Source organism: Anabrus simplex, chromosome 5 (assembly GCF_040414725.1).
Source record: "Anabrus simplex isolate iqAnaSimp1 chromosome 5, ASM4041472v1, whole genome shotgun sequence".
Lineage (NCBI taxonomy): Eukaryota > Metazoa > Arthropoda > Insecta > Orthoptera > Tettigoniidae > Anabrus > Anabrus simplex.
Genome location: NC_090269.1, coordinates 376,802,566 through 376,946,744, shown reverse-complemented (window position 1 = coordinate 376,946,744; position 144,179 = coordinate 376,802,566). Strand labels below are relative to the sequence as shown.

At 39.9% G+C, this 144,179-nt stretch overlaps 1 protein-coding gene across 1 annotated transcript; it reads right to left on the bottom strand.

Annotated features, from left to right (window-relative positions):
- Nucleotides 1-29,408: 29,408 nt before the first annotated feature.
- Nucleotides 29,409-82,244, bottom strand: CycH (cyclin H). The gene is made up of 6 exons (XM_067148662.2): nt 82,040-82,244; nt 77,482-77,678; nt 64,445-64,646; nt 53,010-53,241; nt 33,640-33,751; nt 29,409-29,844 (listed from the first exon to the last, which is right to left on the bottom strand). Exons 1-6 carry the CDS (start codon nt 82,154-82,156, stop codon nt 29,715-29,717), a joined length of 990 nt encoding a protein of 329 aa, XP_067004763.2. The 5' UTR covers nt 82,157-82,244; the 3' UTR covers nt 29,409-29,714.
- Between the last annotated feature and the right edge of the window lie 61,935 nt (nt 82,245-144,179).

The window sequence follows — 144,179 nt, the reverse complement described above, 5'->3', positions numbered from 1 at the left end:
CCAGAATTGATTGCATCATGAGATATTATTTTTCACTTTCTCAAAACATTGTTTATTCAGCGAGCTCTAATCATGTTTCAAAATAAACAATAAGTATAACTATGTGCCAAAATTGATGCTTTACATCCAGTAAGAAGATACTGAACAATTGTTATATTTTTAAGTTAATAATACATATTTCTGTTCATGTAACAAATGTAATGGGAGAAAGTTGATAATATATGTGGTATTTATACTAGAAGATTTCATGTTCATTATTTCACACCACAGATTGAGATGAAAATTACTTTGGAGATTTTAAGCAGACACAAGCAACTCTTCATACAATTACCTTTTAGCGAGCATATGACAGCTTCGATTAAATACACACATCAAAAAGCATTATGCATCACCTGCCAAACAAAGGTTCTAAGACATTCTGTACATGCTGAAGTGATACTTCAAAAGTAATGCATCTTCCAGTTCATTGACAACCAAAAGCAAACAAATCGCTTCGACTGTAAGCTAACAGAAACACAAATCACTTTTCTTGGGGTAAGCGCACTAGCCATGCATCTTGCTGGGTATGCTAGGTACCAACTGATGAGCCCAACTTTACACACGGGGGCAAAACGCTGGCAACCAGGAATGAGTTTGCTGGAAAATTTATAATGTCCAATAACGGACCATTTATATTGGTATTATAAATTTACTCATTCGGGACAAATATTTCAGGTTCCCTATGGGAATCAACATCTATATCATCAATATGAGCTTGCGTGTGAGCTGCAGAGTGCATTTTTGTCATGAAGCAACAACACTCAGGCAGACAGAAGGCCACGACATTTATTCTCGTTTGCATGGCAAAGTTTTGACAAGGCAATACAATACGCAGCTGCATTGATTGTAGACCGTGGTGACAAAGTCCACTAGCACAACACCATGTCTGTCCCAAAACAGGGTTGCTATAATCTTGCAAGTTGAGAAAGTCCACTTATTTATTGCTGCTTGGATTCAGTGGCCATGTGCGACACACACGTTTTGTCACCAATGATGATGTAGTCCAATAACGCATCACCATCATAGTACCGGGTCAGAAATGTTAACGCATTGTGTTCCTCGGTCAGCATCTTCAGAACCTACCAATTGCTTCCCAACTTCTCTGACAGAATGTTGTAGAGAACTGACCTTGAAATATGTGGAAAGTGAAGTGACAGAGGATACTGTGAACACTGTATGAATGGTAGTGTCAATCTCACGCACAATACCATCGCTCATCACGGATAGCTGACCAGAGCGTGGGTCGTATTCTCCAAACCCTCCTTCAAATAACCTCGCCCAATAGACTTCAGTTTTCCATTACTAACAGAGGCGGGGACATACTTCACAGATCTGAATCTCAGCCGGTGGCCCATTCCTTGCTGTGAAGAACTGGATAACCGACCACATTTCTCAGATGTCGGGCTGCTTGATCATTTTAATGAGTTCGGTTGTGCACTATGAAGCAACAACTGACAATAAGGCAACAAATTTGTGCTGTGTGTTTCTTATACTCTATAACAACTACAGTAAAACCTTGTTAAGACGTTTTTTACAGGGGACAAGGCAAAAGAAAGTGTTATCAGATTATAAACATTAAAATAAGAACAATAATATACACCACCTTTCCAATACTTATCAGGAATCCAATAAAAATATCAAAGTATTATTGCAGATCACACTCTTTCTAAAAAAAATGTTAGTAGAAGCCCTTTATTTTGGACCAGTGAGTTCTCACACATTACTTTCTCTGGCCACACACCTAGACAATGCACTGGAGGTTATACACGGCCATCTGTGACTGCAACAGAGAACAGAATGACTTTGGCCGCCATTTTGAATCAAACAAAACGTTGACAGACCAAAACCGATTTGAGTGATTGAGTCAAAACTGGAAGGTACGAGTTTCAACATCCACGCCAACTCTGTGCGCTTAAAGATGTGGATGCCAGTCGACTTGCTGACAGACTAATTTTGTTTTCATTAGTATGAAATTTCACGGCTTTTTCCATAATTAGGCTATTACAAAAAAAATATACACCACGCTGGGCAACTTCTCATGATTATGTTCCAAATGTAGGCCATCGGGCGACGAATATTCGCTACCCTTCACTGTACAACTAAACACGAAATACATTTATACATTTCCAACTTCTGAATGGAATGCGAAATACAAGCACAAACAGGCTCATTGTGTTATTCTGCAGTTTCAGGGCTTTTTTTTTTTTTTTTTTTTTTTTTTTTTGCTATTGGCTTTTCATCGCAACAACACAGATAGGTCTTATGGCGACGATGGGACAGGAAAGGGCTAGAACTGGGAAGGAAGCAGCCGTGGCCTTAATTAAGGTACAGCCCCAGCATTTGCCTGGTGTGAAAATGAGAAACCACGGAAAACCATCTTCAGGGCTGCCGACAGTGGAGTTCGAACCCACCATCTCCCGAATACTGGATACTGGCCGCACTTAAGTGACTGCAGCTATCGAGCTCGGTAGTTTCACTGCTAACCAGCAAGCATAACTGATCATTTATAAGGATAAAGGCTTGCTCCCTGAAGGTGCAGTTTATCCTGTGAAGTTCAAGAATTTAAGGCCTTTTTCCCTTATCACGCAACTGCGGCAAGGGCTCTTACCCGAGTTGGAAATCATGTTCCTTCCATCAGGGATGATAAATAACATTTTCAGGTCTAGGAAAAATGTGATCTTACTAATTGGTAATAGTGAAAATTCCTGAGGTATTTTTATATAGAGTTAATACGATGAAAATTGGGACTTCAAATTTATGATGTGCTAAGTGGGAAAACATGTTAATGAGGAACACACTAATGAGGTTTCACTGTAGTGAGTCAGTGGCAAGCACAAAAGAGCGAATGTCCGAGATTTTAAAAGATATGGACAATTGGTCTTTAATTTAAAAAAAATAGACTTTGTGTGTAGCACCTAAATTGCAGCATCAATCCATGTGAGCCTTTTAAGCACACTATGTGATACAAAGCTGAGCTAGAAGAATCAATGTTAAACTCACCCCATGTTATGGCTTCAAGTATTAAAATATTTCAAAACATAACCATGTTTTTATGTAGGCCTTGCCCATGACTATAAATTAATTCTTTATGAATAATGACCAATTTTTATTATTCATAAAGAATAAGTCACCTCGAACTGCAGCTAACTCACTCAGTTAAAATATTTCTTGCCTTACACTTTAATATACATTTGTCCAATAAAATTGTGTAGTTCTACTTCTACTACCCAAGTATGTTAAGTGACAAGCAGCATTTAGGGTAATTTGCAATGAATATCATGATTTAAACTCATTCTAAATGCATTAGCAAAGTACGGATAAACCTACATGTATTACCATGACCAAGTCAGTGACCTTGGCATCTGGCTTGAAAAGGATCTTACTTTCACTGTTCATGCAAACAAGGTGACAGGAGAGGCCTACTGGGTATTGAGAGTTATCATACGGAACACTAAACTGTTCAGGAAGACTATAATTCCATCATAGCTCTCTATAACGCCTTTGTACGAACAAAACTGGAATATGCTAGCATTGTATGGAATCCAACGATTGATAATAAATGTTATCTGACCCCCTCTCAAACTGATTCTGATGGTGCCATCAGCTTCCACTTCAAATGCTAGCGCTGTACTGCGTAAGTTGAGCCATCTGGTGACAAATGAACCTACCACTTACACTTCTTTCTCTGTGAAATGTAAAGAATTTCACCTTATTTTCTTAACACGGCATAAGTCCAAAAAGCCTATATCATGTCTGTAAGTACGGGCCGTGAAAGCATCAATGGTAACAATATAATGAGTTAATCAAAAGAGTGCAAAAATGTTTTGCATGATTACCTACATCACCAAATATTTGGCTTGTACCCATTTATGGTGCCATACAAAAATTTACTAACCAGTGTTGGAATGTCCAGCCTTCAAAATCAGAGAAAATAAATTATATTATATATATATATTATTATTATTATTATTATTATTATTATTATTATTATTATTATTATTATTATTATTATTATTATTATATTATATTATATATTATATTATATATATTATATAAATTATTAAATAATGAAATAGATAATATGCAATTACTGACCCTACTGAACTTTTGCATACCTCACTTGCACTCAAGAAAAGGCAGCATGTTTAGGACTGAAAGAGCTCTGACAAACACCCACAACCATTCGCCATGATATAGGTTATGTAACAACTATAATGAAGCTGTTAATATAGACAATAACTTGGACTTTGGCATGTCAATATCCAAATTCATAAAATGTTTTGCAGCTACGTTGCCACTTATCATCACACTGAAAGTTGTCAAGAAGTTACTACAGGTACTGAATAATTTAGTTATTAAGAAGTTAATTTTTAGTTATTAAGATCTAAGCTTGTATCAATGTAATTTAATAAGTACTTTCACTACAAACAAACAAATAAATACATAAATAAATCAAATAAATAAATAGCCAAGAAATGTCTACGATAATGTGCTCCTTTTTTTAGGGTCATTCTTGTATCCGGGGACTTAGATATCTTCATCTGATCAACCAAACTTGTAGGAGTTGCCTGGCCGGGGCCCATCAGGAATACAATTCCTTTAGTTTTGTCAATTGCCACCTTTTCAATACAATAAAAATATAGTACAAACTTACATATTTATTATGATGTTTATATGGTACATGTTTCGCTCCTTTTCGTGAGCATCATCAGCCAAACTATCATTAATCTAAGATTGTATAAGATCATAAAACAATTCTTTTGGTTCAAGATTGTTCCTATAAAACTAACTGATAATCTTATAACATTTTAAAAGTCACACAACAATAAAAATGTCTTAAGCTAACACTCTTTTGTCTAAAATCTTCTTCAGTCTAACATTTTATTGCCGAAACTCATCTGGGTGAACATCTTTTAAAATTTGTTAAAAGTAAGAATAAAATAAAAAACTTTTGAGATCTGGCTAGTTGAGTTGATTCCTGTTGCTTAACTTGTATAATTGTCATTAAAACTTCATAACTGTATTGAATATTTTCTGCAGTTGATAATTGTCATTATGGTCGATAGACTTGTTCTCGTTGCTGGAGTAACATTTATAAAATGTATTGGTATTAATTTATATTATCAATGGGGTAAAATTGTTCGTGAACAAACTTGTTGATGAAACACTTTCTGATGTGATATTGGATTTAAAATGTTCTCGAACGTTCCATAATGGCTCGATGGTAAATTTTCCTTTCTACTGCGTAACTGTTTGGTGTTACTCCTAGCCTCTTGAGAACAAGTCTATCAACCATAATGACAATTATCAACTGCAGAAAATATTCAATACAGTTATGAAGTTTTAATGACAATTATACAAGTTAAGCAACAGGAATCAACTCAACTAGCCAGATCTCAAAAGTTTTTTATTTTATTCTTACTTTTAACAAATTTTAAAAGATGTTCACCCAGATGAGTTTCGGCAATAAAATGTTAGACTGAAGAAGATTTTAGACAAAAAAGTGTTAGCTTAAGACATATTTTTATTGTTGTGTGACTTTTAAAATGTTATAAGATTATCAATTGGTTTTATAGGAACAATCTTGAACCAAAAGAATTGTTTTATGATCTTATACAATCTTAGATTAATGATAGTTTGGCTGATGATGCTCACGAAAAGGAGCGAAGCATGTGTAACGTTCCAGACGTTACAGTGTAATTATATTAATTTTATTATGTGTAATTAATTCAGGAATTTAACGTCATGATATTTATTTTGGTATGTAATTGTATTATAATTCATGTTTAATCATTTGCTCACTATCATTTCATTACTTTGTAACTACGACTTATAAACGAGGGCTGAATATCCTAATATTCACTTAGATTCTTGCGACAGTCGGTTAAAATTAACTTGCAGTAGATTTCCTCTATCTTGCCACATCACCGAGGAGGAAGGAAGGACAAATTTAGACATCAAGTTCTGAGAAAAGCGAGCACGTGTTCACGCGTCCTAACGTAAGCTACCGTATTTCGACCAGAATTATTCGAACTGATCAACGCCTATATTTTCAAAGGAGCGTCATGTTGCCATGGATACTGAGTGAAAGGACGAATTGAAGAACAGTTGATATCTTGGTTATGGCCCGTCAACTCTAATATCTGGAGTGGGGAGAGACGTGTCATCTGATTGGACCACGTGTAGTAGCGACCTGTAATTAGCGCGAGAGAAGGTTATAAAAGGGCGTGTTGGAGCTCGTGGCTTCATCTTCTTATGATCTTCTTCTGATCTTCTACGACTCTCTCTGCATTATTATTGATCTTCTACGTGATAATCTACTTGATTCTTCGTCTCGATACTTAGAAATTCTGAATGAGGGGTGTATAGCCACTCTCATCAGGAATTACGTACAGCACGGCTACAAGACCGGTTTGAACCAGTCTAAGTCAATAGATAGTTTTAATCTAGATAGAAATGAAACTTCAGAGAACATTTTCAGTAAAGTTGGAAGGATTCTTAATTGAGTATCCTCTCCATAAAACCCAAGGTGGTTCTTCTAACTATGACTTAGGGCTTATCTCCAATATATGGGATAAAGCATAATAGGGAGTGTTAGTTTTGAAGTCATTTTCCAATTAGTGGGAGGTGCAATTGGCAAGGCAGGAATGGTACTTAGCTGCAGATGAAGAGATCTCAAAGACGACCGATGATGTTCCCGCTACAAGGATGGAAGCTTTCCCAGGACCAGCAGAACAAGACTACATGGTGAGCAAGCGAGTTAAAGATATTGCAAGTTTTCGCGAAGTAGAGTCATTCAATTTTTTATTAAATTCATTTTCTATTTTAAATTCAGTTCTCGTTAAACCGTCGTCATTTATATTAAATATAATAAATAGTATTTTTTTTAGTTCATTTTAATCAATCTGCCTTAATTAGCCTTTTGATTTTTAATTCTCCTGCTTAATGATTAGTGTACTATCACCCCACCCCTGTGATAAGAGTCTGTCCAAGCTTGATTATAAATTTTTATCTTTAAGTCCTCAACTTAAATATTGGCGCCCTTTGCTTGCTTGGTTGCATTTCTCGTTTGATGATTGTTCTCCGAGAGGGGAAGTCACATAAATGGCCGCTCCAACGTGTGGCGAGAAAATCATTAAGTACGGAGCAGTTAATGACAGTAACAATATCAGAATTCGTATTATGGGCAAAATTTGGATATCCACGTTTCATTAAGAGTGTTTGATTGTGGGAAGGGTCATGGCTGATCAGACGAAAGAGGAGAGGATGTTGCGCAGTGGACGGGCGATAAAAGGCAATAATGTATTGAGTTCAGAAGAAGAGTTGTGTAGTCTAGGAGAGGAAATTGAAGATAGAAGTGTAAGTAGTATGGAGAGTGAAGGCAAGCAGAAAGAAGTCAGTATGGAGTCAGATGATAGTAGGATGGGGGGCGAAGCGGAAGTAAACACTAACAATGAAAGTAATAATAATGATCAGTTAATGGGAATGATGCAGTTAATGTTAAGTAAGATAGAGGACAGTAAATCTGAAATAAAAAATGAATTGGAACAAATTAAAACAGATGCAGAACAAACTAAATCTGAGCTTAAAAGTGAATTGGAACAAATTAAAACAGATGTAGAACAAAATAACACTAAAATTGAGAGTATTAAATATGAACTTAAAGAACAGTTAGAGCAAACTAAAGCTGAATTAAGTAGGGAGATGAGGGAAAATAAGGAGGAAGCGAATCGGAGAATGGACGAACACAGTAGGCAGTTACGCGATCTGGTGGTAAAAAATGAACATTTTAATAAGCGATTAGAGGACCAGGAAAGTGAATATGTACGGCAAGGGAAAAAGGTAGAAGAAAAGTTTGCGGAACAGAGAAGTGAATTCCTGGAATTAATGGGGAAGGAAAACAACTCTACTAGGGAGGAAGTAATGAGGCAGGTCACTAGTATTGATAAGAGAGTTGAGACTCAAAGAGGGGAAATACGGGTATTTAAAGACCACGTCCAACAAGAGATTGACACGGTAAAGCTTAGAATAGAAGATGAGACCCGGGCAAGTGAAGAAAGGTTTGCGATAGCTGAAGAGAATAAGATTGAAATTAGGACATTGAAAGAGAAGCAGGTTAATTTGGAGAGAGAAATTGATAGGAGAGACAGAGATGTAGAATGCCGGATGGAGAAAGCAGAAAATAAGTTAAAACAGGTGGCAAAGGATAAACAGGTTTTCACGGGAAGGCAATGTCTAGGAAATAGCTACATTAGGGAAATTGAACTACCTAAATTTAATGGGAAACAAACGAACCCGCTAGATTTCCTTAAGATGATAGAAAAACGATTTGAAAAGCGTCTAGAGGAAGGGTCTATGGACTGGGAAGACGTTATGGAAAATATTGACCATGCTTTTGTAGGAGAAACTCGGTCTTGGTTCATGGTATATAGGCAAACGATGACGAACCTGAAAGAATTCAGAAATAAGTTTAGAGAGAAATTCTGGAATGAAGCGATACAAGCTCGGGAGAGAGAAAGGGTGGTATTTGGGAGGTACAAACAGCATGAGGGAGTTACTATGACCGAGTACTTCCTGGCACATGTCATGATTTGTCAGAACTTAGATGGTATAACCGAGGGGTCTGATGTAGTAAGACTACTTTTAAGACATTTTCCGGACAGGGTGAGAGAAGCGGCCTGCATGCAAAAAGTTGGAACTATTCAGGAGATGGAGAACCTACTAGGCAGTTTTGATGCGTTAGGTAACCTTAGGAGTAGAACGGAGAATATTCAGAACTTTAGTCATCACAACGGAATGAGACATAACGGTAGAACACAGAATCACGAAGCTCGCAATCAGTTCAGACCTCAGCAGAACAGCAGGAGCGGAGCACCGGAATATAGGACAGGAAATCCCCAACGGAGGCCAGAGCAATGTACTAATGAGTCCAACGTCAATACACAAAGGGAACCTTTAAACTAACTAGAGGCTGTAATGTTAGGTCAGAATTCCAGCCTAGTACGAAGGTAGCGAAGTGTCTTGCCATGAAAGTGTTACCATATGACCTAGATGTTAGAAACGATTTGTTGTATGAACCCGAGCAGAATAATGGAGATTCAAGTAATAAAGTAGTCAATCCCGTTGTTAAATTGAAAGTCTGGGGGGCGTGGGTTAAAGTTTTGATTGATTCTGGTAGCCAAATATCATGTATTAGTTCTCAGTGGTATGAGTCATTAGTGAAACAGGGTATTCAGTTGGAGGAAATGCCTGTTAAGTCTACTTTCATCATTACGGCTGTTGGAAAGAGGTCTAAGCAAATTTGTAAACAAGTAGCTGTCCCGATCTGTATTAATAATTTTATTAGCGTTCAGATATGTTTGGTAATTCCGCATTTAATATTTGATCTTATCTTGGGATCTGACTGGTTAACGTTAAAATTGGCTCAGTTAAATTACAATGATCTAGTGCTAAATTTGAGGTGGAATAATGAGGATATCAAGGTCAAGTTTGAGGAGGAAATTCAGAGGAAAACGGAAGTTAGTACAGTGTGGAGAATGAGAGAGGTTTCTAAAGTTAATGAAGAGGCTAGTGAGGGCCTGAAGTTGTGCCAGTTGTGGATTCATGAGGATGAAATATGTGGCTTGAAAGAAGCCGTAAGTAGAAATGAGTTAAATGAAATCCAGAAGGACAAGTTATTTGAAGTGTTATGTGAACACGTGGAGATTTTCTCCGAGAAACCTGGTGTTACCCATCTGTATGAACATTCTTTTTCTGTGCTGGATAAGACTCCATTCAGCGGACCGCGGTATCCGATACCACACAAATATGCAAAAGCCGTAGAGGATCAAATTCAAGCTATGTTAGCAGACGATGTGATTGAATTATCAAATAGTCAATATGTTAATCCCTTAATTGTCGTGCCTAAGTCTGATGGATCAATACGTTTGTGTATTGATGGCAGGGAGATGAACAGACGTATTGGTGCTGATCAGTTGAGATCACAAACCATTGAAGAGTTGATACAGAGTTTTCAGGGTAAGAGTTGGTTTTCTACGTTAGATCTGAGGAGTAGTTTTTGGCAGATACCTTTAAGATCAGAAGACAGGCCTCTTACTGCTTTCAGCTATAAGCATAGTTTGTACCAATTTAGGCGTGTTCCTTTTGGGACCCGTACGAGTTCGGCAGCTCTTATTCGCGCACTTAGTATTGCCTTGGGAGATGATACTGGAGATTATGCTACTATTTATATCGATGATTTGGTTATAGGATCTAGTACCTTTGAAGAGCACTTGGACCACTTGGAGAGGGTTTTTTCTAAATTAGAGTATGCTGGTTTTACTCTGAAACTTGACAAATGTGTTTTCAGTAGACGAGAGGTGACTTTTTTGGGGCACCGTGTATCGGCAATGGGAGTGACGCCTGAGAGCACAAGAATTGAAAAAATATTGAATACTACGACACCTAGAAATATTAAGGAGCTCAGATCGTATATTGGTGTATGTAATTTTTTCAGACGATTTGTAGTGAGATTTGGTAACTTACTAGAGCCATTTAGAGAACTATTGAAAGCTGGCAGTAAGTGGGAATGGACACAAGATCATGATAGAGCTTTCCTAAAATTAAAAGAAGGATTCAGGCAGGCGGTTGTTTTGAGATACCCCATGCCCGATAGGAAGTATGTGTTGCTGACGGACGCATCTCACTGTGGTATCGCTGGTGCATTATGTCAAGTAGATGATGATGGTAATTTAGGGATTGTGTCTTTAGCTTCCAGAGGTTTAAGTGCTGCTGAAAAGCGTTATACTATAACGGAACTTGAATTCCTAGCTATCGTATACTCTCTAAGTAAATTTAGGATGTATGTTTTAGGTACCGAATTTGAAATTAGGACGGATCATCATGCTCTTTCTTTTGTATCCAAGTGTAAATTATCATCTAACAGAGTTAGTAGATGGATACTCGCCCTACAAGAGTATGATTTTAAAGTAACTCACATTAAGGGAAAGAATAATGTCCTTGCTGATTTATTGTCACGTGATCCGAAGTTGTGCGAAGAAGGTAGCCTTCTAGAGCCACGTGAGGGCATTATTATATGTACATGTCTGTCTAAGGAAAATGAAACTGCTCTAAATAGACTACGTAACCTATTGGTTGAACAGTCGGTAGACGAAGAATGTCGGGAACCTTTGTCTGTACTTCAGGGAGGAGAGCAGCTCACTGTGTCGCATGGTAGGCTCACGTACAAACTGGTTAACGGGTTTCTAGCCAGGAAATGTGGCGAGGATCTCTGGGGGATTTGTGTACCCAAAGCGCTACGTGTGGAATTGATTTGGTTTATCCACAAGGAATTAGGACATTATGGAGCTAATAAAGTTCTGTATGAGATCCGACAGAATTTTATATGGGACAAGATGGGAAGAGATATAAGAAAAATTCTTTCCACTTGCGATCTGTGTCAGCGTAGCAAAGTTCCTAACCGCTATTTAGAAGGACCTCGTCAGGCAGTAATCTCAGAAAGACCTGGTGACTTGGTGTGTACTGATTTATTTGGACCTGTGGTTAAGGGACAGTTCGGCTTCCAATATATTTTAGTCATTATTGATGCCTTCTCGAAATTGGTCAGATTATACGGTATGAGAAAAGCCACTGGAAAATCTTGTAGTCGTATAATCAAAGAGAAGTATATCCCTGAATTAGGTACTCCTCTTAGAATATTATCAGACAGTGGACCGCAATTTATTTCGAGAAAATGGAAGTCCATAATTAGAGAGCTAGGTATTACACAGGTTCATTCATCCATTAGATACCCTCAGGGTAATATGTGTGAGCGCGTTATGAAAGAGTTATCTCGCATGTTTAGATGCTTAGTGTTCGATAAGCATACAGCCTGGGTGGCTCATTTATCCCGCATAGAGACATGGATCAATGCAGTTCAACATGAAAGCACGAGATTGACGCCGTCACAAGTTCATTTTGGTTGTAAGCCTCAGAATGAACTAGTGAGAGTGTTAGGTTTGCCTGAGGAACCACCTCGTAATGCTGAATTTTACATCCGACTGGCACGGGAGAACCTGATTAAATCTGGAGATAAACGTAAAAGGCAGCAAAAACGTAAAGTACTGGATAACTTTGAGGTAGGTGATATCGTTTTGGTGAGAGTTCCCATGTTGTCAAACAGTGAGGATAAGGTAACAAAGAAATTTTTTCTTTTATATCAAGGCCCTTATAAAGTACATAGAAAACTAGGACCCTGTGCTTACAAGTTAGCGGATGGCGAGAGCGTAATGAATGGTTCATATAACATTAGTAGTTTACGGAGATACCTGTCGTGTGAGGTGGCTGAACCGGATTGTGAGATATAGGTCAGTAACGCGGGGAAGTTGCTACTTGTTATGTCAGACTACGAGCGGTATGTGTTTACGTCTCAATTGTGGTGGTATTTCCTAGTTGTGTTTGTAAACAAGGGAGGTGTTTGTGTGGCGGTAGATTTACGCTCGTTCATTGACAATAGATCATCTGTTTTCTGTATGTGAGGCCATGAAATTTTATATATTTGTTTTCTGAGATGTTACAGAAGGCTAATTAAAGCTGACGACGGGAAATAATTAATTTTCCCGTATGTGCATTTCTAACTTGCAATAATTTTACCGTGAGCTTAAATTACGTGTGTATGTGTGTGGAGTGTATTGCATCATGCTTCAAGATAAGGTTGAAACATTCGAAAGAGTGATAAAAGTGTAAATTGTTTGTATCATTTGTTTTCCATTTTTTTATGTAAAAGATTGGAAGAGAACGTGTTACTGCTATCTAGCAAAGAATGTCGGAAAGATGGGAAGAAAGGACAAATAGACACTCGGCAGAGTTTGTAATCTGAATTGTATATATTATGTGATATTCTCTAGGGTAATCTTGTTTTTTTACAAAAATGGAAAGTTGCTTGTGTTGGGCATAATTTTGTATCTAAACCTCAAGATGAACTGAAATAACAGACAGTCGCAATGGTAAGCAGTCTAAGAGAGATATGGAAAGAGTGAGATATAATTAATTGTATGAAAATACTGTCGCTCGTAATGGGCAGGTAATAGAGGTATTTCAAGTCAATGTGGGAGTAAGTGTGTGAGTTCTCAACTCATGTGATATTTGTTAAGAACTCATGGGGGCGTATGTAACGTTCCAGACGTTACAGTGTAATTATATTAATTTTATTATGTGTAATTAATTCAGGAATTTAACGTCATGATATTTATTTTGGTATGTAATTGTATTATAATTCATGTTTAATCATTTGCTCACTATCATTTCATTACTTTGTAACTACGACTTATAAACGAGGGCTGAATATCCTAATATTCACTTAGATTCTTGCGACAGTCGGTTAAAATTAACTTGCAGTAGATTTCCTCTATCTTGCCACATCACCGAGGAGGAAGGAAGGACAAATTTAGACATCAAGTTCTGAGAAAAGCGAGCACGTGTTCACGCGTCCTAACGTAAGCTACCGTATTTCGACCAGAATTATTCGAACTGATCAACGCCTATATTTTCAAAGGAGCGTCATGTTGCCATGGATACTGAGTGAAAGGACGAATTGAAGAACAGTTGATATCTTGGTTATGGCCCGTCAACTCTAATATCTGGAGTGGGGAGAGACGTGTCATCTGATTGGACCACGTGTAGTAGCGACCTGCAATTAGCGCGAGAGAAGGTTATAAAAGGGCGTGTTGGAGCTCGTGGCTTCATCTTCTTATGATCTTCTTCTGATCTTCTACGACTCTCTCTGCATTATTATTGATCTTCTACGTGATAATCTACTTGATTCTTCGTCTCGATACTTAGAAATTCTGAATGAGGGGTGTATAGCCACTCTCATCAGGAATTACGTACAGCACGGCTACAAGACCGGTTTGAACCAGTCTAAGTCAATAGATAGTTTTAATCTAGATAGAAATGAAACTTCAGAGAACATTTTCAGTAAAGTTGGAAGGATTCTTAATTGAGTATCCTCTCCATAAAACCCAAGGTGGTTCTTCTAACTATGACTTAGGGCTTATCTCCAATATATGGGATAAAGCATAATAGGGAGTGTTAGTTTTGAAGTCATTTTCCAATTAGTGGGAGGTGCAATTGGCAAGGCAGGAATGGTACTTAGCTGCAGATGAAGAGATCTCAAAGACGACCGATGATGTTCCCGCTACAAGGATGGAAGCTTTCCCAGGACCAGCAGAACAAGACTACATGGTGAGCAAGCGAGTTAAAGATATTGCAAGTTTTCGCGAAGTAGAGTCATTCAATTTTTTATTAAATTCATTTTCTATTTTAAATTCAGTTCTCGTTAAACCGTCGTCATTTATATTAAATATAATAAATAGTATTTTTTTTTAGTTCATTTTAATCAATCTGCCTTAATTAGCCTTTTGATTTTTAATTCTCCTGCTTAATGATTAGTGTACTATCACCCCACCCCTGTGATAAGAGTCTGTCCAAGCTTGATTATAAATTTTTATCTTTAAGTCCTCAACTTAAAGATTGGCGCCCTTTGCTTGCTTGGTTGCATTTCTCGTTTGATGATTGTTCTCCGAGAGGGGAAGTCACACATGTACCATATAAACATCATAATAAATATGTAAGTTTGTACTATATTTTTATTGTATTGAAAAGGTGGCAACTGACAAAACTAAAGGAATTGTATCACAAGTAGATCTTCAATACGGACAAGGAAAATGAAGTTTATAACCTGCAATGCCCATCAGGAAGTCGAAAAATTTAAGAAACAAGATTTTCACTTCTGGAGGTGCATATGAGCCCTGAGGTTCACTCAGCCGACACCAAAAATGAGTACCAGGTTAATTCCTGGGAGCAAAGGCAGCCAGGCGAAGAACTAACCACTCCACCCCATACAACAATTGGCTTTACATCACATTGATACAGACAGGTCTCATGGCGATGATGGGAGTGGAAAGGCCTGGGAGTTGGAAGGAGGCAGCCGTGGCCTTAATTACGGCAAATCCCCTGCATTTGCCTGGTGTTAAAATGCGAAACCACGGCTAACCATCTTCAGGGCTACCGACAGTGGAATTCGAACCCACTATCTCCCGGATGCAAGCTCGTAGCTGCGCAGCCCTAACCGCACGGCCAACTGGCCCGGTCCACTCCACCCCATTAGGTGCCGAGGTTATGGATAGAGGAAGCCTTTACCTTCCACCCCTCCAAGGAAGGCCTGTGTGGAGATGACTTTGCTTTGCAACCAAGCTTGTAGTTTTACATAACTGTTGATACCATGACCATAGCCATGAGATTTCAAGTTTACATGGTATCTGAACGATAGGGATATGATTTTAGTCGTTTCAAAAATTCCATACATATTGACCAGGATTCAAAGTGCAGTCACCTTTGTGGCACACCAGTGACCACTTGGAAATTATGTCCCAACTTTGAACCAATCATCTCTTGTGTCAGGAAGTGTGCATTTCTGAGAAACAATTACAGCTAAGTATTTTGCTTGATTATTACTTATGAGAATGCCATTAAAACAAAGACAACTATTTTTCTACCTAATCTATTGTGTTTCTTATACTCATATACTACACTAGGTGCAACAGTTAATAGCATATGAGAGGTAGCCAATATATGTGTGATGGGTATTGCAGTGTAGGCATGTGCATATACAGGAAATGGACCAGTATATAAGAGATTAATAAAGATTGAAATAATTTGCCAAGGGAGATGTCTGATACATTTCAAACTTTTCAAAATCATTTAGGCCCTCCCCAAACTAGACGGAATTTATGTTGTGTAATTTACATGACGTAATTTCAGTTCCATTTGTTTGTTTTTGTATGAGGGGGGACAGATTACTGAAAGAAGGAATAGAAGGAATAGAAAGAATGGTGAAAGGCAAAAGAAGAAAAAGATCCCAAATGCTGGACAACATCAAAGGAAAGTAATAATCAAACATGAAAAACTAGGCAAAACTGGAAGAGGTTTATCCCATGACAAGACCTGCCAAAAAGTAAAATATCTTAATGATGTATAATGCCACATACCAAATCATTCTGCCTTCATTCAATTTGGTTGTCAGCTGTACAGCGATCATTTCCCAATGCAGATAATAGAGCCTTTGCAAACTGTGTGGATTTACGAAGTTCTTGAAGAAGATGAAAATTAAAATCCACAGCCTGTTTCCAGTTTCAACCGTGTCAGGAATGGAATGAATGACACCCCCCTCCAGCGGTGAGGATAGGAATTGTGCTGGCAGCCAAAGCCTGTCGCATTCCTCTGGGGCGATGATTAATGACATAGATGAAATTAAATATTGGAGAGTGTTGCTGGAATGAAAGATGACAGGGAAAACTGGAGTACCCAGAGAAAAACCTGTCCTGCCTCTACTTTGCCCAGCACAAATCTCACATGGATTGATCAGGATTTGAACCACAGAACTCAGCGGTGAGAGACCGGGGTGCTGCCACCTGTGCCAAGGAGGCTGTATTGAAGACGATAATTTTTTTTTTGGATTCATCCTCTCCTTACAAAATGATTGACCAGTGGCCTGTTCCATATGTTGTATGAAGACCTGAATAAATATCCAGATGAGATTTCTTTGTAGTATTGTAAGACAAACTTTATTCAAGAGCTACTACAAATGTTTACAGGATATAATACTAAATCAGATATGGTATTTTTCAGCAATTATGTAAAATATTTCCCTATCTACTCCCATCTCCTCTGCTTGGTCACTCTGTCATTGTACAATTTGTTTAAATTCCGTAAACAAACTCTACTATGAATCCCAGTAATTAACTTTTCTGTATAAAACATTGTATTGAAACCGTTTGTACACAATATACAGGATGAAAAGTCTGCTGCAGTCTGGTGCCTTTCCACTTGGAATGCACATAGACCAGTGCTAGCGATCAACATCGACTATTACGCTGACACCATGCCAGAAGAACTGTGAGTTCGGTGCACACAGATGTACTGTCCCCTTCAAATTTGGCCTACAATGAACATTTTATTGCGTAGGGAAATAACAGGATATCATTCCTTTATTATGGGTGATATATTTCAAGTTCAGTTTTACACAGTCGTGTTTGCATGCATGGAACTGGTTTTTACCAGCCGGGGGAGAAGTATTGATTTTTCAATCAGCCAGTCAGCTGTATCATGTGACCTACTTGGAAACTTTCAAGGCCAAGCTATGTGCAGCGCGTGTGGATTAGTCCGGAGAATGTACAATGTGCATTCAAGTTCTAAGGCCTCCGATTTTTTTCTAACTAACTACTCACCTGAAAACGATGAAACTGGCGTTACTTCTCGACGTAATCACCCTGCAGACGTACACATTTTTCACAACGTCGACGCAGCGGTGAAGGCTTCTTTAGGAGTATGTTTTGACCACTGGAAAATCGCTGAGGCAATAGCAGCACGGCTGGTGAATGTGCGGCCACGGAGAGTGTCTTTCATTGTTGGAAAAAGCCAAAAGTCACTAGGAGCCAGGTCAGGTGAGTAGGGAGCATGAGGGATCACTTAAAAGTTGTTTTCACGAAGAAACGTTTGCGTAACGTTAGCTCGATGTGCGGGTGCGTTGTCTTGGTGAAACAGCACACGCGCAGCCTTTCCCGGACGTTTTTGTTGCAGTGCAGGAAGGAACTTGTTCTTCAAAACATTTTCGTACGATGCACCTGTTACCGTAGTGCCCTTTGGAACGCAATGGGTAAGGATTATGCCCTCGCTGTCCCAGAACATGGACACCATCATTTTTTCAGCACTGGCGGTTACCCGAAATTTTTTTGGTGGCGGTGAATCTGTGTGCTTCCATTGAGCTGACTGGCGCTTTGTTTCTGGATTGAAAAATGGCATCCACGTCTCATCCATTGTCACAATCGACGAAAAGAAAGTCCCATTCATGCTGTCGTTGTGCGTCAACATTGCTTGGCAACGTGCCACACGGGCAGTCTTGTGGTCATCCGTCAGCATTCGTGGCACCCACCTGGATGACACTTTTCGCATTTTCAGGTCGTCATGCAGGATTGTGTGCACAGAACCCACGGAATGCCAACACTGGAGGCGATCTGTTCAACAGTCATTCGGCGATCCCCCAAAACAATTCTCTCCACTTTCTCGATCATGTCGTCAGACCGGCTTGTGCGAGCCCGAGGTTGTTTCCGCTTGTTGTCATTAAACTGTCTCACCCACAAAAGCACCTTCGACACATCCATAACTCCATCACCACATGTCTCCTTCAACCGTTGATGAATTTCAATTGGTGTCACACCACGCAAATTCAAAAAACGAATGATTGCACGCTGTTCACGTAAAGAAAACGTCACCATTTTAAGTATCTAAAACAGTTCTCATTCTCGCGGCTGGCGCTAAAAATCCATCTGTCGTATAGTGCTGCCATCTCTGTGACGTTTTGACAATGAACGCGGGCTCCTTTTAAAACAATGCACATGTTTTTATTTCTTTCCAGTCTGGAGAAAAAAAATCGGAGGCCTTAGAACTTGAATGCACATCGTAATTTCTAGAATTGCAGTAACCTATCAGGTGTAAGAACGACATCCAATTACGAGACACACCCACCTGGTGGAAGGATTAAATACTTGTGTTTTACAAAGAAATGCTCTCTTACACTCTGATATTTGGACACTTTGAGACGCTGATACTAAGAAATTCTACTTATGATACTCGCCGATATTATATTACAGTTCAACAATAATAAAGGTGTTTTAATTTGTTAAACCTATTCAATACTTATATTTACACTTATAGTGGTTACATAAATAGATTTATAGTTACATGGGACATGTTTCGCCCTCAAGGGCATCTTCAGCCTAAACACAATCATCAAAAATACAACTAAATTAAAAGTGGAAGTTAAAAGTTTAGTCAGTTATTAAAATTCGGAACATAAAAATGTGAAAAGTGATACAATATATAAGGATGCTAATGGAAAATTGTTATGATTAAACTATAATCTTGTCGGAGACTAAAACTTCTTCTATTAAAATTCTAATTAAAAATAGTTCATAAAAAATATTAGTGGAAAATCAAAGTGGTAATAATATAAAGCCAACGACATGAGGGCGTGAACACAAGCATAAACTTGATTGTCATGAATACAATCTTTCCAAGGCCGCTGATGAAATTCGTCAGCAAGTGAGACAGAAGCATCAGTTGAAAAATTGTAAGTGGCCCTTAGCACCGGTAGGTAATAAAAATGGCTGAAACCTTGCCAGAAAATGTCAGTAGATGCAGAAATAATGTTTTCTGTAAGAGAAGGAAAATAAGAAATAAGAAATTGAACGTAAGGAGAGAATTCGGTTTACATAAAATTGAAACAGATGAGGACTTCCATGTAAGTGGAAGTTGTTATTTGTTATCTACTGTTGTGTTGGTTGCTGCCCATCTGTTGGCTCTGAATCTGGTGTTATTGTGTTATTGTATCACTTTTCACATTTTTATGTTTCGAATTTTAATAACTGACTAAACTTTTAACTTCCACTTTTAATTTAGTTGTATTTTTATGATTGTGTTTAGGCTGAAGATGCCCTTAATTGAGGGCGAAACATGTCCCATGTAACTATGAATCTATTTATGTAACCACTGTAAGTGTAAATATAAGTATTGAATAGGTGGAACAAATTAAAACACCTTTATTATTGTTGAACTGTAAAAATTTTCAATACGGACCTAAAATGAGGTTTATAACATGTAATGACATTATATTATTCGATGAGCAAAGAAGATTTTTGAAGGCTAAGTTACGCACTGTTCTTCAATAAATTCAATGTGGTTGTGTGTGGAACACAGACTAAACTTTGTGTTAGTTTCAGCTTTCACCTTACCAAGAGAGAAGAGGACCGCAACGTGTTCGTGAACTTCACCAGAATGTTTCAACTATCATCAGAAGGGGAAACCTACAATTCCACTGATCTGGATTTGGCTGTCATCATGATGAATTAAAATGTAGGCAACATCTAACATGGGGAGATGCCGACGGGAGCAGATGACCAGCAACATGTGAACGAGCAGTTCCAGAACATCGACGGTGATCCACTTCCATCAGACATTTGAGTATCAATTTATAATGTTTTCCTGTTCATCTTTGTATAAATAATACTTACTTATTCATTAGTGGTAGTATTTCTATTAGATTTGTAAATTTTGATGATATTTCCATTCTTCTTTCATATGGGTAATGGTAGTGTTGTTACGTTGAGAGTGTATGAGTTATTGGATTCTATTAGAGTAGTTAGACTGTGTGTGTCTTCTAACATGACTCTAAATGTCCCAACCAACAGCTTAGTGTACTATTTAAAAATAACTGTCCTCACCGATAAATAATAATTATTTTTGAGATTATTTTCAAATGTTGAACTTGTGTGGGACAGATTTACGGCATATTTAATATGTTACATTTCAATGTAAAATTCCATCTCACCTATTTAGTTGGATGTCATGCGAGTAAGTATCATCCGATCTGTTGTCAAACACAGATTTATGTGGAAATAATATCCAGCACTACTACTACTACCACCACCACCAGCACCACCACCAGCACCACCACCACCAACAACAACAATTATAATAATAATAATAAAATTTATAGCTTGGGATTGGAATAACTTACCAAGGGAGACGTTCGATAAATTTCCAATTTCTTTAAAATCATTTAGGAAAAGGCTAGGAAAGCAACAGATAGGGAATCTGCCACCTGGGCGACTGCCCCAAATGCAGATCAGTATTGATTGATTGATTGATAAACTAAAGATTAAGAGTCATGAGTTTAAATATTACTTGGTCATATTGTGAAATGTTGATATGTGCTCAATTAAGTGGAATATGAGTCTGAAATGCGACGGAATCCTGAGGGATCAATTAATGAATTTATTTGGGAAGTATGTGTTTGGTGAACCATGACTTCTGCAAATGTTAGAGCACGTGTTAAATGATGTGTATAAGATTTAAAGTAGTAATAATTTTAATTGTGACTCATGAACTATGGGTTCGAGGTGTAAATGTTGGACTTGTATTATGTGCGTGTTTGTAGCCGACAATTCTTCTAAATATTAAACCGCTGATTTCTTTGTGACCAACGCTGTGAGAACTTTATCATCTCTGAATAAGTGATCGCCCATATTTTATTACAGTTCCGTAAGGGTCGCGAGCTAATATTTGACCAATACCGTCATCTTAAGATTCCATGAGCAGATGATAATAATCAAAATTTAATATTCAAATTCTAGAATCCGCTTGTAATATGTGTAAATAATATTCGTGTGTCATTTGTGTGAATGTGGGCGAGTGTTGTAGTGATTTACATTGTTCTGTGATTTACTGAAATGCGGTTCTGACCTGGCCACGTGTCAATGTTGTTTAGGATGATTTAATTTATGTGGATCTAAACCTTCAGTGAATTTTATTTTAAATCTACGTTGAAGCAACCCTGAGGTACCAGACACAAATGAATAAGTCTGTACTATTTCCCAAGTGAGGGCAAAGATTCCCATATTTGTAGAGATTGTAAATTTCATTTTTTTAAGGCGTCAAATGATAAGAATTAACTAGCATCACGTGTTATTCAGTGAATAATGATAGAGTTCATGGAATAATATTTATGAGAATTTAATTTAATAATGTTAAGTCTGGAATAGACATACTTCAATTAAAATTTCTACGAAGGTCATCCGGAAAGTTGTACCCATTTGCGCAATAAAGTCACAGGAGCAAATATTAACAAATATACACATTTTTATTGGAAAGAGCATAGTTTACACTACTTCTCCACATAATCTCCAAGCAAATTTAGGCATTTGTCATAACGTGTGACGAGTTTTTGTATTCCAGCGTCATAGTCCTCTGCCGCCAGCATATTGAGATACGTAGCCATGGCTCATTTAAGCTCTTCATCGCTGTCAAATCTTTTTCTTGCTAGAACGGCTTTAAGCTTCGTAAAAGATGAAAACCTGAAGGGGCCAAGTCCGGGCTATACGGGGGATGGTCAAAGGTTTTCCACTAGAATTGCTGCAAAAGTTGTGTTATCACAGCTGCATGAGGCCTTGTATTGTCATGAAGGAGAATGACGCCTGTAGACAATAGACCTTGCCGTTGATTTTGTATTAAGAAATTTAATCACGGCCCTCACTTCACAACTGGCGGGGTTCTCAATTTGTTTAAACATTTTAAACGATCACAGACACAACACAGGCAATGCTAGCGTCACGCAACCTTGCACAGAGCAGGCAGACAAGCCACTGACGCGGTCTGACCTTGCCCAGCGGCTACTCGAGTCGTCAGTGCTTAATGCGGCACTAACGGGTACTACTTTCCGTATGGCCCTCGTATAATAAAAATGTTCGAAGCATGGTTCAATGGAACTCACCATAGATTGTGATAATAATGTAAATGAGACTTATCCTTGAGGAGGAGGACTGTTATAAATTTTCTCATAGATTTTTGGGAAGTCAATGACGCCATAATTAATTTCTTGAGAGAAAGTGAAGTTTTCTTCGTGTGAGTGTAGATGTTATCACAAAATATAGGATAGCCTAGGATGGCATAGAATCGTTTACGAGCCATGATAGCTCATTGATATTTAATCTTCTTATAACTTGTAAATAATTTCACCATTATAAAGAGGAGATTCTCCCAATATTAATTTAATTTCTTCATTCAAGCCAGATGTAGGCTAATAACAATGTTATACTTTTCAGTTAAAATTCAGCTTTGAAAGTGTTGGAGAATGATGGTGTTATGTCTCAGGCAACTTGCAGAGAAGAGTTTTGAGTTAAAAATCCATCAAAATTTGATTGTTAAATTTTGTTAAAAATTATGTTTTCAGTGCTTTCAGTGTTCTAAATAAATGTCAAATGTGTTGTTTTAAATGTCTTTTTGTGATTGTCGCTAGTCCTTGTATCTTTCCTGCCTTTTAAAAGCAAGCAAAGCCAGACAGCAAACCGTCCACGCCTGGGACTTTTGCTCTCCAGCTGAGCATACCGGGAATATAGGGGGCAGTACCAATGGAACTTGAGCGCAAGTACGATGCGCAAGGATTTTATACATGCACGCATAGGATCATACAAACACCTCATAAATTATGCAGTGTAAATTCACTCTGCTGTGGCGAGAGCCTTAAGAAAACACAAGGAAAACAACTAATAGGAAATATGCTACCTGGGCGACAGCCATGAATGCAGATCAATAGTGATTGATTTTGATTTATATTAAAATTGTGCACACTTTGTTGGTGTTAATTTTTGAACTGCTTTATGGCATGGAAAGGTAGGTGGTTTAGTGCAATCTTGTTCATGTTCAATGTCTTTAAACTCAAGCCATTACTTTCACACCAAGCAATTTCTTTCTGAAGGTCATCTTTGTGAAGCTACTCTGATATGGAGGTTGTCGAATAATTTCATAGCCTATTTCATTAGCTATTCTACCTAATTTGCATTGTTTCTCTTAATTTTGAAATGGCAAAATCAACAGAAGTAACTTGCCAATGGTATCTGACTGATCGTATGTTTTCCTAGCCATTCGATTATTGCTGATTTCTGGTGTTGGTATGACGATGAATTGATGGAAGACATGAAGCACTATGCGTGACACGTCCGGCACAGTACACGCAAAGTCAACGGTGAAGACGTTGCCACGGGTGCGTTCATAGTCTCCTGCAAATTGTCAGTGTTGCCAGAGAAAGTCAAGGTAACAATCTATCGTTGCGATGTGAGGCCGACATCCTGTCTCCTATGCGGTGCTATCAATGCCAGAGATTCGGACACATGGTATCTTGTTGTTCGAATCAGTCTGTGTGTGGTACACGTGAGAAAGTAGCTCACGGCGCGGAGGAGTGCACACCTCCGTACAAGTGCACTTACTGCTCTGGTCTTCGGGATCGGAACTGTCCGACCTATCTGAGTGAGAAGAAGATTGTTTATGATGACAGAATAACATTTTATCATAATTATTGCACAATCATCTTCCAAAGAGCATAGTAATTTTATTTGTCAAACAGTTTTTGAATGTGTCTACATTTATGCATTCATTTCTGAATGATAATCTGCACTGATATTGTGATGAGAATGAAAAATCCATTTGCAGTTTGGCATAAAATCAGTACTTTCTGAACCCACGACATAATAATACCAATATAGTTGGTCTGTTAATGGACATTATCAATTTTCCAGCCAATTCATTCCTTTTTTTGCCCCAGTGTGCTAATTTGGGCTCATCAGTTGGTAATCAGCACACCTACCAACCAGGAATGAGTTAGCTGGAAACTGCCCAATAACTGACCAACTATAATGGTATTATAAATTTTCTCGTTTGGGACAAATATTTCAGGTTCCCCATGGGAATCTACATCCATACCATCCACATGATATACTATAAGGACGCTTCCCTTCCCCAAGAGGATTTTGATACCACCATTGTCTTTAGCCTTGCCATATGTACTTTTAGAATGATTTTGATTCACTCAAGTCTGATCTAACTATATATTGGGGACAACTGGCTCTTAAAACTATGCAGGGATGCAACTTCCCGAGACATTTAAAGTGAGCCACAACAATGTCTCTCCTCATTTGGAACTTTTTAGTCATTCATGTGCCCATACTTGAAATCAATACTCTTTATTATGTTGTGCATAGAAAAGAGAGAGCTTTCGAAATCAATTTCTCTCATTTTTACCTTTTCTTCTTACAGTAGGATATTGTCCTACATAATACCCGAGTGTTTTTCTACCCAAAATGTTTTATTAAAAAATCATCACAATGGGACATTGTGCATTTTCCCTGAAGACTTAAAAATAGATATGATCCCTTGCTCTTTAGTAGAAGCAACTTCACCACGAATTCTGGACACTTTGTACGCTACCTATACCATAATATTCAACTGTAAGGTCTTGAGATTTTGAATTTTAAGTCAACATCTGCTCTGTACTCTGCAAAGTAAAAGCTTCTTTAAAAATCTGTATATGTTATCTTCCTACTTTGATCATGTATCACTTCATGTTTTCAAACTGAGGAACCAATTGAATCATTCATTGTTGAAAGGCACTACGTCCACATTTTTGACAAATTCGTTTTACAGCGATTTTGCGTTCTATGAAGCAAGATGCATGTTTTGGTGGTGAAAGGAACCATGTCCTGGCAGCGCTTGTGCCATTACCACAGTCGTCAGGTAAGTTATTCCATGTTGAAAGGAACTTAGTCCTGCAGTTAGTGCGTTTCAACACGGAATGTCTGCCAGCGCCAACCAACCTATGTAGAGAGCGCTGCTGTGTCTCAGATGTCAAGATTGGCGCGCTTGTTTCATTTGTTTACATAGACGATGAATGTTGTCATTGACAATATATCCTACGTGGTTGTTGTGCTCTGCATATTATTAATCTTCTTCTTGCTGTGTTCTGAAAGATATTTTCATCATGGAGAACGGAGTTATGGCAAGAAAGAAACGTAAACGCAACGAAGAAAATTATGCCAGCAATAAAATAGGGTAAAGGGTAATGCATATATAAGCTATGCATGAAAGGCAGTTCCTCAGAAAAGTATTAGACCTCCCTGCAGGTATGATGGAAATTATCGTTTTTACCTAAATAGTATCTGTTCAACTATTTCACTTCCATAAAAGGGATTCGAACGATTATTGATACTGAAGTTATGATTACTTAATGGATGTCTGACAAAGAATTTACCTAGGTAACTTGTTTGTTTTAGGTGCAAGCGTTACTGCTTCAATATATTGCAAGAAGAAGAGAGGCTGCAGATATTTAGTGCTTTTTACGATTATGAAACAAAAAATGAACAGGATATCCACTTACAGAGACTGATTGAATGGCATCCCATTAAACGGCGAAGACTTAGGGTTGTTTACATATTTTGTTCTTAGAAATCAGGAGCATCTGCAGGTCTGTAGGAATGCATTCATTAGTTTACACGGAGTAACACAGAAGCATGTATTCAGAATTGCAAAGCTGTTGGTGAAAGGCGAAACCCCAGTGGACAAGAGAGGATTCAATAAGATGCATGCTATATCACATGAAATCTGCACTGAAATTCGGGACCACATTCTTAAGTTTCCAGTCAAAACTTATTATGGGGGTAACGAAGTAAACTATTCGGATGCAAGGCTGAACCTTATAAAAAATGCATGGTTTGTTTTGTGAGGAACATCCTTATCTTGAAGTAAAATATACATTTTATGTTGATTATTTCAATAAGAACTTCGGCTACATATTCGGTAGACCCCAAATAGATGTGTGCAGTATCTGCAAAGAACTTCAAGTCAAAATGAAGTCTCTATCCTCATCACAAAATGTTAAATTAGCAGCAGTAAGTGAGCTAAATATTCACAAAGGCAGAAGTCACAAATGTTATTCTTCTATGAAATCATGCTCAGAATCCTGCCAGTCTGATGATACTATCTGTGTTGCCTTTTGCAAAATTTATCTCTACCTCATATACCTGTTCAGGAAATATTCTACCTAAGGCACCTATGGGTACATGTATTTACAATACACAACCTCTAAGACAGTAGTTCCAGAGGATGTAACATGAGGGGCAGCCTAAGAAAGGGGCCAATGAAGTGTGTACATTCATATTGGACTATCTCACCAACGAGATTAAATCAGGCACAAAGAAACTTCACTTGTACTCGGATCCGTGTCCAGGCCAAAATAGGAATCATTCATTTATTAGTTTCTGCATGGGCTTGGTCGAAGATAAACGATTAGAGGAAATTATTCACTGCTTCCCTATTAGAAGTCATTCCTTCCTGCCTTTTCAAGAAACAAATTAAGTGCTGCGACAGAATCTACACTCCAAAAGAATATTGTACAATCATTGCTAACGCAAGAAAGGATGTTACAATAAAAATGGTGGAAGGAACTGACATCACCGATATGGATGCGTGGTGGCCTGAGCATTATAGGAAAAAACTCTAAGTGATGAATCTACAGGGAAAGTTGTTCGTAGAAGTGCGAAGGGGGTGTTTGACCCTGCATTGTTTTCCGAGTTCCAGTATTCTGCAGATCATCCTGGCAGAGTGATTGCTAGTCTCTTCAATGGGAGCATAGTCCATCACACATTCCATTTGTCTCAGCCTGGGCCAAGAAAGGGTCCTCTTATGAATCAGTTGATGAAGGCCTATGAGAATGGAAGAGTACCAATCAAATCAACGAAAAAGGATGATATCAAGTAGGTTCATCATTATGTCACGACTTCTGAGGTGAGTAAAGCATTTCTTGATGAATTACTAGAATGGCCGTGTCACTCAAAAAGTTTTACCTGTCTTTTCTAACTGTATTACTTGTTTTACCAATATGCTTTTGTTCCTCAATACCTGTGACTACAGTGCAGCTGTTTTATTAATAATGGGTTTATATAAACATACCGCATAACAAAATAATAAACAATTCAGTGTGTTGTTTGAAGAAAATAACAGTTATTCCATTTAAGTTACCTTTTATTTTCATGCTTGCATGTACATATATTCATTTAGAAATAAAGGAAATAAACCAAGAACGTAAATGTTATTCCTTGCTTACAGGTTCTGTTTGTTCCATGTTGAAAGGAACTAAGTCCAGTTACGTATTTTGTCAGTAAAGTGTTAGTAGCATATGGAACAATACCATTTTTACTTTAATATAACGGTGTGTGTGTGCGCACTTTACATGCACAAACAATTATGTCTCATCTTCCAATACAAGAGTGGAAAAATAATTTTTTGTGTTTATCTCAAAACTTTATAAATTGGACATAGTGCCTTTCAACAATGAGCTATTCAATTGTACTACCTTCAAGTAATATTTTTCTATACTCGCACACGTATTTAAACAACAAAGTGGCAAAACCTGAGGCAATAACCATTATAGGCACTGCCTCAATTGAGGTCGAAGCATTTTCACATGTTTTGGGATCTTACTCATACAGCGAGGTTCTGCAAAACAGTGGGCAACACAGAATCTGTTCACTGATTGTAAAAGCGCATAAGAACATTGACCATGCACGAGGAAGTCCAGGGTCTAGGTGATGAAGGATACACACACGGCGTATAGATATCACTGTGTCCAAAGACGTTGATGGATCTGCATTCATTATTGAGCCAACAATCATATTCGAATCTCACGCCAATCCATTCATGGAAGTGAACGAGGAGAAAAGGTGTGTGTACAATCCAATTGCTCCTATTACCCCAAAAAGTGATTATGGAATTGGAAAAGGGCTAGGAACAGGAAGGAAGAAACTGTGGCCTTAATTAAGGTACAGCCCCAGAATTTGCCTGGTGTGAAAATGAGGAAACACGGAAAACCATCTTCAGGCCTGCTGACAGTGGTTTGAACCCACTATCTCCTGAATGTAAACTCACAAGTACATGACCCAAACCATGAAGCCACTCGCTAGGTATTGTGAGAAGTAAATTAATACTATCCTTTGACATTACAAGACAACTACAATACAGACAATAGCAATAGTTTAAACACTCCACATTTGAAACTTACACAGTATCCCAGCCATTTTGAAACTGAGTCATCAGCTGCTGGTATGGTAACCTTGACTATGTTAAGATATACTGTAAGTTATCAAACGGTCTCCAGTCATCACATTTGATCATGAAGTACTGGGCGATTGAACAATAAAAATACAAAAAGGAAAACTAAATTGCTCATATTCTATTCATCGTACAAGAACAATCAGCAGAAAATTTAGCCCTTTGCGATCGCAGTCTTCCTAATTTTTTAATTTTATAGAAATGTTAAACAGATTTTTTTGAGCACAGCTGAATTTGGCAATGAACAGAGTATCTATATTATTTTGAGCCCTGGGAAGTATTTCAGTTCCTGTAAGTCATCTGTATTATTTTACTGTACCTCTGTTGTCCTCAGTACCCTTAAACTGATGATGTAATATAGTGGAGTTACATAAAACATTTAGGGGCTGCTAGACCAAGACTGTCAAGGCGGGCTCAGTTCACCCCAAAGAATGTGGGTTCGATTGCTCATCAGGAAGTCGAAAAATTTGAAAAACTAGATTTCCACTTTCAATGGTGCATATGGTCTGAGGTTCACTTTCCCTACACAAAAAATGAGTACCAGGTTTATTCCTGGGGATAAAGGTGGCTGGGTATAGAGCTAATCACTCCACCCCACCAAGTGCCGAGATTACGGATAGTGGAAACTTTTACCTTCCACCCCTCCAAGGGCCTTCCTTCATGGCCTGTATGGACAAGACTTTGCTTTGCTTTACTTGACATAAAATCAGCAATATATCTATCAATCAAGGATGAAACAAAACTTGACAAGGTATTGTGTAATTCAAAATGTGGGATTTTGGTGTGGTTGGTATAAGATTTTACACTAAGGATAAATTTCAATATGACATCCACCATTTAAAAATATAGACGATGCATTTTATTTGGCATAGTAATACAAATGACCAATACTGATGCAAAAAATTATGGCATTTAAATGATCTAACTTCAAACATTCAGTACACTTCCACATAAAAATATCACAAGGATATCACCAAGATATTTTAGTCTTCACAAGCACATGGATCATCGAACCACATTATCACCAAGGCTATCTGCTCTGACAACATGCTAAGCACATAAACTTACATCGGTAATATTCATCACTCAGCCAAGTATCCCACTTGACTATTAACATGACGTAGACATTTCCAGCCGTTTTATCGTCATTACTTGCCTGGTGAGAGGATTTTGGTAACTCCTACAACACGATCATCGTTACTTGCTTGTTCCTGTACCATCCTGGCATAGTCACGCTCGTCATCGTCATCCAGCATTTCCAGCATCCGCTGCTTGTATCTGCAAAACAGATTATTATGGTCAGCTTTGAAAAATAAGATTTATTTCTTATCAGGAATAAAATGAAAATGGCACATGACTGCCTTCTTTATGATCTTCGTTCATTCTTTTGAAAACCATTTGATGGCCACTGGAAATTCTTTCTGAATATCTCATTATTTTGAAATTAAGATAATAAAAAGGGGCTGGCTGACCGAGGCGGTAAAGGCGTGCTCGGTTTGCCTGGAAGGACATGGGTTCCAATCCCCGTCAGAAAGTCGTAAAATTTAAGAAACGAGATTTCCACTTCCGGAGGTGCATATGGCCCTGAGGTTCACTCAGCCTGCACCAAAAATAAGTACCAGGTTAATTCCTGGCGGCAAAGGTGGCCAGGCGTAGAGCTAACCACTCTACCCCCTTGCATGCCGCGGTTAACAATGGTGGAAGCCTTTACCTTCCATTCCTCCAAGGGCCTTCATGGCCTGTATGGAGATGTCTTTGTCTTTCTCAAGATAATAAAAAGAATGTGAGATGTACAAAATGTAACATCGTTTCATTTCATTATGGATTTAATTTTCCAGTCAAGGTCTTATTAAGTCTTGAGCTAACGGATGTGTCCGAATTTGTACAGCTTTGAGAGATCAGTCATTTATGAATGCTACGGGATAGACACTACATTACATACATTCTCAGAATGGGAAATATGAATTTTATTAACGTGAGTTGGGACAAAAGATAGATAGGAATAAAACCAAAATAATGAATCAATGACAGACAAAACACCCATTCAACCACAAAAACTTAAAGGTGGTGGTGATCGTGGTGGTTATTGTTTTAAGAGGAGGTACAACTAGGTAACCATCCTCTATAAAACACTAATCAGAGGAAAAAAATGGAAGGGACCCGACACTTCAAACAATGAAGATATCAGCCAAAGGAAGACAAGGACCACGACGGGCGTGAAAATGAAAGACTCCCTAGCCCTCACAAACCAAATATCGTCAGGGTCGGAAAAGGACAAGAGTTGACCAAGAGAGGTCGGATAGGATAGATGAAAGTGATAGGATAGATGAAAGTGAGGGGCCCTTTTAGTCGCCCCTTACGACAGGCAGGGGATACCATAGGTGTTATTCTACCGCCCCCACCTACAGGGGATCATTAAAAACAAATGTAGGTGATGTGCTGAAGAGCAAAAAAGGGAAAGCTGGAAGAGCTATAACTGTTATGGCACAACTGACCAAAAGCCATATCACTACACACCCAGACCCTAGTATTCTTCATATTTCTGTATGCATCAGAATGCTGGGTCCTCAAATGGCGTCAAATTTCCTTTTGAGAAAATTAGATGATCATAAATATGACTTTCAATAGATGAAACTCACACTGATAACGATTAATTCATCTGCATCTAAGAAATAATTTTCGAGAAACATCGGTATAGAATTTGGACAATTTACGAACTTCATCATATAGAACCGTATTGATACAGTTAATATTAATAAACAATGTTAGGTTTATGGTCCACCCAATCAATACACATCACTTTACAAGTGAAAACTATTTAATATAAAAACATATTAAGCATATTTTGGGACATGTTTCATCTCTACTTGCGACTTCTTCAGCCATAAAATCACGTGGTAGATTACAAAACTCACCATCCACAAGCTGAAAATAATTGAAGAACTATTTGAGAATACACTAAAGATAAAATATACACATTATTTACACAAAATTGTCCTCACTTCTTGCAAAAAACTTTTATGTCCAATGTTAAAATTTGAAATCTAACTTGAAATATGACATGCCAGCCATAACATCTCGTAATGGAATACAATGTTCATTGTTGCTGTCTAGTAATTTAAAACGGAAGAATGCACATCCTTTATAAACTGCTGAGAAATCACTGAAGACAAAATAAAGTAGTTTAACACTTCTTACAAACAATCTCCCTTCAATGTTAAATTTGAACAAACTTACTTGAAAATGTTACAAGCAGTGTTGGTATCTGGTAGTTTCAGTGTGTTGACTGAGGGAGATTGAAATTTGGGCCTTGGAATAGGATTGGGACCAGATCCACATCAGAACATTTAAAAACATTAACTCGCATGGAAATTTCTTTGAAAATAAAGCTATTCTGGTAGTACAAATCTGAAGCCTTCTGAGATAGCTGTCATATGGCAAAGATCAATATTTCAAGCGCATTACATGGCAAGAAAACGTGTTTTGAGCAGAGAAGTATCAAGGAAAATTAAAGAGATAATGTACAAAATGGACTTTGACTAGCAAGCAAGAGAGTAGAATTCCAGCCAGTGAGATTAAATTCCTAAGAAGTGTGATAGGAAAGACAGTGAGAAATGAAGATGTTAGAAAGGAATTTGACAGCTGTTGGTGGAGCTGTAGAAGATCAAACCAGCTTTCGGGCTGAATACCCAACATACAACATACAATACGAAAACCAGATACCTTTATCCCTTCTCTCTTCGGGTTCAAGTATGAAACGAGACTAATCTTTGTAGCAAGTTTTTACGACCAAATTTCCTTCCTGACGTAAACTTCATCAGAGGAATTAATGAGATGAGCTATTTGTTTTACGTCGCACTGACACAGATAGGTCTTATGGCGATGATGGGGATAGGAAAGGCCTAGGAATGGGAAGGAAGTGGCCATGGCCTTAATTAAGGTACAGATGAGATGAAACTAATGATGTGGTAAAAGAGTAATTAAAACGAACTATATTTACTTTATATGTAGGCCTAAAAGTCACATGTTCAGCATTTGTCTCTCTAATTTAGAAATACTGCCTTCCAACAAAAATAGCCACTAAAACTCAGAATACATTCATAAGTTTGTTAAAAAATAGTGCAGAATGTTTACATGTACAATTTATAGCTCTTTATAGCCTAGAAGTCATGTGTTCAGTGCACAAAACTTCAGGTTATCACATATTGGACCCCTCTTTACTTTTTTAGGCTGTAAAGGGGGGGAGGGATCTAATATGCGAGTACATATGGTATTTGATCTAGTTAATTTATGCTAACTATTTTTTTAAGCTGCTTTTGTAACTGCTTCTTCAAACTACAACGGTTCTCTAATTAGGACGGATAATTCTATTATTTTGTCACAGAAAAAAAAAGTAGCATAACATTCACAAATTGACATAACTAATGTAATATACAGACTAAAACTGATTGTTAAATACTGAAATATAAACTACTGCTTGAATGACATCTGTCCAGTTGATAACCAAAGGCAAGTTCTATATAATACAGAGTTGCCACTGGGGAGTAAACTAGCTTCAGACCATATAGAACTCTCTATAGGTGCACAAAACACTTGGCAAAATTATTTTCTCCCCTTCAACAAACTCACTAGAGAAGAAGTTACAGCCTGTTTTTCAGCTGAGGATATAGCTTTCCCTGAATCTGTTCACTGAACAGCCATACTGGGATATCTCAACAGGGAACTCCAAGTTTACTGTGTCTCAAATATCTCACCACTCAAACAGAAAACTTTGGGTCAAGAAACTTGTTCCAAATTACCTACAATTCCTAAACTGTAAATATGCAGGGATTTCACAGGTGACATTATTCTAACCAGATTGTAACATCATTTCCATTGTGCTGGAATATATTAGCTGCATGAGAGGATGAATTTAAAAAAATATTAAACATAGTTAAAAACAGTATTATCATTCTGTTTCATACTTATATAATCTTTAATTGTGGAAACTAAAAACCCAAGTCCAACTGAAAATCCTGCTGAAGGCAGCAAGCTTTTCATAACATAATGAGGAAGATACTGTATAACACTCACATTTGACTGTTAGGATTATTTCTCTGATTGCGGCAAACTTCCAGCTTTTTCTCAATCTGACGAAAGGCATCTTTTGGGATTGGTTCCACTGCCTTCACCATAGACCTGATTTCTGAAAACATAACGTTACAGGCTACAAAATACAAACACTTGACAGAAACTTTACGTACACCACATATCATAAAAAATATTAAATAGTCCAGTTGAATAAATGATTTATGAATATTTAGTTATATATAGAACCTTTTAGACAAAATTCCAAACAATTACATCAGAGATCATTTTAAAGAAAGACCGAATGACCACACGACCATAAGTACTAAATCTAACTCAGCACCAAGAGGCTAACATAGATGTTCTTGGTAAATACAGATCTGGATACAAAAAAATGCAGATCAACTGACAATCAGGAACAGAACACTCAGGCAATGCACACTGCGTAACTAAATGTCCTGGTCATATTTTCTTCTACTTAAAAATGCATTTGTTAATTATTCAGATTTGTGCCCTGAATTTGAAATAAAACATACACATTTTTCAACAGAAAATCTATGTTTTGATAAATACCTTATAACAAAAGACTGCTGATCTTCATGTACAATATCAGGGGTGGAGTCTAATGAGGGAAATATATTAAGTTTCCTTCACTTCATTTATAATATACTTCACTACCCTTTCTGCCAGAATTGATATAAATTCTTCACATGTTTAAATAGAAATATACGATGTGCTCCTTTTTCCTTTGTTACAATAAAGTTCTATATGCTTCTTTAGATAAGGTTGAATTTTGCTATTAGATCAAGTCTTGAAATTTCCAGTATGTGTTGACCCAAAACCAAACCCTCGATCATTCATGCTGGAGGTCATTAGGGCATCAAGCTATGCTGAATTTTGAAAAAAAAAAAATAACACACCAATGAACAGAAAGTGCCATGAGGCTACGCAGAAAGGAAAAGGACAGTTGAGGAGAAACAGGAGAACTCTATCATCACTGTGACAAATTATGTGCCTCCTGCATTGTGCTGTACAGTTACCTTCAAACTCACTGGGATGAGTGTGGCTGTTGCCCTATTTAAAATGCTGCCCTGGACTTTGCCTGATATGAAAATGCAAAACCATAGATCATCATCTTCAGTGATGCTGATAGTAGGCTATCTGCCATCTCCCAAATGCAAGCTTACCACTTCACAACCTTTAGTTAGCAGTCAACTTGCTCATTCAAAGTAAAATTTTTGAAAAACACTTCACTATCTTTCTGATCTATTAAGAGACAATTTTTCAATGTACAAAGAGGTTTGGTTCAAATTTATTTAAAATGACAGTTTTCAAAAAATGATTTTCCTGCGTTCTGTTGTTTCCATAACTCAAATAATATAGTACAGTAGGCGCTCTCTAATTTAGCACATTCGGGAGCATGCCTGGATTATTATTGAATCAATACTGCAGTTTTAATTTTGTTATTTTACCAACTGTGCAGCTTGAAAAACATAGAATAAAAAATGAAATTAAAACTTTGGAACTTATTTAACTGAAAGGAAAATTAGTAACGTAAAGTGATATTTAAAACAAGTTGTAATAAGCTGCACTGCGGCAAGAAAAGAATAAGGCTAATGTTAAAAAAATACTCCAATATCACTTTGCTTGTGTGATTTAGATCTCTTCTTCAAAACATCATTACAGATTAAACACAAATTTATGAGTTCTGCAATACTGAAATACCGCATTAAGAAGTTTCTGTTTTTGCTGTTTTCGATACTATTAATTACCTTCTAGTTTTTGATGTATAGTGAAGGTCACATGTTTACGCTTAGCTTAATTAGCATTCAGAACTCATGCTGGGCTTCAAGAACATCCTAAGTACAGTACACTGTAGTTATATTGAGCAAACAAATATGTAACCCACTGGAAAACAGGCTGAAATGCAAACCGACAGTTACAATAAAAAATGAGTGAACTAAAAATGAAAAAAGTGAAGCACACACAAACAGCAGTGACTAAAGAAAATGGTAGGTAGCCAGAGCAGTGGTGCGATGTGGTGGTCAAGGTCAATGAACATACACACACAAAAAAATCTGAACACCAGCGGTTCAATCGGTGCAGATTAAAAGAGCACCTACTGCATCTATTTCCTAACTCTTGGCTATTTGCAGGAGACAAATTTCCATTACAACACCACATATGCAAACTGAATCTACTACAATATTCATAACAGGCCCACTATAGTTTGTCCGTTTCAAACAAACATATTAATAATAAATAATAATAATGTTATTTGCTTTATGTCCCACTAACTACTTTTACGGTTTTTGGAGACGCTGAGGTACCAGAATTTAGTCCCACAGGAGTTCTTTTAAGTGCCAGTAAATCTACCGACACGAGGCTGACGTATTTGAGCACCTTCAAATACCACCGAACTGAGCCAGGATGAACCTGCCAAGTTGGGGTCAGAAGGCCAGAGCCTCAAACGTCTGAGCTACTCAGCCTGGCAACAAACATATTGAGGAAAAGATAAGCGTGCTGTACATACCGAGTGGTACAGCTGCCCCTATTCACTGAGTTTTATGCAACCCGCAGATTAGAGCCTAACCTAAAAATAATGACCTTGGTTACTCACAGCAATGTCTGATTACTACGCTTTCTATAATTTGTTTATTCAGTCAACGAATCTAGTGTTGGCTACTGAATGCATGATTCGAAGCAGTGTATCGATTCATTCAAGTGTCCGAGTGAATCGATTCACAGGAACGGCGAGCTCACGGCACATGATTCAGCTTACTCCCAGCGGACAGTGCTGAGTGGCGCACTCACTGGACGTTGACGGGGAGGCGAGCTTCCGCTGCAGCGAGACATACAGTGAATCATGGCACATCGAAAGAATCGTGAACGAGCGCGGCTCAGTGAGACACATGATACACACGGCTCCTTATTGGCTCACTGGACACGCGGAGAGCCGAGCTTCCGCTGCAGCGAGACATACAGTGAATCATGGCACATCGAAAGAATCGTGAACGAGCGCGGCTCAGTGAGACACATGATACACACGGCTCCTTATCGGCTCACTGGACACGCGGAGAGCCGAGCTTCCGCTGCAGCGAGACATACAGTGAATCATGGCACATCGAAAGAATCGTGAACGAGCGCGGCTCAGTGAGACACATGATACACACGGCTCCTTATCGGCTCACTGGACACGCGGAGAGCCGAGCTTCCGCTGCAGCGAGACATACAGTGAATCATGGCACATCGAAAGAATCGTGAACGAGCGCGGCTCAGTGAGACACATGATACATACGGCTCCTTATCGGCTCACTGCAGCGAAACATACAGTGAGCCATGCTACACTGAAAGAATCGTATGCTATAATGGACTCTCGAGCTCAGCTCATTTGAAAATAATACCCATTTGCATTCACTGTCCTCTTCTTACAGGGAAGTTTAAATAATAGATGGATTTACTTGCAGTGTTATAAAGGTAGTCACAACATAATTCTGAAGTAGCTAGTAAGTAGGTAGCCTATTAGGTTATACTATTTATTAGTTTAATGAATCTTAGTATTATAACTTAGTTGACATTTGACAATTATACTCGACTCTAGCCTGCCCTATGACTGAGTCATGCTCATGACCACTCAAAAGTACCTGTTTTATATTGGGAAGAACGGCTCAGTATTCTCTCAGTTCATATGTCACATCGTTGCACAAGACTTCAATCATATGTGGACAGACGCAATAACAGTATGTTGAATCAGAAAACCAGCGGGCTACTGTACATCTCGGGTAGCCTATACAAAATATGACTATTAAAAAAATCCTCACCTGATAGAAAAATACTGCGGTTAATATCGCGTGGCTATGCGCTTGCATTCGGGGGATGGTGGGTTCGAATCCCACCGTCGGCAGCTGTTACGATGGTTTTTCCGTAGTTTCCCCATTTTCACACCAGGAAATGCTGGGACTGTACCTTAATTCAGGTCATGGCTGCTACCTTCCTAATCCTAACCTTTCCCACCCTGGATCACCGGACACCTTCGATGTATTAGAGTAACTAGCATTTTTTCTAAGAAAGGAGTTCATAGTATGAAGACCAGATGGCAGCTGCGAGCACTGAATGCTGTTGCTGCTGTCTTACCAGCACATACTACACAGATGCAGTAGGAGCGGTGACCAATGAGCCGTGAATCGGATCACTGTATCGATTCAGTAACGTGAACGGAATCAAATGAATCAATTCAGTAAAATGAATCAAATGTCCCATCACTAAACGAATCAGCATTAATGATACAATACTGAATGATCACAATGCTAAAAAGAGAGATGTTCCACCTATTCAATACAATGATAAACTGTTGCACAAATTAATGTCACAACAGGTTTAATTTGGTTTGGGACCGGTTTTGACACATATCTATGTCATCATCAAGATCTGCAGCAAGAGTGCTCAAGGACATCACACTGCATGTGCGTTGATAATTGTATACTTCTTGCCATGTTTTTTCTATCGGCTGATGATGACATAGATATGTGTCGAAACCTGTTGTGACATTAATTTGTGCACCAGTTATCATTGTATTGAATAGGTGGAACATCTCTCTCTTTAGCATTGTGATTCTCAGTTCAATACAGATCAATTATGAAGTTTTTAACTTTAAATACTGAATGATGGTAAAGAATCGTGAAAATTCTGTAACACAGAAACTTCATGTACAGAGAATATGATGGCTGAATGATAGAAGTAGTGTTGTTATAACGCTGACAAATGACAGCTCGTGATAGCCGAGCGTGGTTGAAGTTAGAGGAGCAAAGCGGTGCATGTTGGTTGGAGGTTCGAGTCCGATATAGGACAATTTTGTTATTTTGTTGTTAAATGTTCATGTGAGTCGCGTTGCTGAACACAAATCTAAATCATGATCAGTCTTTATGTTGCAGGTACTCTGTTATGTTCGTTTCTAAGTAGCTCTTAAAAGAGCTATTTGCAGTAAGATAAGCTATTACCAACCAAGATGCAATGGGCTTGTGCATGGCCATTCATTAATGAAGGAAATGTTCAAAATGAACATCTCTTTCGTTAATGTATATTTTAGCACGGTAGAGGTGAGTCATTCTTGCTTGCTGCAACGTATGTGATGAAACTGCCTGCACTTTGCAGTAAAGTTTACTATGTGCTGTTTCATGTACCCTATGTATCAAGTCCAGTCGTTCTTCGAGTTGAACGTCCGCAGTTGCTTGGTTGAATGGTTGTGTCATAACGCGGGCAATAAGTGCAGTACGCTTCATTCGTTGTAGCCGTTTGCCATATGAAAGTCGCATCTTATTATTCCTTTCTGATGTATGCTTTCTTTTTAAAGGTGAGACAGAGAAGTTAAACCTTAATTACAAAAGCGTTTAACAGTATAGGAATAAAAATGAAAAGCTCGTAGCTCCATTCGAACTCTGAATATATCGAAAAAATCATATACTGGCTGCGATTAGTACCATGTATCCACTCCAAGCAATGAACAGTAGGTCTCGTATCTCTGTACGAATAGAAAAACCTACACTATCGCTTTGAAACTGATTCTGCATGTTACAAGTTTTGAACTTGAACGTGCAGACAGGTTTACCTTGCTGCAAACACCAGAGTATGCTAAAGAACCATGTGTCTCTTAAAGCCGAGATAGTTGCAACCATTCCCTACACGTAGAGTATGTACCTATTACTTGGTTAAATGAGTCCAGCATAATGTTTCAGGTGGTATGCACAATGGGTTGCTGGGCTCAGTAGCTCAGACGGTTGAGGCGCTAGCCTTCTGACCCAAACTTTGCAGGTTCAATCCTGGCTCAGTCCGGTGGTATTTGAAGGTGCTCAAATATGTCAGCCTTGTGTCAGTAGATTTACTGGCATGTAAAAGAACTCCCGCGGGACTAAATTCCAGCACATGGGCATATCCGAAAACTGTAAAAGTAGTGGGATGTAAAGCAAATAACATTATTATTATTATCACAATGGATTTGTCTGTAGTTGGTGCTTATGTGGTGATAATTATTATGTCTGTTTATTATAATTTCCTCAGAAGAATATCTGTGACTTCAGAAAAGTCAAGTCTTTGTAAAGAACGCCTAAAAGGGTACGAAGTGAAAATTAAAAAAAGTCATGACTCAACAAGGTTTCAAACGCTCTCTGCTCCATGTAGCTTATTAACGCACATCTAACATGCCTAATTCCGCATAGCTACTCCCAGCGCGTATGTACACCACTTAAACTCTCTATTCACGACGAGAGCGAAAGTTCTCGTTTTGTAAAGTTACTGATGTGTGATAGCCTTATGATCCAGTTTTATGACTTTATTGAATGCCGTAACAGTAGTAATTACATGGCGTAAGCTATCACATCTGCTGTACAGCATTTGTGTGCCATAGATTTCAAAAAACTGTGAAAAACACGTTTCTATCAATTTCGATGTGATGAGACTACACAAAATGGCAGTGAATTGACATGTCTGTAATTTGTCCTAACCTATCACGTTTTCTATGATACCGTGACCACCCTTTTCTATCAAAAGAAAATGGCCTCTTGAACCAATCAGGTGCGCAATTCTCTCCCAACAGCTAAAGGCAGAGCTGTGGTTTGTACACTACAGTAACATTTCGAAATAATGACCGGAGTATTGGACTCCACTCTACATAAAATGGTACAGTGTTTTTGAGATGGGCCTCACTTACTGCCTCTTGTAGCGTTTTTGCATTGTGCGGGGAAGTCTATATCAGGCTAACTGCATATGAAATTGCTGTAAGATATTGCGCAAGATAGGACTAAGAGACATTTCATTTCTAGCTGGTTGGATATGTCCGGGAAAGATAGGGGCAGCTGTACCACTCGGTATACAGGATGAGGCATCTGAAACCTGAATAACCTTGCAGTGATAGCAGAAAATTCTTCAGACAAAAGCTTGAAAGAAGCCAATACTGACAGTTTTTTCACAGATGGTGGTTTTGAGAAGATGTGGAAGTCAACTTTTTAATAATAACATTCTTCACATGAATTTATTTTTGGTGGTGCACCTGTTCAATAGAAAATTAAGACTATCCACTTAAAATTAAATGGTGTGTACAGTCATATTCAAACTAGAACATGTGTCAAACCTTTTTGGGTCATCTTCAGCTAGTAACTGAGGGAAAAATCTTAAAATTCAAGAATAACATATTTTGGAAAAGAAAACATGTTAACAAAAGGAGGTTTTTGGATATTAACAGTATTATTTTTTAAAAACATACGTACTGTGTTTTTCATAGTCTAGAAAGTTTAGTTAATAAATAACATTAGTGTGTCATACTAAAATAATTAAAAGCCTAATATTTCCTTATTCCTCAAATAATACCCATAAACTGATTACCAATATTCCTTTTTATCCTATTTAATGCATTCCTTATCTTATTTGAAATTATAGTATTCCAGCACCAATCGATAAATCCACACTAATAATGAACATGATAAATAACCTTTTCTCAATTTTCAACCCTATATCTAGTATTATAAACAGGGAACGGATTTCTATGTAAATACTGTACATATTTATTTAGGATACTAAGATTAATTATATTTTGTATTATCTTTACAAATCATGATATGTGAAGATGAAAAATGCTGTTTTTATTTTTCATATTTTTCCATATTTTGGAGTTTAGCATGTATGTTCCATATTCTTAGTCATTAAAATTTATCATCATCATTTCCCTTTATCCAGCTGTAGCTGGGTAGGGGCAAATATGGTTCCTCCCCACTTTCCACCACTCCTCCTTCAACACTGTGTCCCAGCCCAGGTTTCTTTCTATAATACTGCGTTGGATTGTGTCCTACCATCTCAATCGTGGTCATCCACGGCCTCTCCTTCCTTGCATTTGCATTTCCATCACCTTTTTTTGACATTGTTGCATCAATCATTCGCTTTATGTGCCCAAACCATCTTAGTCGGTTCTTCTCTATTCCATCATTCATTTTTCCCACTCCATTTTTTCCCCGGATTTTCTCATTCCTTATTTTGTCTCTTCTACTCTTCTGTATCATACTCCTCAAGCACTTCATTTCAGCTACCTGTATTCGACTTTCATCCTTCTTTGTCATTGTCCAAGTTTCCGCTCCGTAAGCTGTTATTGGTACGTAATACATCTTGTACATAGTTTCCTTTGCTTCCATTGGCACATCTTTGTCCCATAACATGTTTCTTACACTATGATAGAAACAGCTTCCAGCTTGAATCCTCTTACTAATTTCAGCATCCAGTCGAGCATTCTCCATTAATTCACTCCCCAGGTATTTGAACGTCTCCACTTGTCTGCAAGTCTAATCTTACCTTTCCCTTCCTTCACCCCTCTAGTCATAACAGGAGTTTTACTCTTTTCTACACTTATCTTCAATCCACATTTTTCGATCTTCCCATTCACCACATCCAACTGTTCTTGAACTTTCATGTCCTCTTCTCCCCAAATCACAATATTATCTGCAAATAACATGATGTTCATTTCTCTTACTCCATATATTGCTTTGCTGTTCTCATGTAGTTATCTAATCAATCAATACTGATCTGCATTTAGGACAGTCGCCCAGGTGGCAGATTCCTTATTTGTTGTTTTCCTAGCCTTTTCCTAAATGATTTCAAAGAAATTGGAAATTTATTGAACATTTCTCTTGTATCCCTTTACTATTGTAAACAGGATTGGCAATAGAACACTTCCCTGTCTCAGCCCACTAGTAATTTTGAACCAACTTGTCCTGCCAACGTGTGTTTGCATGCAACTACAACATTCCTTGTACACTGCCATGATAATTTTTATTAATCCCTGTCCAATTCCTTTTTGCACCCGACTGTCTCAAACTTAGGTCCTGGGGACACTGTCAAATACCTTTTCAGTGTCAATGAATGTCATCACCATATCATTCCCATACCCCCATTGCTTTTCCATTACTTGTCTCATAATGAAAATGGGCTCTATTGTTGACCTTCCACTTCTGAAACCAAACTGATTTTCCTGTATCTGATTTTCAACCCTCAACCTTATCCTACTTTCCAGTATCCTCTCCATTAACTTAGCAACATGGGATATTAGAGTAATCCCCCTGTAGTTCTTCAATACTTTCTTATCGCCTTCTTTGAAAATTGGGATGATTATTCCTTTTTGCCTATCATCAGGGACCTCCTTATTGTCCCAGACAATCCTGAGAACTCAATATGTCCAATGCAGGCCAACAGCTACTGCTGCCTTTATTATCTCCACTGAAATTTCATCTATTCCAGCAGTTTTTCCATTCTTCATCTTTCTTACTGCCATTTCAATTTCTTTCATTGTAATTTCTTTATCCATTTCTTCATCAACTAATTGCCTTTCCTGGCCATACATTGAATGACTTGTCATTAGTTCTCATGTTCAGCAACTTCTGAAAATACTCTCTCCATCTATTTCTTATTTCTTCTGGGTTTGTTAATACTATGCCACCTTCATCCTTCACAAATGGTGTTTACTTGACCTCTCTTCTTGTTTCTTAAAATACCATACAGTAATTTCTTGCTGCTCTACATATCATTTCTCAATTTCTGTGCGAATAAGGCCCAGCTTTTCCTCTTTTCTTCTCCCATTACTTTCTTGGTCAAATTCTTTGCCTCCATATATTTTCTTTTATGTACTTTCTTCAGTCTTAGATGTTCTCCATGCTTTCCATGACATTTTCTTTTCCTTCACTTTAATCTTTACCCTATCATTCCACCAGTGTATCTCTGTCTTTCAATATAGACCATATTTTGACTAAAAAGTATTAAATTCTATCATATTAACAGCCTTGTCAATAATGGAGAAACAAATTAACAATTGCTTATTTTGTAATTCGAGCATTCCCTTTCATTGCTTCATAACTCCACCCAATTCACTACCGGTCATTCAGAGTTTGAATTAGCACCGAGATGGATCATAGTGTTCTTGTATGTACCACTATGTCTACATGTACAGTGCACTCAGCTGTATATTGATTTCATTGAAGACATTAACATTGTTACAATATGCGTAAAGCAGTACAGTCAAACAGTTTAAAATTAAAGTTATGTATCGGAATTTAAAGATAATGGTTTATCAACTGACACTAAGCTACTATTTTGTAATTTGTGTCAGTGTATGGTGACATTTGCTCAAAGGTTCCTGGTGCAACAACACATTTCAACCTGCGAACATCAGGTTAACAAAAAAGGAAATTCCAAGCAGTGACAATGTTTCTGAGACAACCAACAACTTTGAGTATAATTCCAGAGTTCAACACCGATCTCTGCCATGCTCTCATCTCTGCAAACATCTCTCTCTTCAAACTGAATAATCAGTGCTTCAGGGAATTCATCGAGAAATATACCAAACAAACTATCCCAGATGAATCAACAATCAGAAAAACCCATTGTTCAACCATGTACAATGAAACTGTTGAGAAGATAAGACAAGAAGTTAAGGACGTAGTCAAGGACGGTCTAGGGAGGTCAAGTCACGAATGCTACTTATGGAGCCGCCATATTGGGTCTTTAAGCGAGCGTAACCAAAGGCAAGTGTATTCGAATTTAGAGGATTTCGGTACCGTACATTGAAATAAAAACAAAACCAACTATGTTTGACAAAGAATTTAATTGGGCATCTACTGGTCATGTATATATAACTGTATAACACTTAAATGATATGAATACATTCACAGCTATTTGAATAGGAAGATAATTAACAGAGCCTGAAATTCTTTTTTTCTTTTTCTTTTTTGAGAAACAAGAATCAACAGAAAATCTCATGTTTTTCTCTTTTACTTCCTTACAAGTTGGTCTTACTGTGTTTCTTATTAATATCATCTGTCAAATACGTAATCTTATTGACAGAAACATAGAAATATGTACAGTACCGGTATCATATTATGATTACCGGTACATGAAATACTGAACTCGAAGTACTGTATTTAAAGTACTAAACGACGGTTGTAATAAATTACCTTCCGATTTTTCTTTATTAAGAAAGTAATTTCCGATACTGCGTTTCTAAAAGGTTACCCCAGTATGTTGACAAACACTGAATGCCTCCTGAGTCGAGTGCATTAAATTATCTATGGTAACTGTTGTTATCATTCATGTGGTATTCCTTTGGGTTCTAAGGCAAAAATATTCTGCACATATGCAACAAGAGTGATGTTCTTAGCTACTCTTAACTATTTTATTGATAACCCATGCAGCTGTATAGTACATAGTGGTGGTGGTGATTATTGTTTTAAGAGGAAGTACAACTGGACAGCCATCTTCTATAAACACTGATCAGAAGAAAACAAATGGAAGGGGAACAACACTTCGAAAAATAAAGGTATCGGCAAAAGAAAGATGAAGGCCACAAAGAGCGTGGAAATGAAAAACTTCCTAGGCCTCGAATGCCCTAATGCCGTCGCGGTCGGAAAAGAACACGTGTTGACCAGGGGAGGTCGGATGGGCTAGTATAGTGAAAGCAATGTCAAGACTCGGCTAAGGGCCTCATAGTCACAACCCAAAATAGATTTCCCCCATGGTGGGGGCAATAGCAACACCCACGGTATCCCCTGCCTGTCATAAGAGGCGACTGAAAGGGACGTCAGGCGCTTCTAACTAGGGAGCGTGGGTTGGCGACCACGGGGCTCTTAGCTGAGTCCTAATATTCATGCATATAATAATAATAATAATAATTATTATTATTATTATTTATAATTTATTATTATTATTATTATTATTATTATTATTATTATTAAAGCCATTGGTAGACACGATTCCATAAGAAATAGAAATTCAGTCACTATTGAGTTAACCTAGGTTAGGCTATTTTAGGGATTACATTAGGATATTATGTTAGGCTACGGTACATTAAATTACAGTAGTTGGTTTGTGCGAGTGAAGCGAGTGTTGTGATCTTTAAGTATTTGTCCAGCCATATAATGTACTCTATAGAACATTTAAGATGAATGAAATTTAGCTGTAAATAATAACTACAGTACAGTATAAGACTACTATTATCAATAAAATTGTTGTAATGATGGCCAGCTGGACATAAATTGTTGGTTTGATGTGATAGCCCTATTGTTTGTTGTGATTAAAATTCATAAATGAACAGGAACAAGCATTTCAAATATCTGTGAAACATTTCTACGTTTCATGTAGGGCTAGAATGATACTGTCTGTAATTTACATGAAAAGGAATGGAATGAAATGGCGTTTGGCTTTTAGTGCCAGGAGCGTCTGAGGACAAGTTCGGCTCGCCAGGTGCAGGTCTTTAGATCTGACCCCCGTAGGTGACCTGCGCGTCGTGATGAGGATGATATGAAGATGAAGACGACACATACACCCACCTCCCGTGCCAGCGAAATTGACCAATTATGGTTAAAATTCCTGAACCTGTAGGGAATCGAACCTGGGACCCCTGTGACCAAAGGCCAGCACACTAACAATTTAGCCATGGAGCCAAGGAAATTTTCATAAACATCAATACTACTGTTACACATTTCCTGTTACTTTCCTTGCTTGTTTTGAAAGACAATTCTCTTTCTTTCGGAGGTTTCCTTTTTTATGTCAAAGATTTAGGTGGATTAGGGACGCTGAAAATTGTTGGGATGGAATTCCACTTGAGTAGTTTCCGTCCATCTGTCCTCTTTAGTTCAAATTACGATTCTTCACAATGATGTTAGAAGAAAATACATAATAAGACCTATAAATATCAAACATCGTTCATATAAACATACTATTATTCAGGAATAATACGAATGTATAACTTCACTAACCTCGCACAAGAAGCAATTAATCATCTGTAGGTTGCCATTTGTCACACCTACAGTTTTGTACCCACTGAGCTCTCCTTTGCTTATCTCTCGGGAAGTGAAACACTCTAATTCCGTCAGTTGTCTTATTTTGACAATTTGGTGCGGCGCAGTATCCCGTTTTCCTCCAAAATACAAGTTATAACTCACATCATTACATAGGGCACGCCCACATAACAACGATATTTGAGACCCAATATGGCTGCCACCGCAAAGGATTGTGGTAGCGTGACCAGACCTCCCTAGACAGACCTTGGACGTAGTCATTGGTTTGTTAAGTGAAGATTATTGTAAACGGATTCTAATAATAATAATAATAATAATAATAATAATAATAATAATAATAATAATATTAATAATAATAATGTTATTTGCTTTACGTCCCACTAACTACTTTTTGAGGTCTTCGGAGACGCAGAGGTGCTGGAATTTAGTCCCGCAGGAGTTCTTTAACGTGCCAGTAAATCTACCAATACAGGGCTGTCGTATTTGAGCACCTTCAAATACCACCGGACTGAGCCAGGATCGAACCTGCCAAGTTGGGGTTAGAAGGCCAGCGCCTTAACCGTCTGAGCCACTCAGCCCGGCGTAAACGGATTCTTTTACACTGCGAAGTTCTAGAAAAGTGCAATAATGAAGCTATAACAGAACTCTTCAATGAAGCTATGGGTATCCTGTGGCCACAGGATGTTAAGTATGATAAAGTGTACATTTTAATTAGTGATGCTGCAACTTACATGATGAAAGCTGGAGAAGCGTTGTATATCCTAACATAACTCATTTAACTTGCGTAGCACATGCTTTTCATAGTGTGGCAGAAATGGTAAGAGGCAGTTACCCCAAAGCAGATTTGTTGATTTCCTCAGTGAAAAAGAAAATAATTTTTTTTTTTAACACAAGAGTTAATTTTTGAAAGAAATGTACCCAGAAATTCTAACAAGTTCAAACGTTCTGCACACCATGGACTCTGAAGATCCAGCCTCAACTAAAGCTGCAAAAACAGTCTGTGTCACAAGTGACAAGTGTGAGGAATGACTTAAGTAATCAGCATAATTTTTCATGCATCACAAAAACACTCAAAAGGCTCCAGAACTTGCGTCTGTCATTTTTTGAATGTTTTGAAATTGTGAATAGGTAATACTGTGGAACAACTGAATTGTAGTAGAGGTAAAGTTGCAGATATAGCAAAAGTACGGATGGACACTGTACTTTCAAAGAACTTTGGATATAAAGAAATGGGAAATATTGCTACAATTTTGTATGGAGATTTAAGTGTTAAGTTAACATTGGACTTAACACCAGCGGACATTTCAAACATACTCCCATTACTTCTGATGTTGAATACAGTTTCAGTCAATATAAATCTGTCCTCAGAAACAATAGAAGATTCCACTTTCCAGCACTTAAAAAAAATATATATATTTTAACCCATTGTTGTGGCAACAGAACAAAAAATATTGTGTGTTCTTCAAGGTTCATATTGGAATGTGAAGTGTAACAATGTTTTACGTAGGCCTCCTTTTTGTTTAGCTTCACTGAACTTTAATATTACTGAGCAAGTGGCTGGGTCACATAGCTATTAGCTTGCATCCGGGAGAAAGTGGGTTCAAACCCCACTGTTGGCAGGCCTGAAGATGGTTCTCTGTGGTTTCCCATTTTTCAAGCCAGGCAAATGCTGGAGTTATACCTTAATTAAGGCCACAATCACTTCATTCCCACTCCTAGGCCTTTCCTATCCCATCGTCGCCATAACACCTACCTATGTAGGAGCGACATAAAGCAACTTGTAAAAAATAACTTTAATATTGGATAGAAATTACCATTGTTGTAATTTTAAGTCCATATATAATTCCATATTTCAATACAAATAACTAAATATATACGCAGGTTTACACGTTTCATAAGTTATTAATGTAGTACATATACGGTAAACCCGTTTCCCGATTATAAATCATGTATCAATAGGTCAGCGGTGAACTTCATGTGTGTCTTATTGGGGAAAACCGACCTAATGAAGGTTGTGAAAACAAACAATGCCAGATGAAAATTTCTTCTCCTAAGTTTATGTGGGGGACTTTGTTGACAGACAGAGCACTTCTCATTATATTAGCATCAATACAGATTGCTGAATATGAGGTTAGATGTTGGTATTACTGATATTGTAACTCCTCTTTAAATTAAAAGAGGCAATCTAGGAAAAGAAGAGGAAATGAGAAATTGAAGAGTACAATAAAAAAAAAAAAAAAAAAGAAAAAAAGAAAAAAAAAAAAAGAGGGAGAATGAATGAGGTAAATACCCACTCACCCTCCTCCAGCTCCCATAAGTGGAGACTGCCAGGTTGTGCTGATGTGAGAGCAAGCACTGTTGAGGGAAAACTAGTGAAGGGGTAGGAGGGAGAGTTAAAGAGATGGGATAGGCTTGCCTGTTGCATGTTACTGAAGATTTATTAGTTTGTTGTTGTGAATTTATTTATATTATTTCATTTAAAAGGATGTTTTTTGTTTCTTCTGAGATTTTGTTGAGGTATCACAAGTTTAATAGAATCAGCCTTCATTAAAAAGGAACTTGAACTTTCCCTCAAGAATAAACACATCAATATTTTAACTACTGTAATACTACTAAGGTGAAGATTTCTATAATCAAACAACACCAGAGTATTCTCATGCCTTACGCTTTTACAAATGAGGGATGTATTTCAAATGGTATTTTGTGAGCAATTCTACATATTTTAGCCTCCGTGGCTCAGGCGGCAGCATGCCGGTCTCTCACCGCTGGGTTCTGTGGTTTGAATCCCGGTCACTCCACGTGAGATTTGTGCTGGACAAAGCGGAAGCGGGACAGGTTTTTCTCTGGGTACTCTGGTTTTCCCCTGTCATCTTTCATTCCAGCAACACTCTCCAATATCATTTCATTAATCATTCGTTAACCACTGCCTCACAGGAGTGCGACAGGCTTTGGCAGCCGGCACAATTCCCATTCTTGCCGCTACAATGGGCAATGGGGCTTCATTCATTCCATTCCTGATCCGGTCAAATGACTGGAAACAGGCTGTGGATTTTCATTTCATTTTCTACATATTTTAACTTTAAATTGCACACATAGCAAGTGTGACAATGTTTAATTTTATCAACAGTAAAAACGTTAATAATAATAATAATAATAATAATAATAATAATAATAATAATAGATATTTGATTTGATCCCATACTGACTTGTCTGCAAGAAGTCTGGCTATAAGGTACAAAGAACATGTTAATGCAGTCAAGTAGGAAAGATCACAATAAGAAGATAAAGTTGGAATTTAACAGGACAAAGTGGGGCAAATATTTGTTTATACGAAGGGGAGTTAGGTTTAGAATAACTTACCAAGGGAAATGTTCAATAAATTTCCAATTTCTTTGAAATCATTTAAGAAAAGGCTAGGAAAACAACAGATAGGGAATCTGCCACCTAGGCAACTGTCCTAAATACAGATGAGTAGTGACTGATCATCAAACATAAAAGATATTCGGCAATGGTAGAGCATATGCTTGAAAAGAATCATAAATTTACAGACATTTCTAATGACACGGAATTAATACATTCGGCCCAAAAGTGAAAATTCAGGAATGTTTTAGAAAGTTTAGAAATTTATTTTGCTCAACACAATCACTTTGAATGAAGTTTAAATGAAAGAAGTACAGATGAGAACTCATTGTATAAAGTAGCGTTTAATCATTAAGGAAGAAAAGGAAAAAAAGAAAAAGAAAAACTTGAAGATATTATTCAACATCATCAAAATATTAAAATTTTATGTAATGATAATTTTCATAATATTTCACTAATGTTTGTTTATTCATTGATATGGTGAATTATGATATAGTACTACTTTAAATTTTGGGCTAAACAAAAGATAGTGTTACCGTATTTACACGAATAATCCCCGCACCCTAACTTTAGGAAGGCTGAGTTTGAAAATATGCCAACATTGACTCAAATAAAACCCGCACCCCAATTTTGTGCCTCAACTTTTTTTAATATGCGGGCATTATTCGCGTAAATACGTGGTATTTACGCAAATAATCCCCGCCACCAAATAACCCCCGCACCCTAACTTTAGGGAGGCTGATTTTGAAAAGAAATGCCAACATTATCGTTGCCACAAGACCTATCTGTGTCGGTGCGACGTAAAGCAAAAAAAGAGCCAACAATTACTCAAATAAAACCCGCAATCCAATTTCGTGCCAGAATTTTTTTAAAAAAATATGCGAGTATTATTCGCGTAAGTACGGTATATTGTTTTTATTCTTTGATTGGACTTCACTGATGAAAGGAATGTACTATGTTCCTGAAACATGTATGAATACATAATTTTCAATTATAAAAAGTGTATTTACAAGGTAGACCAAACACACACTATTTTACATTGTTTTTAATAGCATTTAACGTTTTTCAATCTGCATGTGTACAGAATAAGTCAATGGGATTACCCAATGTTTTCTAACGTGTATTTATGTATCCTAGTTCAATTTTTATCTTTTAACTATGGCTGAAGATGTCCCTATGAGGATGAAACATGTACCATTCCATGAAGATAATGTTATTTTGAAAAGGAATAAAAGAGAATTGTATTGTAAAGGAGGAATTTTCCAAAAAGTTCCATAACGCTCATGTCAGTAGATATACCGGCATGTAAAAGAACTCCTGCAAGTTAAAACTGCAGCACCTTGGCATACCAGAACTAATGGGACGTAAAACCAATAACAACATTGTTATTATTATTGAATAGGCTCAGTATCATAGTTACGAGTTTAACAGAGAAAGTTGGAGTTTTATAATAAATACAAAGAATTTTATCCTTCAATGATAAAGTAAAATCCAGGGAAGTGAGATGAAATTGCTAAGAAGTATGCTAGCTAAGACAAGACAGGACCAAATAAGAAATGCAGTAATACGAGAAACACTAGGTGTATGCAGAGTGGATGAGAGAGTAGAACAATCAAGTAAGAGGTGATAAGGGCATGTGACAAAAATGGGAGGAACAAAGATCCCAAAGTTGATGCTTGAACAGGACGTTGGAGGGTAAAAAACTATTGAAAGAACAAAATGAACAAGACCTAAGGAAGAGAGCGAAAACCTTTCAAGATGTCTTTGATGAGGAATAGGGGAAAGACTGGTAAAGATGAAGATCAATGATCCACAACCCAGCCCAATGAGATGATGATGATGATGATGACAGACAAGAGGATACTTCTCACTTCAAGTTCCTGACATATCTGAATATGGTAGAGATGAAGATAAACGATCCACAACCCAGCCCAATGAAATGATGATGATGATGATGATGATGATGATGATGATGATGGCAGACAAGAGGATACTTCTCACTTCAAGTTCCTGACATATCTGAATATGGGATCCAAGTACACAGAATTTCCAGCAATTTAGTGACTGCCAAATCTAGAAATACTCAAAACAAAGAAAACACTGTTACTTTGAACAATTTTTTTTTGCTAATGATGTAAAATAAAAGATCTTCTCACAAGTAGAATAAAAGCATTTAAAAGAAATTATATCTGTCAGTATATGAATAGACATAATTGCATAATACTGTTTCACAACAGAAAGTTCTTCACAAAAGTCATTGAGGAGGTTCATGGTCTCACTGTTACAGGCAGCACTCATTGAATTGACATGGCAGCCTTCAAGGACCATCAAAAGGGCTTTATAATAGATCCGGCAGACATATCAAACATCCGAAACACAACCCAGTGAGGTTCACAAGGAAATGAAAGCAACATATGAACCATCCATCCCATTCTATCAAAAAAGAGTACCAGTTGGATGATACGGATTAATGGTTGGTACTCAAGGAACTATTCCTCTCTTTTTCGTCAAGTTCTGAAAATCATTTAACCTTGATCAGGTATTGCCGTCCCCATGGTGTAAGGGTAGCGTGCCTGCCTCTTACTCGGAGGCCCTGGGTTTGATTCCTGGCGAGGTCAGGGATTTTTACCTGGACCTGAGGGCTGGTTTGAGGTCCACTCAGCCTACATGATCACAATTGAGGAGCTATCTGACAGTGACATGGTGGCCCCGGTCAAGAAAGCCAAGAATAACGGCCGAGAGTATTCGTTGTGCTGACCACACGACACTTCGTAATATGCAGACCTTCGGGTTGAGCAGCGGTCGCTTGGTAGGCCATGGCCCTTCAGAGCTGTTGTGTCATGTGGTTTGGTTTGGTTTTTGATCAGGTATTAATAACAGAAGTTGCAGTGACTGCCTTGAAATATTTTCAGTCCAAATCCCAAAGAGCAATACTTCAAAAACGTTTCAATGGAACGACGTACAATATGCCAAATATACTAACCAACTATTATGTAAATCAACACCTCACAATTACTTTCAAAATTTCTCTTGTTTCACTGTATAATTTTTTCTCAGAGGCAATCTCCAGTTGGGGAAAGCCCAAATATACATATAAACATCTACAACAACATGTGATTTTACTCAACATAATACTGTCTTAATTCCTGTATAGTCAGTAATGTTCTATTTAAGTTAAAGTGATTGTCTTACTTCTAACAGCTTCAATTATGTTGGCCAATTTATCCATTCCTGGATGTCCAAAGAGCACTCCTGTGACATACGAGTCCAGGTTCTCCTGAATCTTGCTGACAGAGTGAAGAATAGCAGCAAGAGCTATCTGTGAGGGTGAATAAAGCAAGCAGGCATCTGTGAGGTACAATCGTTCAATCAACTCCATTATACCAGGTCTTAGACGTTCTGGGTCTATCAGTGAACTACGAGTCTGGAACAAGAGGAAGAAGTAATTACAAAGAGCAACCACAACAGGAGCAGAGAGGTAAACACACCAGAATTTTATCTTTCAATGCACTGTAAATCTACGTAGATTATAAATAAGAATCAATTAAATGGCAAGTTTCAATTACCACACAGTTCAGTGAAAATGTGAAAACAAAAAGAAGGATCCCCATTTAAATTTTAAATGTAAGACTATATTTTTCTCTAAAACTTATACATAATTTCCAAGTGAGTAATAGAGAGGTCCTTGGCTGAATAGGTAGCATAGCACCATTTGGTTTAGGGGGCTTCTGTGCTGGAGATTAAAGCTCATTTGGTTTAGCAGGCTTCTGTGCTGGAGATTAAAGCTATCAGTGGTTAACTCCTCCGGCTCGGAGACTGAGAATTTCTTTATACACATCTCTTCCTTTACATATACCACCCTACTAAAGATTACAGAAGCATATAGTACTATAATACATAAGACCTGCATCCGACTGTAAAAGTGAACTTATGTCTGCAGGTTGTTCGCAACGGGAGTGCCTGAAGAAAAATAAACTGGCGAAAGAAGAAGGAACAAAGAAGTGACCAATAGTCATATAGAAAGATAACAACTTGGATAACAACACACTTAAGAACAAATATGATGACAGGTCAGAGTAGGATGAAAAAGAAGCAGCAAAGAAAGAAGGGACAAGACAAATGTGAAAGCACAAAAAGAGAAGGCTAATTTCCACATCTTCATACACTGCTGTCTTTATAAAGATGGCCTCTCTCCACCATTCTTCTTCATCTATTAGTCCGCAACCCACAATGAGCCTGTCTCTGCTTCCAAGTTTGATGAGGAGAGCAGGTATCGACACTCACTGAGGGCAGTAGCGGCGACTAAGGGGGATGAGGGGGGCAGTCGCCCCCCAGTTTGCAGAGAAAACATTACGTTTTTATTCCATTTTAGCCAGCTGAAACTAGGAATTATTAAGAAACAATCTGTGCAAACTTTAATTATTAATAAAATTATTATTGAAAATACACACAAAATGTAGTTTGTCACAGCTAACCGATCTGTATAGCGCCACAGCAAGTAGTGGAGACTTCGCAAATGCTATGAGAAAGGGGTATATTTTTTTGCCACGGTCGTGAACACTGAGGTATGATTCACCTGCTTGCCGCGTGCATTCGTCAGTTAGTCTCTTTAATATTGCCTGTTAGTTTCTTAGAGTGTAGTCAAATACTAAATGATTTTTTAATTTTATAATCACGCCGTACTTCTATTTAACTGTAATACGTGTGTAATATTGCTCCTTTGGTAAAAGTTTTATTGTGTAGTATTGAATTTAAAAAAAAAAAACTATTATTGCCGCGCTTAAGTTAGTAAACTGTCAACCTTTACCTCTCTGTCAAAATTTGCTCAAAGGCATCAAAAAATTACAATTGTGTAGCTGTTTTGTTCAGTTTTGATGTGTATACACCCCCACTCCTGGCTATATCCCTCAAACCAGCTACTTTCTGTTGTGTGTATTTTTTTGCCCCCCCCACACACACACTTTTAATTCCCAATCGCCGCTACTGGCTATAGGGCTAGTGAGTAATCCTCTCCAACCTCTCTATATATTAACAAAATTTATGCCAGGGAATGGAAATTTCAAAATCATATTCTGAACATTTTAAAATTATTTTGACAGGTGACTATTCTTGCTTTTGTGGGTCTTCTCAAACAGCCGATCATTAATATTTGATTGTCCTGTGTTTACAAGAACAAGATTTGATTTGGACTCTCATTTGAACAGCTGTAATATTAAGCTTTCAACCACTATACCATATTTTCATACAGAAATGCTGTTACAAACATTTCCTAATTCTCATTAATCGCATCCCTTGTAAACTGGTTCTGTAAATCGCCATCATCATGTTTAACTTATAATTGTATGTTTCAACTATAACCCTCAAATACTTTGTAAAATAAGATTCATTTGTATTGGAAATTAATAATAATAATAATAATAATAATAATAATAATAATAATAATAATAATAATAATAATAATAATAATAATAATAATAATAATATATTTATATTGTCATTGTTTTGAATCCAAATAACAGAAACTTTAAAGCACACTTTCTGGTGATATTCATCCCATCCCAGTTCTAAAATCAGTTATTCCATGTTATTCACAAATAAATGAACATAATTCTATAGCCCAAAATGAATCTGGTATAACAAATATCCTTAAATTTATAACAGAAGATATGTTGCTCATTCAAAGGTTAAAAATGTTCAAACAAAGGAAAGAGGAGGAGGGATATGATATGTAGCAACAGTTAACTCCCAGATGAACATTATCCAGTTTCAAAGTTATTAATGAAAACTTTATGTAGACTCTCCAGTTTATAGATTATTAAGTGATAACAGGGGTTCAGAAACAACATAATTTCAATCAATCACTACTGATCAGCATTTAGGGCAGTCGCCCAAGTGGCAGATTCCCTTTCTATTGTTTTCCTAGCCTTTTCTTAAATGATTTCAAAGAAACTGGAAATTTATTGAACATCTCCCTTGGTAAGTTATTCCAATCCCTAACTCCCCCTCCTACAAATAAATATTTGCCCCAATTTGTCCTCTTGAATTCCAACTTTATCTTTATATTGTGATCTTTCCTACTTTTAAAGACACTACTCAAACTTATTCATCTACTAATGTCATTCCACACCATCCCTCCACTGACAGCTCGTAACATACCACTTATTTAGATGTTGATTCCCACAGGGAACCTGAAATATTTGTCCCGAATGAGTAAATTTATAATACGAATATAAATGGTCCGTTACTGGATATTATAAATTTTCCAGGTAATTCAATCCTGGTTGCCAGTGTTTCGCCCCATTGTGCTAAGTTGGGCTCATCAGTTGGTAAATAGCACACCCATCAAGGCACATGGCAGTGCATATCGTGGAGGCCACTGCGTAGACTAGTTGGAGGCACCGGCAGTGCCAATGCACTATGAGAGACAGTCTCATTACCAAAAATTGATGTGCATGAGCCATGCGTCTTGGTGGATGTGATATTTACCAACTGATGAGCCCAACTTAGCATACTGGGGCGAAACTCTGGCAACCAGGAATGAGTTAGCTGGAAAATTCATAATGTCCATTAACAGACCACTTATATTGGTACATACCACTTACTGCGTAAGACCAATTTCATATTTTTTGCCCGTATTGAACGCACTAATTTTAGTTACAATTTCTTCTTATTATATTCATCTACCGGTATTCAATACATGAAATGTTTGTCTCTAAAAGGACATTTACCACAATACAAACATTAGATGGGACATGTTTTGCTTGTTATGTCGAGCATCTTCAGCCTTTTTTCTTTTCTTTTTTTCAACTATCTCAAGGTTGAGTCCCTATGTTAAACCTTATTTACAAATACTTGTTCATTGAAAATGTTGTTATATAATAAAATATCCTTATTATATAGAAAGTAACCATGAAGAAGTAACAATTAAAATGGATCTATAATAGACTAGACATTAATCACAGTAATGTGCCAATTATATGATTTGGCATGAAAATTCCGATTTTTTCTAATACTGCTCGTGTTATTTATCAAAGTATGAATGTTCTGGGGCCGATTCAACACTGGTTTGGGGATTGGTGAAGACTACAAGTATGATGAACGGATTACAAACCTCCAATGCTCTATTTTTAATGATGGTGTAAATCTCATCCAACAAGAACATATCGCAAGTTTAACTTTTCTAATACATTAGCCTTCATATGAACATTTTATACCTTGAAAAATTAACTTAACACTAGAAGTGTTAGAAAGAACGTTTTAGCCAAATCTTACTGTACCGAGAGGTACACCTCAACCCTGTGTATTTAAATGAAACACCTTGAAGAACACTATCTAACACATAAAACTTGAAACAACTAGTGCAAGAAGTTGGGACGTTGGTCAACAGATGTCACTACTAAAGTGATAGAGTAATGTGTTATTTTAAGGTTTCCTAAACTGACTGGATTTCTTTTGCTTTTTGGTGCATCAAAGTTGTCAACACTTCATTCTCTTTCCGCCAACTTTAAAAATAACCAATTAGAAATTTTGCGTATTTAGTTTTCAACCAATCAAGGACTTTTTGTACATATTTAATTAGCCAATGAAAAACTGGGGGTGTGTCGGGCATTAGTCTAGATCTCTCTCAAACCTTCCTCTCGGGTATAAAAGCTGGCAATTTTTCGAGCTAACTTGTCTTATTGATCGTCGTGTTACTGAGTGTGTGTGATAATGGAGGAGGCGGAGGCCTCATCCATCAGCAAGCTGAACATCAGCCAAGGTAATGGCCACCATATTTCTAACTCTGTAGGTATCTCTGCCAGCTAATTCGAGGGGAAGATTTCCAATATTTACTAATGTAACTGTAAAATTCCAAAAATGTAAATTTTTCTTTCTTCTTATGTAAAAGTTCAACTAGTCTATTGCACTTCACTAAAATCAGGGGATACAGAGTGCGTTACCCTCTTGAATTCCCCTTCAATTTAATCTGGAGGTAACTACGATTTTGTAACCATTTTCTCTATTGTAAATTGTAACTCAACTTGACCATCTAGTCACCTCAGTAGAATGGGATTAGCCCCTGTAACTTCGGGCCAGGATCCGAAATAGGGTTTTATCTTGTGTACAAATTTCAAGGAGTGCAAATGTCAGCCTTCGCAGCATTTGTATGTTCTCTCCTTTACATCCATATTACAACACCTAAATACCCTCACAACCATGTGCAGAAATTTGTACCCTTTATTTATAATCCCATTTATATAATTACCCCAATGAAGATCTTTCCTTATATTAACAACTAGGTATTTACAGTGATCCCCATAAGGAACTTTCACCATATCAACATAGCAATTAAAAATGAGGACTTTTCCTATTTGCAAAACTCACAACTTGACTTATAACCCCGCTTATCATACCATTGCCTGCTGTCCATCTCACATTATCGAGGTAATTTTGCAGTTGCTCACAATCTTGTAACTTATTTATTACTCTATACAGAATAACATCAGCTGCAAAAATGCTTATCTCCAATTCTACTTCTTTACTCATATCATATATATATATATATATATATATATATATACATACACATAAGAAAATATAAAGGTCCAATAATACTGCCTTGAGGAATTCCCCTCTTAATTATTACAGGGTCAGATAAAGCTTCGCCTACTCCGTTTCTCTGAGATCTATTTTCTAGAAATACAGCAACCCATTCAGTCACTTTTGAAAAGGAGCTATGAGAATTGGAGACAAGGAACTGGAAATATTAGAACACTTCAAATACTAGGAAGTGAACTGACAGAATATGGAAGACTGGATAGGGATATTAGTAGGATACAACTGGGGAGTGCCTTTTACCACCAGGTACAGAGGTTAATATGGAGTATAGATGTACCAATGAAGTCTAAAGAAGTAATATACAGTGGATATTATTTACCTATAATGACATATGCAGCAGAAACCTGAGCAATGGCTCAGAGAAATGAGGGTGGAGTACAGGCAGCTGAAATGTAATTCCTGAGGAGTATGGTACAGAAGACAAGAAGACATGAAGACATACAAAAAGCGATAAATGTGCAAAAACTAAATGACAAACTGGAACAGAACAGGTTGAGGTGGTTTGGACATGTCAAGAGGATGAAAAAAGAAAGACTGCCAAGACAAGCACTGGAAAGACAGACGACAGGGAAGAGAGGACGAGGAAGATGAAGATTACGATGGGTGGACTCTGTGAAAAACTGCACAGGACAACGGAACCTGGACTGTAACACGGTGTTGGACGAGGGATGGTGGAGATATGGGGCGAGGTGGAGAGGAACCATATTTGCCCTCACCCAGTGTCTGCTGGAAAAGGGAAAATGATTATGATGAACACAGAATTTTAATATAGGCTTAAGTGTCCTATTCTTGTACATAATATTCTAAATGATAATAATAATAATAATAATAATAATAATAATAATAATAATAATAATAATAATAATAATAATAATAATAATATTTTAAAAAGGTGTGATTTGATAGAATCTAATGATGTCCTTTCAAGGAGAAAGCATGTCATTGTATTAATAATGAAACACTTTCTTTTTTTTTAGGTGTATTCTGTAAATTAAATATTCTCTTTTTCAGGTAATTTCAAATGTTTATGGATCTTTCATTAGTTTCAACAGACTATAAAACTTACAAGGTCATACATCTTCTAAAATCGGACAAAAATATTTCCATCTTGTAACTGTATATCTGTCCAAGTATTATCTGTGCTCGCAATGCTCACTTTTAGCAAAAGTTAAGCAAGGATTTTTTTAAGATGGAGAGAAAATTTTGAAAGGTGTAGTCAGAGAAATGATTGGATTTTCAAGTGATTGCCCAAATGATATACCCTCCTCAAATGTACCATGGCTTAGCACTGATATTTGCTACCTGGTAAGCCCCAATTCAGCAACATACTCATTTGAATCATCGATCTACATGTACATTACATAAGGGGTTCTTCAAGATGAAAAAGCTTTAGCCTTCTCTAAACATACCAGCTGAAACATTTGTTTAGATAGGTAGATGTAAACAAAAGGAGCTGAGAATTAATGCCTTTAAGAGTTGGACAAAGCATAAGCTGAGAGGTAAAGTTAGTCTTGTTACATTTAGATGTTCAGACAACTTTATACGTAAACAGCATAAAGGGGCTATGCTGAGAATGGACCAACAAGCTGAAGTTGCATCTAACATTTCGGAGAGAATTTAATTAAAAAGGGTATGTAAAATTGGGTAATAAGTCACTACAATCTAGGCCATACATAATTTTTTTCATGCTGAGTGAAATGGTAGTTTAGGGGAAGGACCAAAATTAAATTCTCAAATATTTATGTTATTGGTGGTTCTATCGATCAATACTACATAACTAAAGTTATATAGTATGACATTTCCGACCATTTATGTCTTGTACATTTTTATTTATTGCTATTTTGTTTTACGTCGCACCGACACAGATATGTCATATGGCGACGATGGGAGAGAAAAGGCATAGGAAGAGGAAGGAAGCGGTCGTCGCCTTAATTAAGGTACAGCCCCGGCATTTGCCTGGTGTGAAAATGGGAAACCACGGAAAACCATCTTCAGGGCTGCCGACAGTGGGACTCGAACCCACTATCTCCCGATTACTGGATACTGGCCGCACTTAAGCGACTGCAGCTATCGAGCTCGGTTTGTACATTTTTTACAGTACCGGCTATTATAACAGAGATATTCATGAATTGGGATTTTTGTTGCTAAGTCCATATCAGCACCGAATCACGAGAAAATTGGTAAACAAAATTTAAAATCAGTATGTAAAGTCAGAAAATAAGGAAATACAGTCTATGCTATAAATAGTAAGATGCTATAATATCATAGAGTTGGAAGAAAACTAAATGTGAAGACCTACAATATAGAAACCTCATAAAATTGATTAATAACAACATTACATTGACCATTGTTTGTTTTGATGTGCTTTGTATCTTCTGCTGCCACTCCTCTCCGATAAATGGGATTACTGCTGCGTACCGAGTATAACAGCCTGACTGAATATTGGCGGGAAGTAGCAAGGGAGTTAGATCTATCTCTTCTTTAGCATGCAATTCCTTTTCTCTGATTCATAAATTTTCTGATACTCCTGGTACATAGCACAATGGTTCATCATCATAGCATTCCAGCTATTCAATCCTTACTCTGAGGCACTGATTAGAATGAGCAATGTGCACATTAAACGGAATAATGGAGGAGGAGTGTTCGCGGCTGTCTTCAGTTTAGTCATTCCAGCACTGGAACTTTGGACTGTTAGAACGGCAGTGCAATACTGTTCGTTAAAAGTGAGAAAATGTGTTGTTTTTCATTTGATTATTTTATATGACAACATTGATTTTAATCGCTACATTCCTACTGTCATCATTCTAAAGATCTATGTTGACTTCAGTTAGGAAAACCACAAAGACAGTCTTTCTGAGAATGCCAGAGTGAAGGACAGGTACATCAGCTAGCTAATGTTAAAACTGCAAAAACCCTGCAGTTAGGATTTTGAATTTTGTAGAGGTGTTTGTAACATTCACTGTAAGTTAATTTATTTAAGTGAAATAAATTGTTTTTTGATCTTTATTTTTGCAAGAATGTATTTTTAAGGGGAACAAGTATTACCATATTTACCCGAATAATCCCTGCCATCGAATAATGCCCACACCCTCATTTTAGGAAGGCTCATTTTGAAAAAATAAAAAGAACTAAAATTCCTTCCATCGAAAGACGGCATAAACAAACATATCGTATCACTCCGCGAGGTCCACGTGGTCTTTATGCAAATATGAACATGTAAATTTACGGATATAGCTGCTTTGCCTGAGATGATAAAAATACATTATCACTGCTATGAAATATATTTTCCATGAAAATGAGCAAGCAGGTCTACTTACGTGACAGGTATTTCATTAATCTGAACTTGCAATAGGCTCGATTCCCTGTAGATGGGAAGATTCATTGTCTCTTGCATCACTAGAATCCTCTCCTAAATTACAAGTTCGTCACACTCCACGTCTAAAACACTTCTCACACGTGGTCTCTTTTTACTGGACAGTAACACGACCGGTGGTGGATAATTCTTTTCATGCAACATAAACGCTTGAAATTTACACACCGGTGAAATCTGATGTTAATTTTGCGATACAGTAAAATCTCGTTAATTTGAAGTCTTTGTAATACAGAAATCGGACTTCCAATTATGTGATTTCGAATCAACAGCCATCTTATAATTAAATGCCAACTCTCACCAGTTTTCGTGGATTCTGCTTTTCCACGTACTGCTTGCTATGTGATATTGTGGCATTTCTTAAAACGCTGAATACAAAAGAATTATGATTTCACTCTATTTTCAACTATGAAACACACTATAGACACACTGAAGTGAGTGAAAGTGCGGAAAGCTACCCCTGCACACTCCGGAAGACGCGTTCTATCGTGACGCAGAGAAATTTTTAATTTAAATTACTCTGTAAAATACGGTACTATTTAAAAAAATGTAAAGTCAGTTTAGAATTAAAAGTCTGAATTGTTTTCAGTTTAAATATGATATATGGGGACAGTTTTCTTTCATCTATGGTTGCACAAAGCATAACTGTATACTCAGCATCGAAAACTAGGTGAGCCAGGTGCGTGTTGGCAACCTTGACACAAATAAAACCCGCACCCCAATTTCGTGCCTCAAAATTTTTTTAAAAATATGCGGGGATTATTCGCGTAAATACGGTATAAAAGTGTCCAACAAGGGAACATCGGCAATGATTAAGTTGCCGATAGCGATGAAACTTTGAAAACACATTGAGGCACATGTAAAAAAGATGTCAGCATCAATTTTGGGTGCCGACATTCATTACGGCGTTAACTGAGGGGCCTAACATTTGCGACATTTCAAGTTCCGCGCGAACAGTGATGAATACCTGCTGGCCAATGCTTAGACGGTATACTGTCTGCTTGTGCCACACCTCTGCACCTCCTCCCCTCCACACATCCTTCTGGTTCGCCATCGCATGTTTCCCTTCTCCCCCCGCCTGCCCGTCTACTTAGCTGTCAAACAGAAGCGGTGCTACACTTTGCATACATAAATGCATAACTTTTTAATTTTTCAAGGCTTTTCTTACTACATTAAACTTTACTGCATTCCTTGTCATACTCATATCAAAGTTATCTATGCATTAAATTGATTTATATTTGACAACCATTGCTGCAATTGAAATGTGTTGTGTCTATCACTGCACAAAATAAATAAATTGTTCATTACAAGCACACATAAAAACATTCTACCTATATTCCTTATTCCAGAATACGCAATACGGAAAATACCAGTAGTTTCAATCTTGGAGTTTATAATTGTTGTTATCCGAGATTTTGTTTTGTTATGACTTTTTTTTTTTTGCTATTTGTTTTACGTCGCACCGACACCGATAGATCTTATGGTGACGATAGGATAGGAATGGCCTAGGAATGGAAAGGAAGCGGCCATGGCATTAATTAAGACACAGCTCCACCTGGTGTGAAAATGGAAAACCATGGAAAATCATCTTCAGGGTTGCCGACAGTGGGGTTCAAATCCACTATCTCCTGGATGCAAGCTCACAGCTGCGCGCCCCTAACCGCACGGCTAACTCGCCCAGTCTACGACACAACTGATAGCGTACACAAAATGGGGGGCGGCACAAAAAGAAGGTCTGGACCTGTAACCAGGTTTTGATATCTCGAGACACCAAATCTCATTACATTCACCGTGATCCTCTACCCAGGCACGTAATTTCTTTAAATAAAAATATATAACGTTGTTTAAAGGTGGGCGATTTATTTAATGGTAGGTGATTTAATTTAATTAATTTCATATGTATGGCCGCTCTAAAGGATACTACCGACAGCTTTAAGGCGTTTTAGAAGTAAATAATAATTTACGCATAGGTCGGACGCGGTACCCCATCTCACGTTTGACCACGCCCAATGGTGCTTGAATCGGGGTTGTACCCATGAATGTGATACTCACCGGAATTAGCAGGAATGAAAATATACAATTTGAATTAAAATATGGGTATATTAGTTTAGGTTAATTATTATCATTATATGTGAAACGGAACGTTATTTAAAGAATTTCAATAATTATAGTACAAAAAGAAGCGAAGTATAGTGCCTGTCCCGTTCAACAGCTAAACAGCCGACATGCACAGGGAGAAGGGGAACGTGCTTTGGCGAACCAGTTGGACAGGGAAGGGGAGGAGGTGCAGAGGTGTGTCTCCAGGCAACCAGTGTGCCAGCTTAGCATTAGCTAGCAGGTATTCATCGCTGATCGTGCGGAACTTGAAATGTCGCAAATTTTAGGCTCCTTAGATAAGGCTCTAATGAATGTCGGCATCCAAAATTGATGTTGACATCTTTTTTATGCATACCTCAATGTGTTTGGCAAGTTTCATTGTGATCGGCGACTTAACCATTGCCGATGTTCCCTTGTAAGTGAAGCAAGTAGACATTTCAAATGCCAAACAAATGACCACCAGAGACAAAAGTAGGTATGGAATATTTAATAGTGTAAGAATTCAAAGAACAAAGCTAAAAAAATCAACAAAAATGTTCTTAAAAAGGTTACCGAGACTCACCTTGATGTCAATAAGTAGCCCTGTAATTGGTCGGTAGGGGTTGTGAACAGTCAAGTGATAGTCTAGTTGCTGCATTAACAGTAGTTCATTGTTGAGAATTATGTCAGAGGCTTTCTCCCGATCACCCTTAATATTAGCAACGAACTGAGAAATGGAGACATTGAACTCTTCCACTTTGCAGGCCAGATATACACAGGTCACCCTGCATTAAGAAAAGAAAGAACACTGTTAGATGAACGATTTTCCACTTCATTTTTTGTTTACAGTACAAAGTATTGATGTTAAGCTCACCCTATCACTGGACTGATAAAGGTCATAAATATTGATAGCAAAGAACTGCCACTCAGTCTCATTTATAGCTGTGATTGTATGGAAACTGCCAAATAATAAGATTCAGAGCATGGCTAGTGCACCTGGGTGCTACGAAAGGTGTTGCTCATAGCATTACACATGCTTAACAGCACTTTCAAGCTCAGTAAAGAAAGAAATGACGAACTACCTCACTTCACATCTTACCTAGTGTTGTAAACAAGGTTGGGTTTACAAAAAGCACAACTTCTTTATTTGCTTCACATGTAAAATTACAATATTTACACTAACAAAACTGAAAGTTATCTCGAAGCAAATTGAACTATGAATTTGGAGAAAGAGTCTGTCTTTGTACACTATATACACGTTGGAGTATTCACGTCCACTACTATTTCGGAAAGATAGTCCTTGTGACATGAAAAGTTCTTGATAGTCGAAAACTATCAGAAGTACTGACGTAAATATCTCAGAGTGTCCTTCCTTGTTGAAGTGTCTGAGTTCATTAACGTAAGTTCAATGACTGAAGAGTTCCTACTTAGCGAAACTAAGTCGATAATGGGAGCTGCATTAGCTAGGGTAAGACTGGGCATGGACAGCGGAATAGGCAAGAGGAGCGGTGACCCGAGGTGAGACCTCTTACTGCCAGAAATTCAGTCCACCTGGCCGAAGCACATTTTCAAGAGGAGTAGCCTCCGTGCTCGACGTAGGGTGTATTCTGGAGCTGGACACCGGGGTCAGTGGGCGTCTGGACAGGCTAGGAGCTCCTTTATATAGCACACACGACGTTCCAGGCACGCGCACTGAGGGCTGCGCGTCGAGGCTCGAAGAATAACACACTGGCACGCGTGTAGCTGGCTGGCGGATCGAGAAGGGAGGGACGGACATACAACACCCTCCCCTCCTAAATACGCCGGTACGGCGTGAAACGGCGGCGGCTGCGATGCTGGGCCGGAGCTGCTGATGTCTCTGTTGTATTGTCCGGAGCTGGGACTGGGCGGAGTGGCGCTGCCTCGTCCTGAAAGGAACCCATGGTTATTAAATGGTCTAAAGCTCGTTCAGCAATAGATTTATCTGGCTTAGCAATAGCATCAATAGCTGGACATGGGCGGTAGCGCAGACGTATCTGGTCTTGATGGCGGCAGATACGTTTCTCCGTAGTCTGTATCTCGTAGAGACGATGACCCAACGATCTGCAGATGACTCCAGGTATCCAGAGTGGGTTGGACTTGAATGTCCTGGTGTAGACCTTGTCGTTGACTGAGAACTTCGGTGGGTGAGGTCTGAGGCTGGGCCGGAAGAGGCTGCAACAGAGAAAGTAAAGTTCTGTGAGGTCGTCCATGGAGCTTCTGTGCAGGAGTGATATTATCAGCGCCGGGCAGAGTTCTGTAGTTGCTTAAGAGTTGGAGCAATGCTTGGTCTTTAGTTAAGCCTGAAGAGACAGCTTTTTTCATACTTCTCTTAAATGTTTGTACAAGGCGTTCAGCTTCACCATTAGATTGAGGGTGAAAAGGCGGTGCTAGGATATGACGAATGCCATTATATGTACAAAAGTTCTTAAAAGCAGTAGCTGTAAATTGAGGTCCGTTGTCCGAAATGAGTACTTGAGGTAAACCTTCTGTAGTAAATATTTTCTGAAGAGCACGAATGGTAGCTTCTGTCGTAGTAGTTGAATGCATATCCACTACATATGGAAAGTGCGATAGTGAATCGATGACTATTAACCCCATGGAACTGAGGAAAGGACCTGCGAAATCGATGTGAACTCGTTCCCATGGAGTAGTAGCAGGAGGCCATGAAGCTAGATCAGAAGACGGGGCGTTCTGATTCAGTTGACATTGTTCACAATGACTGATGAGTTTTTCGATGGCGGCATCAATACCGGGCCAGTAGCAGTGTTGACGTGCTAGTTGCTTTGTTCTGGATATACCCCAATGGCTTTGGTGTAATAATTCGAGAACTTGTTTCTGTAGGCTAAGTGGGATAACCACTCGGAAGATGGTGCCTGTTTCTAGGAGTACGACTCCAGCACGAGTCGTGAGACGATGCTGCAGACGATGATAAGGTGCAAGGTGGGCAGGAAGCTTTCTCTGAAGAGGCCAACCGTTGCGGATGTAAGTACGCACAGTAGCAAGTGTACTGTCCCTATCCGTAGCTTTAGCTATGCAGGTAGCATCAATAGGAAAACTGGATACAGTATCTTCAAGTTCTATGTCCAACTGAAGACATTCAGATTCCTGAGAATCGAAGGCAGTATCAGGACCAACTGGTAAGCGGGAGAGGGCATCAGCATTACAATGCTGGGATGTGGCTCGATAGACAATCTGATAGGAATAATCAGAAAGGAACATGGACCATCTTTGAAGCTTGCGGAGGGAATTCTCAGGGATCTTATTACCAGGGTGGAATAAGTGTACGAGAGGCTTATGATCAGTAATGATCAGGAAATGGTTGCCATAGAGATATTCATTGAAACGGCGAATACCAAAGATGATGGCTAAAGCTTCTTTCTCTATCTGTGAGCATCGACGTTGATGGTCATTAAGTGTTTTCGAAGCGAATGCGATGGGGCGTTCCTGTCCATGACGATCCTTCTGGGAGAGAACGGCACCCACACCGTAGTCTGAAGCGTCAGTAGCTAGCGTGATGAGCTTGTCGGGCTGAAAATGAGTGAGTTGTATAGCTTGAATTAAGGCATTGTTGATGGTTTTCCATGCCTGTTGGCATTGCGGAGTCCACTGAAATTTAACACCTTTTTTACGTAGAGCGTTTAATGGAGCTGCCACTGTAGCGAAGCGGGGAATGAACTTATTATAGTAGTTCGCTTTGCCTATGAAGGACTGGAGCTGCTTGAGGTTCTGAGGTGCCGGCATGTTTACGATAGCTGAGACATTCTGTGCACTAGGGCGAATTCCAGTCTTATCAAGTATATGCCCTAGGTAGTGAACTTGAGGCTGAAAGAATGTACATTTAGCGAGATTTGCTCGTAGGCCATTGTCTTTCAATTTCTGGAGAAGGAGGCGTAGATTGGTGAGATGTTCCTGATGATCTTTTCCAGTAACAATAATATCATCCAGGTAGTTAGCACAACCGGGAATGGAGGCGGTGAGTTGAGCTAAATAGCGCTGAAAAATAGCCGCTGAGGATGAAACACCGAATGGGAGCCGCTGGAGCTGGAGCAGTCCGAGAGGAGTGTTGAGTGTTAGAAATTTCTTAGATTCTTCGTCTAAAAGTAGCTGGAGATATGCTTCTTTAAGATCAACTCGAGAGAAGAATTGTCCACCAGAGAGACGACGGAATAAGTCTTCTGGACGTGGAATAGGAAAGAGATCTGTGTCGATGTGTGCGTTGACGGTAGATCGAAAATCTCCACAAAGTCGAACATTACCATCAGGTTTCTTGATGACCACTAGTGGAGTAGCCCATTGACTAGAAGTAACTGGTACCACGATTCCAGTTTGTATCCATCTGTCTAATTCTTTCGTGACCTGGTCTTGAAGTGCTAGGGGTACTGGACGTGCTTTGAGGAAGCGAGGCTTAGCTCCGGATTTCAGCTGTATGTGAGCTGTATAGTCTTTTGCTGTTCCGAGCTGAGAGTCGAAGACTTCAGGAAACTGCTCTAGGAGAGCGGTAACGTCAGAAGTAGGATGCAATGTAGATACGATGTTAATGTTGTCATGTATCTGGAAACCAAATAAGTTAAATAGATCCATGCCCATAATGTTGGAGGCAGTGTAGTTGTTAACTACGAGAAGAGGAATGTCCTTCTGAATTCCTTTATAACTAGCCTGAAGCTTGATTTGACCTTTAATGTCAATTTTCCTTTTGTTAAATGTCACGAGCTGCATGTCAGCTGGAGAGCATGCAGGTGAACCTAAGTCATGGTATGTAGCCAGGTTAATAATAGAGACAGGTGATCCAGTGTCTAATTGAAAATCGACAGATCGATCAGAGAATGAGAGAGGAACGATGATCTTGTGAGAATTCCTGGTAGGAAGAATAAGATTGATCTGATCAACTTCCATGTCTTGGCGAGGCTGTATATGCTTCCAGCATGCTGCAGGAGTCTTAGCAGGGCGGAGCGAACTCTGACATACAGTCTGAATGTGTCCAAGTTTATTACATCGTTCACAAGTGGCTTTGAAAAAACGACAGTCACGACGTTCATGATGCTTGAAACAGCCTCGGCAGGAAGGCAGGAGTTTCGAGTTGCTTTTAGAATTGGGCTTCCTTGTAAAATTACGAGAGGGACCCGTGCGAGAATGCTTGGTAGAGAGCGCCTTGTCTGCGCGGGTCACTCACTGTAGCAGAGGCTTTGTGGGCCTGAGGCGAGACTTGAGCAACTTCGTGTGGAGAAGCTATGGCTGCGGCAGTCTTAGTAGTAAGCTCATAAACCGTAGCAATACGCTGGACGTCTTCTAAAGAAGGGTTACTCTTCTTGACAGCGTCAAAACGTATTTTGTCCTCAGGAGTATGTAAAATTACCATGTCCCGAATGAGAGAATCAGTATAGGGTGAACCACAACCGTCCTTGGAGCATATGAACTGGCAGGGTTTAGCTAGACCACGCAATTCAGTGATCCATTCAGTATGTGTCTGATGGGGTTGCTTTCTGCTCTGAAAAAATTTATAGCGAGCAGCCACTATGTGAGGAGCTTTGGCATAGTGTTCAGTGAGACGGGCCAAGAGCTGTGCGAATGGGACCTCAGAGAGGTTTTCTTCTGGACTTAATTTACGTAGTAATTCACACGTAGCATTGCCAACCGAACTAAGAAATAGTGCCCGGCGGCGTTGATCATCTGTGACAGAATGGCAGATGAAATGCTGTTGTAAGCGGGCTAAATAAACTGACCATTCTTCCTTAGCCGGATCAAAAGCAGAGAACGGAGGAATAGCTGATGGCTGTGTAGAGACAGAAATAGCTTGAATAGCCTGAATTAAGGCTGTCTGTTGTTGTTGCATAAACTGTTGTTGTTGCTGCTGTAAGGCCTGGAATACTGTAGCGAGTTGCTCAGCTGTAGCCATTGCGAGATGCGTGCAATAAAGAGCAAGCAAACACGCTGGAGCGTGCCACACAGGTGGAGCGCACGACAGAGAGCTGTGGAATGTCGGCTGACGTTCCGGAGTGTGAAGAAGTGTAATAGCTTCACTTGAGAAAAGCGAACTGCTGTGATAGGTCGTACGGGCGCCAATGTGGAATGATGATAGTTACGTAGTATAATGTCACTGTGCCCATGAGTGGACAATATCCCGCAAGAGTTTGTTGGTCTGTTGCAAATGAGTTGATAACCGAATGGACACAGGCTTGCACTTTGTTTCGACCGAGTGGGCGACACACTGAGCACTGATTGACTTCGTCGCCAATGTATAAGTGTCTGAGGGCACAGAGTTTGCTGTATCTCGGTGTGAATGAGTGGATGACGGGGCCTATAAAGTTCGTGCTGTGTCTCGTCACCACTGAGTGTCGATTGGGGCAGATGAATTGCAAGTTTGTTATCCCGTCGCCCCAGAGTTGGCGACTGGGGCCGATGAAGTGTAGTTTTTTTTGTTTTGTTTTTTTGTTTTTTACCTCGTCGCCACAGAGTTGTGTTGTAAACAAGGTTGGGTTTACAAAAAGCACAACTTCTTTATTTGCTTCACATGTAAAATTACAATATTTACACTAACAAAACTGAAAGTTATCTCGAAGCAAATTGAACTATGAATTTGGAGAAAGAGTCTGTCTTTGTACACTATATACACGTTGGAGTATTCACGTCCACTACTATTTCGGAAAGATAGTCCTTGTGACATGAAAAGTTCTTGATAGTCGAAAACTATCAGAAGTACTGATGTAAATATCTCAGAGTGTCCTTCCTTGTTGAAGTGTCTGAGTTCATTAACGTAAGTTCAATGACTGAAGAGTTCCTACTTAGCGAAACTAAGTCGATAATGGGAGCTGCATTAGCTAGGGTAAGACTGGGCATGGACAGCGGAATAGGCAAGAGGAGCGGTGACCCGAGGTGAGACCTCTTACTGCCAGAAATTCAGTCCACCTGGCTGAAGCACATTTTCAAGAGGAGTAGCCTCCGTGCTCGACGTAGGGTGTATTCTGGAGCTGGACACCGGGGTCAGTGGGCGTCTGGACAGGCTAGGAGCTCCTTTATATAGCACACACGACGTTTCAGGCACGCGCACTGAGGGCTGCGCGTCGAGGCTCGAAGAATAACACACTGGCACGCGTGTAGCTGGCTGGCGGATCGAGAAGAGAGGGACGGACATACAACACCTAGTACATCCTATTGTATATGTTCACAGTTTTCTAACATCAGCATAACCTTTAGTGGTTTTATTTGAAGATCCAACCTGCCTCTGGGTTTGTGGTTTAACACCGAGTATATGCTGTACAGGTTTTACAAAAGAATTAGAATTGGATAAGAACACTATACTACCTAATAGCTTTGAAATCTAGGCCACACTAGGCACTTTGTTTGGTTGGAAAGGATTTAAGCTACACGATTGGATGTAGGCCACTGTAGCCTGATGGCAGAGCAACCAACGCAAAATTGGGAGGTTGTGGTTCAGATCCCACAGGTGTCCTGTTAGCCATTTTTGTTCTGTAGTTATTATCTCTTCAATATGTACTAGATGTACTGAACACGACCTAATAGTTTGAAAGTTTATTTTGATTACCATGTGGTCGTGAAAAATTCATTATTCATTGACTTAGCTCACAACGGGCGACTTGCACATACTCAAAAGTGCGATGGCAGTAGTACCAGACCCGTAGCTTACATCGTTTCGAGGAGAACAAATATGACCTAGGCCACAATAGCTCAATGGTAGAGCAACTGACGCAAAATCTGAAGGTTATAGGTTCAGAAACCACTGGTATCCGGTTGGCCATTTTTATTCTGAACTTAACATCTTTTCCACATGTATTATATGTCCTGGATACAACCTAATAGATTGAAAGTTTATTTCAATTTTCGCATCTTTATCTTTTAACTGTCCATTCCAGCTTGGTCATTGTAACTGCTAATTCCTTCTCTGTTACTTCTTCTATGCCTGTTGCCTGGATACCTTCTCCATGTCTGGTTTCTCACGACTGATTTACAAACTAATATTTACCACAGTTAATTTTCTATGATCTACCTTTTACTTTATGCGGATGATCTGTCCTACTTATATAACAGGGCTTTTCTAGTTGACTGTTCAACTCTCCCCATGCTGGCTTATTCGTGTAGGCACTATACATAGCACATAACCATGTTTGTTTCCTTCTAGTCCCTAGTGCTTCCCATCCAAGTTTTTTCATCATACTTGTCACACTACTTCAAGGATTTAAATTAAGCACGAATCTTGCAGCCTTTCGCTGTATCATCTCAAGTTCCTTAACGACTCCTGTTTGGTACGGATCCCATTTTCCTGTATATTATGCAGCCGTCTGCAAATCAACTTGCACACCTTTGTCTAATGACTCGCCAATATCTTGAAAGAGCGACAACATCTGGCTCTCGCAGGAGAAACCTTTTCTGAAACCATGTTGAGGGCCATTAATCCATGAACTTTCCTCCTGTTGGTCCCTTAGATATATATTAGGTGTTTCATTTGTTTGCATGCAATGGACGTAAGGTAAATTAGTCTATAGCTGTTCATTAGCAGCCTGTTCTTTCCTAAACTCTTCCTGGACCTCCTTTTCCTTCAATCTCCAGACCTTAATCTTTCATTGCTTTTTTCTTGTAGTTTTGTGACCTTGCCTACTTTCAACTTTGCTATCATTGCTCAATCGCCATCTCCCAAATGGTTCCTCAGGCATAGCTTTAACAGCCTTAAGATCTTTCCGATGTCCTTTATCCACTATCCACTAATATGTAATCAATCAATGTTCTCATTCTTCTCTCTCACCATCCATACCTGTAACCTTCTGGCTATTATTCTCCCTGAACCATTTGTTTCCTATTATTAGTTGGTTTCTCTGGCAAAAGTCCATTAACACATCACCATCTTAATTCTTGTTGCCAGATCCATATGACCCCAGAATCTCTTCTCTTCCCACTAGTTCATTCAGATCTCCCATTCTCATTACTTCCTTGTCTTCTATGTATTTATCCATTTCTTCAAAGAGTTGATCTGTGTTCTCTTCTTTATTTTCAGTGTGTAAAACATATACTTGGAACAGATCTCATGTTCCTGCTTCAAACTGTATCCTTGCTATGATCATTCTGTCATTGATCTCCTTCACCTCATCCACATACTGGATTTACTCATGTATTAGACCCCATCAAGTATTACACCCCCCTTGGCTTTTCAAGACGAAGAAAATGAAAAAAAAATATAACTTGCACACAAGACCTCCAACGTAATTCATCAAAGAACAATGATTCTGCTTTGAAGCAGCTACAAGCCTTAAGCAGCTCTGATGACATCACACAAATTTGTGAACAGTTTTCGTCCGTACGACTCACGCAATGAAAACACTCATCAAAGTCATGCGGTACATCTGTGTTTCGTAGTTAAGAAATGTCTGCCTCCATAGCGTAGGCCTACTGCAGCTCTGATGACATCGCACAAATAAGTGAACAGTTTCGTGTCTGACCCGCACACTGCAAGCACGCATCGGTTGTGAATATATGTTTGTGTTTTGTAGTTAAGAATGTCCCCCAGCGTAATGGTTAGCACAATTAGCTAACGTTCTTGGGAGCCTGAGTTCAATTCCCCGTACCATATTTCCAGAAAGTATTGAATAGGTGGTTTTTATTAAATTATCTTTGAAATTCTATGCCTACTGCCAGGGATTTACGAATGGCACGATGGTTGATTTGCGGTAAAAAATGGTACATGCAACTCCCTTCCACTGGGGCCTGTCTAAAAAAGAGCTGCACCACCTCGGTATGAGGAAACGAGTTTACTTTAGTTAAGAAATATTCACGGCGATCATTAGCAAAGCGATCGTTTAATATCTCGTAACTCGGGCCAATATAGAGTTTTTTGGGAGAGAAGCAGGTTTAAAACGTGATAAAAATAATCCAATCACAATTGTTTTACTCGCCAACGTACCTAACAAATAATAATAATATTAATTTTTTTATGTCCGCACTTACTTTCAACGACTTTTGGAGAAGCCAAACAAAGCATACTAGGGTATGCGTTAATAAAAAATGGGAGACAACGAATGTACAAAATTAAACATTATGATAATCAATTGCATTACCGCCACACCTGTAGATATCCATAAAAGCGGCAAACTTTCCTGTTATTTGTTTCTATTCTTTCAGTCTTGGAACTTCTGGCATCATTCGGGCGATACCACACCTAACCTAAACAATGCGGTCTCTCTTATCTCATTTACAACTGTTTAGGTAAATCCTGATGTGATAAATGTAAAGAAATAAGCATGAAATATACTTAAAAATAAGGGTCTGACTTTCAACAGCTGCAGTTATCAAAAGAATGCTTCCAGTCACTATGTATTACATTCATAACATAGGTACCCTAGTTATCAGCTGGTGGTTTGGCACGCTTTCAACAACATGGCTTTATTCAGAAGGAGTGGCTTCTGCTACAAATCTCCGGAAATAATTTAGGAATAGCTTCACACAGTTTAGACTCTACAGTCGGGAACGAAACTATTTTTAAAAGGTTCAAAAAGACGGGACCTCGAATGCTCTCGGTCTCGACTGCAGTTGCAACGCGTGGCTGACGAGGTGGCAGTGAAGATGACGTCACTTGGAATGACAACACACCAGTAGCAGGGAAGTTAGCAGCACAAGACAATTAAAATGAAAGCAATGATCAGGTTTACTGTGTAGTAGACCTACTACTCAACTGACAGAGACAAAAGACTGACCACTGAGTTTTGTACCAATATTGCATAATGTGGTAACATTATGATAATCAATTGCATTACCGCCACACCTGTAGATATCCATAAAAGCGGCAAACTTTCCTGTTATTTGTTTCTATTCTTTCAGTCTTGGAACTTCTGGCATCATTCGGGCGATACCACACCTAACCTAAACAATGCGGTCCCTCTTATCTCACTTACAACTGTTTAGGTAAATCCTGATGTGATAAATGTACAGAAATAAGCATGAAATATACTTAAAAATAAGTACCCTTTTCTATATGGGGTCGAGTATGAAGCGAGACAAATCTTTGTAGCGAGTTTTTAAATCCGGCCCTCCCTGACGTCGAAATCAAAGAAACGAATGATGTGATATGAGTAACTAAAACGGATTATATTTATTTTATATGTAGGCCTAAAAGTATTCACCATTTATTGACTTTAAACGTTTAGAAATACTGCCTTCCAATGAAAATAGCCAGTATAACTCAAATACATTCATAGGTTTTGTTAAAGAACAGTGAAGAATGTTTAAATGTACAAATTATTAGCTCTTTATGGCCTAGCTGCACAAAATTTCAAGTTATCGTATATTGGAACCCCCCCCCCCCCCCTCTTACCATTTTTAGCTATAAAAGTGGTTTAAAAAGGGGCCTAATAGTGAGTAAATATGGTATTCCAGGACATCCTTTCCAATGATCATTCCTAGTCTGTTTACTGCCTGTCATCCACCATAAAACAGCCTGTATCCTTCCTTCAGTCTTGCTTCGCCTTTTCCTTTCCAATTTGTTTCACTAAGACCAAGCAGGGCTATTTCCTTCTACGAGGACCATCCGGAAAGTAGTACCTGTTAGCGCCGCATGAAGCGCTGACGACTCGGGTAGCCGCTGGGCAAGGTCAGACAGCGTCAGTGGCTTGTCTGCCTACTCTGTGCGAGGTTGCGTGATGCTAGCATTGCCTGTCTTGCGTCTGTGATCATTTAAAATATTTAAACAAATTAAGAACCCCACCAGTTGTGAAGTGAGGGCCGTGATTAAATTTCTTAATGCACGAAATGTCTGACCTTGTGATATTCATCACCAATTAACGGAGGTGTATGGAGACAATGTGATGCACGAGTCGTCTGTTCGGCGCTGGTGTCGCAACTTCAACCTGGGGAGGGGGAATACACATGACGAGGAGCGTTCAGGGAGACCGTCTGTCATTACAGACATACTGCTGAGCGCAGTAGACTAATGCGCGAGGAACGATCGGCGCGTAACAATTGATGAACTCTGAACATTTTATTAAAGTGTCTCGAACAATTGTTCATGAAATTGTTAAAGACCATCTGCAATATTCAAAAATCTGTGCAAGGTGGGTCCCTCGCATGCTTACAGAGGAGCACAAAACCAAGCGTATGGCTGCAGCACTGACGTATCTAGGACGTTATTCCAATGAAGGAGACACTTTCCTGACTCACATCATTACTGGGGACGAAACATGGGTTCGTTATGCATCATCTGAGAGTAAATGACAGTCAATGGAGTGGCATCATGCTCATTCACCAACCAAACCAAAAAAATTCAAGACAGTTCTGTCCACCAGGAAACTCATGGCAACCGTTTTCTAGGATCATCGAGGTGTGCTGCTCATTGATTTTATGGCCCATGGAGACACAATTAATGCTAATACGTATTGTGAAACATTAAAGAAATTACGGCGGGCAATACAAAATCGACGGCGAGGTCTATTGTCTACAGGCATCATTCTCCTTCATGACAATGCCAGGCCTCATGCAGCTGCGATAACACAACGTTTGCAGCAATTCAAGTGGGAAAACCTTGACCATCCCCTGTATAGCCCGGACTTGGCCCTTTTGGATTTTCATCTCTTTATGAAGCTTAAAGACTTTCTGGCGGGAAAAAGATTTGAAAGCGATGAAGAACTTAAATGAGGCGTGACTACGTATCTCAATACGCTAGCGGCAAAGGACTATGACGCTGGAATACAAAAACTCGTCCCACGTTATGACAAATGCCTAAATTTGCTTGGAGATTATGTGGAGAAGTAGTGTAAAGTATGCTCTTTCCAATAAAAATGTGTATATTTGTTAATATTTACTCCTGCGTCTTTATTGCGCAAATGGGTACCACTTTCCAGATGGCCTTCGTATTTCATGAATTCTATCAGCTCTTAGATCTTGTCCATCAGGGTTGGAATGATGACTGTCCCGATTCTCACATCTCTCCCAGTACTTGAAGAACTGTGCGTCGCCTGCAGGGGACGCCCTAGCATTTTCTAAGGCCTTACTCTATTTGCACTCATTTTAGAGTACTATTACGATGGGTTTGCCACTCCCAAAGGAATTTTAGAGCTGCTGCCAGCAAGTAATTAGGCCGCTCTTAACAAGGAATGCAGATGCCTTCTGCAGCCCCCCTTAATCTGGGGACAGACACTACTCGATGGGTTCCAGTGTCATTTCCTACACTGGTGGGACCATCACCCCACCTAAGAGAACTCATCCACCCGAAGCAGCTGGTCATCTTAGGGGGTCAAGTTATTTCTCGCCGCTTGACACTGCGCAGAGTCGCTAACTGTACGGTCTACTCTATTACCGTAGCAGACTGAACCGGTCAGACCAGCATTCACCATGTAATATCAAAGTATAATTGAGAAATATTATGAAATCTGGTCTATAACTAAAGATATCAGTATACTAAATGCAAATAACAGATAAGAATTTTTTTTAGACTGTTAATTTACATGATATAGGCCTATACCAGAAACCCACATCCACCATAAGTGGCAAATATTACAACAAATTTCTCAGAATTCTACACGCAGGTTAGAGAAAAGTTATCTTTAGTATCACTACTGTAAATTGTCATTATTCATAAATTTAAAAACAAAAAATTTAACTTACAATATTTCTTTGGGATGAAAGTCCATGACAGAATTGTTTAGGTAAAATCGTTTGAAATAATGAAAAGCTGTGCCTATTACAGTGCGAGGCATTGCTGGCTGGAAGCGTCGGCAAAAGTCCAGCAGGGTAAGTTCATTCTGACGCAAAAACAACCTTTCCTCAGCAGCACTCAAGAAATAAGCCTGGCGCTGTTCTTCCTGAAACAAAGAAATTAGCTTCACTAGCTGAGAACTACAGGTAGCACAACAAAATATCTCAAAGAATCAGAAAATTGCATTAGAAATATCTTTAAGTATAAAGTTCTTGTATTACACCATGAAAGAAAGAGCAAGATGAAAGGTGTCAGTGAAACCAGCAAATTCATCAGGATGAATAAAGGAAGGATTGCTTTATTACTCGCAAAACTTTTAGTGATACTTGGTTTTACGGGGTGAGGAGTAAGGAGGAAGCTATCCCAGTTCCAGTAATACTGCCAACTGAATGGAAATGAAATCGGAATTGAATCGATAGTATGATAAATCGATAGGAATTTTCCAAACCTTTATTATCTTAAGCCAACAACTGTGTCACACACACACATTATATAACATTTCTCAATGTGAATCTTGTTCCTAGCATGAAGTCTATATTTTGGCTTTGCTATGTAAACAACAACAGTACTAGTACGTAAAGTGTACTCCAGATGTCCCATGGCGATTCATAGTTTGTGTGTCAAAGGTTGCCAATACGAATCTCGAAGACAAACGACGTCTACCGATTCAGCACTAGGGAGCCAAAGTATCGCTAAAAGTTTTGAGAGTAATACAAACTCCAAATTAGTCACCTCAGTCAACCAAGGTACATGAGAATTATTATTCTCACCATTGGCCATTGCACAAGCCCTCAAATGTCATCATAGATAAGTAGTAGTAATTGTGTAGCAATTTTAAAGCCTTCTTCTGGTATATTCTTGTTCCGTAGGAGTTGTTATCTCTGTAGTAGGAAACATATGTTATATCCTCCAGTCAGTTCTCATATCTAATCTTGAATTCGTTTTTTTTTAAGTCCAGTACTTGAAATTCTCCAAAATTCAGTATTCTTATTTCCTATTGATTTTGTTCATCTGTCCTCTCCCTCTCCTCCTGCCATCACAATTACCTTGCTTTTCTCCACACTGATAGTCATTCATGTTGTTCTAACTTCTCATTTATTTCATTAAGCTGCTCTTGGGCTCCACTCTCATCCCCTAATATTAGATTTTCACCAACAAATAGTATTGTGTTCATTCTTGCATCCTCAGGAGTTCCTTATCCTTCCCTTCATGAAATCATACATCACAATCATAATTTTCTAAAATGAAATTAAATAAACCAAGATGACCTGTGCCGTTTCGCAGCATTCATTTTAAATAGGTCAAATAACTCTTCTTGATATACCTGTGTAGTGATATTGTTTTGCCCATCATTTTCAATGGTTTTATGAACATTTAATAAGAAGCTCATTATGGTATGCTGCAGTTCGTAGTCATAATTCATCCATTTTGATATCATGTCATCTGTTTGGTAAAAATCTATATGCTTTTTTATCCCCCAGTTCTTGATCTAAAGCTTGGTATAGTTATCAAATGGTAGAGAAGGGTCCACCTATTCAATACCATTAGCTTAATATAATGTCCTATATAACTGCTACTAGATTCGACCCCACATACATTGGGTCATCTTCAGCCATGATCCAATTGGAAAACATATGCTCACATACAACCAATAATAAAGAAAACAATCTGGTATGTCTCAATTTAAAATCCAAGTCTAAAACATCCAAAATTGAAATTGAAAATTGAAATTCATAACTTACGACTTGGCATAGTGTCTTAGAAGGCAATGGTATTTTCAAACGCAGTTCTTCTATATAACACAGTTGTCCTGTGAGCTGATAGGTTAGTTTCGAAGGAGCTTTTCTTGCCAGGCAGAGAACTTTAAGATACATGGCCTGCACTCTTTCTAGTGTAGCTAGGTTATCCTTCGATAGGTGTTCCCAGATAATGTCTATGCCATATGTCATGATGGGGTCTGTTTGTACATAAACCTTTTTTCTCTTAGCAGCATGTAAGTTATTAGGAATGCTCTGCCATCTGTTGAATATATTTGAAAGCTGGGAAAGGTTAGAGAATCAAAGAGTATCTAGCAGGGAATTGTATTCTTCCGTGATCAGAGGAAGCGTATACTCTCTGGCTTGATAGGTAGTAATCAAACATTACTAAGGATGAAAATCACAAATAGGGCCTAATCAAATATTTAGTCGCTTAGCAACCTGCTAGGTACAGAATGTAGTGTGGGTTAGGGTAAGCCTTTGCCTGCAATTAATGAAGTGATCATTTAATGATTTCATTTTATGATTACTCAGAGTTGGCTGAAGTTAGAGACCTAAGAATGTCTCATGATTCACCGGCAGGTAATTCAGGAGAGAATAAAAGAAGAACGAAGCAAATCGGTCCAGTAGAACGGACAGATGGATATGCCAAAGCTGTTCTTAGAAACTCTTAATACATAGATAGGTGGCCTTGCACATTTAACGGCTTCAATAATTTGTAGATCATAATTTTTCAGCACTGATATAGAGTACAAATATTTTTAAACATCTACATAAAAGATTTATCATAATTATTCTGCTATATGATCAACTTTGTCAATTACAACTGTGTATTGTTTAATTACAATAAAAGTATTCTATTCTGGAATGACCTAGGATGCATGGACTCAAGTAAAAGTTTCCTTTGCTTCAATAACACATCTTATCTAACCTTTCATTTTTATTCATACTCATCATCATCATCATCATCATCATCATCATTTCCCTTTATCCAACTGTAGCCGGGTAGGGGCAAGTATGGTTCCTCTCCACTTTCTTCGGCCTTTCCACCACTCCTCCTCCAACACTGTGTCCCAGTCCAGGTTTCTTTCTATAATGCTGCGTTGGATGGTATCCTTCCATCTCAATCGTGGTCGTCCACGGCCTCTCCTTCCTTGGATTTGCATTTCCATTTCCATCACTATTCATACTATGGACCATAATTATCAGGTCCATAACAAGCCTCTTAAAATCAAGTGCTGCTGACCAATATCTACAACTGCCAGTACATTATGAGGTGATGCATGGTTAGTGCAACAAATAATCTTGGCTGTTATTCTTGGTTTTCTAGACAGGGATTGCCATTTTGCTGTCAGATAGCTCCTCAATTTTAATCACATTGGCTGAGTGGACTTGAACCAACCCTCAGGTCCAGGTAAAAATCCCTGACCTGGCATGGAATCAAACCTGGGGCCTCAAAGTATTACAGAAGCTTGTCTCTCCCATCAATAAACAGATCGTCCAGGAGAGATTTCATATCACAACATTCAACTGCTTTACATAATATTTCAAACTGCATATTTCACATGTAAAACAAACCCCAGGGCACTAAAGCCCTGATGGGCCTTGGCCTGCCAAAGAACCACTATTCAACCGTAAGGGCAGCACATTATAAGGTGATGCATGGTCTGTCAGTAGACTACATCACAAGCCAATGACCCCTTTTAACACCACAAAGGTTTGGCTATAGCCCTTATAGTTAAAATGAAAGGTAATCCACATTTAATATTGGTAGGCAAAATACTGGTAACTTCTCTCAAACAGGATAGTTCTCAAAAATAAAATAAATAAAAAATTAACAAAAAGGGCCATCTATGCAATCTTAGTTGGTCTTTATACCAAATTCTACCACATCCCTTTACCTCAGACTATTTTAGTGGTGATGAGCATATTTATTAGGCACACGTTTCGATCAAAACTGTTATTAAACAGGCCTAAGTAACACACAGACAGTACCTGATAATACGGATTAAGATTGAAGTTTATAAAATCGAGAACAAGGATACTGTACAAGAAGTTAATTCTAACACACTGAAATAATTCATCCTGCTGAATTTACTACCGGTACTGTGGTCAATATGACATGTATTTTATGACAGGTTGTGATTTTTTAGATTAATAAACAATATCAAAAGGATTTAGCCTTTGAACAAAGTTGATACTCAAAATTGAAGAAAACTGCAGCATTCTGAAGACCTAGATTGTAATATTATACCATGTCCCTCAACTAATTTCGGTTTAAAGTGATATAATATAATTAATAATTGTTTTTACGACCCACTAACTACTTCTGAAGATTTTCGGAAACACTGAGGTGCCGGAATTTTGTCCCGCAGTTCTTTTACGTGCCCACATGAGTTAACTTGTGCCCTTATGAAACTCTTATTTTAACATGTTTGGTTTCCTAGATCATGTTACATACCGGGCTGACACCAGCTTAGCAGGTTCGATTGGTATTTGAATGTGTTCAAATACGTCAGCCTCTTGTCGGTAGATTTACAAGTAAGATTTCATTAATTTCTACTTCTTTATAATGTTAGAAACATCTTGTGACAAGGTTTCAATGTTTGCCCTTATGTGATCTAAACTTAAAAGAGCGAATAATTTCGAAGATATAAAATCCACGTGAGACTGAAGAAAGTTAGGTTATGCTAACGTAAACACGACTCACCGTCATTCCAGCTCCATGAGTTTCAATGAAATTCTTGTTCGCCATCTGTCTGAACCGATATAAATCGGATTCATCCCTAAAGGTCCAAAATTTCTTTTGCGTACTTTGAGTAAACATGCCAATATCGCATCCAAACGTCACTGCTCGCACTATGAAGCAAATTCAAATTGACATCAATGCGAAACAAGTCATTGCCAAATGTTCACCAATGGTGTGGACTCTGCCCAGTGTCACCAACCAATATCATATTAACACAGGTTTAACCTGAATCTTGGAGAATAATGGTTCAATTAGAAATATCATGTTGTGAATACTTTTGTGAGTGGCGTAATGAAATATTATTTTTGTAAATAATTCAAATTAAGGAAGATGAATATGTTATTAAGTTGGTAGTGTCCGAATGAATCAGAGAGTATTCTTTACTCCTTGAAATAATCAAGACCGACTACAAATCCTTTCTCCTTGATAGTTCCTTATTAGGCGTGCAGATTGCGCTCACATTAGTGAACGCAAGGTACTGCCATCTTTCCGTAAGACACTAGAATTACTTTTGTTATTTCATCGCTGCGCTACGTCTATGAGCGGGCGATGGTTATTTATGCAGGCATGCCATCTGCCTTCAACTCCCTTCAGTCACTAGGCTTTTAAGGCGACCCGACTCTTCAGTAAGAAATCCTGGTCTCCAGTCACTCTATAAAAGCAGAATATGATGCCACGATGACGATGTCTAAATTTCAAATCACTCGAACATTTACTGGGACAGATGTTTCTGTTATGGTACCGTACGTATGGTTCACAGCTAAAGAGCACAGAATTTGCCGATTTCTAAGTGTACCTCCTCTATAGGCCTATTCAATTAATGTTTCTAAAATATTTCTTCGAATCTTCCCATCCCCCCCACAAGGAACCTGTTCAGCATAGCAGATGAGCGAGGTACTGATCCTCTTCTCCAATTGTATCACCCGACCCAATGTCTCACGCTCCAGGACACTTGAGCGGTAAGGTGGGATCCCTCGCTGAATCCGAGGGAAAAACCAACCCTGGAGGGTGAACAGATTACCTAGTGTACCTAGAGAGAATTGGGATTCGAGTCATGAGATTGACCAACATTTACTTCATTCTATTTAGGATCATACAAGCCAAGAAATATAAGAAGTACATCATTTAACCCCTAATACCGTCGAGGTCGGAAGAGAAAAAGAGTTGGCAAAGGCTTTTTGTAAATCGTGTTATACTGTTATAAAAGTAAAAAAGTTACTGGATTGTGAGCGGACTGCAAAAAGAGTAAATGGTCGTGATTACTGTTTTAAGAGGAAGTGCAACTGAGCAACCATTCTCAGTTGTGAGTTGGACAGTAGGCCATGGTTTGGTAATAAATGGGGTGAAAAGACAGGTTGTGAGTTTCACCAAGAGGAAACGAGCAGGTGGCTGTGCGATTGCATTAGGGAGATAATGGCTTCGAACCCCACTGCCGGCGTCCTGAATATGGTATTCCGTAGTTTCCCATTTTCACACCAGGCAAATGCTGGGGCTGTACCTTAATCAAGGCCACGTTCGCTTCCTTTCCACTCGTAGAACTGTCCTGTTCCATCGTTGCCATAAGACATATCTGCGTCGGTGCGACGTAAAAAAAATCTCGGTGGTGGAAGTATCTCATGGGGATTACTTAAATAACTAGGTGTTAATATAAGGAAAGATCTTAATTGTAAATAAAGATAGCACATTTCTTCATAGCCTATGTCTATGCAAGTATTTAGGGGTTGTAGAAATGATGTAGGCTAAAGGAGACGGCATGTAATTGGTAAGACAACAATTGGAGTACCTTTCCAGGTTATGGGACCCTCACCAAGATTACTTGCTTCGTGAACTGGAAAAAAATCCAAGGAAAAGCAGCACGTTTTGTTCTGTGTGATTGCCGACAAAAGATTAGTGTTACAAAAATGTTTTAAACTTAGGGCTGGGAAGATTTGGGAGAAAGGAGATAAGCTGCTCGACTAAACGGTGTGTTCCGAGACGTACGTGGAGAGTTGGCGTGGAATGACATTTAGTAGACGAATTAGTTCAAGTGTTTTTTTTTTTTAAGTAGGAAAGTTGGAGTCCGATTCTATGGTGTAGTGGTTAGTATGATTAGCCGCCATCCCCGGATGCCCGGGTTCAATTCCCGGCTATGCCACGAAATTTGAACAGTGATACGAGTGCTGGAACAGGGTCCACTCAGCCTCGGGAGGTCAATTGAGTAGAGGGTGTTGGATTCCCACCTCAGCCATCCTGGAAGTGGTTTTCCGTGGTTTCCCACTTTTCATACAGGCAAATGCCGGGATGGTAGCTAATTTAAGACCACAGCCACTTTCTTCCCTCTTCCTTGTCTATCCCTTCTGATCTTCTCATCCCCAACAAGATCCTTGTTCAACATAGCAGGTGAGGCCGCCTGGGCGAGGTACTGGTCCTCCACCTCAGTTTTATCCTCCAAACCAAAGTCTCACGGTCCAGGGCACTGCCTTTGAGGAGGTAGATGTTCAACTGATTAAGAAAGAAAGAAGAAGGAATGTTGGAATTGTAGAAGACTAATTGGGGGAAATATTCACTTATATGAAGAGGAATTAGGGATTGGAATTACCAAGACAGATATTGGATACATTTCCAGCTTTAAACGATTGATAGGGGATCTACAACCTTGACAGCAGCAGTAAATACGGATTAGTATTGATTGCCTGACTGATTGATTTAGCATTTGTGGACGTCATAGCCGAGCTTCTGGCCAAGGCAACGGCGGTTCATATCCCAGACAGCGCGTATCTGATGTTTTCTTTTTCTTCTTTTTTTACTAGTTGCTTTACGTCGCACCGACACAGATGTATATCTGACGTTTAAAATGAAAAAAAGTCATGTCTGAGTTGTTCGAATTCAGCGTAAAACTGGAGGTTCCATGGCGATGATCACTAAAACTACAAACTTACTTTGCTTTTATTTAACATTTGTGTTACTTTAAGAGCCAATACTCGTGTTTTGTTCCTAAGGACAAGGTTTCAATGTACTTTATACTGCAGGAAAGAGGGGAAAAATCGCTTTGGGCGAAAAAATTGATTTCGCTTACCATACTTTGCTGTTGGTTTTGGAGCTCCAATTTCAAACCTCCCGGTTCGACCCCATCTCTTCAGAGATATTTTAAAATTTTCGAGTTTTCTAAGGGTCTCGGAGGCATCGGCCTCTCTGGCAAGTATTATAATTTTTAGTGTGCCTGGAAGTCCCTATTATGAACTTTATATTTTTGAAAACACATTTACAAAATACATAAACATGTTCATCACGTGTTCCCATTTCCCACACCTACTGCGGTTGCATGCGAGATCTCTGCCCGTGAAATTCGCAATGACTGCTTGACAAGATTCTACCCGCATTTAGCCTACAACTCGTCGAATTTCCTTATTTAACTTGCAGATGTTTCGGGGTTTATTGACATAGACAACCACAAAGAAAAAAGTCGCAAGGGGTTAAGTCACATGACCTTGGTGGCCATTGTTTTCCATCATTACGCGAGATGAGGCGATGAGGAAACCGTTCATGGAGCAAATCACTTGTTTCCCGGGAAGTGTGATAGATGTCACCATCCTACTGAAAACAAAAAACTTGAACGTCCGTTCCATTGAAATGAAACCACAACAAATATCTTATCACCGCACGGTATCGGTTTCCATTTACTGTAAGTACTTGCCCTGCCTCATCTTCGACAATATAAGGGCCAATGATGCCCCCCCCCACAAAAAGCCACTCGCTGTGAATGCATTTCGCTTTCGTGAACCGTGACCCACAAATACGGCAATTCTGTTTATTTACAAATACGTTTAAGTGGAAATGCGCATCGTCACTGAAGATGATGATCCTCGCAAAGTCGTCGTCCCCCTGTCGTATTCTCAGAAACCAGTCAATAAACTTTCGCCACTTCTCGTGATCGGCCACTTTCAGTGGTAATGGGGATCATGCTGGAGAGTTCGCTGTACTGAAGAATATCATGTGCCCAATTCCTGGGAACGGCGAAGAACCGACTTCATTAGACTAGCAGCCACACTGGCACGAATCACCTCAATGTCTTGCTCATATCTGGAAGAACTAATTTTCTACAAATCTGCATAGTACATTAATAATGGAAAACACACAGAAACAGAACATACCAGAATATCACATGAAACTGTTTCTTACATGAAATTTCGAAAACCGAGTGAGTTGGCCGTGCGGTTAGGGTCGCGCAGCTGTGAGCTTGCATCCGGGAGATAGTGGGTTCGAACCCCACTGTCGGCAGCCCTGAAGATGGTTTTCCGTGATTTCCCATTTTCACAGTAGGCAAATGCTGGGGCTGTACCTTAAATAAGGCCACGGCCGCTTCCTTCACACTCCTAGGCCTTTCCTGTCCCACCGTCGCGATAAAACCTAAGGTAAATCCGGGACAGATGCCGCTCCGGTAGAGATGCCGCATACACTGTATTTAAAGGTTCCCATCGTTACAGCTAGATGGCAATATGTGTGGTTTTTCAGTTTCTAAGGAAGAACTACTGTCTGCAAGTGTGACGAAATTTGCTCGTATATTACGCCAATTATAGCCGATATCTTGAGGCGAGTACATGTTTCCTCCTGACAAAGTTTTTCCGTGTGTTTATTTATTGTATATTAAGTTGGTTTCAAATGCTTCAATGAGACGGTTTTAGTACAATAGAAGTCAGAAGCATAACTGTAGTTGACAGTAAGCTAATTTTGGGCCATAATAGCCTTGAGGCACGACAACAGAAGGGTGCGGCGTCTCTACCTGATAGTTGGGAGAGTTGCCGCACAACAATCCGGCTGAGATGCCTCATTGCTATCAGATTCTACAAGCGATCTGGAAACATTCAATATTATTCAGAGTGTACCGGTATTTTATTCGAATATTTTATCGTCTCACGATTCTTAATATACATGATCTATTTTTATTGCTTTCATTGGTAACATTATTATATTATATAAAATTATATTATTTTCAGAAAAATAAAAATTTGCTACATGCCTGCTCAGTATAAAAGTAAGGGCACTGTTAAAAGACCTCAATGGACAGAGGAAAATTTAAGAGGTGCTGTTAAAAGACTGAAAGCAAAGTAAAGTAAAGCCCCGGGTTCGATTCCCGGCCAGGTCAGGGATTTTTCTCTCGACTTGAGGGCTGGTTCGAGGTCAATTCAACCTACGTGATTAGAATTGAGGAGCTACCTGACAGTGAGATGGCGGCCCCGGTCTGATCAGGGAGGCAAAATGATACTATAGAATTCCGGAATGAACACTGAAACTTAGACTGCAGTCAGGAAATCTGGAAAAAGGCTCTCTGGGTCCAGCAGGTATATCTACTTCAATAATCACCGAACTCAAAATTATATTAAAAAAGCTGACTGTATCCAGTGTTTGAGTTACAACCAGTAGCTGCATGAATCTTGCTCTACATATAACGACTGTTGCAGCAAAATTGCTAGAGAACAAAGTTTTAAGAAACAATCTGTAAAAAGTTGTAAGAGGCTAGACATCAGTTTTAGATTCAAGAATCCTACCTTAGACATGTTTGCAAATTACTGTGTCCGGACAGAATTATATTCATTATGATTTTGATGTTTCCTTTATATAACACGCCGGCCCAGTGGTGTAGGGGTAGCGTGCCTGCATCTCGCCCGGAGGCCGCGGGTTCGATTCCCGGCCACGTCAGGGATTTTTCTCTCGACCTGAGGGTTCGAGGTCAACTCAGCCTACATGATTAGAATTGAGGAGCTATCTGACGGTGAAATGGCGGCCCCGGTCTCGAAAGGCCAGAATAACGGCCGGGAGGATGCGTCGTGCTGACCACATGACACCTCGTAATCTGCAGGCCTTCGGGCTGAGCAGCGGTCGCTGGGCAGGCCAGAGCCCTTTCAAGGGCGTTAATTGCCGTGGGGTTTTATATAACACAGTGAAGAATCCATTGCACATGCACATTCATAGTAAATCGAAATTAAAATATGATTAATTTTATGTTGTACATTATCAGATAGATACTTATACCATTGAATAATTATATTATATGGATATAATTGCCTTGCAGTACGTTCTAATGTTCGGTTATATTAAAGTTGAAGAAACTGGCTTAAATTTGATTTTCTAATTAATTATTTTACTTGCGGCATCTCTCCCGAGCAAAGTCGGCATCTATACCGGGTTCCAGGGAGAGACGCCGCTGATGCAACAATTCCTTTGTTCTCTCTTTTCTCCCATTTACTTTCAATTACCAATATTTTGTTTATCTCTGATCAAATGTACATGTTTTCAAATTAAGCTCGATGAATTTGCAACAATTTTTAAAATAAATATATCGATATATAACAAAAGACATAAAAAGTGCGGCAAATCTACCGGAATGACCTTACCTTTGTGAGTGCGACGTAAAGCAAATAGAAAAACTTAAGGCCACGGCCTTTACCTCTCCCCATCGTCGTATTGAATCCAGAATGCGCTGATGTTTCCCTGCGACGTGGAAATGAAGCGTTCGCGGATCCTTGTACTTAAAACATATTTTCTCCTTCTATGTGTGAGGAATGTGCTCTAAAATTTTGCCGTACCTTTTCGTTACCCCGTGTATACCGTTGCGCACTATACTGAGGAGCTATTTCTGCTCAATACTACTCCGCACAAACTTTGGGGCTATCGATGACCGTTTTGACAGCGTAATCCAAGCAAGCGCGTAGATGGCCGTTTATTTCTTTGACTTCCTTCAACAACTTAGTGCCTACTCGGCTTCCCATTGCCACATATTAGGTTTTCATTAATCTATCAGTCAATACTGGTCTGCATTTAGCGCAGTCACCTAGGTGGCGGATTCCCTATCTGTTGTTTCGTAGCCTTTTCTTAAAATATTGCAAAGAAATTGGAAATTTATTGAACATCTCCCTTGGTAAGTTATTCCAATCCCTAACTCCCATTCTTATAAACGAATATTTGCCCCATTTGTCCCCTTGAATTCCAACTTTATCTTCATATTGTGATCTTTCCTGCTTTTAAGGACACCATTCAAACTTATTCGTCTATTGATGTCATTCCACGCCATCTCTCCAATGACAGCTCGGAACAAACTGCTTAGTCGAGCAGGTCGTGTCCTTTCTCCCAAGTCTTCACAGCCCAAACTTTACAACATTTTTGTAACGCTACTCTTTTGTCGGAAATCACACAGAAAAAATCAAGCTGCTTTCCTTTGGATTTTTTTTCCAGTTCTTGTAACAAGTAATGGTGGTGAGGGTCCCATACACTGGAACCATACTCTAGTTGGGGTCTTACCAGAGACTTATATGCCCTCTCCTTTACATCCTTACTACAACCCCTAAATACCCTCATAACCATGTGCAGAGATCTGTACCCTTTATTTAAAATCATATTTATGCGATCACCCCAATGAAGATCTTTCCTTATATTAACACCTAGGTACTTACAATGTTCCTCAAAAGGAGCTTTCACCCCATCAACGCAGTAATTAAAATTGAGATGACTTTTCCAATTTGTGAAACTCATAACCTGACTTTTAACCTCGTTTATCATCATACTGTCTCTGTCTTATCCTTGGCTTTGACAATATGAAAGTGACTGAGGTATGAGCGATACTAGTAATGCCATTCCTTCTGCAGCCAGTCCCTGCTATGAATGGTGTGAAAATGTTGCTCATAGTGAGCCGTATCCTACCGGCCCATAATAATAATTGGAATATTATTTGACCAAATATGTGAAATATTATTCATAAAAGTTACAGTCTAACATGTTAAAGCATCGTACCCTAAGATAGTTGATACCGGATGTTGAGCAAGACAGTGGTTCGCTGGATGTTGCTTCATATTTCCGTATGACCGTGAGAAAATATAGCGTACCCAAGCGTTGGCAAGGATCGACACGTGTATTAGATGCTGACCAAGCAAGATATTTCAGCCAATGGGAACTTAAGGATTTGGCAAACCTGGAGGCTACACCGCGCCAAATATTAATTCCAGGATGACCAACCTGCTCTGTGGATAAAGTCAGTTTTTGTAAGAGATCGGTTTTCCACAGTTTCTGAAGTCAAATATATTTGGAAATGTATTATAAAAATTGGTGGAAGAGATTTGCTAGTGTTTGAACTGTGTTTTGTAAATATATTACAATAAGTATTATGTCATCATACATGACGAACTCTCTGATTGGTGGTTGGTTCAGACACCCGGGAACCCCAGCATTATTGGCGTCACCGAAGCCTCCTCAGTAACCCTAGCTCTGGAGAGCGTCATTCGGTAGTCAAAATTTGAGCAGTACGGATGTACCAACTCTGTATCTCCGTGGTAAAGATTTGCACAGTGCGGATGTATTAACTCTGTGGCTGGTGATCGTGATTAACGTGGTATCATTCCTGTAACAGTAACTGAGTTTCATTGATACTTTAAATTGTGCAGTCGCAATAATTTACTGTGCTTGAGTAAATGAAATAGTATAATTTTGGCAGAGTTTACTTTCAATTGATAAAGACGGTGTTCAGTGACCGCTGAGTAACAAGTGTAGTGGAAACGTGCTATTGTTTCACTATTTCGCGACGGGCGCGTATTCGCGTGGAACTTCCGTACCGAATCGTGGGCTGCTTTATAAACTGTATTTTTACCCTTTAAGTGAAGTGTGTTATATATGTGAATCAGTGTGTTAGCTGATCTGGTAAAAGAAAGGGTATTGCGGCTCGCAGCATTAAGCAGCGAAGAGATTATCAATAATAGTCTTCTGTGTTCCAGTGAATTATTTTCCAGCAAGATGATGGATACGCCTGTAGAGGAAGGAAGTGCATTCCCACATGTTAATGCTGTGATTAACATGGAGTAGACCCATAAAGCAGTGGGGATGTAAGCTGCTATCCTGGTTTCCCGAGAGTCATGTAAAGTAAGACGCATGTATTATTTACGGCATGATATGTAAGTTATGTTAAGGTACTAGGGCAGTGTAGATAGAATTTTAATTTTCATTCAAAGTAAGCCTGACGGCATGTGTTTGTTTAATTTTGTTACTATGATAGATTCGGATACGAGAATAATGCATGTTTATTTTATTTTCATTTTGCTTTATGAGTAGATGTTTGGGAAAATGAGGGATTGATAGGATCAGTTATTGTTGTAAATATAGTACTTAGTGTAGGATATTCCGAGTTTTCCTTAAATATATGCTAGAAGGGCTAGATCGACAGGTTCATTTTTATATTACGTCAAACACGTATCAATTCATTTTATTTCGGTTATTCAGAGAGACAGGTATAGCTATTTTGCATGATGCATGGTTTTACAGAAGCTGCCAGAAGGATCTGCAGAACGTCGTTGTTAAATTAAGATCTTTGAAGTTAAGTTGGATTCTGTTTGCCTGATGGTCTGCCAAGGACTCGAACTGCGTCTCATTATGTGGAAAGGCCAGTGGGATTCATGAGGAATAATGAGATAATAATTGCATGCTGAATTATAATGTATTGGTGCAGGCTGATGGTATGCCTGACAAGATAAAGAGTATTGTGCAGATGTGTGTGCCTGCCTAGTGTCTTCTGAGTGTATATTGTGATCAGAATGGACAGTGTTAATTCCAGACTATTGAGTCTGATGTTGTTAAATGGCCCAAGCATGCCAAGAAGGAATAAATATACGTGAGTTTCCGTGTAGCCGATGATGGGCGTTATCTCATGGCAAGCTGATTCCTGGCCTGTGTTATCGATATGTGTGAAAGAGACAGTATTTCCTTGTGGCGGCCTCGGGAGACAAAATCCAATCTTTAGCATAGTGGAGTTCAACATTTCTTTACAGCTCGTAATCTACCCGGAAGTACATGACGGATGACCGCGCTGTTGAGCGCTCAAACGCAGCAGAAGGAGGCAATGTTGCCCATTGCTTTCTTCATGATATCAAGGATTATTTATATGTTTTTCCCTTACAGGATGGTTTTACATTTTTATTTATGATTGTATACCTTGTCTCGTTGTTTTTAAAGGGAACAGCCCGAGTGCTGAAGTATCGTTGGTTTATCTAGTTCTGTCTAGATCTTTTGTAGTGAACCGGGATTCACATTAGAAGCAGTGTAGCATTTAAGACTTTATTCGATATCCGATGTATATATATATGTTTAGTTTGATTATTTGAATTGTTGAATATATAGTGTAGGATTTGCCCCTAGTATTTTGCATAACTTACATAGCGTCCGGTGCGTCTTAATTATTTTTCTTTCCGTCGTAATTTTTCTTATAATGTAACTTTTATTTTACGGAAATAGTTTGACGACTCTCGGGAGTAACTTAACTTTGAAACCGTATCGTTGGGATGCGATAGTGTGAAACTCCATACGGAAATACCACATTGCAGTGTTTGCGTACACTTGTTGCCATATAACATAAACATTGGATTATAAGAAGAAAGTCTTGATTTATATAAATGTTCCTTGTTGAATTTGTTTTTTTTTTTAATGTCAAATTTGTACAATCATTAAATTAACGTTTTTAATTTCAACTTATTTCTATGCTTTGAGTTCATTTTTCTACAAATTATTATTTTTGTTGATTTAATTACTTTCATGTGATTTGATCGGGGATATTTATTAATAAATCCATCTTACCCCTATGATTGTTTCTCATTCGTGTTATACCTCCACTTCCTGTTATTGATTGCTATTTTAGAGTAGAACTTCCACTTTTTATCCTGACCCAATCGACAACCAACCCACACTCTGCCCAACCCTGAGTTAGTCGGATGTTCATACAGGAATGGAGGCATCGTCCTAGAGGGTATTTACCCCTGGGTACGGTACAATAGGGTCGGTTGGTGCATGCATTTCAGTGGGCTTGGCAGAGTGATATGTAATAGCAACTTCTGGCTCGTTGAGAAAAGCAACGGGAAACTACCTCACTCCTCATTTCCCTAGTACGCCTCTTCAGTGATGCCTAGGCCATCTATGACAGCTGATGGCAGAGCTGTTGAGGATCCAACCAGCCTTAGGGCTGAAGACTGAACATCATCATACCATTGCCTACTGTCCACCTCACAACATTATCGAGGTCATTTTGCAGTTGCTCACAATCTTGTAACTTATTTATTACTCTGTACAGAATAACATCGTCTGCAAGAAGCCTGATCTCTGATTCCGCTTCTTTACACATACGAAATGAAATGGCGTATGGATTTTAGTGCCGGGAATGTCCGAGGACAGGTTCGACTCACCAGGTGCAGGTCTTTCGATTTGACACCTGTAGGTGACCTGCGCGTCGTGATTAGGATGAAATGATAATGAAGGCAACACATAAACCCTGCCCCCGTGCCAGCGAAATTAACCAATGATGGTTACAATTCCCGTCCCTGCCGGGAATCGAACCCGGGACATAAAGGTCCAATAATACTGCCTTGAGGAATTCCCCTCTTAATTATTACAGGGACAGATAAGGCTTCGCCTACTCTAATTCTCTGAGTTTTATTTTCTAGAAACATAGCCACCCATTCAATCACGCTTTTGTCAAGTGCAATTGCACTCATTTTTGACAGTAGTCTCCCATGATCTACCCTAAACCTTCCTCAATACATTTTCTATACAATGATGAACATCGTATCAATATTCACACAGTGGGTCGAGAATTAAGCTCACACAAACTCCAGCAGGCACCAACCGGTACGAAGTCTCACGTTAATATTCGGTCACTTCAGATTGATCATATACCGTATTTCATGTTTAAAAAAAAAGAGTAATACTAAAACAGGTCTAAATTGCACTTACGTTAAGTGTTCTGAGCGAGAGTCAGTTGACGCTATACACCCCCACACCATAACAATACCACTACAGTGTTTCACTATCTGTTGCAAACACCTTTTCTCCAGCTCTTCGTTTGCTTTAGGCCATGCGAATGTTTTTCTACCCGACTCTATCTTGAATTTATTCTCATCAACAAAGATGACATCCAGCTACCATTCTTCGTCGATGGATGCAGAGTAGGCTTCGGTTTACCGGTGGCCACGGCTCTACAGTGGCTCTACAACTCTACATTCGGGAGACAGAGAGGGTCTGGTCCCCAACGCTGGCTGTCATGTCTTCCATAATTTTCCAGACACCTGCACTAAGGCGAATGCCGGGGCAGTTCCTAGTATAGGCCAGGGTCGCCAACACCCTCACTTTCACCAATCCAAATCTTCCTGGCCTGACAGACGGCATCACAGTCTAAGAGGCCTGCTGTACCCCTTCAGGGTATGGAATGAAAACTTGCTTAGTAGCAGTCTGAAAAATTTGTGATGCTCGGACATTAATGTGATATGTAATATGTTCGAAGGACACTTTGTGTCGATTGCCACGTTCAACAGTAGCGCGTGGATTCTCCTAAGTCCAAATGTTTATTATTGTGAGAATTGTAGGTACATTTTCTCCTGGGCAAACGTAGCTTCCTCAGTAAATAAGACAGTCGATGCAAAATCATATTCATCTAATAGGCGCTGCAAAAACCACTGAGTGAAACGTACTCGAGCAGGACAATCATTGGCCCGTTGTCTTCGGAATGGATGGTATTGACTTTGGTGAAGAAGCTCCCATACTCTTGAACTCCTATAATCCGAACGGCTAACCTCAGAAATGACCGCTAAACCAAGTGACCAACGCCTAAACTCCCCCTGTGGCTGGGGGCGGTAGAATTCGTCCATGTTCTTCTATGCCTATTGTAAAAGGTGACCCTGAAAGGCAACTCAAAGGGAGCGTGGGTTGGCGACCACGAGTCATTTAGCTGAGTCTGGCATTGCTTTCACTTACAGTACTTGTGTCATATTCCTCGTTTTCATCTTTCCTGTCTGACTTTCCCTTGTCAACTCTAATTTTTCCGACCCAAAAATGTAAGGTTTGCGAGGCCTAGGAATCTTTCATTTTCGTGCCATTCGTGGCCCCTCCCTTTCCTTTGCTGATATCTTCATTCTTCGAAGTATCGGATCACTTCTATTTTTCCTCTAATTAGCATTAAGAGAGGATAGTTGGGCAGTTATACTTCATCTTAAAACAATAATCACTATCTCCACCAACGCCTCACCTATGTCCACCAGTGCTCTACCAATACATCTTCGACAACAGTTATTGCAATCAGTGGCGTGCACTGAACCCCATCTATCGCAGCACTGCTGGGGTAAAGAACTTTGCATTAACAATTTCTAATTATTCCTTAGAACGCTTTCTTACAATGTTTAAAAAATTGCGAACATCTAAGCCAAGCCAAGTACAGCTGTCTCGAAAATCCGCTCATACTACCGCAGTTCAGCTTCTCCAGCGAGCTGGGTTTCCTTGTCGGCGCAAAAGAGAGCTTCTTCTTCTTCTTCTTTTCCTGCCGCTTTATCCCACACATGTGGGGTCTCGGGTGCGCACTGCGTCGCACATGTGGATTTGGCGCTGTTTTTGGCCAGATGCCCTTCCTGACGCCAACCCTATATGAAGGGATGTAATCACTATTGCGTGTCTCTGTAGTGGTTGGTAGTGTGGTATGTTGTCTGGATATGATGAGGAGATATGCAATATACGGACATATACACCCAGTCCCCGAGCCAGAAGAATTAATCAGAAGCAATTGAAATCCCCGATCCGGCCGGGAATCGAGCCCGGGACCCTCTAAACCGAAGGCCAGTACGCTGACCATTCAGCCAACGAGTCGGACGCCGGCGCGAAAGAAAGCTATCCCAGCGAAATTTAAGATCGCTTGGGTAACGCATGCTTCCTTGTCCTGGCAGCGGGGCGGAACTGTAGGCCCTCCCCCGATAGCAATTTACGGCGACAGGCCAGCTAACTTAGGTAAGGTAATGTTAGTTTTAATACTTGACACTCGAAGTCTTCAGCACCACACACTAGAGACTGTAAGAAAAACATCAACATCTGAACAGTATAGCCACTTGCAAATTGTTTTGCTAATAAAAATAGAGCCATTGTATGAAATCAATATTGTAATATTGAAGAATATATTTTAGTCATGGGTTTCGGCATGTGTACAGTTTCTTCGAGCAATTCATTAACGGCACGTGTAGAGTATGTGTGCCGGTAGCCACAGAAAAATGTTTAGGTTGCCCAGCATGAACAGAGATTTAAGCGCAAAGTAAAATAATTTTGTATTTGATTGTCTGTGATGGTGGTATATAGTGAATTTTTGTAGTGTTCCTCTTGGATTATAGGCGAAGGTTTTGTGAGTTCTGTGGCATTCCTGATGAATATAACGTGTGTTATACGTCGTGACAAATATTTTCCCTCGTTTGTCGTTGATGCACGTACACTCAGTATGCGAGTGAAACTATAAAACTTCAGTGACGGTAAAATACCAGTTAAATTTTGTAGATTCTTTTAGATTAGGCTTTTTAAGTAAAAAACAAATAGTCCCAGTGTATTTTTTTTGAAAACCATGACTGTACTATGGCCAAAAGCGTCACCGGGTGAAACTGTAAGTACATTGTTTAAAATCTGCTATAGATTAAGTTATGATGGTGTCGTCACTGCCGTGAATATCAATTTGGAAGTATGTGCGAGCGTGTGGTTGAAAATATTCTGAAGGATGTTTCTCAGGTAGACCTTTCCACGAAAAACGCAGCCTTATAAAATGGCAATGTTGACTTTAGAGATTGTAGTGGGGCTACGATTGTTTATATTTAAAACACATTTTTGCAGGTGGAATAATGAATATGTTCACCGCTCGCCACTGAATTTGCAATAGACCGTGGCACACAGCCCTCGTAAAATGCAATGCCATATTGCAGGTGGGATAATGAATATGTTCACCGCTCGCCACTGAATTTGCAATAGACCGTGGCACACAGCCCTCGTAAAATGCAATGCCATATTGCAGGTGGGGCAATGAATATGTTCACCGCTCGCCACTGAATTTGCAATAGACCGTGGCACACAGCCCTCGTAAAATGCAATGCCATATTGCAGGTGGGGCAATGAATATGTTCACCGCTCGCCACTGAATTTGCAATAGACCGTGGCACACAGCCCTCGTAAAATGCAATGCCATATTGCAGGTGGGGCAATGAATATGTTCACCGCTCGCCACTGAATTTGCAATAGACCGTGGCACACAGCCCTCGTAAAATGCAATGCCATATTGCAGGTGGGATAATGAATATGTTCACCGCTCGCCACTGAATTTGCAATAGACCGTGGCACACAGCCCTCGTAAAATGCAATGCCATATTGCAGGTGGGGCAATGAATATGTTCACCGCTCGCCACTGAATTTGCAATAGACCGTGGCACACAGCCCTCGTAAAATGCAATGCCATATTGCAGGTGGGATAATGAATATGTTCACCGCTCGCCACTGAATTTGCAATAGACCGTGGCACACAGCCCTCGTAAAATGCAATGCCATATTGCAGGTGGGATAATGAATATGTTCACCGCTCGCCACTGAATTTGCAATAGACCGTGGCACACAGCCCTCGTAAAATGCAATGCCATATTGCAGGTGGGGCAATGAATATGTTCACCGCTCGCCACTGAATTTGCAATAGACCGTGGCACACAGCCCTCGTAAAATGCAATGCCATATTGCAGGTGGGATAATGAATATGTTCACCGCTCGCCACTGAATTTGCAATAGACCGTGGCACACAGCCCTCGTAAAATGCAATGCCATATTGCAGGTGGGATAATGAATATGTTCACCGCTCGCCACTGAATTTGCAATAGACCGTGGCACACAGCCCTCGTAAAATGCAATGCCATATTGCAGGTGGGGTAATGAATATGTTCACCGCTCGCCACTGAATTTGCAATAGACCGTGGCACACAGCCCTCGTAAAATGCAATGCCATATTGCAGGTGGGGTAATGAATATGTTCACCGCTCGCCACTGAATTTGCAATAGACCGTGGCACACAGCCCTCGTAAAATGCAATGCTATAAGCGAACTCAGAAAAGCTAACGAATTACGAGAACACATTGATAATCACAAAAAATGAAAGCACATTGATACAATTAGAAGGGAAGGGCGCGTACCGGGGAATCGTCAATCTTACGTACATTTTGCACACACGTTAAATGAGCCAAGAATAACAAAATGGCCAAAATACTTTTTTTTCGGAAATGAAGTCGTGCGACCTACTGAAAGCATTAACGTTCTTATGTTTGAATCAGCACGTTCGTCTACGCGGGCCGCTGCTCCATATCCGTAACTTGCACTGTCCAACAGCTGACATACGCTTATAGTCGTTGTATGGGACAAGTGATTATTTCTATAATGGTAATTAACATAGAAAAAGTTATTTTTGCGATGGAATAAAAATATGGAACATGTGATATTAACCGCTTATCCTCGCTTTGTTAGGTGTGGTTGGTATAGAACTAGGCCTACTTGTGCTTTCAACATTTCTACCACGAACATCATTGTTGCGGAAGCTATAATGAGTAACTTTCTTTCGTGTTTAACGTCCCTTGTCAATCAATCAATCAATCAATCAATCAATCAATCAATCAATCAATCAATCAATCAATCAATCAATCAATCAATCAATCAATCAATCAATCAATCAATCAATCAATCAATCACTACTGATCTGCATTTAGGGCAGTCGCCAAAGTGGTATATTCCATATCTTTTGTTTTCTAGCATTTTCTTAAATGATCGGAAAACACCCAGAACAAATCGAGTTTGGATTTTTTCCAGTTCTTGAATCAAGTAATCCTGGTGAGGGTCCCATACACTGGAACCATACTCTAGTTGGGATCTTACCAGAGAATTATACGCTTTCTACTTTACATCCTTAACTACAACCCTTAAATACCCTCATAACCACGAGCAGAGATCTGTACCCTTTATTAACAATCATATTTATGTGATTACCCCAATGAAGGTATTTTCTTATATTAACACCTATGTACTTACAATGATCCCCAAAAGGAACTTTCACCCCATCAACGCAGTAATTAAAACTGAAAGGACTTTTCCTATTTGTGAAACTCACAACCTGACTTTTAACCCCGTTTATCAACATACCATTGCCCACCGTCCATCTCACAACACTATCGAGGTCACCCTGCAGCCGTTCACAATCTTGTAACTTATTTATTACTCTGTACAGAATAACATCGTCTGATTAACCTTTATTTTCACTATAAATTCTTATTCTATTGCCTTTACTGACGCAGAATCAATGCAGGAATTACACAATTTCTCCTCATGCCGCTACATTATTTTCGCGACGTGCTATGCAATCACTGACGGAATAGAAGAGATCAGTGGTGCGGTCCCTCGACGAGTGAACCCATCTCGCACCGCAGTCCTGCGTAACCAAACGCGGCAAATCAAACATGCGAACTTTAAATAACGCTTTTTGAAGGTCGCATAAGTTAATTTCCGAAATAAATGTTTTGGCCATTGTGTTATTCTTGGCTTATTTAACATGTGTACAAAATTTATGTAAGATGCATCATTCCCCAGTACGTAACATTCCCTTGTTGGTAAGAACATATGACTAAAACGAGAAAAGTAAATTATTGAGGAAATATCATATTACTCACCGCTAATAGGTAGTACAGGACGAAGATTATGTCGTACAAAGGGAATAGGCTTACTCCACTAATCTTAGAGTCATTCGAACCCAATATGACATATCACTGTCACTAACGCCAGCTCCCAAAGATTGTTGTAACTACAAAGACGCGCACACGAAATGTTGTCAATTGTGTACAGTTTTATTTACAACGTACACACACACACCCACACACACACACACACACACACACACACACACACACACACACACACACACACACACACACACACTAATAACTGCCCTCTTAAACAAGAACACTGCTATGAAGAAGAGAAGAAGAAGACTAAAACACTTGCATGTCAACCAACTACCAACCCAACAAAGTTCACATAGTTGACTTCAAACACTCAGCTATCGACTTCCACTACAAGTCTCGTTAAACAACTCAACTCAATTCCCAAGACTACCTCTTTATATAAATTGCCCGGCCAGGCTTCTAGAAGTATATGACACAACACGTGTTTTCGTAATTTCGAGAGTTTCCAAGAGCCTACTTGCAATGAAGGGGCCAACGGCCGTAGCCGTCTTGAAACACCGGATCCCGTGAGATCTTCGAAGTTAAGCAACATTGGGCGTGGTCGAGAAGTGGATGGGTTGCCACGCGCTGTTGGTGGGGGTAAGGGAATGGAGGAGCGGAAAGGAACTGGCCACCCTACCGCACGTAAACTCCGGCTCAGGCACACCTCTGCGGAGGTTCGGACCTGCCTTCGAGCAGAACACACCCTTACCTTACCTTACAATGAAGGGAATTTTCTATACAATTTCAGTGGCAAGATGCATTGTTCTGGACTATTACAGTGTGTTGCACAACATTACGCTGGATTTATACATCATATTTACAGGTAATAATAAATGATATTATATCAATTACTCATATTAATATACACAAGCCCGCCTGGTGGCCATGATCGTTAAGGCGCTGAAGTCTAAAAACGGTCTAACACCGAGGTTAGCCGGTTCGAGTCCCGTTGGTCGAAAAAATTTTCACCATCAGAATGTTGGCCGGCAGGGTAGGGGAGGTGGTGGTATACAATTTCTAATCACTAGATTGCGTGCCAAAAGCCTGGATTAAATTCCAAACCTCTCCGCAGTGCTCATATGGAGTGAGGGCATATGACGCTGTTGATGGTGATTTGTCCGTCGGATGGGGACGTTAAGCCTTGAGCAGACCCCTTGGTGCTATTCGACAGGAGTAGGCTATGTGCCGGCACCGGGTTTCACCCTCTCCCTACTATCATATATCACGTCATTCATTTCATCTCTCATTAACGTCAGGAAGGGCATCCGGTCATAAAAAACCGCCACGACAAATTCATCTCACCTCATACCCGACCCCGTAGGGAAACGGGACAAGGGTTGGACAAACACTCATATTAATATACATACAGCAGATGTTTCGTGACATTACCTCACAAATAATACGATCACGATTTATACCAAATAAAGTCCGTACATAACTACGTAAATAATACTAATACTAATAGATGTAAACAACTTCATAGCCACACCTCACAAATAATAATAATAATAATAATAATAATAATAATAATAATAATAATAATAATAATAATTGTTACCGTGTTTTGGTGGATCAGCAGAGGTGAAAGAAGGTGCGGGCTGGAATGGGTCTAACTGCAAGTCCGAAAGATGAATTTAAAATTTAAATAAAAGTTATATTTTCAATAGACAACAAGGTTTGGCAATTTTCACCAGGTAAAATAACAAAAAAATGTTAGGTACAATGTAATTTTACAAACGAAAGTACCAGTTAAGGGTTCTTTACAAATCCTGGGCTACGAGCCCCAAAGTTTAACAATCTGAGCTCTCAGCTCACAACCACAAATTACCAAAGGGCAGAAAACCCCTAATTACATGGAGCACTTGCTCCCACCTCGTAATGTCAAGCCTCCTAGAGGCACCTTTCAAAATACCAGAAAGAGCTGACCCGCTCTTAATTGCCCAAGCTTATTAAAGGCAATAACAGATTATTACACTAAACTGCCATCAAGGCACAACTTATAATGGCACAGGGGTACCTCGTACCCAATCTACTGGGCCTTCGCGGGAAGGAAAAACAAAACGGGTTAAGATAATGGCCCAAAATACAAAGCTGAATGAAGGCGAGTACTTGCACTCCTACATGAAAGCTTGTTAAAACCTAATTGGCGCTAAGCCGATACACAGGGGCTATTCCCATACTATAGAGGTGACTCGTATAAGAAAAATAATTTAACACATTAATGAAGAGAAGAAAATCGGCTATGAAAACGTAGTCACCTCAAATCCAAATTGAAGGGGAGCTCGAGAGGGTAAAGCACTCTCTATCCCCGATTTACAGTTGAAGATAAATGAAGTTTTACAAGATAGGAAAAGGTTTACATGTTTTAAGTTATCGGTTACATATTAAAGGTTTCGAACCTGCCCCGCGGGTTAAACTGCTGAGCTAGCAAGGAAAGATGTTAAACGGCCATTACCTTGTTGAAGAACTGCTGCCTGAAGAAAGAGGCGCTTCCCGCCCCCTGCTACATATCCACACTAAGCTAGATGTTGTTCGAGTGGCGAAGAGCCGAGAAAATCAGCAGTTTTTATACCCTCGTGGAAGATTCGAGACCTTTCATGAATAATAAAGACACACTCACTCAACTTTATTGGGTAGCTAAGAGTTACACATGGAAATTCGAAGAAGAAACCTCTGATAGGTGGAAAATTAATTACAGAAATTACTGATTGGCTAAGTTCAAAACAGGCGGAAAGAAAGATTTATATTGCCAACCTACAAATGAAAGAACGAAATTTAGTTATAGGAAAACTTATGAGTATAAAATATCTTCAAGGAAAGTTCCATCACTTTGCACCAGGGTGCATGATCATAGTTTTTGGTAGAGACATCTGTGAGAGAATGTCCACACTTCTTGATAATTAGTAAACAAAAGCAATTCGGAATTAACACAGTGACATCTTCAGATAAATGGTTGAATTAATTCAGTTTTAAAGTTCAGAGTTTCACCTGTAGAGGAGTAATTTCATCATCATCAGTTTACCCTCCAGGTTCGGTTTTTCCCTCGGACTTAGCGAGGGGTCCCACCTCTACCGCCTCAAGGGCAGTGTCCTGGAGCTTCAGACTCTTGGTCGGGGGATACAACTGGGGAGTATGACCAGTACCTCGCCCAGGCGGCCTCACCTGCTATGCTGAACAGGGGCCTTGTGGAGGGATGGGAAGATTGGAAGGGATAGGCAAGGAAGAGGGAATGAAGCGGCCGTGGCCGTAAGTTAGGTACCATCCCGGCATTCGCCTGGAGGAGAAGTGGGAAACCACGGAAAACCACTTCCAGGATGGCTGAGGTGGGAATCGAACCCACCTCTACTCAGTTGACCTCCCGAGGCTGAGTGGACCCGTTCCAGCCCTCGTACCACTTTTCAAATTTCGTGGCAGAGCCGGGAATCGAACCCGGGCCTCCGGGGGTGGCAGCGAATCACGCTAACCACTACACCACAGAGGCGGACAGAAGAGTAATTTAAGGCGGAAAATTCAAATGTGCGGCGTATAAGTGTACCAACCGGTACAATAATAATAATAATAATAATAATAATAATAATAATAATAATAATAATAATAATAATAATAATAATAATAATAATAATCGACCTCGATATTTCCATTATTTACCCATGAGTTAGAGTATTGTTTCCAAGTTATACTAGTCTATTACACTTACATCAATATGTTTCTAAATTTTCGACATATTTCTTCCCCCGCCTTCATTTTTCCACGCCTCACGTATCACTGTCTATGGTTCACAACTTTCCTCCAGTCTTCTTCATTAATATTCTTCACAACTTCGGCTACATGGTTTTACATTTCGGAATCCATGAAAATTTTCTAAATATTTTTTTTTGCACAACATTAACCCTTAGGGTAAGGTAAGGGTGTATTCTGCCCGAAGGCAGTTCCGAACCTCCGCAGAGGCGTGCCTGAGCCGGAGTTTACGTACGGTAGGCTGGCCAGTTCCTTTACGCTCCTCCATTCCATTACCCCCGCCAACAGCGCGTGGCAACCCATCCAAATCTTGACCACGCCCAATGTTGCTTAACTTCGGAGATCTCACGGGATCAGATGCTGCAACACGGCCACGGCCGTTGGCTCCCATAGGGTAGGGCGGAGTTATTCCGCTCATGTCAAATTGTAATCATTATAAATAAAAAATCATTCATTATTCTAAGATGGCACCCGCAACATAACACACCTTATAGGTTATATTCCGTATCACATGCATTTATTGGAAAAATATCGATAGGCTATTACAGTGTACACCGTGGTCAAATTAAAATATGAATCGAAGCAGGAATAAGAAATTACAACATTAATGGAGCTATTACACCCAAGCATGAGAGTATTCCGCTCGAAGAATGTAATATCTTTTTCTCAAAGGCTTTTGCCACAAATGACGTTTATCCTTCATGTAGCACAAACATCCACACCATGAAATAGTGTTCCCTAGTCTTGGCATTGTATCCTGCAACCCTTTGATATGACTAGGCGGAACAAAATCCACATAGAGTCTTCCTCATCACTGCCTTCTGGTCGGACGATTTGTAGGTACCATTGGTTTGTTTTGCGTATGTGTCGGAAAGGTTTCTTAGCAAACTTTCCTTTATTTCCCTTATGCAATTTTAAACTCTATTTCGCCCTTGCCTCTTCGAAAGTTCGTGTCTGATGTCACGTGTCTGGTTTCTTGAGTTCTTCTCCTCTTTTTTGATAGATTGTTTTCTTTTTTCTGCAGTTCGAATTACAGAGCAGAAGGGAGACTTCTTTTCTCCTATTGTTGGTAAATCAGGTGACTTCGAAGGTTGTGTGTGAAGTATCGCTTGATGAACTAGTAACTTGGTCACAAATGATTGGTTGAAAGCAGGTTGAAGGTGAAATTTTTTGTTCGAGAATGGCCAGCGGGTTGAACGGAAACCTACCTGTACCTTGGAAACCTTTGAAACCATGTCCGACTGTTGCTAATTTATTCCAGGCACTAGATAAGAGTTGCTGTGCAATAATAATAATAATAATAATAATAATAATAATAATAATAATAATAATAATAATAATAATAATAATAATAATAATAATAATAATAATAATAATAACGGTGATGAAACAGAGGAGTATTGACTAGCCCCTATATTTCTGGGTGGAGTAGCCCCAAATACTGAAATTTAAAAAAGCACGGATTGCGAGATCTGTGACATACAAAATGCGCTACCTGCTCTTCCGATATGTAACTTAACCATCAGACTACCAGGTGCATCGCTTCCCGGAGGATATAGCTACTGTTGTGTTAATTTAGACCACGGTCGCTTCCTTCCCACTCCTAGCCCTTTCCTATCCCATCGTCGCCATAAGACCTATCTATGTCGGTGCGACGCAAAGCAGAATGTAAATTGTCTTGCAGTTTCGTCTGCAACAAACACCGGTGCTTGTGGTTATTTTCCTTTACGACCTACAGCAGTCAACCATTCGTCATGTTGTGACTAGAGAAGCGAAGGCTTATAAAAAGTACAAATTAGTGTCGAGCATGTAAAAGACCATGAGCCGTACCGAGTAACATACTCATATTTACCACGTCGTGAAGTAAACAGGAGAGTTGTCAGCTAGGTTTTGAGATTGCACTCTATTGATATAAATTGATGCGAATAGCAACTGGGGCACTGACTTCTCTAAAATCTCCTCTCTCTGCTAACCAGCTTCACATAACTCAAGTTCTCCCCCTAACCCAAGACCTTCCTTCCCAGAAACACTGCACGCTCCAACAACCCACTACGCATCCCTGAATTAAATACAGTCTAATTCCTTCAGATTAGCACATTCGTAAGCATAAAGTCTTCTTGCCACCACCACATTTCAATCACTTCTCTTTCACCACTCATTACCTTCCCGAAATACTGGAATTATACACCAGATTAAACCACAAAGTCTACCCTGTAATGGGCCACACGTCAAGATGAGATAAAGGACCCAATGAGGTCGGGGATCTCAATCAAATCCACAGCTAGCAGTCGCTCCACGAGGCTCAGGCTGGGGCACTGGGGATTAGATGGATATCTGTTTATCCGCATTCAACCACTAGACAGTGCCTAAATGCCAATTAAAAGTTATACTATTCATAGCCTAGGACGATGATCTCTCGCAATGGTTCGCGTGCTATTTGAAACAATTTATTCAATCATATATAGCACAGCCTATTAATAGTGTAAGTTACACCTACGCGCGTCTCGGGGACGTCCTCTGTTCTACGCGTTGAAATGTAAAAAATGGCACGAACATTTGGCTATCAAAATAACAGTATTCACACAGAGGAATGTAGGCCTACACTTAACCGGACAGAAGTTGGCAGAAGATCAAGTTCTTCCAAAATCCTCTTGTGCGATATAAGCAGTGATGTGAGAAGTACAAAATAAAGGTAACTGGGCTCAATTACAGTTACTCAGAAAAATGCAACTCAATTACAATAAATTACTAATTACTTTTTCAACACGTAATCAGTAAAAGCATAATTAAAATAAATTACTTCACAGAACGCGACACTTTAAGGCAGGGCCTCTCAGAGTGCATGCACCAGGTGCATGCACTGTGCACGATGCAAAAGACGACTTCGCTTGGTTGACCAGAGTGCAGACCCCCCACTCCTCTATTTGGAGCAATAGCGCTGTCTCTCTTTTTCCCCACGCCTGTCTCGCTCGCTCCGCCTGTCTCCCTCTTCCTCACTTGCTCCGCAGCGCTCCACATCCGAGCCGAGTTGAGTCGAGTTGAGCCGAGCTTAGCCGAGTAGCCCAGAGACGAAGCGTTGGTCCGAGGCGAACGGAGCTCTTGCGCCTCGATTTGCACGCGTGAGATTTTGGGCGTTTGAGAGGCCCTGCTTTACGGAGTCGCTGACATTTTAATGCTGAAAACATTTCTTAACAGGCAAAGTAGGGCCCCCCATACTACGAAAAACGTAAAATGAAGCATTTTCCACAATTGTATTGAAAGCTGAAGGGCTATCAGGTGCGGAAAGATTTCGAATTGCGAGTCTTGAATAGCTCTATCAAACTAAACAAACAAATTTCGTAAATCACTTCCTACCTAAATGCAGTTCCAGAAAAACAGCCTAAAATCTCTTTTTTTCTTCAATCCTTTACTTTTTGATTCAAATCCTAAGCAAATTAACTTATTTACATATTTATTTCTGTAATGTGCTACTTGGTTCAATACCCTCAGCAGTTGTTTGATTTTTGATAAAAATTCACACCGAATGTAGTTATAAGGGCTTCATTGAAACTCTGCATTGACTCACATTAGCACCCGTAGTGGTAGAAAAAGGCAAACCACTAATCTAATCGACTGAATAACGATGATTAAGTAATAGATTGTAATTTTAAAGAATACATAAGAATATATTTTCTTATTTTCTTATTTTCTTATATTTTATTTATCTACAATTCGTGGCTTATATCCCTCGGTTGTTTTCAACATTGAGTTGCTTGCCTGAAGGGCTGGAACTGTGATTTTTTTTCACATGGGGATAGAATGGCACCAAAGTTTGCAATGAAAAGTGCGTTATTCCATTTTGAGTTGTTTGTTTTAGCATACAGACATTGTGTGTCTTTCTTAAGGGAGATTAAACAGACTATCAAAATGTTTGCTTCCAAGCAAAGTTTGCATGTCACATTCGCGTTTTCAGTATTTTAAGGCTAATTAATTCAAAATATTTATAAAATAGGGGAATGTAAATTTCTTAACCTATTCAACTTCACATGCACATGTTTATTCCGGCTCTATTCTCGACTACGTAACTCCTGTGGGTGTGGGAGGTAAAATAACATCCGCAGTATTTTCTGCCTAACATCTACGGTATCCCCTGCCTGTTAAAGAGGCGACTAAAAGGGGGACCAGAGAGTCTCAACGTCCGAGCGTGGTTGGCGAACAAGGTTCCGCTAGCTGAGTCTGGCATTGCTTCCACTTGTGTTAGGCTCCTCATTTTCATGTTTACTATCCGGCCTCCCTTGTTCTTTTCCGACAGCGACGGCACACGGTTAGCGAGGCCTTGAGAATCTTTGATTTCACGCCCTTCGTGGGCCTTGTCTTTCTTTGGCCGGTACCTTTATTTTTTGAAGTGTCGGGCCTCTTCTTTTTCCTTCTGATTAGTGATAATCAGAGTATGGTTGAGCACTTGTACTTCCTTAAAACAATAAACACCACCACCACCGCAATCTCGACCACGTAGCACACGATTGTCTAAATCTCAACCAGTAACTACAATAACCTGAAAATAAATGAATGCACGTCGTTGGCACAGCGCCTTGTGAGTGGTGGGACTCCGAAGTTGCCAAGTTCACGATGCGATGTATATCGATTACTAAAATGGAATGATTAAAATTTTTTTCAGAATTATATTATGAGTAGTCCGCTTCTGTGGTGTAGTGGTTGGTGTGATTAGCTGCCACCCCTGGAGGCCCGGGTTCAATTCCCGGCTTTGCCACGAAATTTGAAAAGTGGTACGAGGGCTGGAACGTTGTTCACTCAGCCTCGGGATGTCAACTGAGTAGAAGGGGGTTTGATTCCCACCTCAGCCATCCTCGAAGTGGTTTTCCGTGGTTTCCCACTTCTCCTCCGGGTAAATGCCGGGATGGTACCTAACAAAAGACACGGCCGCTTCCTTCTCTCTTCCTTGTCTATCCCTTCTAATCTTTGCAGGACCATATGCATCCCCAGACGTTGAAATCTCGTTTCTTGAATTTTTCGACTTCCTGGCAGGGAATCGAACCCACGTCCTTCCGGGAGCACACCTTTATCACCTCGGCCAGGCAGTCCCTAATAAAGAAAGAAAGCAATACAGAAATTACCAGTAAAAATTACATTCTTTGAAAAGTAACGATTACGAGTAACAATCACTAGAAAAAAAATCAATCGTTCAACGATTACTTTCACTCACTTATTTCTCAATTCTGGAAATAAGATGAACATACTGTGCAGAAGGTAGGATTCCACGTACAATATCATCGCCCACCGGTTATCTACAGTTTAGACTACGAATATCCTCCCATTTCGAGAATGTATGCAACTAAACATTCCTTTGGCGGGCAGTTTTTGTGCTGCTGAGTGTCCATTCAAGTACCGGTAGCCTAAATTAAGATGTGATGATAATGATCAAAAACAGGATACTCCCGCTGTAAAGTATTCCAACTTCTTACCTCGAATGCGCTTTTTTCTTTCGGTTATTGATCTAGGGAAATACATTTGCTGTTGTCCCGTCATCGTCTGAGTGGTAACAGTCTCCGGTAATATGAGTTGCTAGCCGTGCTAGAGGGTCCTACCAAATCTTGCAAGGAGAGAAGGGAGAACTACCTGCTAGCACCAGCATTACCGGGAGCATTTCGGAAGGTACCGTGTTGATGTATTGTTAGGCGTACGTTGTCACCGGAGTCAATGTTTTCAATTTCGACGCTCTCAGCTTAAGACAAGTACAGCGCTGAGGATCGAGAAGGCAGTGATGTTTGCGAGTAATTATCTTGCTCAAGTTTTGCTATATAATAGAGGTTCGTAATCGTTACATTAGAGTATGAGTGATCAGAAGTAAATATTTAGATCACCTACTATCTTCTTGTAAGTAAGATACCTGACATTATATCCGTGGTCTTTGAGAGCAGTGAAGAACTATAGAGATAACCTAAAACCCTTTGTTGACCCCCTCCAAATGGCCACCTCTGTTGATAGAGGTCGGCATTTATCGAATTCAATGAATAAAAAATCAATGGTACTTTCCCTCAACAGACATCAAGTAAGCCAACAAATAATAACAGCACCGTAAATAACCCTCCACATCCTAACAGTGCATCAGGTAACCAAATGACAACCGTCACAAGTAGGCCTAGTAATGAACGTACTTGAAGCTTAAGCTATTCTGCTGCAATACAGTCGTACCCCTCCAAACAACAAGCTATTTAATCGAATCTCATGATGGGATCAGTATCAAGGATTATGTGCTAGCTATAGGTGAACTTACAACCCCTAGCAACATTCGGTTTGTTTCACGTATATCGAACGGAAGGATATGCATCTTTCTCTCTAGTAAGAAAAATGTTGAAGATCCGATATTGACAAACCCTAAGATCTTAATAAACAATGTATCACTGGAAATACGACCCCTTCTAACTAAAAACAAGCGTATTATCTTATCCAACGTCTGTCCTTTGATCCCAAACTATGTTATTGAAGAGGAATTGTTAAAACTCGGTGTGAAAATCATGTCTAGGATTACCCCAATCAGAGCAGGTTTGTCAATTCCAGCATTCTCCCACATTTTAAGCTTTCGAAGACAAATGTACATTCAAAATGAAGACTTTGATAAACTCCCCGAATCCCTTCATCTCGAATACAATGGTACAAACTACTGGATTTACCTATCATCCGACTCACCCACTTGTTTTCTTTGCCATACCGAAGGACATCTGGCCAAAGATTGTCCTAACAACGTATCGCTTCCAAAAGATGAATCCTCTTTGAATCATTTTCCTCAGCTCCAAGAGATTTCACAAAAGTCAGAGGTCGAAAACCCCAAAACAGACATCGGTACTTCTAGCTCTCTCCCAAAAGATAGGCCTATTCAACGAATTTATCTCCATTGTTATACTGGGAAGGAATTGTCGTGACCACTTCCCGATACTAATCAATAATGAAAATTCTGTCAACTCCTCATTTATTAACAACTCTAAATGGAACTTAAATAAGGCAGATGGGACGAAATTTAGGCAGACAGTCAATAATCACTTAAAAGACTTAACCCCTCCAAATGATTTCCCTTCTAAGCACATAAATACCATTGTTCAAGATTTCACAGAAGTTCTCGTTAAATCTGCGGACATGAGTATTATCGCTTATATCAAAATCAAACTACACGAACAATGGAAAATGAACTGGCTTAAAACTTCCACCAGCAACCTCCAAAAATTTAAAATGATATCTACGAGAACATATCCTCTCCAAAACCTCACCATGAACAAGTCTTAATCTCCCGACTAAGGATAGGACACACGAAGATCACCCACAAATATCTCCTAAAAACAACCTCCCACCTGCAGTAAATGTAACTGCTCTCTCACTGTCAAGCATCTCAGAATGTCAACTGTATGTCCATTGGCACCAACACCACAACATACCTAAGGAAATGGAACTGACACTGGCTTCTCCAGCGCTGAGTCATCAAGTCATCAACTTCCTCAAGGACACTGGTTTGCACTCCGAAATCTAATAATATTATACGTATTTATTTTTTCCCTTACATTTTATAATTACAATATTATTATTATTACTATTATTCTGTAATCATATGTAAGAGTCGCGATAAGACCTTGGAGTTAAAGCGACTATAAACAACCCTAATAAAACAATGTACAGCACTGTTTACCTTTCCGTGCGGCTGAAGATGTCTGCAAGTAAAATGACCAGGCTGTGACCTATATGAGAATCATGTCCTCCTTACTCCACCGAGCGAGTGGCCGCGTGGTTTGGGGCACGTAGCTAGCAGATTGCATTCGGAGATAGTAGTTTTGTATCCCACTGTCGGCAACATTGAAGATGGTTTTCCGTGGATTCCCATTTCCACATCAGGCTGTACCGGGATCTCTTCCTCACCACTCTTAACCCTTTCCTATGCTATCCACCAGAATAACACGCAGTTACTTACACATGGCAGATGCCGCCCACCCTCATCGGAGGGTCTGCCTTACAAGGGATGCACTCGGCTAGAAATAGACACACGAAATATAAAAATTATATCCACTAACTTCTTCCAGTTTCTGGCCATTGAGAATATTTGGGACCGAAAATGTTTGTTTAAAAATTTCGGACGATTGTTGCGACCTAAAGGAGTGACATAAAAAGGTTGCACGGTTTCGCACCCTTTTCGTAGGATCTATGGATCCTCTGATTGGGAAATTGTACTTTCATGTTCATAAGATGGAATTGCTACTAATGTGCTATCTGCTGGAACAGCTATATGGACCAGACTTCCATTTGTGTTTTTGGTACGGTATACGGTTGTTGACACGGAGCAATACCAAAAGAAAGTTCTTTAATTTTAAATTGCTTAAAGTCGCACTAACACACAAAGGTCTTGTGGCGACGACGGGACCCTCTGAACCGAAGGCCAGTACGCCGACCATTCAGCCAAAGAGTCGGACAGTGGAGGTAATGCAAATGCAAGAATCAGGAGAGGACCCATGGTTGTGACTCCGCGTCTTAGAAGCGCAAATACCCCTTTGCAGGTTCAGAAGTTGTTCTAACACGTCCAGCCTATATTACTTAGTATTTCGAACTTACCAGTACGCTAGTCGTATCTTCATGCATTTTTTCTTAGTTTTAAATCTTTCATAATAACTTGGTATTGAGTTGTTTATTTCGACTTTTCAAATTCTTCCAACAAGTTCTTCCCTTATTTAACGTCATTTGTTAACCATTAAAGTTATACAGCTCAGATTGGCACTTCAGTTGACTGAAAACCGATAAATATATTAAAATGTAATGAAATAGAAGTCCAGCTGAATGGTCAACTTTGAGCCTTGAGAGGATCCCTAATTCGATTCCCTGCCAGGTCGTGGATTTTAACCGCGTCTAGTTCATGAGCAATGGATTGGTCGGGGAGGACCAATACCTTGGCCTACTCGTTCGCCTGACATTAACCCTTCCGATTTTTTGTTTTGGGGACATGCAAAGACCATGATGTATGCGGTTCCCATAAATTATGTGGATACACTACGAGATCGCGTTTTAACTGCCTCTGATGCAATCTGACAATAGCCAGGGGTGTTCCGTAAATACGTGATTCCATGCAACACTGCAATGGATGGTGGTCACGTCGAGCACATGTTGTGAAGAGTAGATCAAAGACATGGTATCACCTGATGGTAGAGGTAGCGGACCATAACTCTGAAGATACTTTTCCTTCGTTTATTGCGTTCTTCCACCTCTGTAAATATTGGAAAAAATTTTCATTGTAGTCTGAAAACTATAATTAAATTCACCAAAACCGCACTTTTTTTCCGGTTCACGATGTGATATTTTACACGCTTATGCAGCGTTTCTCCTCTACAGACACTGGCGATCAGGTGGCCCTCAGGAGGCCTGTACGTGCGCACTCTGTTTCAAATATGTTGGCAGTAACTGTGCTGAGGTTAGAGGTGAACAGTATTTGTAACATTCATTCTAGGGTACAACCATGCCCCGCCGACAAGTACGTGCTCTCGTTGAACACCTGCAGCAATTTGAACGGGGTCGCATTGTTGGCCTGCAGGAAGCCGGATGGACGTATTGACGGATTGCTACACATATTGGGCACAGTGTATCGCTGCTTTCAGCTGTGGTCTATGAAACATTCCCACACCCATAGACCAGGCTCCAGACGTCCGCGTAGTACAGACGCACGTCAAGATCGACGCACTGTGCGAGCAGCGGCGGCCGACCGAACATCATCTTGGAACAAAATTGGTCACATATTGCACCTGCTCTGTCACAGAGCAGAGACATGATGTGTAGTCGAGAGGTGAAAACACGTATTGCGATTGTGAAAGAAGCATTTAATAAGAAGAGCAGACTTTTTTGTGGAGGCATGGATAGAGACTTGAGGAAGCGATTCGTGAAGTGCTTTGTATGGAACGTGACACTGTATGGAGCTGAGACTTGGACATTGAGAAAAGAAGACGAAAGAAGACTGGAAGCATTTGAGATGTGGATTTGGAGGAAAATGGAAAGTATACAATGGACAGAAAAGGTAAAGAATGAACAAGTCTTGAGAAGAGTTGGGGAAGAGAGAAATATATTAAAAGTAATCAAGAGGAGAAAGAACAATTGGATTGGTCATTGGATGAGGAGAGATTGCTTGCTTATAGATGCTATAGAAGGAACGGTAAATGGAAAAAGACAAAGAGGACGGAGAAGATATCAGATGCTGGACAGTATCAGGATAGAATACAAGTATGAGGAAACAAAGAGGGTGGCAAGAGACAGGATTGCGTGGAGAGCTGCCATGTGAAGACCTGCCGTATGGCAGAACACTGATGATGATGTCACCAAGGACCAGTGGGAACCGTCTGCTTGCAGCAGGGTTGCGATCACTTGTGCCTCTGGCCAGACTATCACTGACACCACGACACCACCAAGCACGGCTACTTTGGTGTCGTGAATGAGTCGACTGGAGAGGAGAATGTCGCTCTGTTGTCTTCAGTGACGAGAGTAAGTTCTGCCTGTACGCAAGTGATGGACGTACACTTGTACGGCGTAGAACTGGTGAGTGGCCCATTCCAGAGTGCGTTCGCCCACGACACCCAGGTCCCACCCCAGGCTTCATGGTGTGAGGGTGCGGTCACAGTTGGTGTTTCTGCAGGGTGAAATAACCAGTGCCCACTATATTGCACAAGTTTTTGTCTCAGTGCTACTGCTATTTCTTCGACAGGACGGTGATGTGCTTTTTCAGCAGAACAATGCACAGTCGCAGCTTCCGCGACGCAACGTGCTCTACGTGGCCTGTACACCAACTGCACTGGACAGAAAGATCACTGGATCTTTCGCCAATTGAACACGTATGTTATGGGGCATAATGAAGTGGGAAGTTACGCGTTCTCCATGGGCTGCAACAACCATTGCTGAATTGCATAGAAAGGTACAAGTTGCTTTGGACAATCTATCGCAGAATGCCATCCGGCACCTGTATGTTCGTTTGCATGCGCGAATACCCCTACGCCTGCATTGCCGCCAGATGAGGTACGCTGTGGAAATGAAATGGCGTATGGATTTTAGTGCCGGGATTGTCCGAGGGCATGTTCGGCTCGCCAGGCGAAGGTCTTTTGATTTGACACTCGTAGGCGACCTACGCGTCGTAGCGGTGGTGATGATGATAAAATGATGATGAAGATGACGCGTACACTCGAACCTGGGACCCCGTGTCAGCACAGGCCAGCACACTAACCATTTAGCCATGAATCCCAACGTGGTACACTGTGTATTGATACTACTGTTTGGGTACCCTTTACTGTTACATGTGTGTTTCATTTGGTCTGAATTTGTAATCATACACTCCTGCAGTGATGAACTACCTGTCACATCAGTTGTGAATAAAATGCTTTTGATTTGAGGATGTTGCATGTTTCTTTCGGCAGTGTAGTAAGGATTATATTTAACGAGAACATTTCAGAGGTTATCACCCGTACTTTATTGATATATTCACTGAAATATTATCATTAAAATTATTACAACATACTGTTAACAAACAATATTGCTGCATACGCAATACTCTAATAGATACAACTAACTATAAAGCCAAGTAGCCTACTTTCCAAACTTCCTAATTTTATTTCACAGTTCCTGCAATAGGTTAATTTCTGATTTTATACAAATCGATATGTGTGACAGCATTCCTCCTGTTCCCTTATAAAATTTACTAGAGGTTACTATTCCCTTTATCTCACACTCTTCCGACACTTCCGATATTCTCTGCGAAAAAATACCATTCCCTTAAGAGGACGTATATTAAAACTGTTCACTAACCGTGGTGCTCGGTACGATAATGAAATATATATTATTTCCATCTATGTTAATTTGAAAATGAACCATTCTCAACTCGATCGATGACTTGACACGCAATTAATGTGATATGAGGAATTATGAAGTTTAAATGAATTTATGCCAAGGGTTTCAATTTGTCAGTAGTTTCCTGTGGCATGACGTGCCTACCAGCCACACCCTGCCCTGGATCGTCCATCTTCATCATGGCCAAAGCCCTCCCTAGCACAGCCAAGCCCAGGCGGGTCCGATCACGCCACACCTACACATTCATTTGTTTGTTCCTGACTGCACACGAGGAGCCCTTCTAATGTACTGAAATAGCGAAAGCGTTTGATACTCTGCTACCGAGATACATTTAGCCCTCAGTGTACGTGACGCAAAAGTAATTAATGGCATGCGGGGAAGTAGTTTAGATTATTAATTTTAACGTCACCAGTGCTGTCTCTGCTCTTCAATCACGTCTCTAAACACTTTTCTCTCCCCCAAACACAACTTCCTTAAATTAAACGCTTGTATACGTAAGTAAACACCTTAAATTACTCTTAGGAAACACTTTTCCCGGAAAGAACATTTTAGGTTGCAATAAGGTGTGCAGAAGTAAACTTTCATGGGCTTTCTTTTCAAGTAACTTATAAGTATTCTTGTTCTTACATAAATGAATGGTGAAATTAAAGTGAACTGCTTTAGTTGGCAAACGTTTCTTCATCCTATAATAATAATAATAATAATAATAATAATAATAATAATAATAATAATAATAATAATAATAATAATAATAATAATAATAATAATCGAACGAGTGGCTGTGAGATTTGGGTCCCGTAGCTATCAGCTTGCATTCGGAAGAAAGTGGGTTTGAACCCCACTGTCGGCAGCCCTGAAGATGGTTTTCCGTGGTTTCCCATTTTTCACTCTAGGCAAATGCTGGGACTGTACCGTAATTAAGTCAACGGCCGCTTCCTTCCCACTCGTAATCCTTTCCTATCCCACCGTCGCCATAAAACTTATCTGCGTCGATGCGACTTAAAGTAAATTATACAAAAAGCATAATTATTATTCTGTCTTTCTTTCTTTCTTTCTTTCTTTCTTTCTTTCTTTCTTTCTTTCTGGCTTCAGGGTTGGTTTTCCCCTCGGACTCAGCGAGGGATTCCACCTCTACCGCCTCAAGGGCAGTGTCCAGGAGCGTGAAACATTCGGTCGAGGCATAAAACTGAGAAGGAGGACCTGTACCTCGCCCAGGAGGCCTAACCTGCTATGCTGAACAGGGGCCTTGTGGTGGGATGGTGAGATTGGAAGGGATAGACGAGGAAGAAAGGAGGATGCGGCCGTGGCCTTAAGGTAGATACCATCCCGGGTTTTGCATGGAGGAGAAGTGGGAATTCACGGAAAACCACTTCGAGGATGCCTGAGGTGGGAATCGAACCCCCTATACTCTCTTGACCTCCCGAGGCTGAGTGGACCCCATTCCAGCCCTCGTAAAATTTCAAATTTCGTGACAGAGCCGGGAATCGAACCGGGGCCTCCATGGATGGCAGCTAATAACACTAACCACCACACCACAGAGGTGGATAATAATAATAATAATAATAATAATAATAATAATAATAATAATAATAATAATAATAATAATAAAGGTGAGACTATACAGGAGAATGGAATAGAAGAAGCTACACTGGAACATCGGAATTCAAACATGGAGAGAGCATATGGCTAGACAAAAAACCTAAATAAAATGTGCTTATCTTGGAATACTAAAATAAAACATAACAATACGTGGTAAAAAACAGAATGCCTGTATACTAGTGAATGCCTGTCGATGAACTATAAGCTGGAGAAGCTAGAGGTCTTGGAAAGAAGAATCCTTAAAAAAATTATTGGAGTTGTCCAAACTAAAAGCGGATGGAAACTTCGTAGTAACAATGAAGTTTACCAGAAGGCAAAAAGAATCTCGGAGCCCATGAAGGAAAGGAGACTGGCATTTCTTGGACATCTGTACAGAACGAACGCAAACAGACCTCCCAAGCAAGTTTTTGATTACTTCTGGAGAAAAAAAGACCACTACAGCATGGATTAAGGAAACGAAGAAAGGTTAACCATCTCGGAGGTCCAACAGTTAGAAAGGAATACATTTAGGAACCTGATGAAAAATGTGGAAGGGGTTCCAACCGCTGGAAGAACTAAGAAGATCGGAAGAGCCCGGACAGATGAACAACGGAAGCAGGTCAGCGAGCGCATGAAGGAGTATTGGACACAGAAGCAACTCCGCACGAAGAGAAAGAAATGAAGTTGTAGCGTGATCCTAAGTGGTCCATTCCCTTGTAAATAATAATAATAATAATAATAATAATAATAATAATAATAATAATAATAATAATGTCCGTCTCTGTAGCGTAACGGTTAGTGCTATTAGCTGTCTTCCTCCGTGGTCCGGGTTCGATTTCCGGTACTGCCCGTGATTGCCAAGAGGGCTGGAATGTGCCTATCCCTTCCAATCTTTCCATCTCCCCACAAGGTCCCTGTTCAGCATAGCAAGTGAGGTTGCCTGGGCAAGTTACTGGTGCTCCTTCCCAGTTGTATCCCCTGACTCAAAGTCTCCCACTTCAGGATACTACCCTTGAGGCGGTAGAGGTGGTATCCCTGGCTGAGTCCGAAAGAAAATCTAACCCTGGAGGGTAAACAGATTAAGACCACTCAGTAGGTCTGCCACTGCTAAGCAGTGTCTTGGAGGGGCGTACCAATCCAACTGATGAGCCCAAATGGTACGTCTGGGCCAAACTCTGTAAATGCACACGGCCTAACCACCCAAAAGCTGGTTCTACAGTATTCCCATGCTTTTAAGATCTTCGGCCGTAAAAGCCATTTTGTAATTATTATTATTATTATTATTATTATTATTATTATTATTATTATTATTATTATTATTATTATTATTATTATTATTATTATTATTATTATTATTGGCTAAATGGTTAGCGTGCTGGCCTTTGATCACAGGGGTCCCGGGTTCGATTCCCGGCAGGGTCGGGAATTTTAATTGTCATTGGTTAATTTCTCTGGCACGGGGGCTGGGTGTATGTGTCTTCTTCATCATCATTTCGTCCTCATCATGACGCGCAGGTCACCTACGGGAGTCAAATCGAAAGACCTGCTCCTGGCGACACTCCCGGTACTTAAAGCCATACGCCATTTCATTTCATTTATATTATTATTATTATTATTATTATTATTATTATTATTATTATTATTATTATTATTATTATTATTGCTCACCTCCGTAGCATAACGGTTAGCACTATTAGCTGCCGTCCTCAGGGGTCCGGGTTCGATTCCCGGTATTACCAGAAATTTAAGAATGGCAGAAGCGCTGGTATGTGGTTGAAATGGTACCTGCAGCTCACACCCATTAGGGAGGACACGAGTTTACTGAGTTTACGAGTTTGTTGTTGTTGTTGTTGTTGTTGTTGTTGTTGTGAACACGCGATGGGTGCGGCCCCCACCTCTGGTCTATAGAGAGAGCCCGGGACCCTTCGCTTCCAACGGCTAGGGGGTGCTATTTTATTTCAAACCCCGGGGCACCTTTCCCGATCTCGGACCCAAATAATTACAACTACCCAAACAAATGATCAAGAAAACGTTTATATTTCCTACTCGTGACGGAATATTGATCCTTAGTAACGACAAATTCTTCAACAGCCTAAGTGAGAGAAACAGCAGTCTTTTTAATTAACATTTCCCCTTACGCACGCACACCCACACGCAGCAAACCGCATGCCACAACACTAGCGCGCGCTGTGCACTTGCCTATTCACACTAATTAATGTGGTCACTCAATGGCTACTAATTACAAGGAAGGCTTTTGTGGTGAAACACTTACTTCATAAACCCAGTGGAATGATAAGGCAAACATTTCAGCAGGCGATTTAGTTTTAGATTGATGATTTTCAGTAAATTCACTGATAGATCATTTATGATAAGTTATTTTAGTTCCATATAACACTAAAAGTAGGGTTATTTGCTGATGACATTGTTTTTTTCAATTGGCTTTACGTCGCACCGACACAGATAGGTTTTATTGCGACGATGGGACAGGAAAGCGCTAGGAGTGGGAAGGAAGTGGCCGTGGCCTTTGTTAAGGTACAGCTCCAGCATTCATTTGCTGTGAAAATGGGAAACCACAGGAAAAATTTTCAGGGCTGCCAACAGTGGGGTTCGAACTCTAAACCGCACGGCCACTTTTTCGATTCTTCTTCTTCTTCTTCTTAAGTTCACTGGACAAAAGATTAGTCACCCAAGGAGAAATTATTACAAGCATAATTCAATACCATGTAACTCCGCCTCTGGACTTGATAACCACCTGGATTCGGTTAAGAAGAGAGTCCACAAGATCGTGCAGGTTCGTCACATCCAGGTTAAGGCTCTCGCTGAAGATTTGATCGCGCAAATCCTCCAAATTCTGGGGATGCTGATGTCGGCGTTTTACCACCTGTTACAACATGTCCCACAGATTTGCTATCGGGTTCAAGTCAGGTGATTGTGCAGGCCAATCTAGATGTAATAGGGTGGGGTTGTGTTCATAAAACCAGAGGCACATATGCGCCCAGCCCGATGAACTTTGCTGTTGTCATCCTGAAAATTCGGGGTATCAATAGCATACTCATCATGCAGATGTTGACTGAAAAGCCATATCTGATCATCCAGAATGTTTAAATAAAGATGGTGGTTCATGTTAGTGGTCACCTAGTCCGAATGTAAGTCCATATCTGCGCGCCCCTAACCGCACGGCCAGCTCGCTCGGTGATGTTATTGTGCTGTTAGGTGAAAGTGAATAGGAAATTTAAGAACGGGCAAACATATGGAGCGAAGTGATCGAAAAATGGGGCATGAAAATTAATAAGGAAAAGAGCAAAACTCTCGTTCTTACAAGCGAATGCATTAAGAAATGGAAGAGGAGGAGTGACAGTTCAGGGGCAACCGCTAGAGGTAGTAAGAGCGTTTCAGCACCTTATGTGTCTGATATCGGAAGATGGAAGAATGGCACAGGAGATAAACGGAAGAGTGCAATGTTAAGCTGGAGAGTTTTACCAGAGCGTGAGAGGACTGTTGTGGAATAAGTAAGTTCCAATACGATGCAAGGAAATCCTGTGAAAGAACTGCTTTCTACCGATCTTGACGTACAATGGGAGCTGAAATCTGGGTAATGACCAAAGCAGAGGAAGGAAAACTCCAGGCAAGACAGATACAATTCCTTAAAAGCATGTTAGCCAAGATAAGACAGAACCGAATAAAAAATACTGTAATGCGAGAAATGCTCGGTGTATGAGTAGGCCTATAGGGGGGAGAGAGAGAGAGAGAGAGAGAGAGAGAGAGGGAGAGAGTAGAACGATCGAGAATGAGGTGGTACGGGCATGTGAAAAGAATAGAACGGACGGAGCAAATAGCTGCGCAGTTTGAGTCACGTCGCTGCGAGCTTGCATTCGGGAAATGAGTGAGTTCGAACGCCATTGTCCGCAGCCCTGATGATTTTTCTCCCCGGGTTCCCATTTCTACGCTTGGGTTGTACCTTAATTAAGACGACGGTCACTTTCTTCGCACTCCTAGACCTTTCCTATCCTATCGTCGCTACAATGCTTACCTGTGTCGGCGCGACGAAAAACGAACTAAAAATATGGAAGGAACAAGGATCCAGAAATCAATGTTTGAACTGGAGGTTGGAGAGTAAAGACTTACAGGTAGACAAAGAACAAGTTGAACAAGACCTAAGGAAGAGAGGCAGACTTTCAAGACGTTTTTATTGAAGAGTGGTAGAACGACAGGTAGAGATGTAGATCACTGAACAACAAGCGCCGGGCTGAGTAGCTCAGACGCTTGAGGCGCTGGCCTTCTGATCCCTACTTGGCAGGTTCGATTTTGGCTCAGTCCGGTGGTTTTTGAAGGTGCTCAAATACGTCAGCCTCATGTCGGTAGATTTACAGACACGTAACAGAACTCCTGCGGGACTAAATTCCAGCACCTCGGCGTCTCCGAAAACCGTAAAATTAGTTAGTGGGACGTCAATCAAATAACATTTTTATTATTGATCAACAAGCCAATACAAGATCAAATTGGACAGGGGAAATTAGGGTAATGGTAAAAATTAATAGCAGTAAAACCTCAGCTACCGTGTGCCGATATTTTAACTTGACATCATTTAGGCTGCCTGGTAGTGAAACCAGAACTCTGTAAGATGATCTGTGGTTGAGTTTCAATTAATTATGTCGGGTAGACACCAAACGTGTCACTAGAGATCGTACGACATGGAGTGTCGAATGGACATTTTCTCCCCTTCAAAAATCCGAATACCTCTGTCGGATTTGAATCTGCGACCTTAGGATGCGGAGGCCGACACTAACACTGGTAGCTACAATAGGAGCGCGATAATTCGTCATGCTCGGGGATCTGCCAATGCCGGATTATCAACGTCACTTTTAACAATCTGGTCTTTCTTTATTCGAATCATAAGTACAATAGAATAATACTACATTTAAAAGCAACAAACTATATACACAAATATATACAAGTAAAAGGTCTACAACAATATAATATAGTTAATTTCGGCCTTGAAAAAGGCCTTTGAAGAGTAGTTGCCATCTAGTACTTCTGGTATGCTGACGTTCGGTTCGGTAATGGAGTTTTAATTCCAACTACCTTAGCAGCGGCACCAGGGGCAGGAGTCAGCTTCTTACAAAGATATAAATAACGTACAAAACTATTAATTGTTATTTATTAAACATAACAGAATATATTACAGTACAAAAATTAAAAAAAATATTGTTACAAATAAAACTCTGTCTGTTTCATTACTCCAGTTTATTTCAGGATGATTATATAAATGCACACACACATATAGACCCACACAATTCTAATTAACCATGAATGGACACACTCACTAATTGCTGTCTATTTACGAGTCTCTCTCTCTTTTTTATGGCACAGTAGGCGGTCCCGCTCGTTGCTATACCTGGGACGCAAATCCTTACTTTCACTTCCCCAAGTACAGTCATCTCATACAGCAGCTGCGTGTAGACAGCTGGATCTGAACACAGGGCTACGGGCCACTCGACATACGATGACTGTTCGTTGGTTCGATTCCACAAACAGTCTAGTAATTCACATAGTCACATGCAGTGAACAACTAAACAGCTCAACAGTATTCAACAGCTGGACGATACTCACAACAGCGAACATTAACACAGATCCATTCCCTTTACCTAAACGCTCACGATAGCGGCTTCCCTCGCTGATGCAGGGCGAGCCTCAGTCCACAGAAATACACGAACACAAAGTACAGACTACCGTGCCGTCGTCTCCAGCCCACCCACTCACTGGTCTCTCCAACACCACAACGAGAGCTCCTGGTTCAGACCTCGGTGGTACACTAGTAACAGCCAACACCTCTGTTATTCTCAGCCCAGCCACTGAACCTCAACACACCAAGTCTCACACTGACTCCACCACGGAGCCGCACTCTCACACTGACTATCCGCAGCTAGAATCCCTTTTTATAGCTCGGGTGATTTGAGCCAGAAGTTGCGCGACGGGGTAGAGGCAGAACATTCCCGTTGAATCTCCAAGAATCACAGGTAAGCCGATCGACAAGAACAATACACGGAAAGGCCGGCCCTACCCCACAAACTGGCTGGGAGATCCCAGATTCCGAGTCACTAGCCCCTTCCTGGAAGTACCGAAAGGGGTTACCATGGGGGCTGGCACGTGACAATATGTAGTACTGTATCGTAAAAACAAAATTGAATTAAAAATCAAATACTGTACTCCACAGTTCAATCAGTTTAAAGCTGGAAATTTAGCAAAGTTCAATATAAATAATTTTCGCTGGCCTACTATGAAATAAAAGAGCACCAAGTTCAGTTAATTTTAATCAAGTACATATTGTTAAATGTCCGTCTCTGTGGTGTAGTGGTTAGTGTGATTAGCTGCCACCCCCGGAGGTCCGGGTTCGATTCCCGGCTCTGCCACGAAATTTGAAAAGTGGTACGAGGGCTGGAACGGGGTCCACTCAGCCTCAGGAGGTCAAATGAGTAGAGGTGGGTTCGATTCCCACCTCAGCCATCCTGGAAGTGGGTTTCCGTGGTTTCCCACTTCTCCTCCAGGCAAATGCCGGGATGGTACTTAACTTAAGGCCACGGCCGCTTCCTTCCCTCTTCCTTGCCTATCCCATCCAATCTTCCCATCCCTCCACAAGGCCCCTGTTCAGCATAGCAGGTGAGGCCGCCTGGGCGAGGTACTGGTCATTCTCCCCAGTTGTATCCCCGACCCAGAGTCTGAAGCTCCAGGACACTGCCCTTGAGGCGGTAGAGGTGGGATCTCTCGCTGAATCCGAAGGAAAAACCAACGCTGGAGGGTAAGCAGATTAAGAAGAAAGACATATTGTTAAATACCAAGAATTTGATAGAGTTCAATCTGAATCACTGTCTACAGGTCTAGCACAAGTGTCTGAGATGTTGAAGGCGTGAAACATGTCGGACTGGTAACTCCCACTCATGGAATAGCTTGAGTTTTTTCTGAGTCCTCTGAAACATTGTACGAATGTTCAATTGCTTCTTGGATTGAGCTCTTTTCTTCACAAAATTCATTTTGTATAATGTGAAGATTCATAATATAACTTCAGTGACGTTGCTGCGAATTTCACGAAGATTATTAAGGCTTGCGAAGCTTCAGGCCATGGGGGTAAGTTGAACGGGAAAAATAAGGGGAGAATCAATCTCTGATGCGTACCGGTCTATCGGGTCTGCCGGACTGTCGAGTGCCGGATTATCGCGGTCCTGCTGTAGTTTTATGAAAGGGGCTTGGGACATCGTGATCAATAGACCCGTGCACTTTTGCACAGTGTGAAGTGTACATGTATACACAGAAATGGCGTCCCGTCGTAAACAATCAACACTGCCACGCTCCAGTACTGAAAAGGAGGGGAAGGAAATGAACGGGTAGTGCTGAAGGCACAGTGCTGTACATCCACCACTGCTCCCATTTCAGTCACAACAGTCTAGTAGCCGGCTGTCTACCTGCACCAATGCGTTAAGCGAGGAGGTGGGGGGAGGCCATGCTTTTTTTAATTTTATTATTATTAATAATAATAATATCAGGACACCATTTCTGTGCATGCGTGTACATATATGGTAACTATACATTAGTGTGTACAGCTGCAGTTAATTAGGGCTAGGAGTAGGAAAAGAGCAGCAGCTGTATCCTGTACGTAAGTTAGTATCCCGGCTTCATTTCATTTTGTTACTTATTTCCTAGTGGTTACGTCCTATTAACTCAGGTAAATTTTCGGCGACGATGACATAGAAGAAGTCTACGACTGTGAAGTTAACGCCCACAGCCCCAGTGATTTCCTGGTGTGGAAATGGGAAACCACGAAAATCCATCGTCGGGGCTGTCGATGATGGAGCTCGAATCAATCACCTACCGAATACAAACTTAGAACTACGTGGTCCGTACCACACACTTGGCATTCGTCTCAAGTTGAAGGACGCTTTACCACCTACCTGATGAGCGTAAATTAGGTTTCAAACCGTCTTTCTCAACTTCGTTCATAACACACATCTCCCCGGATTTTCATGGTGTTGTTGTTGCTCTTGCAATTACCCGTCGGGTCACCACCTTCAAATATTAAAGTTCTAAATGAGGTGCATTGAACCATTCTGAGGGATACATTTACTTCGAAATCTTAGTTAAATTATTGCAACTTCAATAAATTCTTGTTCTCATCCCGAGGTGGTGCAGCTCTTTTCAAGCACAACCCCCACATCCCAAAAGGAAATGAGCTGCTCGTACCTATTAAACCACATATCATACCACTCCTCCTAACAATCTTAAATTTCTGGCAGCAACGGGAATCGAACCCGGGCCTCCGAGGACGGCGGCTAGTAGCACTAACCGTTATACTACGGAGGTATAATTATGTGCCACAGTTTTCCCCACCTGACGATGCAGCAAAGTCTCTGAAACACGTTGTGAAATAAATCGTGTAATAGTACTTGTAACTGGTAACAGTTTATATTACTGTATTTCATAAAGAATTAATTCACAGTCACGGACAAGGTCTTCTTTAAAATGCAAGCAGGAATAAACTTCCAGTACAACAGTTTTCAGTCAGCTAACTATTGCCACAGACACTTCCTGGCCTAGGCGGTAAAGGCGTGCTCGGTTCGCCCGGAAGGACGTGGGTTCGAATCCCCGTCAGGAAGTCGTAAAATTTAAGAAATGAGATTTCCACTTCCGGAGGTGCATTTGAGCCTGAGGTTCACTCAGTCTACACCCAAAAATGAGTACCAGGTTAATTCCTGGGGGCAAAGGCGGCCTGGCGTAGAGCTAACCACTCTACCCCATCAAGTGCCGAGGTTACGGATAGTGGAAGCCTTTACCTAACACCCCTCCAGGGGGCCTTCAAGGCCTGTACGGAGAAGACTTTGCTTTGCTAACTATTGCCTCATGTTCTCCTTTCGTGCTGCCCTCAGGTGGGGGACGCGGGGCCCAGCGGAGCATGTGTGTCGCTAGGTTCTGAACACTTGGCAATATTAATAATAATAATAATAATATGTGTACCCATGTGTACACCTTAGTCGCGTTTCTTGGAATCAGGGATGACGTGAGATGTACGGCATGTGACATGTTTTTACGGCCGGATGATCTTCCTGACGTTAACTTCAGTTGAGGAGCTAATGAGGATGAAATGAATGATTGTGAATGTAATCTGGGTAACGGGGTGGAAGGAATCGGCTGCGACTTAAAATAGGAATTCTCCCGATATTTCCCTCTAAGTGAAAATTGGAAACCACGGAAAACCACTCTCAGGACAGCCGACAGTGGGGTTGGAACTCACACGTCTACCGAATGCAGAGTTTGGCTCCGTAGCCGTAGCGTGTTAACGCGCGGCCACTTCGCTCGTTAATAATAATAATAATAATAATAATAATAATAATAATAATAATAATAATAATAATAATAATAATAATAATAATAATAATAATAATAATTGTACCGGGTGGTACACCTCTACGCCGCACATTCGAATTTTCCGCCTTAAAGTACTCCTCTACAGGAGAAATAATGAACTTAAAACTGGATCTACTTAAACCTTTCCTCTGAAGATGTCACTGTGTGAATTTCGACGTGTTTTTGTTTACTATTTATCAAGAAGTTTGGACATTCTCTCATAGATGTCACTGCCTAAAAAACTGTGATCATGCACCCTGGTGCGAAGTGAAGGAACTTTCTTGAAGAAATGTTGTACTCATAAGTTTTTGTCCTTACTAAATTTCGTTCTTTCATTTGTGGGTTGGCAATATTAATCTTTCCTTCCGCCAGTTTTGAACTTAGCCAATCCAGAATTTCTGTAATTAATTTTGACCAATCATGTCTTTCTTCTTCGATTTTGATGTGTAACTTTAAGCTACCCAATAAAAGCCTGCGGGTGTGTCTTAATTATTCATGAAAGGTCTCGTACCTTCCCCGAGGGTATAAAAACTGCTGATTTTCTTGTCTCTTGGCCACTTGTTTAACATCTAACCCTGTGTATGGACGTGTAGCAGGAGGCAGGAGGTGCCTCTTTCTTCAGGCAGCAGTTCTTCAGTAAGGTAATGGCCGCTTAACATCTTTATTTCTTGCTAGCTCAGCAGTTTAACCCGCGGGAAAGGTCCGAAACCTTTACCTAGAGCTGGGAACGGTAGGAGCGGAGCGGAGCAGTTGTTTTCGCTCGTCCTCCGGAGACCTCCGGTAGTCCTCCGATTGAATTCACGGGCGGAAAATTCAAATGCTTTAATGTTGGCAATGTTGTAACGGTGATGTTAGGAGGAATTACAATTTAAATTTCATTACTAATTTCACAGATGCATGTGTCACGTTTGTCATTCAAATGCTGTAGTCGCTTCAAGATAGCCGCATTATTTGTTACGCTATGAACAACAGATTTTGATCTGCTGACATTCAGTTTGCAATAGGTGCAGGTGGATAGAATACTGTAGATTGAATATTGGCACATATAATACCATTGCAAATGCATTTACAATATTATTAATAGTAAAACAGTTTAAGCAATAAGTATATTCCAGTGCATGTAAACATGTATTATATACGATGCTCTTACATTGTGTTATACGTGTAGCTCATTTATGACGGAAGACTACGTCGGGCTCCGTGACTAAGTGGTTACCGTGCTGGCCTTTGGTCACAGGGGTCACAGGTTCTATTCCCGGCAGCGTCGGAAATTTTAATTGTTATTGGTTAATTTCGCTTATACTGTAGCTGGCTGTATGTGTCGTCTTCATAATCATTTCATCCTCATCATGACGCTAGGTCGCCCAAGGGTGTCAAATCAAAAGACCTGCATCTGGTGAGCCGAACTTGTCCTCGAACACTCCCGGCACTAAAAGCCATACGCCATTTCATTTTTTAATGAAGAGTCCGCCTCTATGGTGTAGTGGTTAGCGTGATTAGCTGCCACCCCCGGAGGTCCGGGTTCGATTCCCGGCTCTGCCACGAAATTTGTAAAAGTGGTACGAGGGCTGGAACGGGGTCCACTCAGCCTCGGAAGGTCAACTGAGTAGAGGTGGGTTCGATTCCCACCTCAGCCATCCTGGACGTGGTTTTCAGTGGTTTCCCAGTTCGCCTCCAGGCAAATGCCGGGATGATACTTAAGTTAAGGCCACGGCCGCTTCCTTCCCTCTTCCTTGTCTATCCCTTCCGATCTTCCCATCCCCCCGTAAGGCCCCTGTTCAGCATAGCAGGTGAGGCCGCCTGGCGAGGTACTGGTCATCCTCCCCAGGACACTGCCCTTGAGGCGGTAGAGGTGGGATCCCTCGCTGAGTCCGTGGGAAAAACCGACCCTGGAGGGTAAACAGATTACGAACGAACGAACCAATACCACAATTATTTTCTAATATACTTTGCATTACCTACACAACACAACAAACAGAGGAAATATAGACGCAAATTTAATACGCACAGACTGAATACAGGTACAATACACTTACAAGGGGAGGCCATGACGTTCGGATCACGGACTACCTTCCAACTTTGTACACATTTAGTAGTCCATTAGGACAACATAATGTGCAAGTAGTTCGGCGTACCACAAAGGCGTTCTCGAGAAAATCGCAAGATAACCTTTCGCGTCGAATATGTACCGGTGCTTTGGGTTCACGAGCACGAAACGGCTGTAGTCGAGTGGTTAGCGTTCAAGCTCCGAAAGCACTGGTTTACTGGATCGAGTCTCGCTTCTCGCGTTGTATTTCAACACTGGTTATTTTCCTCAAAATGTTATTTGTTCGGGGCGTCGACCCATGTGAATCGTTTGCCCCTACAGGCACCATATTGTATGAACCTGCGTGTAATTGGAATGGCGGTAGTGTGGAATGTTGTGTGTGAGGAAAGGAAGATTAAGGACGTCACAAACACCAAGTCCCCAGGACTGGAAAAGTATTCATTACAATTAAAAAGAACACTGGCCCGGCTGGGAATCGAACCCGGGGCCGCCGCGCGACAGGAGGGCGCGTTGGCCCCAACACCGCGGGGACGTACGGGAATTCTTATAGTCTATCATATATATTACACTTCAAAGGTAATATAATGAAAAAGGTCTATTCTATTTGCATGGACTTTTATCGGAAATATATATATTATTAAACGTTAACGATAAATGCGAATGTATATATTTCATATATTCGCCTTCTTCATACTTATAAAGCAGTATTTACTACGTCGCTACCACATCCGTTGCGCGCCACTACTGGAAGTGCAAGCGAGCACACATTCAGTACTGTTGCTCCGTCCTCCGCTCGTCCTCCGCTCGCCCTCCGAAACCACCGATTGGTTTCCAAGCAACAGTTGACTACCGGAGAATACCGGAGGAAGCGCTGCACTCGCACCACCGATTGCAATCATAGGAGCAACAGCTCCGTTCCCAGCTCTACCTTTACCATGTAACCCATCTTTACAAATATGTACATTTCTACCAGTTTATGTAAAAACTTAAGTAAATTGGTAACTGTAATTCGGGGATAGGGAGTGATTTACCCTCTCGAGCTCCCCTTCATATTGGTTTGAGGTGACTGCCTTTTGATAACTGATTTTCTTCTTTTCCTCAATGTTTTAAATTTCTTCCTTATACGAGTCACCTCCATAGTTTGGGAATAACCCCTGTTTCATCGGCCTAGTGCCTTTTAGGTTTTAAAATGTGTATTTAGGAGTGCAAGTATACGCCTCCATTCTTTTTGGTATTCCGGGCCATTTACTTAACCTGTTCTTTTCCTGCTAAGGCCCAGTAGATTGGGTACAAGATACCCCCGTGTTATTGTTGTAAGTTGTGCCTTGATGGCAATCAATGGTAAAGTCTGATATTGCCTTGAATGGGCGTGAAACACTGGGAGCGTGTTAGCTCTTTTCCAGTGTGTAATAGTGCCTCTGGGAGGCTTGAGGTTCAAAGTTGGGAGCAAGGGGTTTTCTGCCTTTTGATAAATATGTGTTTGTGAGCTGAGAGCTCAGAAAATGTAAAGGGAGGGCTTGAAGCCCAAGTTCTATTTATACCACCAATCTTACCTTTCCTAGAGTTAATTTTTACTACTTTTACCTATTGCATTGTTTCTTGTTGTTCAAAAAAAAGTATATATATATAACCTTGTTACAGTTTTAAATTACTTTTGATTTTGGTAGTTAGACCCATTCACCCCGGCACCTTCTTTCACCTCTGCTGATCCACTAAACCACGATAATAATAATAATAATAATAATAATAATAATAATAATAATAATAATAATAATAATAATAATAATAAAAATATTTTCGCCTTGCCTATCTGAGGATCACGTTTATTCGTATGATTTTCATTCTTCTTATCTTTCTCTCCGTCCAATATTCGTTCATTCTCATACTTTGGAACCTTCTTCACTCTTCTGTCCATAATGATTTTGTTCTGGGCTTAGTTCTTTCTGGAAACCTGTGCAAGCCTGAATTTCTTATTTAAAAATAACTCTGTTGTATATCTCTGGGTCCAATATTCCCATTGTTTCTCTTTGGTTCTCTTGTTCACAAGAAACTGTACTATTTGCAAACCTCCCCTGGTCTATTCTCAGGATGTGTCCGAAGAATACGCTCCTTCTTTTCCGTATGATTTCCGAGACTTTCTCTATCTTGGTATACTAGTTTTTGCTAGTTGTTTTATGTCGCTCCGACACAGATACGTCTTACGGCGACGATGAGACAGGAAAGGGCTAGGAGAGGGAAGGAAGCGGCCGTGGCCTTAATTAAGGTAAAGTCCCAGTATTTGCCTGGTGTGAAAATGGGAAACCACGGAAAACCATTTTCGGGGCTGCCGACAGTGGGGTTCGAACCTACTATCTCCCGAATACTGGATACTGGCCGCACTTAAGCGACTGCAGCTATCGAGCTCGGTATATCTTGGTATACATTTCTTGGTTCGGTCGTCTTCTAAATTGACCGTCCTCTGTTCTTTACGGTCCCAATATCTTCCTGAGAATCTTTCGCTCCACCATTAGGCCTACTAATGTAAGTACTCGTGTTCATACTAGGTTAAGAGTTTCCATTGCGTATAAGGCTTCAGGACGGATCACTGTCTGGTAATGTCTCAGTTTTTCATTAATCAAAATAATAATAATAATAATAATAATAATAATAATAATAATAATAATAATAATAATAATAATAATAATAATAATAATAATAATAATAATAATAATAATAATAAAGAGAAGAGGAATATGGCTTAACTTACTGGTTGCAGGTTTCCTGGGAAATAAAGTCTACGTTGAGATTTAACTGCCATTCTATACCAAAGTGAAATATTCTTTTAGCTGATAAGTTTCTTTACAGTGTGTAACACCAATATTTAACATGAGAACTGTTATGACATGATTTTTACCCGGACTTGTAGCTGAACACATGGGTGTGGAAGTAAAAAGTGAAATCATTAGCCGCTTGTTTGAAACTTGTAATCTAGGCCTTCTGGAATCTTGATATCATTATGATAATAGCCCATGTTATGGGGACGATGACCGCAAGTAAAGAAGTCTCTGAGAGTTGATAAATTGGAAGACAATGGAATAATATATACCTCCCTCCCACACAGGGCGATATAATTAATATATCTCAGGTTACAACTATGTGACAGAGAGTCATTAAGATCACACTGTTAACATCTCATTATTCACCTGCTGAGATAAGATCGAGATCTCAAGATCATAACTACTATATATTTCTGTACGCACGACCTTGCATGGGAATGAGACTTTCTTGGAATGCGAACGCAAGGCGAACTTCGTTATTAGGATCCACAAGTTCACGGTTTCGTTCTCGTAAAGGTCTGTGAAGAGTCACATTGTCGTTCCAACTACAGTACATTGGACCTCTGTGCTCTTTAAGAAGATGCTAGAAAAATACACATGCATGCATATGCACTAACGTACCAATAATTGTTATCTCATACACCCAAACTATGTTCGTTGATTTCACCAGTTCCTCCAGCAAAATACTATAGGCGTAACCAGAAGCGGATCTCCCTCAGGGAGACTTAAAAAAAATACTACAAAGCAATAACGAATAATTCGATCATTTTACTCCCATAGTGATGGAATTTCTCAAACCGACTCGTTGGCTGAATGGTCAGCGTACTGGCCTTCGGTTCAGAGTGTCCCTGGTTCGATTCCCGGCCGGGTCTTCGATTTTAATCGCTTCTGATTAACTCTTCTGGCTCGAGGACTGGGTGTTTGTGTCCGTCCCAACACTCTCCTCTTCATATTCAGACAATATACCACACTACCAACCACCACAGAAACACGCAATAGTGATTACATCCCTCCATATAGGGTTGGCGTCAGGAAGAGCATCCGGCCGTAAACAGGGCCAAATACACATATGCGATGCAGTTCGCACCCGCGACCCCATAGTTGTGGAAAAAGTGGAAGGAAAATAATAATAATAAGAAGAAGTGATTACATTTCTCAATTTTATTTTAAGGAAATCGTTACAGTATAGTAAACGCTAAGTAAATTAATTTACTGATATTTATTTCACCACAAAATTCAATTAAATAATGTCTGAAGTACTATATCAACTTTACTATGTACAGTCACGTATTAGCAGTTCACATCAATCAAAATTTGACCAGTTTTATTTCCAGCCTTCGTGCTTTTGACTTACGAGATCCTTGAACATTTATTGTCCTTTCCTTATGGATGTTTCCTGATGAAAGGCCATTAAGCCAGTTCTTTCCCATTGTACTTGTAATTCATCACTTGTTGATGTACAATCTGCTGTACAATCTCCGCTGCTTTAATATTTTTTTCTACTGGAAACTTAGAAAAATTACTGGGAATAATCCCTTCTAAAGTGGTCACTTTGTTAACATTACCAGAAAATCTTATTAAATGGTCGACAAAAGGCAAAAGTAGCCTACTACCTTCCTGAAGTATTCCTCAGGATCCTTAGTTGACACATTCATTCTTTTGAGTTTGCCTGACACAAATACTTGAAAGACGGATTTCTTCACCCACTGAAGTAACCATGTCACTTGCTGCAATAAAAATGCTCTCATTATATTCAGCCTCCCTATAACGGTGCTAATGTAAGATATTGCACGTGATACTATTGTTTAGGATCTTTCACAGTGTGGATCAAACAGTGAACAGCTGTTTCCAAACCAATGACACAGTAAATTCACTTTTTCTCAAAGCTGCGTCTAAGGCAACAAACAACCTTACTTAACGTCTCACTATCTGAATAATCTTCTATTTGTTTTAGGAGCCTTACAACATGTGACACTGGTGCCTGAAATACAATGATTAAGTGCGGCCAGTATCCAGTATTCGGGAGGTAGTAGGTTCGAACCCCACTGTCGGCAACCCTGAAAATGGTTTTCCGTGGTTTCCCATTTTCACACCAGGCAAATGCTGGGGCAATACCTTAATTAAGGCCACGGCCGCTTCCTTCCCACTCCTAGCCCTTCCCCGTCCCATCGTCGCCATAAGACCTATCTGTGTTGGTGCGACGTAAAGCAACTAGCAAAAAAAAAAAAAAAAAAAAAAAATACAATGAAGCTAGCATGTCTTTCTACCTAATGAGTAGGAAAAAATGCTTTTAACTTGATCTTTTGTTTACTCACTGATATCAGGACAGATATTCTTTTCGCAGAAGCAAAGACAAACGTTGTCACTGATGAGATAATTCCTAACATATTCTTTATGCGCCAAATCACATACTTTTATAATGCACAAGTTCAGGCGATGGCTGAAACAGTGTGTGTACAAAGCCAGAGGATGCTCATTTAAAATCAGTGCTTGGGTTCCTGATTTGATCCGACATCAAACCTCTGAGCCTGCAAATCTTGAAAGATTAATCAAAATGTTCAACTTTTAAGTTTTAAATGTACTACTAGTCGTCTTCACTGCGGTGTAATTGCTCATCTTCAGCATAGTGTACTATTGTGCGATGCATGATCTGTAGATTATTCATTGCCTCTTTTCGACAGAGAAACAAACATTAGAAGACCGGGCAAGTTGGCCGTGCGGTTACGGGCGCGCAGCTGTGAGCTTGCATCCGGGAGATAGTGGGTTCGAACCCCACTGTCGACAGCCCTGAGGATGGTTTTCCGTGGTTTCCCAATTTCACAGCAAATGCTGGGGCTGTACCTTAATTAAGGCCACGGTCGCTTCCTTACCACTCCTAGGCCTTTCCTATTCCATCGTCGCCATAAAACCTATCTGTGTCAGTGTGACGTAAAGTAAATTGTGAACATTAGAAGTCCTTCCTCTTTGCAGATGTTTTATTGCTTTCCTGTATTACACTGACCAATCTGTACGAGTTCCTCCGATAATAGACCGATTTCTTCTTTGATACTTGGTACTCGTTGAAGTCTCCATTCTAGGTATTCTTGGCAAAAACTTCTTTCATTTCCTTTTGTACAGAAGAAAACGCTGGTCCCTTATTAAAAAAATGGGAAACAAGAGCTAACTCATACGCATGCATATTAGATTTAGCAGAGTCCGGAAGACATCACGGCCAGACTTAGCAGGTTTTTTTCTGTGGTGGGGGGGGGGGGGGTGGAAGTACGATTTCCCACTTAATAGTGAACCCGAGTGACTTAGGCCCATAGTCAGTCATGATTTGATTGATAAAATAATATATGGTACATTTATTGAAATACAGAAGTGTAGTTGAAAATATTTCATCTGTGTCGAAAGATGAGCGAAGGAAGGACGACAGACTGGAGCCTGACGGATTAGCTCGACACAACAACATTTAGCTACTTCACAGCAGGGGATCTCATTAGTTGGCGAACAGGGAAACACGAGTCCACAAATAAGTCTTGGTCAGAAAGAGAAAGGGGGTAGGTGATACAAAGGAAGCTCGCTACGTGAGTAATGCGCTGGGATATTTTTGGCAGGACGGAGATTCCCGTGCCGTCATGGAAAACTACAGCGGTTGTCAGGACATTCGCTAGCCTAGGTTCGGGCAGGTGGAGATTTAAATCACGTGACCGCTTGCCGGCCAATCGTAAAAATTTGATGGAAGACTCAGGGATACCATCTTAAGGAATGATGGATGAGATATTCTCGTAACTTCAAAATTAATCAGTAATAAATTATTGTGAGTACACGGATCGATGTAATGAATTTATTAGATGTCACGCATGGAAAAATAATCAATAATTATTGGCAAATTAAATAAATTGGAGGCTGGATTTCTTGGAAACCAGACAGCTTGAATGTCATTGGCTGGACAAAGACCACGTTGTAAGGGACGCTTCCGAAGGCGCGAAATGTGAGGAGCTAAATCCACCCGTATCTCCTAAATCTGTGATCGCCAGGAGTTCATATTTAATCCAGCAAATATGCTAGCGGAGTGGATTAATTTGATGTAAATTTTAACGTCCAATTCGGAGTGCAAGGGCCGATATTAAAAATCCACCCCCTCCCTCAGGGGTATGACGTCAATGAATCCGCGAGGGAAAGCTTCATCCATATATACGGGACAAGGGATCCTCGCCAACACACTTGAACTGAATCTCTGGAGCTGAACTGTCGGTCGCAGCTAACTTCGAATTTTACGGGCATACAGTAACTCAACATTTAATGGCGCGAGCATCCGCCAGTGTTTGTAAAATGTGATCGCGCTCAAGCAACATGAACTGGAAATAGTTAACGTAGGACAGTGTTTGTCAGTTATAAATATCAGTGAAGTAAATTAATTGCACTATAAGAGAGTAATATAAATTGTACCACAATAAGTACGTAAATAACAGACTGTGTGACGAACAGTACTTTGGGGGAATAGTAGCCTGTACTTTGCAATATCGAACCGCTATCATGAACACTTCAAGAGTGCCGCATGAAACGGGCGTATCGCGTCGGACGACATAAATCGCGACGGGCGTAAAATTTGACACCTCGTCGTACGTGCCCAGGTCCATTGTGCGGTAATTGGACGAAGATTAAAATAGTGTAAATATTAAATTTTTGGGTCTAGGATATTAATTTGTTGTATAAAAGTTAAAGTGTTCAGTGTTAACGTTGTCAATGGTGAAGTTTTGTGATAATTAAGGTATTAGTGTAAAATGGTAATGTGCCAGGAAATCTTTTGTGGAACTACGCCATCAAGAATGGAGGAGTAAAATGCAGAGAGGGGCCGAAAGGAGCCTCTCATCTGCAAATCTGTAATGGAATGCCGAGAAACTAAGATGAGTACATAATGTAAAATATATTTGGGAAATGTTATCGTGATTGGGAAAAATGGGAATAATTTGATTAGACTTGGTTACCTTCTGTAACAAGATGAGTCGCTTAACGACCCCATCCTAAATTTGTAGCACGGACAGTAGTAAATATAACAAGGTAAATAATCGGGTCTTTTATGTATTCAGTTTGTTGGAGATGTAAATTTGTATATATATGGTAGTACTTTAAGTCATGCATGCATTCATATTTCTTTGTAGTCAATAATTTTCTTTATATTTGATTTTGGTTATGATAGTTAAATAGACCCGATATGTGCTTTTCTGTTTGATATTTTAACGAGCTATGTAATGACATTGAAGGAAGGTCCAGCTTCGTCATACCAGTGGTGTTTTGTTGTTGATTAGTATGTTCATATTTTCAAAGTGAAGTTGTTAAATTTGGGAGAAGCGATTATAATAATAATATTCCAAGTAAATCGTATCTGGATTGATTAGTGCCAGAATGAATCGAATTTGTGAAAGGGGTTATGCGTTAAACATATTAAGAGTGGACTACCGTGTAACAGGCGAAAATTATTTTTTTTAAAATTTATAATAATAATAAATAAAAATAAAACTACTTTTTTTAGAAGAATTTTTTTAAAAATTGAAGTTGGATATAATAATAATTCATGTGATATCGGAAATTTAGTGAGCCGTGCGTAATAATAAATTTAAGTGATCAGATGTTGAGTTTGTCGGGAATCATTTAATGACGGGATGTCGTTTTTAATTCGGAATTAAAGTGTGTGGTAATTTAACTTGATAAATTAATAATATTGAAATGTAGATCGGTGCTAATAATCCGTACATGTTAATGAACGTGTGGTTTAAATTACGGTCCAATATATTTTTACGTATAAATATCGTGTCTTATAGTTGCAATTCATTAGCCGGAACACGTAGGACTAATATTACGAAACCATGATTGTCAAATTTTGGTAAATATAATTGCAAATTGTTACGATTATTTGTGGAGAACGAACTAAGGCGTAGATCGAAATGAGATAGAAAATGTTAAAGAATCTGCAGTCAGATAATAAAAGGTCGTACTATGTCAAAAGTGGAATGAATAAGTCAGTTGATAATTCTGTGAGAAATAAATGAATCAAGGAATATTGAGATAGAAAAGGAAATAAATTCCGTACGAGAGACACTTAGGATATTGAAATGAGTGTAAAATGTACGGGCAGTGTCACAAAGAAATACTGAGTTACGTAGCTGGTAGAATTCGAACCCGTGACAGCATGTACGAAATAAATAGACTGCACAGCTATTCGTCGAGATACTACAGATCTAAGGATAGTGAGAGTTCAGATTCCACATAAATGATCGTATATTATAATCATTGTAATGACGAGTGATGTCAATCATGATGTCGTGATAATAATAATAAATATTGCAGATAAAGGATTGGACCGCTTTAATTAATTGAGCGTTGATAAAGATGTTAAACGGGAATCTAAATGATAATATGCAACCGATAATAATAATAATAATAATAATAATAATGTAAGGACGATGTTAAATCATCGCGGTCAGCTTAATAATAATTGTCATAATAATAACAGTAATGATGCCGTTGGTTGATCAGTAAAATAATTATAATTGCGACCGATATCTTAATATATTTGGCGGAAGTGACCGGTTCATAAATAATAATAACCTCTTGAGTGACGTGAAGAATAATAATAATAAAATCTGGAGTCACCTATTTAATAATAATAATAATAACCACAAGAGGGATATAATAATAATAACATTAATAACCATTTGTGTTTGCATCCCGCATAATAATGACGATATTAATCAAACGTGACAGTGCCAGGAACCATTGAGTTTAATAATAATAATAATAATAATAATAATAATAATAATAATAATAATTTCGAGGATGATAATTTCATGGATAAATGAATATTTCTGACGATAGTTAATTAATTTATTGGTGACAACATCCCTCGATTCGTATGTTTGAATAATAAGAATGATAAATATTAGTCATTTGTGACCTCGTTATCGTACGGTTTCCGCACGGTATTTCCCACCGCTTCTCGTTATTTCATCTGTGGCAGTAGTCTACTGAGGCTACTTTGTACCATTTCAGATCAGGTGTAAATAAAATATAAATGCTAATTCAGTGGTATGGCATCAGCTGGACATCGTAAGATAGGAACTGTCCGTGTAATCCATTTTTCGTAATTCACGAGAAACATTACCCAGTCCGAGTACCGGTCTCGGAAAAATGTATATAGCCGGAGTACATCATCTTAGTTAAATCGAGAAGCCGACCGTAACATGGGTTATGCTCGGGCTCCCGATAGAAGGAAGCTATATCCTTGAACAACGGTTCGATTCAAATGGAATCGACCCGTAAGTTATACTCCACTTGTAATTTCTTTCAGAAGCAACCCAGCAAGATATTGATACCACTTGCGGTATAGCAAGTGATTTGTTTATGTAACATGTGTGGGAATTTAAATATCGTTGCCAAATGTATCAAAGTTTCGTACGTCGGATGGCGTAATAAACTGCTCTTTCTGGCAATTATTTCAAAGGAAACCATTCTCATAATCTTTTTATTGTAGTTAGATGATGCCCTTTTTAGAGTTAACAGTCACTTCCTAGTCCTATCATGGAGTCCTTAAATTCAAGTTTACAATCGAGCCTTCCCCATTTTAATTTTAAATTGCTCCGTTCATTCCCGTGTTCATTGATGCCGCTATATTTATATTTGATGACTTAAATAATGAACCGACACCCCTGAGATAAATGCTAGTCTGGGACTCGGGAGGTGGACGGGTGCAATAGGTCTACACATTACATATTTCGTCAAAACTGACTTACTGAGTTTTGGAAACGAGCTCTTCAGTTGCTCACCGCAGATTTCGTGCGATGGTGTCTATAGTAACGAGGGAATGTGCGAAATAATCCGAAATAATGAACTTCACATAAATGATGACGGGTTTTGTATAAATTGTATAGATGTTGGACCTACACAGGGGAACTCTATGAACATTTTCTAATTGCATTGTTTTAGTTCCGAACTGCGAACAAAAAATAAATTAAAACAAATATATGCTTCCTTCACATTCCTAGCCTTTTCCTATAGAATCATCACTCAAATGAGTCGATCCGACTTTAAAACACTGGCGAAAAACGAAACCACTTTTCCCTTTGCGAAAATCAAATGATCAGAAATATGTTTCCTGGTCATGGCTAACCATCAACGGCTGCTAGATTCAGATGGCAACCAGCCATAAGACATAGCCTATGGTTACACTTTCGTCATACAGTTTGTGCGTCACGTTAGACAAATTTTGGGGTGATTAACTGCCATAAACTTATTTATGTCAAAACAAAACGAAAACAAAACCCAATGAAATACCTATTCCTATTCCTATTCCTTGTTGTTTACTCTTACATTGAAAACTGAGCGTTATGAAGTGTTGTATACGGTAAATGGCGGAATCCGGGTTCCAGTAGGCTTATTTCATGCTTTCGTTTTACCTCTTTCGTTTACAAATGTTGGACTAAGTGGACATCGGCCCGTGTGCTCCAATTCATAACCCACTCTTGTTTTAGTGTCTGTGTTATATATATACTCTAATGTTCTTAATGATTAGTAGTCAAAAGCAAATCAAAGTCATCTCCATACAGGCCATGAAGGCCCTTGGAGGCATCCTGGTGAGGAAGAGTGGTTAGCTCTATGCCCGGCCGCCTTTGCCCCCAGCAATTAACCTGGTACTCATTTTGGTGTAGGCTGAGTGAACCTCAAGGCCATGTGCACCTCAGGAAGTGGAAAACTCATTTCTTAAATGTTTCAACTTCCTGACGGGGAATCGAACGCACGTCCTTCCGGGTGAGCCGTAATGATCAGTAGAGAGTTGGAAATGACGTGATCATGATTTCCGAGAATGTCTCTGTTACAGTATTTTCAAGAGGGTTGGAATTGATAAGACGAAACATCACCTTGACAGAGGATTGACCGTAGCATTCCAAACTTCTTGTTTCCAGTCTCCATGATTTCTGTGACTAATATGGTAACTTTCGGATTCTATTCCAAATTAATATATTCTTCTTCTTCTTCTTCTTCTTCTTCATCTGTTTACCCTCCAGCGTCGGTTTTTCCCTCGGACTCAGCGAGGGATCTCACCTCTACCGCCTCAAGGGCAGTGTCCTGGAGCTTCAGACTATACGTCGGGGGAAACAACTGGGGAGGATGACCAGTACCTCTCCCAGACGGCCTCACCTGCTATAATGAACAGGGGGCCTTGTGGGAGGATGGGTGATTGGAAAAGATCAAGGAAGAGGTAAGGAAGCGGCCGTGGCCTTAAGTTAGGTACCATCCCGGCATTTTCCTGGAGGAGGAATGGGAAACCACGGAAAACCACGGAAAACCACGGAAAACCACTTCCAGGATGGCTGAGGTGGAAATTGAACCCACCTCTACTCATTTGACCTCCAGAGGCTGAGTGGACCTTGTTTCAGCCCTCGTACCACTTTTCAAATTTCGTGGCAGAACCGGGAATCGAACCAGGACCTCCGGGGTTGGTAGCTAATCACACTAACCACTACACCACAGAGGCGGTCCATATTAATATATACTTAACAGAATTTTAATCACACATGAGTGCTTGGCTGTGGATTACTTTCTGATATATCGTCGCCATAAGACCTGTCTGTGTCGATGCGACGTAAAACAAATAGCAATAGAGAAAACTTTCTTGATAGGAAGATATATTGTATCGTATCGTAATCTGTTTACCGTCCAGGGTAGGTTTTTCCTTCGGAATCAGCGAGGGATCCTACCTCTACCGCCTCAAGGGCAGTGTCCTGGAGTTTCAGACTCTGGGTCGGGAGATACAACTGGGGAGGATGGCCAGTACCTCGCCCAGGCGGCTTCACCTGCTATGCTGAACAGGGGCCTTGTGGCGGGATGGGAAGACTGGAAGGGACAGACAAAGAAGTGGGAAGGAAGCGGCCGTGGCCTTAAGTTAGGTACCATCCCGGCATTTGCCTGGAGGAGAAGTGGGAAACCACGGACAACGACTTCCAGGATGGCTGAGGTTGGAATCGAGCCCACCTCTACTCAGTTGACCTCCCGAGGCTGAGTGGACCCCTTTCCAGCCCTCGTACCACTTTCAAATTTCGTGGCAGAGCCGGGAATCGAACCCGGACCTCCGGGGGTGGCAGCTAATTACATTAACCACTACACCACAGAGGTGGACAGGAAGTTATATTACAGTACTTTTTTCTCTGTAAGCTTTGAATTTTTGTTCTATACTCCCTATTTGTCTCGGATTATGGATTGGACATTCCGCTGTGAATCATTCGATTTAAGAAAGAATTAATTCGAAAATATCTCCATCCATGCAAGTCCTGTCTAAACGTTATGCAATAAGATAATTGCCAATAATTTATACCTTACACTATTTTTGTGCATAAAATGATTACGAACATATTAGTGATTTGAAAATTGTAGTTTATTTTAGCGCTGTCCTATGAGATATTTAGCTTACCATGTGGATTCTTTATGTCATCATCATCGTCTGTTTACCCTCCAGGTTCGGCTTTTCCCTCGGACTCAACGAGGGATCCCAGCTCTACCGCCACAAGGGCAGTGTCCTGGAGCTTCAGACTCTTGGTCGGGGATACAACTGGGGAGTATGACTAGTACCTCGCCCAGGCGGCCTCACCTAATATGGTGAACAGGGGCCTTGTAGGGGGATGGGAAGATTGGAAGGGATAGGCAAGGATGAGGGAAGGAAGCGGCCGTGGCCTTAAGTGAGGTACCATCCCGGCATTCGCCTGGAGGTGAAGTGGGAAACCACGAAAAACCACTTCGAGGATGGCTGAGGTGGGAATCAAACCCACCTCTACTCAGTTGACCTCCCGAGGCTGAGTGGACCCCGTTCCAGCCCTCGTACCACTTTTCAAATTTCGTGGCAGAGCCGGGAATCGAACCCGGACCTCCGGGGGTGGCAGCTAATCACGCTAACCACTACACCACAGAGGCGGACTTCTTTATGTTCTATATGTATTTTAAAAATGACATAGTGGAAACATACTGAGGGATGAGTTGGCCTACATTAGGCCAGACAAAATGGAATGTTGGCCGTCCCCGTGGTGTAGGGGTATCGTGCTTGCCTCTTACCCGAAGGCGTTGGGTTCGATTCCCGGCCAGGTCAGCGATTTTTACCTGAATCTGAGGGCTTATTCGAGGTCCACTCAGCCTACGTGATTAGAATTGAGGAGCTATCCGACGGCGAGATGGCGGCGGTCACAGTCTAGAAAGCCAAGAATAACGGCCGAGAGGATTCGTCGTGCTGACCACACGACACCTCGTAATCTGCAAGCTTTCGGTTGGTAGGCCAAGGCCCTTCAGGGCTGTAGTGCCATGGGCTTAAGTTAGATTCAGAATGGAATGTTGGTAAAGTTAAGTATGTATTTGAGCTATCCTTTACGCTGGCCATTTAACGAAACACTTTTCACTTGCTCACTGTCGGCTTAAGTTACTTTCCAGAATTTACGAAAATAACCTTATACTTAAATGTTTGTATTCCGGAGATGGTGGTTTTTAATAGCACCATCGGGAGTCCTGAAGAGGGTTTTCCGTGGTTTCCTATTTTCACATTAGGCTGTATCTTTACTAGGGCCACCGCAGCTACTTTTCCAGTAATAGCCCATTCCCGTTCTTGCGTCTCCGAAAACCTTTGATGTATTAATGCGATATTAAACCACTAGCAAATAAATAAATAAATAAATAAATAAATAAATAAATAAATAAATAAATAAATAAATAAATAAATAAATAAATAAATAAATAGTCCCCCTCTGTAGTGTAGTGGTTAGTGTGATTAGCTTCCATCCCCAGAGGCCCGGGTTCGATACCGAGCTCTGCCACGAAATTTGAAAAGTGGTACGAGGGCTGGAACGGGGTCCACTCAGCCTCCGGAGGTCAAATGAGTAGAGGTGGGTTCGATTCCCTCCTCAGCCATCCTGAAAGCGGATTTCCGTGGTTTCCCAATTCTCCTCCAGGCAAATGCCGGGCACCCAACTTAAGGCCACGGCCGGTTCTTTCCCTCTTCATTGTCTATCCCTTCCAATCTTCAGATCCCCCTACAAGGCCCCTGTTCAGCATAGCAAGTGAGGCTGCCTGGACGAGGTACTGGTCATTCTACCCTCCGAAGACCTTAAAAAGTAGTTAGTGGGACGTAAAGCAAATAACATTGGTCATTCTCCCCAGTTGTATTGCCCGACCCAATATCTCACGCTCCAGGACCCTGCCCTTGAGGCGGTAGAGGTGGGATACCTCGCTGAGTCCGAGGGAAGAACCAATTCTGGAGGATAAATAAATAAATAAATAAATAAATAAATAAATAAATAAATAAATAAATAAATAAATAAATAAATAAATAAATAAATAAATAAATAAATAAATAAATAGGCCTAATATATATATAATTTAATATATAAAATATATAAAATACTTAAAGCTTAATTTTCTCAGGCGCAATATTTTACATGGCCACATTTAATTAGAATACTTTAGAATAGATTCCTTTTATATAATAATAGAGGCAATGGGTTCTCTCTTTCAATTAATCATATTAACAGGCAGTCTTGTAGATTTTAATGAGCGAGCAAGTGGCTATGAGGTTTGAGTCACGTAGCTATCAGCTTGCATTTGGGAGATAGTGGGTTCGAGCCCCACCGTCGGCAGCTCTAAAGATGGTTTTCTCATGGTTTCCCGTTTCCGCACAAGGAAAATGCTGGGAATTTACCTTAATTAAGGCTACGGTCCCTTTCTTGCCAGTCCTGGCATTTTCCTATCCTATCGTCACCATAAGACCTATCTGTCCCGGTGCGACGTAAAGCAGATAATTAAAAAGAGAAAAGATTTACGTGACTGTTGATGACATGATCATATTCACGCGACCTTCAATTTTACGTGGAATTCAAACAGTATGGACATGACTTTCCATATAAAGAATCCGTCATGTAGTCTAATCCTCGGGATTCGAATCGCAGTCGCCTTGGTCTATCACGCCCCCATTCGTATTATAAAATATAATGCTGTCATTACAGCCAATGATACAGTACTCCAACACTACAAATAATAATAATAATAATAATAATAATAATAATAATAATAATAATAATAATAATAATAATAATAATAATAATAATAGGTCTATACTATTATTA

Bases quoted from the DNA above. Each gene is read 5' to 3' on its own strand.
- CycH (XM_067148662.2), bottom strand. From the start codon at position 82,156: ATGTTTACTCAAAGTACGCAAAAGAAATTTTGGACCTTTAGGGATGAA. The intron at 64,647-77,481 runs GTAAGTTAAATT...TTCTTAATGCAG, and splicing joins TTTCATCCCAAAGAAATATT to GGTGACCTGTGTATATCTGG. The intron at 53,242-64,444 runs GTGAGTCTCGGT...CTCTTGTTCCAG, and splicing joins GGCTACTTATTGACATCAAG to ACTCGTAGTTCACTGATAGA.